Source organism: Theropithecus gelada, chromosome 10, assembly GCF_003255815.1.
Source record: "Theropithecus gelada isolate Dixy chromosome 10, Tgel_1.0, whole genome shotgun sequence".
Taxonomy (NCBI): domain Eukaryota; kingdom Metazoa; phylum Chordata; class Mammalia; order Primates; family Cercopithecidae; genus Theropithecus; species Theropithecus gelada.
The window spans coordinates 2484827-2629005 of NC_037678.1; positions in this window are offsets into that span (position 1 = coordinate 2484827).

The window sequence follows — 144179 nt, forward strand, 5'->3', positions numbered from 1 at the left end:
TTCTTTATATGTATTTTTTTGGTGTTTTTTGTTTGTTTGTTTTTGTTTTGGTTTGTTTTGTTTTGTTTTGAGACAGAGCCCTGCTCTATCACCCAAGCTGGAGTGCAAGGGTGTGATCTCGGCTCACTGCAACCTCTGCCTCCTGGTTTCGTGATTCTCCTGTCTCAGCCTCCCAAGTAGCTGGGATTACAGGCATACACCACCACGCCTGGCTAATGTTTTGTATTTTTAGTAGAGACAGGGTTTCACCATGTTGATCAGGCTGATCTCGAACTCCTGACCTCAGATGACCCTCCTGCCTCGGCCTCCCCATGTGCTGGGATTACAGGTGTGAGCCACCACGCCCAACCTGAATTGGTTCTTTTTCTGTATTTTCCCAATTTCTTCTCCCTATTTGTAATTTATTGTTTACTCCCACTAAGGTTTGTTTTGATGAATACAGGTTTTTAATTTAAATTCACTCAAATCTGTGTATTTTAAGTTTTTAGTTAATGCGTTGTGTATTTAATAAGTATTCTCCTTTTCCAACATCTAGAAGATATTTACCTATACGTTCTATGAGAAGTTTTAAAGTTTTGTTTTTCATATCATTAAATAATATATCCGGAGTTGATTTTTGTATATAGTGTGAGATAAGAGTTCATCTTTTCTCCACATCACTTCATCAAATAATCCTGTCTTTTCTCTCAGCTCTCCCATGCCTCTCCTTTTGTAAATCAAAGTTTCATTCACACCCTTGGTGTGATCCTGGGCTCACTGTTTTGTTTCATTGACCAACTTGTCTTTCCTCCTCCCCTTTCCTGGCATCAGCACTTCCTGTAAGGCTTCAGAAGGGGGGGAATAAACAGGTGCCTATTTCCCCTCCCTGCCCTTCTTCAGTCCTGGATTTCCTTGTACATTTGTTTTTCCGTATGAATTTTAGAATCATCTTATCAAGTTCTGGGAATATTCTTTTCAGGAATCCTGTGAGTAATTTGAATCTATACCTGGTATCATGTTGGAAATGACTGACATCTTTACACTGTCAAATCTTCCTATCCTTAAACATGGTAAAAAAGAATGAGTTCATGTCCTTTGCAGGGACATGGATGAAACTGGAAACCATCATCCTCAGCAAACTAACTAACACAGGAGCAGAAAACCAAACACCGCATGTTCTCACTCATAAGTGGGAGTTGAACAATGGGAACACATGGACACAGGAAGGGGAACATCACACACCAGGGCCTGTCGGGGGATTGGGGGAAGGGGAGGGAGAGCATTAGAACAAATGCCTAATGCATGTGGGGGCTTAAAACCTCGATGACGGGTTGACAGGTGCAGCAAACCTCCATGGCACATATGTACCTGTGTAACAAACCTGCACGCTCTGCACGTGTATCCCAGAACTTAAAATTAAACAAAACAAACACTTTATTTGAGAGCAGTTTTAGATTTAGAGAAACCTGGTGAAGCTAATGGAGTTACTCTGTGCGCATATCCAGTTTTCTTTATTGTTAATATCTTATATTAGTATGATACATTTGTTGCAAATAATGATCAAATATTGATACATTATTATTAACTAAAATCTGTAGATTCAGATTTGTTCAGTTTTTATCTAATGTCCCTTGCTAAACTCTCTATTACTTCCAATAATTCTTCCGTAGATTAAATTGATTCCTTTGTAAGCAACTATTCGCTCTGAAAATAATTTTTGTGTCTCTTTTCCAATCCTATGTCTCTCTTTTGTTATTATTGTTGTTCATTTATTTTTGTGCTGATTAAGACTTTCAATAGGTCCAGGCACAGTGGCTCACACCTGTAATCCTAGTACTTTGGGAGGTCACGGCAGGAGGATCACTTGAGGCCAAGAGTTCAAGACCAGACTGGACAACATAGTGGGATCTCATCTCCACAAAAAATTAAAAACTAGTTGGGTGTGGTAACACACATGCATAATTTCAGCTACCTGGGAGGCTGAGGTAGGAGGATCAAGTCCAGGACATCAAGTGAGCCATGTTCAAGTCACTGCATTCCAGCCTGAGTGACAGAGTGAGACTGTCTCAAAGACTTTCGATAGGATGTTGAGTAGAAGTATTTTGATAACTGGTCTCATTTTGATGTTAAAGGGACTATCTCTAAGATGCTACTTTTTAGAATAATTATTTTAGGTGTTTCTGGGATTTTTATTGGTTTAATAAACATTCTTTTTTTTTTTTTTTTTTTTTTGAGACGGAGTCTCGCTCTGTCACCAGGCTTCAGTACAGTGGTGTGATCTTGGTTTACTGCAACCTCTGCCTCGTGGGTTCAAGCAGTTCTCCTGCCTCAGCCTCCTGGGTAGCTGAGACTAAAGGCATGCGCCACCACACCCAGCTAATTTTTGTATTTTTAGTAGAGACGAGGTTTCACCATGTTGGCCAGGATGGTCTCTATCTCTTGACCTCATGATCGACCTGCCTTGGCCTCCCAAAGTGCTGGGATTACAGGCATGATCCCACTGCGTCCAGCAGTAAATATTCTTTTTTAGGTAAGAATGGTGAGTTAATTCTCAATTTAGAAAATGTTTTCATCTTAAATGATGTTAATATTTTTAAGTAAACTTGTCAAAGTATAACATGCATGCAGACAAAGAAGCAAAACATGAATGTACTACTCAGTGAATTGTCCCAAGATGAGCACACTTGTGTAACCAGCACCGGGATCAAGAAGCAGAAAGTGGCTGTGGCTTATGAATTGCCCCATTCCCTGGCCAGTTACAACCCTGTTCTCAAGGGAAGCCACAATCCCAATGTCTAACCCCATAGGTTAGTTTTGCCTGCTTTTATCCTTTGTATAAATGAAATTATGCTGCACATGCCCATTTGTGCCTTACTGTTTTCACTCTATAGGAAGGACGTCCAGACTTTGGGGCATTGTTGTAGATGATCAAGCCTCCTGCTGTAAGTGTTTCACTGCGTGATATACTAAAGTGGATGTGTCTGTTCCATTATTGATGGGCATTTGGGAAATTCCTAGTTATGCGGTAATGAATAGTGCCTTTATAAGCTTTTCATATCTTTTGAAGAACCCACATATGCGTTTCTGTGAGACATGAACCTAGAAATGAAATTGCTGTGCATAAGGTGTGGATGTGTTGAGCTGTTAAGAATTTTTCCACATGGTTTCCCAAAGTGGTTGTGCCAGTTATATTCCCACCAGCAGGGCATGAGCTGCCTTGAACTCCACACCCTCAAGACCTGCTATTGCCTGTCTTTTGCGTTTGGGGCATTCTGGGGGCTGCACACTGGTGTTGAATTATGGCTTTAATTTGCATCCCCCAATAGCTAATGAAGTGCAGCAGATTTTCTTGTTGTATTGACCATTTGAACATTTATTTTTATACACTTCTCCTCTGGTCTTTGGGACAATTTGTTTTGAGTTGCTTGCCTTTATATTATAATTTATATGTATTTTAAAATGTCTTAGATACAAGTCCATTTATTATATGTATTTTAAGTGTTTTGTGTATTTCAAGTGTTTTAATATGTTTTCTGTGTTATACGTTAATAATTTTCTCTTACTCTATTCCTTGACTTTTACCATTATTAACGTGTCTTCTGATGAAATTGATCATATATATCCATTTTCTTGTGCTTAGCAAATTTTAATATCAACTTTAAGATTTTACCTACTCCGGCTGGGCACAGTAGCGCATGCCTGTAAACCCAGCACTTTAGGAGACTGAGGCAGGTGGATCACCTGAGGTCAGGAGTTCGAGACCAGCCTGACTAACATGGTGAAACCCCATCTCTATTAAATACAGAAAATTAGCTGGGCGTGATGGCGCATGCCTGTAATCCCAGCTATCTGAGAGGCTGAGGCAGGAAAATCACTTGAACCTGGGAGGCGGAGGTTGCAGTGAGCTGAGATCATGCTATTGCACTCCAGCCTGGATAACAAGAGCAAAACTCTGTCCAAAAAAAAAATTACCTACTCCAAGATGATACAAATGCCCTCCTGTGTTTTTCTGCAAAACATTATTGTTTATATTTTATATTTAGTGCTGAAACTCATCTTTGATGTTTGCAAATGGTGTGAGATTTGCAAACATTCACTTCCTTATGAATATCCAGTTGACCAGGCACCATTGATTAAAAAGACCATCCTTTTCCTATTACCTTGCAGAATATTTTTGTTACAAATCAGGTGACTACAAACGTGTGGGTTTGATTCTCAACTCTCTGTTTGGTGCCACTGGTCTATTTGGCCATGTTTGCATCAATACCATATCAATGTCTCAGTTACTATAGTTTTACAATGGAACGTCGGATATAGTAGGTAGTATTGCAAATGATACAGCTTTGGTCTTTTCCCTCAATTTGCCTTTTACATTTCCATGGAAATGTCAGACTCAACTTGTGAATTTCTACAAACACACAAATATCCTTCTGGAGTTTAACTTGGAATTGCATTAAATCCGTCACTTGATTTAGGAAAAGCTGTCATCTTTATATTAGTGAGTCTTCCTCTTGACAAACAGGAGGCGTCTCTCTATTTATGTAAAACTTCATTTTTTTCTCAAAATATATAGGTGTTATATGTAACAGTTCTTCTCAAATCATCTGTGGTAGAGAACCAGTTTTTTTCTCTGTTTTAATTTCTAAGTGACTATGATTTTAAAATAAAATAAAAATATTCCGATAATTTCAAAATTGCCATAAAAGTTTCTACATACCTATACTAATACCGATACTACAAACCTATACTAAAATTTCTACATACCTATACTAGTTTATCTCATTTTAAACTGTTAAAAATATTTTATCACCTGTGCTTTGTGTAGCACTGAGGTAGAGATTTTGAACATCTTTGGTTAGATTTATTTCTGGGTATTTGATTTTGTTTGATGCTATCTTAAAAGATATTTTAAACTTTTCATTTTATATTTCTTTATGGAGTGCAAAAATATATTAAATTGTATTATTTGTCTTAAATGCAGCATTTTTAATGTTTCATTATTAATTGTAATAGTTTGAAGTCTTTTAAATTTCAAAATACACAATTATGCCCTCTGAAATCATAGGTTTTTTGGCAATACAAGTTTTATTATGTTTTTCTTGACATATTGCACTGGCTATGACCACTATTACAATGTGGATCAGATTTTGTGGCAGCAGATTCCTTGTCTCATTCCCAACCTCAATTTCAGTGGCAGTGTTTAAGTGTGCTGTTTCTGCTACTATTTTTGCAGATACTCTATTTGATCAGAGAAAGTTCCTTTTATCCCTCGATTTACTAATAGTTTTTTGTTGTTGTTGTTTTCCTTTTCTTTTTTTTACCCTCTAACATGAATTGATGGTGAACCTTTGTCTGCATCTATTAAGATAATCATGAGTTTTCTTAATGAATTTTTAACCTTCCCCAAATTATGTAAAAATACATTCCTAATATCACATTTTCATTATAGCTTGTTTTATTATATATTAACGTCACACCAAATTTATCTGGAAAAGTTTTTCTCTATTACCAGCACTAAAATGTACTCATATTTTAGGTGTGTTAATGTAAATAATACATATATGGATTTTTTTTGCTTTAGCCAGTTCATATTCTTTGGGATTTAATTGATAGAATTAATTGACTTACGTTTATTATAATTGTTGATATATTTGATTAATTCCAACAATCATAATTATTATATATTTATTTATTTATTTATTTATTTATTTATTTATTTATTTTTGAGACAGAGTCTTGCTCTGTCACCCAGGCTGGAGTGCAGTGGCACAATCTCAGCTCACTGCCTCCCGAGTTCAAGCGATTCTCCTGCCTCAGCCTCCTAGGTAGCTGGGACTACAGGCACACACTACCATGCCCCACTAATTTTTTGTAGAAACGGGATTTCACCATGTTGGCCAGGCTGGTTTTGAACTCCTGACCTCAAGTGACCTGCCTGCCTCAGCCTCTCAAGGTATTGGTATTACAGGCGTGAGCCACCATGCCCAGCCAAGAATCATAATCATTTAAATTTCCCACTATTTATATTTTTCTTTCTTCTTCTTTTAAAAATTCCTATCTTTGTCATTTCCTAATAAGACACAAACTTCAGCAAGATCTCAAATCCAATACTGAGACTGTGCCAAAACCCTGATAGCATCTACATCGTTAATTCTGGGTGTCCTCTGTGCCCTCTGAGGTGATCATGCGTGAAGCGGCCCCACGTGTTCTCTGTGTCATGCGTGAAGTGGCCCCTCGTGTTCTGTGTTCTGTAGTTGCCACCCATTGTGGGGATCATCAGGTAACTTTTGCCGTCAGGTTTTATATCTCTTTGGGGGCCAGTTAGGAAAACCTATCACTTCACAACTATAAAATTTTACAATCTACCAACTGTACAAACATTGATTCTCTATAGTAAAGGGCCTGGCCTTCCCAGAGGGTGTGTAAAACTGAGGAATCAGTCCATCTCCCCACACGTCCACCCCCTGGACCCTTCATGGTTGCAACGTGGCCTCCCGGAAGGTCTGCTTTCAGTCCTAAACCGATGAACCATTCCCCAAGGGTCTCCCACGGTGACAACCATGACAGTCAGCTCAGTAAATGACAGGCACAACCAGATGAGGTCACTAAGGCCAACGTATGTTAAACCTGCACATGCCCAGAAATATCTGGAATTCATGGCAGCTAAAAAATAAATGGCAGAAGAGAGATATTATAGGTTATAGATACTAAAGAAGTCATCCATCCACTCATTCATTTATACATCCATTCATTCAACAAAACAGAGTGTCTTCTCTTTGCCAGGCTTTGTTCTAGAGCCTGGGATAAAACAGAGAACCACGCAGGTGCTGCCTCTGCCCCCGTGGAGCTGAGTTCAGGCATTGTCATCATTTATTTATGTGTATATTTATGAATTGTATTTATGATGTTATTCACATATGTTCATTCATAAATATTTATTGAGTGCCCACTATGGGTCAGTATTCATTCAGAAATATTTGTTGAGTGCCTACTATGTGTCAGGCAGTGTTGGGGCATAGTGGTGGCTACACCAAGTCCCAGTTACCACAGAATTTACATTTTCTTTGGGAATTACAACATATAACAATAAACTACAGAGATATATGATCTGACAGGTGGTGACGGGTGCTGTGAAGAAAAACAATACAGGGTAATGGAGAAGAGGCCTCCAGAGCCGTGTGCATTATGTTGCTGTGTGCAGGGCTTCCCTGAGCTGGTGGCTTTTCCATACATATTTAAAAGGAAGGAGGGCTCAAGCCTCACTGGTGTCCAGGGGAAAATGTCCTAGGCAGAGGGCTCAGTAAGCTCCAGGTTCCTGAGGTCAACTTGAACAGCCCAGGGTCAACACGCCTTGGGAGAAGAAAGCGAGAGAAAGGGTATGGGAGATTCCAGCAGATGCTGTCAGCAAACTCACTGAGCACCCACTGTGTGCCAGGGCCTGTGCCAGGGCCTTTGCCAGTCGCCTCAGAGGCCCAGGGTCTAGTATGTAGGAAAGCAGGTTGATGTGTGTTGCTCCTAGCCTGTCCCTGCTGCTGCATCGTCTGTTTATGGATCCCGCTGGGTGTCCAGAAACCTTCTGGAGTACATCAAGGCCTGTTCTCTGTGTTTACCCCCATGTTGCAGTTAGTATAAAAACTCTCCCCACCTCATCCTCGAAGCAGACGCCAGGACCATCGCTGTTAATAAACCCAATGACAAATGAGGTCCCCACAAGAAGCCCTATGGCGGAGAGGAGCCCTCTCCCCTGGGCCTGACCCTGGAGCCCCTCTTTCTTGAATTTCCAGTAGAGCACATCCTGCGTCCTTCCTGCCAGCGCTGAGCATTCAGGGAGGGGATTTCACTCTGTGCAGGTAGAGGGTGAGAGATGATCGTGCTCAGGGACTCATGCCTCCCCACTGCACCCCCATCTCTCTGTCCACCCAGCGTGAGGACAGCTGTATGAGGACAGGCTCTTGTTGCTGTTGTTAGTTAACTGTTGCTGGCTTTCTGTTTGTTCTGTCAGGTTTTACTTCTTTCAATGTTATGTCATTAATGCCAGTGGGAGTGCTCAACAGCATCTGGGTGCATACAAGAAAATATAATTGGATAAAGAGCAGAATCTCCTCACACCTGTAAACGGTTCCTGTTGGGGTGTGTGGTGCCTGGTGGGTGGGCTGCAGGACCTTGCTGAACACCCTGCACCCCAGAGGCCCTTCCAACCCTGAGGGATGATGAGGCTGTGAGTGGTGGGCAGAGGTCTCTGTGGGTTCTCCCTTGCTCAGAGGGTGAGTAGGCCCCTGGAATTGGGAGCCGAGGTATGAAACAGCCCTGCATTCAAATCTCCAAATAAACTGCTTCTTGAATTCCCTACTGTGTGCTCAGTGGTAGAACCTGGGGTTACAGCAACACACAGGGAATGAGACAGTTTCTGCTCCAATTTATCCTGGAGACAAGAGTGACATGCATGAAACTATGAATGACAAAAGGCAGTACATGTTTAAATGGATCCAACCTTGAATTGCCCTGTGTTATAGACACCAGGTCATTGTACAGCCATTGGACTGTGGCCACGAGTGCACGGCTCTTCAGACCTGGCCCTACACTCCCAGAGTGGCACAGAGTGGCACAGACGTGCGGCAAATATATGTGCAGCTAACTTGAGACATGAGACCAAGAACCAGAACTTCCAGAACGATTTTGAAATGCAGGTGTTGGTAAAATGCACCAAAAGGTGTTTTGGGGGTTGAGGGGAGGGGCTCTCTCTGCCTCTCTTCTTCCTTCTCTTCCTCCTGGCCTTCCTCCTCCCTTCCTTCTTCCCTCCTTTCTTTTTTTTCTTTCTTCCCTCCTTCCCTTCCTTCTTCTCTCCTTCCTTTCTTCCTTCTTTTCCTTCTTCCCTTCCTTCTCTCCCCTCCCTCCCTCCCTCCCTCTCTCCCTTCCTTCCTTCCTTCCTTCCTTCTTTCCTTCCTTCCTTCCTTCCTTCCTTTTCTTTCTTTATTCATGAATTCACAAATTATACTGGCACCAAGCACAAGTGTCACTAATTGCCACAAACAATTAATGAGCCTAGAGAGTGTGAGGAGATCCTGCTCTGTAGACACTGACAGTCAACCTGAGCAGAGTGATCAGTTCTCAGTATATTGTTGCTGATTCATGAATTCACAAATTATCCTCCCTCCCTCCCTCCCTTCCTTCCTTCCTCCCTCCCTTCCTTCCTTTCTTCCTTCCTTCCTTTTTTTCTTTCCCTCCTTCCTTCCTTTCCTCTCACCTCTCTTCTTTCCTCCTTCATTTTCCTTCTCCTCTTCCCTCCATAAGCAAATTTCACCAGGTGATGAACTATGCCCACAATATGCAAAGTACTTTGGATGCTGAAATGGTTCCCAGGGACCCTGCTCTGTAGAGGCTGCCAGTCACGGGGAGAGAGTGATCAATTCTCAGTATATTGTTATTTATTCATGAATTTATGAATTATACTGACACCAAACACCAGTGTCACTAATTGTCTCAATTAAGGGGCCTGAAGAGTGTGAGGGGTGAGACAGGGACGTCCTGACCCCAGCCAGGCTGTGCCTTTAATAAGCACAGCATGAGGGGAGGCATCCCCAGGAGGGGAACTGGAGCAGGCACTTGTGCCCAGGGATTTTTAGGCAAATGGCTGAGAAAGACATAGTTATGACTTGGGAAAGAACATGGTTAACCTATGTTTCCACCAATTCTGTCGCCTATGTTTGGAAACTGGCCTGAGTAACACACTTGACCCTCCCTTGAGCAGTTTCCAAACAACATGTAAAAGGGGCGAAATGTGTGTATATTTATGTATTGAGAGACAGGGTCTCACTTTGTCTCCCAGGCTGGAGTGCAGTAGTGCGATCACAAATTATGCAGCCTTGACCTTCCATGCTCAGATGATCCCCATGTCTCAGCCCCCCAAGTAATTTTTTCATTTACCAGCTAGTTTTTATTTCCTGGCTCATGTTTTTTTTTTTTTTTTTGGTCTTGAACTCCTGAGCTCAAGTGATCCATCCACTTTGACCTCCCAAAAGTGCTGGGATTACATTTGTGAGCCACTGTGCCCAGCTTGGACTGTGCATTTAATAATCATGTAAAAAATGATGCCAGCCTCCGGGCAGCTCATCGGAAGGTTCCAGACCACCTTTAGAAAGGGTGGTCTGGATTCTCCATCCACAGAGGTCAAAGGCCACATTCGAATATGGAACCTGAATTTCTCTGTGGAGAGAAAGCTCAGCCATGTCATATGAACATAGAAACACCTGAGAAAAACTGAAGGAAAGAGACATAAATAGAAAAACTGAAGGAAAGAGACATAAATATCAAAGCGTCCATGGACTCCATCTCCCACTTTCTCAGTGCTTCTTGGTAGATAAAAGAGCCTGATATAAATGCATTTCTAATCTATATAATCAGCCTTCCCTGGCTGCCAATTGAAGTTTCACGGTTCACCACCATCTAGCTAAATAGGCCAACCTTTGATTTTATGTTCCCCTTGTTGAGAATCAGGTCAAGAGAGAAACTTCAAGATGAACTCAGAGCTATTTGCGTTATTAGTATGTAATTCTCCTTGGCAATTATTCTCTATCTTTGGTCATAAATTATCTAATCCCTTTTATCCAACGGCATTTACTAAGCACCTACGCAGTTCCCAGAAGTGTACTGAGAGGCGGAGGATGAGGAAGAAGGAGGACCGGGCTCTCTACATTACAGACATAAGCCCACCAGTGTGAGGGGAGAGCCCTGGGGGACTCAGAGGGTTCCTGCAAGGGGCCTTTGGAAGCTGCGTGAAGGCACAGGGGTGGCCGGCTGGCATTTATGGAAGTGGGAGGACAGCTACTGCGCCCTTTGGTGCAAGGGAAGAAAGAAGGGTGTGCGGGGCCGCTCAGCTAGCATGTCTGTGAGTCTGTCCCATGGGAAGCAGCCTTTGATCACCCTCCCTCCTTCCCTTTGATCACCCTCCCTGGAGCTACCCAAGTGGTGTGTGCCAGGCCCTGGGCCAGACATAGCGAGGGGCCCAGACAGGGACTGAGCTCTCAGGACAACCCACGCCACAGGCCCAGAAACAGCTACTCAGGAGTCAAAGCAAGGATCATTAAACCAGACATAAATTACAGAATGCAAATAGATTAATTCTGGATGGGAGGACTGGAAGATATTTGTGGAAGACTTGACATTTCAGCTTGGTCTTAAAAATGGCGAATGTTTCGGGAGATGGGAAACTGGTACAGGGGCATTCCAGGCAGAGAGACCCCCATCTCCAGGGTCTTCAGGGACAAGAGCACCATGACTTGGATGGACCTTCCGTGGACTTGGGCCAAGGGATCCAGTAGAGATGAAGCGGGTCAGGCAGCATGGCCAAATCCAGAGCCTCAGGGCTGTGTGGGGGGTTTGGGGTTTAGCTCACAGACAAAAGGATCAATCGTGGGTTTTGGAGAGGACAAGTCTTGGCAGAAATATTCAGGGGAGATGGAGGCGGGCAGAGATCAAAGCAGGAATGTTCCTGTCTAAGAGGCATCACCTAGAGCCTGCAGTGATGGAGACAGAGAGGCCTTTGGATGTTTAAGGTGGGGATTTGGTGATAAGTTTGATGTGTGGCGTGCTCTGTAGGGAGCATTAGAAGCCGCTGCAAGCACTGACGCGGGGCTGGCTGGGAGGATGCCCACTCCACGAAGGAGCCAGGAGCCAAGTGGGAAGGGCCGGCAGGAGGAGAAAGTCTGTGTGGTGGCCACAGGCTGTGGAGCCAGCTGCCCCCTTTGAATTTATTTTCCTACATTTCCTAAGTATCAGAAAGACTTTATTGTATTTTTTGTATATGGTGCCTGTGGTTTGCTAAATAAACATGGTATGCATCCATTGTGAATAAATTGAGAAATACATAAAGGGACCCCCATAAAAGTGTGATAGGAAAAATATTAATAATTATAACCCTAAATATCTCCTATGGAAGTGGATCCTGTTAAACAAAGGGCTTGTTCTCTGCCAAGACCTTGCTAGTGTGTTGTGCAAGGGTAGGGACAGTAGGTGGAAGTGCTGGGTGGTTCTGGGTAATGGGGAGAATTAGGATGTTCACAAAGGAATGAGGAGGTGAGGAACTGGCAGGAAGAAGAGAGGAGAATGGATCAGCAGGAAGGTAGAGCCCAGGGCCAGGATGCTGCCCTCCATGGACCAGCAGGAAGGTAGAGCTGAGAGCCAGGATGCTGCCCTCCGTAGATCAACAGGAAGGTAGAGCTGAGAGCCAGGATGCTGCCCTCCATGGACCAACAGGAAGGTAGAGCTGAGAGCCAGGATGCTGCCCTCCATGGACCAGCAGGAAGGTAGAGTCCAAGGCCAGGATGTGCTGCCCTTATGGCCCCTGGTCTTGGAAGTTCTTCTCTGCCAGGGGAGAGTTGAATCAGGGATCGGGAGAGTCAAGATAGATAACACTTTTGGATCCAAGAACCAAGAAGACAGTGAATGAGGACAGAACAAGCCCTGGATTAGATAGACATCGTGGGGAGGCCTTGGGTTCCTTGGAGTTTATGGACTTGGGCTTTAAGCTGACATTAGCATGCTCTGTGGAGCATAGGTGGTAGCAGGAAGGGCTAGTACACGGATTGCATCAGAAATCAAAAACTTAACCATAGCTAAGCAGTGTATTAATAAATTATCCACATATAATTTAGTTTATTGTATTTACTCGAAATGTATTAAGCAACAAATGGTATCATGCACTATCCCAGGCAAGAGAAACATAACAACATAATAGGTGGAGATGGGGCAGCATGGGATGGATGGCAGCATGGCCCATAGAACTTAAATGCGGGAAGAAAAGAGATACAAACAAATATGCAGGTAAATATGTAAAACTCCACAGCAGCAAATCCAATAATAGCACAAGACAAATGGGGTTGGGAATTGACTGTCATCTCCTGCCCAGATTCCATTCTCAAACGGATGTGGACTGGATTTCTTCACTTCCATAAAAATGGAGAAACGGACAAGAAGGGAGAAATGGACAAGCCAGGTGGGAAAATGATTGGCACACCACCCAGGAGGGGGAACAGAAGGTGGACTTACACATCCCCAGAATTATTTGGGTCTGATCTCCTCAGATTGAGATGCTGAAACGCATGCCAACGTACACATGGAATATGACCCATGTACTGGAAGTGCCAGCCGGGTAACCACACATAGTTAATTTTATGTGTCAACTTGACTGGGCCACGGGGTGCCCAGATATGTGGTCAAACATTATTCTAACTGTTTCTGTAAAGGTGTTTTTGGAAGAGATTAACATTTAAATCAGGAGACTGGATAAAGAGATTGCCCTGCCTAACTCCAGTGAGCCAATCAAATCAGCTGAAGACCTGAATAGAAAAGAGGGTGACCCTCCCCCGAGCAGGAAGAAGTTCCCCTACCCAACCGCCTTCAAACTGCAACATGGTCTTATTTTCTGCCTTCAGACTTGGATGGGGACATTGGCTCTCACTGGGTCTTGGAATCAGCTTTAGACTGTAACTGTACTATCAGGCCTCCTGGATCACTTGCTGACTCGCCCTGCAGATCTTGGGACTTTCCTGTCTCCATAACTGTGTCAGCCAATTTTTTTTTTTTTTTTTTTTTTTTTTTTGAGACGGAGTCTCACTCTGTCACCCAGGCTGGAGTGCAGTGGCACGATCTTGGCTCACTGCAAGCTCTGCCTCCCCGGTTCACGGCCATTCTCCTGCCTCAGCCTCCTGAGTAGCTCGGACTACAGGCACCAGCCACCACACCTGGCTAATTTTTTTGTATTTTTAGTAGAGACGGGGTTTCGCTGTGTTAGCCAGGATGGTCTCGATCTCCTGACCTCGTGATCCACCTGCCTCGGCCTCCCAAAGTGCTGGGATTACAGGCGTGAGCCACTGCGCCAGGCCTACGTGAGCCAATTTCTTACAATAAATCTTATTGTAATAAATTTCTCTCTCTCTCCCTCCCTGCTTTCCTCTCTCTCCTTCTCTCTTTCTCTCTCTCTTCCATTTCTCTGGAGAACCCTGACTACTACACCACAGGGTCCTCAATCATCCTCATTGATATTTAAGATTTTTAAGCCACAATAGACATGTGGTGTCACACTTTAACAAGGTCCAGAAAGAATGTGAATTGTGCAGTTGGGTTCCTAGACACCAAAACAGCTGCCTGTACAGGCTCCCCTGTTATCCCATTCACTTCATGTACTGTGATCCCGCAGTTCACACAACTGGAAGTACCGAATTTCAATGTGGTTGGGTTTTCCTATGCACAGTACGTCAGGCAGTGATAGGTTATGGAGGAAAACAAAACAGCGGGTCCTGATAAGGCTCATTGATAAAGTCACACTTTCATTCATACATGCAACTCTTTATTTACATAATTTATATCATGATGAAGATCCAATTTCATTTTTATAATGCAATTTATAATATAATTTGTTTATAATTCACACACCATAAATATCACTCCTTTGAAGGTTGTAATTCAAAAGGGTTTGAATGTATTCATAGAGGGATGCACAGTCACCACGGTAGAATTTGAGAACATTTTTATTACCCTGAAAATAAATTCCATATCCATTGGCAGCTACTGCGTCTCCTCTCAGCTTCTGGAAAGCACTCATCTACTTTGTCTCTATGGATTGGCCAATTCTTGACATTCTATGACAATAAAATCATATAACTTAGGATCTTTTATGATAGCTTCTTTCAGTTAGCATAATGTATTTACGATTTGTCTATGTTATAGCATGTGTTATATTTCATTCCTTTCTTGTGGCTGAAAAATATGGTGTTATATGAATAGACCACATTTATTTCTCTGTTATCCAGTTGACAGACTTTTGGTTGTTTCCACTTGGTGGCTGTTATGAATAATGTTGCTATGGATATTTACACACAAGTTTGTTTAGACATATATTTCACCTCTCTTAGGTATTTACCCAGGAGTGGAATTGCTAGGTCATATGGTAACACTACCTGTAACATTTTGAGAAACATTCAAACTCTTTCCTAATGCTCTTCACCATCTTGAAATTCTACTAGCAATGTACAGGAATTCTTGTTTCTTCACATCATTGCCAACACTTGCTATTTGTCTTTTTTTTTTTTTTTAAATTTAAGCCAACCTAGTATGTGTGTGAAGTGGTATCTCGCTATAGTTTGGATTTGCATATCTCTGATAAAATGACTAATGATGTTGAGCATCTATTCATGGGCTTATCCACCATTTATTTGCATATCTTCTGTGCAGAAATATTCAATATTTTGCTCATTTTTAAATTGTTTTATTTTTATTTTTATTATTCAGTTTAAGAGTAGTCTATATATTCCAAATATAAGTACCTTCTCAGATATATAATTTGCAAATTTTTTTCACATTCTGTATGTTGTCTTGTCACTTACTTAATGTTGCCTTTTGAACCACAAAAGTATTTAATTTTAATAAAGTCTAACTTGGTGAGATAACTAAGAAACAATTACCTATACCAAGATTACAAAGTTTTACTCCCATGTTTTCTTTAAGAATATTATAGTTTTAACTCTAGTTAGAGCTAATAAACTTACCTACAAGAGTAATAGCCTAGGATCTCTTTTGAATTAATATTTGTACATGAGGTATGGTAGGGAGCCCAACATCATTCTTCAGCATGTATACAGCACTTGCACTATCACCATTCATTGAAAGGATTATTTTTTTTTTCCTAGTGAATTGTCTTGGCACGGTTGCCCAAAATCAGTTGATCATAATTACAAAGGTCATTTTTAGACACCCAGTCCTATTGAATCTAGGTGTCTATAGATTCCATTGATCTATATATGTCTACCTTTGTGCTGGTGCCTACATCCATTATTGTAGCTTTATAGTAAGTTTTGAATTTGAGTAATGTGAATTTTGTTCTTCTCAGGATTGTTCTTACTATCCCAGTTTCCTTTAATATTCATAAGAATTTTAGGTTCATCTTTAAGTTTCTGCTGAAAGGCATTTGGGATTTTGGTAGGGATTATTTTAAACCTGTATATCAATTTGGGGAGCATTGCCATCTTATCAATATTAAATCTTCTGATCCGTAATAATGGGATATTTTTCCATTTATTTAAGTCTTCAATTTTTCAAAACTATTTGTGGTTTTCAGTATGCACATTTATAGATTTTTGGTAAATACTTGTCTAAGTACTTTGTTCTTTTCAGTGCTATTATAAATTGACTTTTTTTGAAAAAAAATTCATTTTCAGATTCTTTATTGCCAGTGTATAGAAATACAATATTGTGTATTTGTCGTGTACCTGAAACCTTAATGAATTTGTTTATTAGTTTTAATAGTTTTGCATGTGTGTGTATTTTGTGGGTGCTATAGGCTTTCCTATATGCAAGATCATGTTATCGGGAAATATAGTTTTACTTCTTTCATCCCAATCTGGAAGATTTTTATTGCTTTTTCTAGCCTCTATTCTCTCACTGGAATCTCCAGTAAAATGTCAAATAGAAATGATGAGAGCAGATATCATTGACTTGTTCCTAATCTTAAGAGGAAAACACTATTTCACCATTAAGTATAATGTTAGCTGTGAGATTTTCATAGATGCCTTTTATCAGAATGAGGAAGTCTCATTCTACTCATAGTGTCTTAATTGCTTTTATCATGAAAATGTGTTGGGATTTGTCAAATGCTTTCTCTTTATCCACTGAGATGTCATGTTATTTGTCCTTTTCTTTATTGATATCGGGTATTACATTGATTTTCAGATGTTTAACCAACATTGAAATCCCACTTGGTCACGGCATATAATGCTTTTTCTAAGTTGCTGGCTTAGGTATGCTAGTATTTCCTTGAGGATATCTGCACCTGTATTCATAAGGAGTTTTCTTTCTTTTTTTTTTTTTTGTGATGTCCACATCTGGTTTATTTATGATGGCTGGAAGAATGTTGAAGGTACATGATAAGTATACAAAAATAAATATTATTTCTATGCACTTGCAATAAACAATCTGAAAACAACATTTGAACAAATCAAGGTATAACAGCATTAAAAAGAACATAGAACTTAGGAAAATATTTAACAAAAAATGTCTCTGACTAGTGAACCCAACATCAGGGCCCCTGCGGGACAGTTGCTGTTGTCTCTGCATTGGGTATACTTCTTGTTTCTTTGAGTGTCTCATAATGTTTTGCAGAAAACGACATATTTTATTTTATTTATTAATTTTTTGAGACACAGTTTCACTCTTTCACCCAGACTGGAGTGCAGTGGCGCCATCTCAGCTCACTGCAACTTCCACCTCCTGGGTTTAAGCAATTCTCATGCCTCAGCCTCCTGAGTAGCTGGGATTACAGGCATACGCCACTACCCCCAGCTAATTTTTGTAATTTTAATAGAGACAAGGTTTCACCATGTTGGCAAGGCTGGTCTCAAACTCCTGACCCCAAGTGATCCACCCTCCTCAGCCTCTAGAAAACTATACATTTTAAATAATAAAATATAGCAACTCTGGAAATCAGATTTTCCCTCATCCCCCAGACGTTTGTTGTTATCCTTGCTGCTATTTGTTTTGTTTAGTGACTGTCCTGAACCATTTCCGTAATATCTGTATTCTTCATTGTGTGTGGTCCCTGAAGTCTCTCCTTGGTAGATTTAGTTGTCAGCTTATGATAGGAAGTGGATTTCCTCAAATGGCTTCACCCAGTGTCTCCTTGCCTTTGCTGAGGGTCCTGTGTGTGTTTGGGGTGCACTTCCAATGCTCCAGCAGCAGTCACAGCTCTGTCTTAGCCTTCACTTCCTGCTTGCACAGAGTCTCATGGTCAGAGAGGCTGAGTCTGGGTTGAGTCCTCCCTGGGCATGTGCATGGCCCGGGATATGTGTGTAGCCTTCTAGGTTACCAGGAATATTTTGAAGATTTTCAAAGCCTCTTTTGGATGTCTCATTCTCCCAATTTTCTTTTTAAGATATTTAACCAGTCTCTTGTTTTCTTACATGGGTAATAGTGGGTCAAGAATGTTAAGCAATTGCTGATGACTGTTTTTGACAAACAACCTGGGTATGCAGCTTGTTTGTCCAGACAGAGTTAGATCAAATAAAGGCAAGCCCTTTGGTCATTTGCAGGTAACTGCCTGACAGGTCAAATAGTGAAAGTTCTCTAGGTTGGGAGCTTTCTGGGGAACATCAAGCCCATTCCATTCTTTTCAGGGTCCTTCAGGATGAAGGTTTCACACCAATTGTGGTTCTGAGGCTGCTTCTTTTTATCACGTGTGTTTAAAATTAACTTTATGGATCAGCTTGTCTGAGCCACAGGGTGGCCAGGCATTTGATCAAGCGTGATTCTGGCTGTGCTTGCGAGGGTGTCTCTGGATAAGGTTAGCATTTGAACTGGTGGACTAAGTAAGGCGGATGGCCCTGTCCAGTGTGGGTGAGCCTCATCTGATCAGTTGAAGGCCTGAGTAAAACAGAAAGGCTGGGTAAGATGGAGCACTTCTCGTCTGACTAGACAGGGCTGTCTGCCTTATTTAGTCCACCAGTTCAAATGGCTGATGCCTTTCACACTATTATTATTATTATTACATAAAGATGTATATATTATATATCTATATGTAATAATAGATAATAACGGTAGTGTGAAAACCATCAGGCTCAAGAAAATCCAACTTTGTAAAAATCCTATATCAATTATCTATATACTGGATGTTATATACATGTACAATATATGTAAAATACATAGATATATAATAATATAATAATTATAAGTCATATAATTAAGATATTTAGCCATATATATTATATATAATAAATATAATAATAAACATCTATAATATATTATATATAATATATATGGCTAAATATCTTAATTATGTATAATATATAATATATAATAAATTATATATAATGTTATAAAATATTAATTATGTTTAAATATAAAAATAGGAGATATATATTTATATATTTCTAAAAATATATTTACATATTTTATATATAAATATATATAAATAACAGATATATATTAATACATATCTATAATATAAATAAATAACAGATATATAGGAGATTATAAATACATAGGGGATATTTATAGGTATAAAATATTTATAAATATAAGATATATATTTATATACATATATAAACAATAGAAGATATTATTTCTGTTTCTCTGGAAAACCCTGATTAATGCTCCTTGATTGTGAGGCTGTCGGTTTTTAAAGCTACGGTGGAAATGCAGAGGGGGAGGTGGGAATAGTGTGAGTCAAAACACCACAGAGCTCCCTGTTATTACTGAGATTCAGCCATTTTTTTCTGAAAAAAAATACAAAGATGTTTCTTGGGTTGCTTCAGAGCTTTGTTTAATGTATGGAGTTCCGAAAACACAGTTGATTTTGGCAGATGTTTCCAGTGTTCTCACTGCTTTTCCGGAGGTGTAGGTTTTTGGAGGTCCTAACCCCACTGACCCAGAAGTGTTCCTCTGCAGATCTAATTACTTCTCCTGGTCTCTCCCAGAATTTGCCTGGCTCTTCTTCACGGGAATGCACAGTGGAGGTCCTCACTTTGGTGGACTGAGACAAAAGCCAGATGCAAGATCTGTACGAGCAGAGAGAACTGGGAGTAGACTTATTTGAATGGGATCTGGACATCCGAGAATTGGGTGAGGGAGCCTCAGCCTGGGCTAGTGTATGGGGAAACACGGACAGCCTCAGGCGGGCTCATGCATAGGAGCACCCAGAAAGACCTGCCGATGGCTGGCCTGGACCTGGGGCAGAAGAAATGGCAAGGGACGCCTGCAGCTTTGAAGGCTGCATCCGAGAGGAGCCTCTTCAGGTGCAGAAGGAAACTGTGGACACGGATATAGGATGCATGTTTGTCCCCACCCAAGTCTCATGTTGAAGTCTATTTCCCAGTGTTGGGGTGGGGCCCAGTGGCAGGTACTGGACCATGGGGGGATCCCTCCAGAATGGCTTGGGCCATCCACCCCATTAGTGATGAGTGAGCTCTCGCTCTGAGTTTGCATGAAATCTGGTCATGTAAAAGTGCGTGGCATCCCCCTAACTCTCTCTCCTGCTTCCTCCATGTGGCGTGCCTGCTCCCTCTTTGTCTCCCACCACGACTGGAAACTTCCTGAGGCTTCTCTAGAAGTTAGGCAGATGCCAGCACCATGCCTCCTATACAACCTGCAGAACTGTGAGCCATGCAAACCTCGTTTATTATAAATTACCCAGGCTCAGGTATTTCTTTATAGCAGTACGAGGACGGCCTAACACACACACTGTGCACTGAGGACAAACCGGATGCCTAGAGCTGGAAGTGGCATGAGCTGCTCCAGGAGAGCTGGTCTCTGTAACTGGCATATCAGAGCTGAGGCAGTGTGGGCAGGGCCCCTGAAGGACCAGACCTGGGGGCTGTGCTGAGAGTTTGGTGGGGCAGGGGGAGGGGGCATGTGCACCCTCTATTGAGGACCTGACGGGACAAAGACTCTCGGCTGCACAGGATTCCCTGTTAACCATAGTGAGAAACACCAACCAAGCCAGCTTGAAAAGCAAAGACATGATGAGAAGGAGAAGAGGACATCAGAAACCTGGAGAACACGGGCTTTGAACGTCGGGGCAGGTAGTGTGCTTTGAAAGCGGAATGCGTCCTGCCCATTGTGAATCTCCTGAAGTAGGCCAGACTCCACATGGGTGAAAGGTGTTAGCCATTGAAGAGACGTTGCAGGCACGATTCATTCAGTTTTCTCTCAGTTATTCTTGTAATCAAGGGTTACATCAACTTATTTGATAATCTTTCCGGAGCGCCTGCTCTGGATTCTAGGCACTAGAGATCCAGCTATGAAGAAAAGAGAAATATTCATTATCCCAGTGAAACTGTGGGGAGAGAGAGACCAAACAAACAGTGTAACTAGGTAAACAGTATGGTGATGAGCTTTCCTTAAAAAAAAGAGGAAAGGGATGAGAGAGTGCAGTGCTACTTTGTGAGGTGACAGGGAGGCCCCCCGAGGCTCAGCGGCTGAAAGCAGGGAGAGCAGAAGGATGTGGGGGGGGGTGTGCCCTGGAGTCCCAGCACTGGGTACGGTCTGAGGAAAGGAGGGAGGGAGAAAGGAAGGGTGAACAGGGGGATGGAGGCACATGTGAGAGAGGCAGCAAATTATTTTTTGTCTCTACGGAAAAAAAAAACAACAGAAAACCTTGCTTATGGCCCCCAGGACCTAACATTTCTGAGAGCTCACTTTGCAAACACAAGAGCTCTTTGGAGACAGAAGCTGTGTCACCCTCTCCTTTGTCACCACCCAGGGCTTGGTGCTTGCCTATGGGTCTGCCCAGCTCTTCCCAGTTTGCAAATCCCACGGTAGCACGTTCCTGTTTAAACCCCTCTGGTCCCACTGGAGCGACGCCCAGCCCTTTGCCTGCCAGGGCCTCATCCCTCTGCTCCGGCCTCTCTCTCTGCTGCACCGGCTCCAAGACCCCCACACCCAGCCCACCTGCCCCAACGTTCCTCTCCCCCTGCCCCTAGGCTGCCCTCCTCCTGAGGTCTTCTCCGCTGTCCCCCTGTCCTCGGGCTCTGTTGCCTCTCCCTGGGATTTCACATCACTTTTTCATCATACAGAATTATTTTTGTTTCTTTCCTTGCTTTTTGTTTCTCTCAACTCACTCTGATGTCAGTGAGAGCAGGGCCTTTTCTCTTTAGATTCCCACCAAACTGCCCCCACTTAGCATCTCGCCTCCCGCAGGCTGGCTGCAAATCAATAGTTCTTGAATAAATGAATGCATTTAGCTTGCGGATGTTTCTTCTGTCCTAAGCAGACCCATTTCCCTCCAAGGGGGAAATCAGCAAACGTCCGTACAGGGCCAGTGAGCACCTATTTTCGGGTTTGTGAACCATGCAACGTCGGTCTCAACTCCCCGACTCAGCTGCGGCAGTGTGGGGGTAGCCGTGGGTGACACGTCAGTGCAGAGCGTGGCTGTGTTCCAGTGGGACTTTATTTATAGACACTGAAATTTGAATTTCATATCATTGTCATGTATCATGAAGTGGTATGTTTAAATTTTTTCCTATTTAAAATGTTTTTTAAAAATTCTTAGCTCACAGACCCTGCAAAAGCAGGCAGCAGGGCCACATGTGGCCACACAAGCCATCTTTATTGACCCCTGCCCTGTGAGATGCATTTGAGAATGGAAGGATTTGGCCAGTCAGTCCACTCATATTTACTGGGTGTCTACGATGGGCTCCACGCTGGACATGGGGAGGGTGAGACAGAGAATGAGTGTGACATGGAGCCTCCACCCAGGCGTCCTGTGCATCTGCACATAGGGTGTGCAGCCTGCAGCAAGAGGCATCTGGAGGCCAGATAAGCCAAGTGCAGCCAAGGAGAAGGAGCCCTGGCTCTGCTGGCTGCATCAGGGATGCTGCTTAGAAGGGCTTGAAGAGCTCCAAGCCAACACAGCAATAGAGGATGTCAGCAGGCAGAGGGTAACCAGGACCCACAACAGCATGGTGCCCATGAAGATGACAGGCCACTGTGGTTTTCAGAAGCGTGCATCCCAGAAAGACATCATCCTCAGGACCTTGAGACTTCGGGTAGACGCCCCCACCCAGGCCATATGGGAGCTGTGCCGAGTCCTCACTCTGTTACCGTGGGCCCCATGGAGAACCCTGGAAAAGAGGCTGCAGCTGTCAGGGAGCGGCAGAGCTGTGGAGCATATTGATCAATGTCAAGTTGGAAGAAGGTCTCCAGTGGCACCCGTTCACTCCCTGTCCCGGCCCAACATTTCTATCAGTGACTTGGATGAAGGTATAACAGACCTGCTTGTCAAATGTGCAGATCAAAGCTCACAGGGGAGGCTAATGTGGTGGAGGAAATTGTCCAGACACAAAAAACCTCTTGACAGGCTGAAACAATGGACTGAAGTGAACAAGATGGAATTGAGTAGGGTTAAAAGTGAAGTCCTGCTCATTCCCTGAATTAAAAAAAAAATCAACTGCAGGTGAACAAAACGGTTTGCGATTCATGCCGTGTACACCTGCGGGTGTTGCTAGCCCCAACCCTGAGCCCAGATCATCAGACAGGCTGCCCCGCACACGAGGGACCCCAGCCTCCTACAGAGGGTCCAGCCTGGGAAAGGGCGAGGTGCACCCACTGCAGGATTGCAACCGCGTCCAGGGTTACAGTCCCTTTCAGTGGACGCTGACCATGAGGAACGTATCCAGAGCAGAGCGACCAGTGCCGAGTGTGTGTTGGAAACGTGCTGGTCAGACAGAGGGCGACAGGCTGTTGGAAGCTCAGAGCCGTCCTCCACCCTCTCAGCGCCTCTGCTGGGAAAGCGACTTCTAATGACCCTGGAAGAGGAGCACTCCCATGTGGAGAAGATCTTTCTCCCGTCCTGCAGAAAAACCTCCTCACGAGCTCGAACAGGCTGGATGTGTCCAAGGCAGATTTTTGGCTGAATGGAAGCACAGCTTTTCTGACAAGAGCTCTTAGCTGTGGCGTGAGCTGCCTCCCGGGGAGCGAGCCCTGTTGCTGGCAGTGATGGGCAGAGGCTAAGCCATCTGTTGGGTCTCCAGGGGACCCCTTCGCCCCTGGCAGACAGAGCCGCCCGTCCAAACCTTCACCTTACAGATGGAAAGGCTGAGGCTGAAGCAGCCGGGATGTGTCCAGAACAGCCCATATTAGCTCTCCAGGGTCTGTGGAATTCAGCTTTTGGAGCTCTTCCCTTGAAACCAAGACAAGGACTATGTGAGACATATGGAAATGGAGCAAGTGTGTGTGTTGGGACTGGGGAGGCCAGGGGGAATGAAGTACCCCATCCTCTCTGAGTCAGGATCCAAACCAGAAGTAGAAAGTGAAAGACTGAAGTCACAACCTCTGCCCTGTGCCCTGAGACAGGCAGTACTGAGGTTGGATGGAGGACCTAGCCTTGCTAGAGCTTCATCCCAAATAAATGCAGCATCTGCAAAATGGCAGGGTGGGGTTCCTTCCGGGGGAGGAATGAACTCCACTAGGCCTGGCACAGAGGGCTGGGGCCAAGGTCCACCGTGGCCCTGGGAGGCCAGACAGGGAGAGCCCAACAGCTCAGAGCCACCTGGGCGCCATGGAATGTGTTCACTGAATCCACGCCTCTTTCCCTGGAGAAGTGGGTGGGCAGTGGGGAGGGTGGGAGATTCCTTCCAATACCCCCAGAAGGTGAAGGTCCGTGTGTGACACTGGGAGGTTGATATGGTTTGGCTGTGTCCCCACCCAAATCTCACAGGAGGCTGATATGGTTGACTGTGTCCCCATCCAAATCTCACCTTGAATTGTAGCTCCCACAATTCCCATGTGCCATGGGAGGAAACTGGTGGGAGGTAACTGAATTGTGGGAGTGGGTCTTTCCTGCACTGTTCTCATAATAGTGAATGAGTCTCACGAGATTGGATTTCAAAAATGGGAGTTTCCCTGCACAGTCTCTCTTTGGCTATCGCCTTCCACGTAAGATGTGACTTGCTCTTCCTTGCCTTCCACCATGATCGTGAGGCCTCCTCAGCCATGTGGAACTGTAAGTCCATTAAACCTATTTCTTTTGTAAATTGCTTAGTCTCGAGTATGTCTTTATCAGCAGTGTGAAAACAGACTAATACAGAGGTGGATGAAAGTTTTCCTCCTGCCCTGCAGATTCCTGGCCACACAAGCTCGTACAGGCTGTGTACACAGGCTGGATGTGTACCAGGGACACAGGCCCCTCAGCATCTATCCCTAAGCCTTCAGGCCTGATCTCCCACGCTGGAACGGGGTCCAGTCCAGAGGTGTCTGAGGTTATAGCCCTGGGCAGGATGGCCCAGCAGACCTGTGGGGCTGTTCCAGGTTCCTGTGTGGCCCCAGAGCCCATCAGTGGGCACCAGTGTCCTTCAACCCAGCATGGAGTGAGTTTCGGCTATGAGTCTCATGCTGGCCAGGTCAGCTCCTCGCTGTGGCATGAAGGATAGCTGGCCTTTGTCTGGGCATCCCAGGAACTGACTTCAGGCACCCCACCTTGGTGCAGCCCTGACTTACTGGATCGAGCCCCAGCATAGACTTTGAGATTTACTTAAGGTAAGATGCTGTCATTCCATCAAGGACAAAAGCCCACTAAGGGTGTTGGTGGGGAGGGGTCCAGAGGACAGTTCTAGCCTGACCTTGGAGAACTGAGTATTCTTTCAGTTGGCCTGGGTTCTATTTGACACCCTCAAATGTCCAAGTCTCATTCATTCATCTTTTCATTAAACATATTCAAAAAATGGCAGACCATTTCCTAAACACGGGTGTATTTAAAAGCCTAAGACACAGACTGGGCTGAAGGAGTTCCCAGCGTGTTTTGGAGAGAGATGGTTGGAGGATGTTTGCAGAGAGTGGCGCAGGCACAGCCTTGGTCCTCAGATTCATGACTCCAGAGAGAAGGGGCCTCCTTCCATTCTCCTGAGGAGCAAAGGGCACTGGAGAGACTTCTAGGACCTGTGCACTCTTCCCCCTAAAGGCAGAGTGGCTCGCCTGATTGTCAAGAATGTCCCTTCCCTTCCCTTCCCTCAGCTCTCCCCACCCCTGCCCTGTCTTCCCCTCTGCTCCCTCCCCTTCCTCCCCTTCCCCATCCACATCCCTTTCCCACAGGTGTGTTTTCTGCCTCAAGGATCCCCTGAGTGATGGCTTCCTGTTTTCTGTCTGAGGACCAATAGTGAGAAAGTGAAAGAAAAATTAAAACCCCGGAATTGAGCTGGAGGAAGAGGCGATATTTATTCCTAAGGAGAACACTTACCATTTTATGGACCAGATTAGACCCAATGAAGAGGAAAATGAGACAGAATCACCTGCACTGTGTTCAGGAGTCCAGGCTGTCGGAGGCACGTGTGGGGTCGCTGGAGAGGGCAGCGAGGCCGAGCCAGAGGAGACCGACAGCTCTACCAGGACGTGGCGGCTGAGGTGACCCCCCGCAGGGCAAGCCCGCTGGTGAGGACCTTAGGTGGTGTGAGGAGCTGCAGCACCGGTTACCGAGAAGGAGGGTGGTTTTGAGATCTGAATGAAACACTTTCACCACCACTGATGACCTTCCCGCCTCTTTCTCAGCGTGAAGGAGCAGCGAGTACCTAACAAGACAGAGCACAGCTGGGAGAAGGGCGGGGTAGGAGTCCCAGGGAGATCCAGGGAGGGGAGACGCTCTGGGCAGAAAGGCACTGGGACAGTGATAGCAGGAGCCCAGGGAGCAGAGGGACCTCCAGGGGGACCCATCCCTCATGCAGGGGAAAATGAACAGAGCTTAGGAATGGAGCGTTGCAGCCCCAGAGCCTTGGACTCCCAAACTCTCACCTGCAGGACAGAACCAGGATGAGCATGTTAGGAAATGCAATGGCTGGACAGGGAGGGGGACAGGGGAGGAGGAAGAAAAGAAGAGCAGGAGGAGAAGGGAGGGGAAAAGGGGGAGAAGCATGAGGAGGAGAAATAAGAGGAGGAGAAGAAGAAAGAAAAGAAGGAGGAGGAAGTAGAGGAAAAGGGGGATGAGGAAAATAAGAGGAGGAGGTGGTGGCAGACAGAGGAAGGTCTGGGGTCCAGCACTCAGAGTTATCTGACTTACAGTTAAGACAGATTGGAGTCACCCAAAGAAGTAGATTAATATTTTCAAGCCCAAAACTGGGTCAGCTCCAGGGAGGAAGGTGACAGGGAAGCAACAGTGATGTGAGGGACATAGTACCCTGGTGGAGGGAAGGTTTGGCCATCAGTGAAGGGCTTTCATTACCCCTGGCCTGAAGGATCCCAGATCTGAACAGAGGCCCCACTCTGCACAGAGCAACTCCTCCCCAAAGAGGCCGCCCAGGGCCTCTGAGCAGCTGGATGGATCTGCCTCCTCCTGGGTTCAGGCGGCTGAGCCCTGGGGAAGACCCACAGCTGAAGCAGTGGCCCTGGGCTCACTGGGCCCTGTGTTAGTGCTGGACGCAGGACAGATGACCAACAAGGCTCTGCGTAGCCGTGCCCTTCCGGGAGGAAGCAGCCCCGGGCAAGCCTGGCTGCTGTGGAAGGAAGCCTGAGCCCCAGCGAGCCCCTCGGGCTTCCAGTGCGGAGTCGGCAGCTGAGCTGTAACTTACAAGAGAGAGGATTTCAATTTAGATTTTCATTTTTCTCTGGAAACATAATTGGAAGGGCTCTCACTGCTCCGAGGGAGGCATGATTCACCTCGTTGTCATCAGAGTTCATCCAATGGTACCTGAGACCCACAGGGCAACAAGGCAGGGCAGGCCGCTTGGGGAGCAGGTGGGCCGTGGGTGCCCCGTCTGGCTGTGGCAAGGACTGGAAGCTCAGCTCCGAGGTGCTCCTGTGAGGCTTCTGGATGCAGAGCCAGGCTGGCAGGTGCGGAGTCCAGCAGACACACAGCCTCCTGTGAGCACAGCCTGCCCGCAGGTCATTTGGGAGCCCAGCCAGGGGCCGCCCTGGTGGTCTCTGCTCTCTGCACTGCTGTAGTCCTGGCTTGTGGCTGCATGGGGAGTGGGGTCACCCTGGCCCTTCATGGGTGCCAGCCCTTCAGTTTTGGGAGAGGGCAACTGGCCTCAGGACTATGGCTTTCACCGACACAAGTGACCGGAGCATGGTACTTCAAAGGCATTGGGGTTTGTTCAGCTTTTTTTTTTTTTTTTTTTTGCTGAGATGGAGTCTCACTCTATTGCCCAGGCTGGAGTGCAGTGGCGCTGTCTCGGCTCACTGCAGCCTCTGCCTCCCTGGTTCATGCCATTCTCCTGCCTCAGTCTCCCGAGTAGCTGGGACTACAGGCGCCCACGACCACGCCAGGCTTTTTTTTTTTTTTTTTTTTTTTTTTAATTTTTAGTAGAGACAGGGTTTCACCATGTTAGTCAGGGTGGTCTCGATCTCCTGACCTCGTGATCCGCCCGCCTCAGCCTCCCAAAGTGCTGGGATTACAGGCATGAGCCACCGCGCCCGACGGGTTTGTTCGGTTTTTAAGCCCGTTCCAATGGTTTCTGCCCGCTGTTCTCTGATCACACCTGGGGGTTGCTGTTATCGGGCTCCCCAGCCCTCTGAGGATATTGGCAGTAAGGGCTGGGGAGGTTGGGAAGGTTAAGCAGTGGGGAGCTGGAAGGCACCTTGGACAAGGTGCCCAGCAGCAGCAGGGAGACACCGGGCTCTGGGAAGGGCCCTGGTGGGGCGGGAGTTGGAGCTTGGCCTCTCAAGCCAACACCCTAATATCAAATCCGTGCCGCACCTCTCGTGAGCTTTGGGGGAAGCTTCTTGCCCTTTCTGCACCTCAGGTTTCCCATTTGTTAAAGTGGGGATCATGACAGCACATACCTCATAAAGCTGCTCCCAGGATTAAGTGAGTTAATATGTGCAAAGCGCTTTCAGCATTTCCTGGCGGAGAACGTGCAATGGAAGTGTGAGCTATTCCTCAAGTTGTTCACATTTTAAGCAAATTAGATAAAGACAAACTACTCACTTACTTGATTACCCAAACCAGCAGACGGTGTTTACCTTAGCACGGATTTTTTTTCAGGTTTGTTTTTTAATTATAAAAGACGTAACAGTTGATTTTAAAACATGCAAACAATGCAGAAATTCACACTTTGTATACATTCCTGGAAGTAATTATTGTTAACACGTAGGTATGTGGCTCTTCTTCTGTTCACATATTAACACACACACTTTAAAAAAATAAAGTGGCATCAAAACAAAACCATCATATTAGTTGGCTTTCGTTTCCTGCAGAAACCAGATGTCCCCGTGGGTCGCTGCAAATAGAAGCACCTGCTGCCCTTTCAGGCTCACACGATACCCCTTCCTCATTCAGCCGTTTTCATCATCCATGTTTCCTTTTTCACTTTTTATTTTCTGTTAAAAACAGCATCACTGGGAACGTGCTTATGCAGTAACTTCTGAGCACTTTGTGTCTATAAAACAGACTTTTCAAAATGAAGCATCTTACAATATTTACAGGTGATGTGTGCTGTCAAATTCCTCTTTAAAGCCATTTTCCAGTTAATGATCTCACCCCCAAAATGAAAGAGTACCCAATTTCCCCAAGTCCCTTTTAATATGATCAGTGTTTCAGTTCTTTACTCTTGTGATAGATTAAAATCACATCTTCTTTAGTTCACATGGATGTGTTAATTTTGAGGTTGTATTAGGGAGTTCTGTTTTGCTTTTTCCCAATTGACTTAAAAGACAATTAAAGACGTAGCAGACACGTGCATTTGAGATGTAAGCATGAACATGATCAAGGCGGGGCAGAGGGGCTGTGCCTGGTGGCCCCTGCTGGAAGCACTTCTCTGGGAACCTGGACACAGGAAGGTCCTGCCCTCCCCACCTAGCGGGCCACATACACACGCAATTGTGTGTGGGGTGATTTGTGGTCCTGTCAATTGTAAAGGGTGAGGCTAAAATCTTTTTTGTTAAGGTGTTTACTAAACAAACAGGGAAGCAGACCACACCAGAGCCCAGGAGTGAGCTCCTCCACACAGAGGCTGTCAGGATTTGAACTCAGGGTGCTTGGAAGCCACAAGTCCTCAGGTGCCTTCTGTGTGCTCCAAATAGCGCTTCATCTTCCGGCTCACGTGTGACCTCTCCCAGGGGCCCCTCCTGACCTTCCCAGAGCGCAAGTGCCACCGCCAGCCTTTGCAGCTGTTGGCGAACATCACCTGCACCTTTCTACACTCAGCCCCACCTGTACCTCCGCAGACCGGCCACCCACCTTCACTCCCCCAGCACCAAGGCCAGCACTGCAACAGGGAAGGGGCCATAGGATGGAAATGGCAGGCCTGTTTGGTCTGATTTAGAAAGAATCCCAGGGCTAGAGAGGGCTGTTGGGGGTAAGGGTTGGTTCCTTTTCCCAAGACAATGGGGACGCATCCGGAAGACGCCCACGTCTCTGTTACCCCAGCGTGAGGCACGCCTGCCCTGGGGCCCTCATTGCAAGGGGACCCATGGACAGTGACACTAGAAAGAAGCAAGCAGCTTCCTCCTGGTACATCCAGGAGGTAGGAGTGGCAGGGTGGTCACCTGGCGTGAAACTGGAAGCAAGGAGGGGCTGCCAGGTGGCTGCAGGCATGGAGGGGCAGGGGTGGGATTCATTCTGGCTGGGTTGCAGCCTGATGGGCAGGTGGGGGACTCAGCAGATACCTCAGGCAGGACCCAGAGCCTGTTTTTCAGCTCCAGATGGCAGGGGGCAGGGAGGAGGGGCTCGTGCAGGTCAGGCTGCAGCCAGGCCAGCAGGGCTCAGTGACTTTTGGCCAGATGACCCTCACAGGATCCTCTGCTTCCACATACTCCTGCGATGTGGGGCTACAGGTTTCTCTAATCCTCTCAGGCATGGGAGAAGAGAACTGGAGCTCTCACCCACTTTCCTGAACAAATAAAAGCAAATGAAATATCACAGTCAAGCAGCAAGCTGGTCCTAGACAGCCACCCTGGAGTCGCGGGTGGACCTGGGAGACACTGGCTAAGGAGGAGGACCTGCCGCTGCATTATTCTCCAGCCCAGGGGATAGTCTTGGGCCTGAGTTTGCCCTTGGTGAAGTCTCCTGTCCTGCACCAAATTCCAAGCATGCTGGCTGCTCACTGCAGGATGGAGTCCAGATCCTCCTCACTAGGCCTGATCCTCAGAGTGGGCTCCTTGCCCTGGTCAGGACTGGCTTTGGGCTGGGAAAAAGATTCTGCCCAATCCAGACCCCAGAAGCCGCTGCTAAGTCCGGCAAATGAGGCAGGACCTGATATGCCAGAGGAGATGCTTAGCTATACCTCCCAATCCCACCTGTACCTACACATCTCACCTGAATCTCCCCATCCCACGTGGATCTGTCCATCCCATCTGTACCTCCCCATTCCACCTGCACTTCCCCATGCCACCTAAATCTCCCCATCCCACCTGTATCTCCCCATTCCTACCTGAATCTCCCCGTCCCACCTCAATCTCCCCATTCCACCTAAATATCTCCATCCCACCTGAATCTCCCCATCCCACCTAAATATCCCCATCCCATCTGAATCTCCCCATTCCTACCTGAATCCCCTCATCCACCTGAATCCCCTCATGCCACCTGCATCTCCCCATCTCTCCTGTCATCCTACCTGTACCTTCCCATCCCACCTGTATCTCCCTGTCCCACCTGTACCTCGCCATCCCACCTGTGCCTCACCATCCTACCTGTATTTCCCCATTCCTACCTCCAACTGCAGCTATCCCTCTGCATTACATCAACGCAGCTGCTAATTGCTCTAGGTGGGAGACCTGCAATAGCCCTGAGCCTGTCTTCATTGCAGGAGGCTGAGGAAAAGAACCCTCACCCAATCTTAAATTTCCATCTGGCAGAATCTGGGTGTGCTTGTCTTTCTGTTGAATAGAAAAATGTTGGCTTGCATGGGAAATAAAATGTTCCTTCTGACTGTAGCCTGTGGGTTCTATCCTGCTTCTGCAAGAGCTGAATTCGATGTCTTAGCCATTTTCTCATAAAAGAGCCTTTTCCTAAATCACTACAGTAACACTGTGTAGACTTACATAAAACATCCATGCCTTCCCAGCCCTCAGCGCGTTCCAGTAGCAGATACGTGCGTTGTGCTTTGCAGGTGAAACAGTTCTGTTTCCACCCTCATCCTTCCATCTTCTCTGGATCTCTTCTCTCCCAGAGTCCATGCCCCAGCTTAGACATCGCACAGAGATGCAGAGCAGAACCCGCTCTTCAGCAGGAACCAGAAAATGCCCGCTGGGGGTGGAGATACCTTTCTAACTAACCATGGAAATGAGGTCTGTGTCTTCATTCTCATTATGATCATTATTCTGCTTCCAGAGGAAAAGTCAGCTCTGCACGGCTACAGGATCTTAGAGCGATGTCTCGGGCTCTGGAGTTCTTTGAGTCTCTCTAAGCTTCAGATGAACCTGGTAGGGTGGATCCCACCAAAAGACTGGAGACCAATTGCTTGTGATACTGGCTGTCCTACCAGACATGCCCCCGCTCATTTGTTTAACCGTTGGCCCATCCACTCTCCAAACACAGCTGAAGACCACTGTATGTTTGTCCTTATCAGACGCCAGCTGTTGCAGCATACTTTTTCATATTCAATTTACATGACACCCTAGGAGAAGGTCATGATTTTGTATGATCACCAAGGGCTGCGGTGTCTCAGGTTGGATTCCTGACTGTGTCATTTGCTACAAAAATGACATCATGCAACTGATTTTTTTTTTTTTTTTGAGACGGAGTCTCCCTCTGCCGCCCAGCCTGGAGTGCAGTGGCGCGATCTCGGCTCACTGCAACCTCCACCTCCCGGATTCACGCCATTCTCCTGCTTCAGCCTCCTGAGTAGCTGGGACTACAGGTGCCCACCATCACGCCCGGCTAATCTTTGTTGTATTTTTTAGTAGAGACGGGGTTTCACCATGTTAGCCAGGATGGTCTCGATCTCCTGACCTCATGATCTGCCCACCTCGGCCTCCCAAAGTGCTGGGATTCCAGGCGTGAACCCCTGCGCCCGGCCCCCACAGTGCTGGGATGACACGTGTGAGCCCCCGCGCCTGGCCCCCCCAGTGCTGGGATGACACGCATGAGCCACCGCGCTGGCGGTCATGCTACTGATTACGTTTACTTGACCATGTCCGCATGTTCTCAATTGCCTCAAGACTGTCTTTTTAAATCTGATTTGTTTGAATCAACAGCAGTTGGCACAAGTATTTGGCAGTTGTGTCTCCAGTTTCATTAAATCTGTGATAGTCTCTCCTCTCTTTTTTGGGGGAAAAGTTGGGGAGGGAGCTTGTTAGACTTGTTGTTGATGTACCATTTGACCTTAGAATATCTCAGTTTGGCTGATCACTTTATTTTTGTGCTACTCAAAATGTTTCTACAAACCACCATCTTCTAATGAATGGGTGTTTGCTGTCAAGACTCAACAAGCTTCAGGTTCAACGTTTTGGGAATGAGCACTTCCCTTTTATTCTCTGAAGAGGGAAATGAGTCCACTTGTGCCGTGGTAGCTACGTCGACTGGGATGAGAGGGTGGGTGCTGTCAGCCTGACCTGTGGTCCATTATAATCTCCTCCAATAACTCCTCTTCCATTGCAGGGGATGGGTGGCATTGGTGACTGCATTCTGGACCCAGCAGCTCACTGGTGGTCACTAAATGATAATCTTGAAATTTCCTAACTCTTTCTGAATGTATAAGCTGGCATATTTCTATAACAATCTTTTCCATCAGTGTCATTTAGTAATATATTTAGTCATCGATTTATTTAGTAATTCTAAAACATGCATCGTATAGGAAAAGCAAGGTAAATTTTGATTTTTTTTCCTCCCCTTGTTCTTGAAATTTTCAGAGGAATGTCAGTGGTTACCTTGGCCACCCCCAGTGACGAGTTGGATTCTTGAGTGTCCTCATGGAGTTATGAATGCCTTTCAATCAACACCTGTTAGATTCCTTGTGATGCTCAAATGGTCTCCTTTCACCCCATGTCCCGTTGACACAACCGCAGTGACTTCAGGTAGCTTCTTCAGTTTCTGGGGTAGCAAGTTCCTCAGGCTTGCTGTGCATAGTTCCTGCCTGAGAACTGGACTTAGCCACTTTCCTGAAAAGCCTTGATTCTTTTTTGTTTGTTTGTTTTTGTTTTTGAGACGGAGTCTCCCTCTGTCACCCAGGCTGGAGTGCAGTAGTGCAATCTTGGCTCACTGCAACCTCTGCCTCCTGGGTTCAAGTGATTCTCCTGCCTCAGCCTCCTGAGTAACTGGGATTACAGGTGCCCACTACCACGCCTGGCTGATTTTTGTATTTTTAGTAGAGACGGGGTTTCACCTTGTTGGTCAGGCTGGTCTCAAACTCCTGATCTCAGGCCGCCCACCTCGGCCTCCCAAAGTACTTGGATTACAGGTGCGAGCCACTGCCTCAGGCCAAAGCCTTGATGCTTTTTTGTGGAAAATCATGCTTAGAGAACATAATCCAGGTTCCTAAGTGCTCATTGCTGTGGACTATTAAAGTTTCTGGGCGTTTGTGTTGGACTGAGCTAGGAACTAGACAATAAATTTTTTAAGAGAGAAACAAATCATTAATTTATGCTGATGTTTCCAATTCTGATTGAGGGCTGCTGGGTTTTTCCTGGATTCCTCGGTGTTACATTTGCATCTGTTTCCTATCATGCTAGAAATCTTGGCTTCAATAACATCAATGTAATTAATATTTGTTTTATTATACAAATACACATAAGCTAATTTCAAAATAACAATATTGATTCTAACAATAAAACATCTGAATGCAGTCTTTTTGTATCTCTTGGGAGGCGCAGTTGAGATACAGAATTTAAAGTCAATTATAACAATTATTTTTTTTCTTTGTCTGCGTGCCACCAACTTGAAATACAATTTATTTCAGCTTGTTTTCAAGTTTCCATGGTCTTATTTTCTTTTTGATTCAAGCTTTAAGGATTATTTGAAAATGTAAATGGTTTCAAAAGCAAGTCTACAAAACAAGGTGTATTCAGAGAGTTTTCTCTCTTCTTCCTTCTGTACCTTCCCTCCCCAGTGGTGATCATTTTAATTCATTTTTGATTTATTGTTTCATGTGTTTCTCTATGTTTCCATTTAAACAAAAAGAGAAATATTTTTAGAGCTCTGTTCATTGTTTCTTTTCTTTCTTTCCTTCCTTTCTACCTTCCTTCTTTCCTTCCTTTCTTTCCTTCTTTTCCTTCCTTCTTTCCCTCCCTCCCTCTCTTTCTTTCTTTCTTTCTTTCTTTCTTTCTTTCTTTCTTTCTTTCTTTCTTTCTTTCTTTCTTTCTTTCTTTCTTTCTTTCTTTCTCTCTCTCTCTCTCTCTCTCTCTTTCTTTTTCTTTCTTTCTCCTCACTCTGTCACCCAGGCTATAGTGTGGTGGTGTGATCTCGGCTCACTACAACCTCTGCCTCGTGACTTCACACAATTTTTCTGCCTCAGCCTCCCGAGTAGCTGGAATTACAGGTGCGCACCACCATGTCTGGCTAATTTCTGTATTATTAGTAGAGATGGGGTTTCACCATACTGGCCAGGCTGGTCTGGAACTCCTGACCTCGTGATCCACCTGCCTCGGCCTCCCAAAGTGTTGGGATTACAGGTGTGAGCCACCACGCCCGGCTGAGTTTCTTTTCATTTAAGGGTATGTCTTGGCTAGGAGAGAATGAAGATGCCCTCTGTGCAGGAACCCTCAGGATTCACAAGTCCCTGCTGATGGGCATTTGGCCTGTTTCCAGCCATTTGCTGTTGTTAATAACAGCTCATCCAATGACCATCAGAAGATATGGGCATGGCCTAATTTACATTCTAAATAGTATGCTTACCATGTGGTTTCTACACTGGGGGCAAATTAGAAACAGGAAGACTAGCTGGGATGTCACTGTCTGGGTCCAGGCAGGTAGGGTGTGGTGAGCAGGGAGGTGGCCTGGGGATGCAGCGTGATGTCCAGATTTCTGTGACATTTAAGAGGAAGTGCCAATCAGCTCAGCAGCAGGACAACGGGATTCCCGTGGAGAGAGGAAGACCCTTGGTGAGTTATTGGTGTTCTGCCAGGTCACAGGCTCGTGCCTGCCTCCTCATCCCCCATCCTGGCTTCCAGCCACAAGGTAGGGGACGTGCCCGGTGCTGGGCAGAAGTGCTCTGTGTCATTGCTTATGTTTCTGAGCCCAAGCCCTGCATCTGCCTATTGACTGGCCTCAACCAGAAAAGGCCCAGAGGGGTTAGGCACAGGGATGTCCTTTGCCCAGGCAGAACACAGCCTCCATAATAATTTTTTTTTTTTTTTTTTTTGTGGGAGGACGGAGTCTTGCTCTGTTGCCCAAGCTGGAGTGCAGGGGTGCGATCTCAGCTCGCTGCAAGTTCCACCTCCTGACTTCACACCATTCTCCTACCTCAGCCTGCCGAGTAGCTGGGACTACAGGTGCCTGCCACCACACCCAGCTAATTTTTTGTATTTTTAGTGGAGATGGGGTTTCACTGTGTTAGCCAGGATGGTCTCGATCTCCTGACCTCGTGATCCGCCCGCCTCGGCCTCCCAAAGTGCTGGGATTACAGGTGTGAGCCACCGCACCCGGCCGCCTCCATAGTATTAAACAACACCTTCAACCCCTCAGTCTGAAGGGGCCGCATTTGGGTTCATTTTCTGGTACAGTAGTTCCTCAAGAACGGCAGGCGGGCACTTGCCTCGAATCTCGCGACAAAGTTCAGCACAGAAGAAAGGGAGGCTCGGCCCAAGGACCACACCAACGTCTGCCCATGGTGGAGTTGTCTGGCTGTCCACTAAGGTCTGTGCTCCATAATGGCACTGAGGTTTTGGGGTTTATTTCCTCATCGAGCAGGCATAACTCTTTCTAATGCTAGAGTGTCTAACAGCACTGCAATTCCAGTATGAAACACCCAGCATTTGAAAAGTTACTTTTTTCTGTATGGACCAATCCCATCAGATGAGCTGGCCCACGGTGCTTCAGCTGTTTGTCACTGGCTCTGTCCTACTGGATGCGGAAGTCCCTCCCGGGTGGGGCTGGGGTCTCCAGACTCCAACAAGGCTCATGCCCACAGCTGATGCAGGAAAAAAATGCCAGTGAAGATGAAGGATGAAACATGAGAATTAAAGAAATGTTATAACTTACTTTTTAAATAAGCAGGTATAAATTAAAATCGATATAAGAAAAACAGGCTCCCCAAAATAGAAGAGGGGTGGGAAAACCGATCTTACCCAGGCAGGCCCAGTCAACCCCCCAGGAAGGAAACCTCCAACTCAGAACAGCGGGGGCAGCTGAACAAACAGGCCTAGTGAGGTCTCAGGACGGAGCTGGGACTGAGGCAGAAAACCAGGAGGGTGCAGGCAGGTGCATGGGGAGGGAGGGGGCCTTCTGGTTTTGTAGGATGTGCTGTGTCACACTGGAGAAGGTGGCAAGGTAACTTCACTGCTGTGATCAGAGACCTGTGAATCTTGAATATCTGAGACGGGTCTCAGTTAATTTAGAAAGTTTATTGTGCTGAGGTTGAGGACGCGTGCCTATGACTCATCCTCAGGAAGTCCTGAGGACATGTGCCCAAGGTGGTCCGAACACAGTTTGGTTTTATACATTTTAGGGAGACATGAGACATCAATCACCACATGCAAGATGAACATTGGTTCAGCCTGGAAAGAGGGAACAACTCGAGGCGAAGGCAGGACAACTGGAAGCAGGGAGGGGCTTCCAGGTCAGAAGTAGGTAAGAGACAAATGGTTGCAATCTTTTGAGTTTCTGACGAGCCTCTCCAAAGGAGGCAATCAGGTATGCATTCATGTCCGTGAGCAGAGGGAGGACTTTGAATAGAATGGGAGACGGGTTTGCCCTAAGCAGTTCCCAGCTTGACTTTTCCCTTCAGCTTCGTGATTTGGGGGCCCTAATATTTATTTTCCTTTCCTAGAGGGCAAACCTGTGTTCTCTCTCCTCCCCACCGGCTGGGACCAAGTCTGTGTAGTCTGTAAATCCCAAAGGCCCTTGTCCAGTGTATGCCGCCTCTTCCTGTCCTTCGGGAGCAGCGGGAGGCACACCCCGGCCCCTTCTCCCTGCGTCCTGTGAGAGTCTCCTGGCTTGGTTGACTTTCACCTGCTTACAGCCTGCCCAAGGAGGTTGGAACAGAGACCCTGGGGAAGATCAGATCCACAGTTTGCCAGTGAAAGGACTGAGCCCAGAGAGATAAAAAGTCTGGGCCTGGGTCTTAGCAGGGAAGCCGCAGCCCCATTCTAGGTCTCCATAAGCATACAAGTGCACAAACAGAAGCCTGCTGCTGCGTGGGCTCAGAGAAAAATCTCAGTGTGCACAGGCACAGAGGATTTACTGTCTGTGCTTAGCAGCCCCGAGGGCTAGGGCCGTTTTCATTCTTCTTTTACAAAAGAGGAAACTGAGGCAGGAGAGGTGCCGCGCCTTGCCCTGGGCCTGGGGTGTGACCCAGAGCGGGCTCTGGCTGGCGTCCTGCTGCTGGCACCACAGACCGAGGAAGGACTGAGTCATCCTGGCCCCGCAGGAGTGGGAGGACGAACGGCTTGCTGTTCCAGCTACTGACATGTGATAAAACAAAACAAAACAAACCCGAGCCCTTAGATTATCTGATTTGTGGTTTAATTATGTGTCTTTGGAGATGATTTAGGGGCTTAGGAACGAGGCGGTAGCGCAGGCTCTCCTGGCTGTCCTCAGCCTGGCCCCAACGTCCCGCTGAGAGCCGCGAGCCCCACGCGCTCAGCTTCCCTTCACGAGGGGGCTGTGCTCGGGACCCTGCAGAAAGCAGGTTCCAACTCTGACCCTGCAAAGGTCCCGGACACAGCTGTGTAGCGGCCATGGCGTTCCTGGACACAGACGGGTAGCGGCCACAGTAAGCCTGGGGCAAGAGGCCATGACAGTCAGCCCTGCAGTCAGGTGATCTCAGCCTTGCTGGCCATGCTGGAGGCTTGTGATGGGACAGATTAGTAACATAGGATAGTTCCTGGGACAGGAAGGAGTGTGGAGACCTGCTGGCTGTCTGAGGGGGAGTCTAGGCCCAGAAAGCTGGCCTCTTGGCAAAAGATCCCACTCTCTCAGGCAGAGACGCTGGGAGGGCAGGATTTGTGGGGCTCAGATGCTCTCGGGATGTGGGGGAGCACCACTTGCTCAGTGAGCGTCTGGGTGTGCATGCTCTCCCCACCCCGCCTGTCTGCCACCCCTGCTGCCCTCCCATCCCTCCTCCACCCCTCTGCATCAGGTTCCCCCATCCAGGCACGCTCTTCTCTCTGACTGCTGCGCCAGCCCTCATCCTTAGTTGCTGGCTCCATGCAGGCCTCAAAGCCCCCGTCAGCCTGGCCGCTCTGGGAAGCCTTCCCCCAGCCCCTCTGGCGGGCCTGCTGTGCCTGTCTCTGGGCTCCCATACCCCCTGCAGGTAGGAGTTAAGCAATTTCCAGTGACCCTAGGAGTGGGAGGGAAAAGGGCCATCTCCCAGGCCCGGATGCCAGGGACAGCGGTCTGGTGGTAAGAGCCGAAGTCCCACAGCCAGATTATAGCTCCTCACACATCTGGTGGAGACCCAGGGTGGCTCCTGCAGGGAGGAAGAAGACAGAGCAGGGCAAGTTGGGCTCCAGCCACGCCGCACTTGAGAAAAGGCCTGGAAGGAGACCATGCCCGGTTTGTCTCTCTGGGCCTGGCTCATTTCACTTGGCGTAAGGTCCTCCAGGTCCCTCCATGTTGTAAATAGCAGAACTTCCTTCTTTATGGCTGAATAATATTCCATTGTGTATACATCACATTACAGTATCCAGTCTTCCATAGACACACACGGAGATTGTTTCTGGATCTTGGCCCTTGTGAGCAGTGCTGCAATGAGCCCATTTGGGGTGCTGATCGCTCCTTGAAATACTTACTTCAATCGTTCCTTGAGATACTTACTTCGACTCCCTGAATATACATAATTTTTATGTGTCAATCACACCTCAATAAAGATGCAGCGAGGGGAGAGGAGACAAGGCATAAAAGTGGGACAAAAATCCCCCAGAACCATCCCACAGACACTGCGAGGAAAACAACGGGGTGGCTAGGGCGTCTCTGACCAGAGTCAGTGGTTCTCAAATGATTTAGTCTTAGGAACCCTTTCCCCTCTTGAAAATCACTGAAGGCCCAAACACCTTGGGTTCACCTGGGTGATAGCTATTGATATTTGCCATGTGAGAAATGAACACTGAAACATGTTCTAAGAGCTTGCATATTTATTAATATAAACATTGCAGTCAGCTCAGGATGTGCAAACACAACCTGTTTTTAATTAAAATTAAGTGTTTTCCAAGACGAAGCAAAAGTTAAGGAGAAGAGTGACATTGTTTTATGTTTCTGTAAATCTCCCTAGTGTCTGGTTTAACAGAAGACAGATGGGTTCTCATCTTCTCTTCAGCACAAACTGTTGCAATATGTTATTTTGGGTGAAGTAGGCAAAGACAATTCGGCCTTACATAGATATCCAGGTGGAAAATGGAAGCGTATTTTCATAGGCCTTTCAGATAATTATGAAGATTATTTTTGATGTTACATCAAAACTTAACAAACGGTAGTTTTTAAAAAGTTAGTTGCCATGTGGAATCTGAAACGATATCAATTATCTTTCACAATGTGCTGCATTCAAGAAAAAAAAGCCAAACATTGGTCAGCCATTGAATAGCACTTTTACACATGCATGGTCTTGTGAGATCATGCGTTGGTTATTTGAAAATATTAGTTCACTGAATTATGAAGATCTTTCAAATATTAACACATTATATTATCGATATAAAAATTGCATTCCTTAGTATCACTAATTACTTCTTCACGAGAGTTTTTAAATGTTGAGAAACTCTTTGTCTGTCAATGGCACGTATGTGTTCTGCAAAATTCAAATTTTTGCTTAATATTTCTGATTTGTCATTCGTAAATACTGTCATTTGTTGGTATTGAAGTGACAGAGGCTCATTGTTTCATTTTTAGGAAAGTGTTTGCCAAAGACCCACATCTAAGTAACCATAGTTTGTGTTAGCACAGGCGTCCTTTCGAGGAAGACTGTTCTTTCATGAAGAGAACAGCTAGCTCAGTGTGGAACTTCAACAGCCATACCAGTGCTTTTCCTTGGGACAGCAGGGTTCCTTCCACGGTCAGCAGAAACATTTCAAGTACACTTTCCATTTCATCACATGGAATACTAAAAAGACGCACGCTCCAAGGTGAAGATCTGTGCTGCTTTGTCAGGGACATTCACGAGTAAAACAGTATTTTCTCATCTTATCTCTGTCTATCTGTCTGTGCGTTATCATCTGTCCACCTGCCTTACTGCAAACGTGTGTGGTGAAGGAGACGATGACAGTGGCACATGTTGGAGACATGCTGTAATTCATAGCAAGGCCTCCTAAGTCTTACCTGCTGCCATCACTTTTGCACACCCTTGAAAGTGTCAACACAGTGCCAAAGGCAAGTCAATTCTTAGCAAGAGTATAAAAACAGTTCTGACCTGATGAACACCCTGAAATTTTCTCTGGCACCCCCAGGGGTCTGCAGAAGGCAACTTGAAAACCCCTGCCTTAAATAATACAAGAAATGGCCAGTCTCGTTCCCGAGCCCTCATCTGCTGCTGCGGGGACCTGGTGCCTCACCCTTTCTGGGAAAGCGAGACTGGATTCTCCGCATCCAGGAGGGTCTTGCTTTCCCTGCGCCTTAGTGTTTGTTTTCTTCGTTTCTACTCTTAGAAAGCCCAGGTTCCCACCATTCCAGACTACTCCAGACTCAGGAAGCTCATGGGTCTGAGCTGGGACACTCACCACACCACTGTGTCCATGCATCTGAGCAGCACCCCTACGGACCCGGACCCAGGTCCTAACCCCCATAGTCCACACACTCCACTCGGTGCTCTCTGCTCACCCCTCCTCCTCTGCCCTGAGACCCCCTCTCCATGCACTTTTTAAACTCCACGTTTATCTCTTGAGCCCCTGTTCCCATGCAGGCATGGGGCTTAACCTAAGCGACGGAAGTCTCCCTGGGAGAACAAAGGTGAAGTGTTCGAGACGCTCACAGTCTGGTGGGAAGAAAGTTCCACGAATCAACACTTCCAAAATAAAGTGCACAATAAAACCCACGGGGAGGGGCCTCTGATACTGCACAGAGGTGCAAACGACCCACACGGCCTGGATACTGGGGCTGGGGTGGAGGAAGGACAGTGCCTCTGGAGGAAATGATGTATACAGTGGTCCATTTCCAAGACAAAGTGCCTTACATCAGCTTAGGTCAGCAAACCAGAAAAAACAGAAGATACTAGGTATCTGGTTGGATAGCTGACACCTGCTTGTTGGCACCCCCCACTTTTGTCGCCCTCACCGGAACCAAGGAAGTTTAGTCTAAGAGGAAGGTTTACTAGCCTGCAAAATGGCTCACTTGGTCTGTTCTTATCAGCCTGCCCAGCTACTTAGGTCATAAGTCAAATACTTAAAAAGCCCCTGAGCTAACTAGGATTGCAATGCAATACACTGTGGGCTGCAACAAAATGCAGCAAGACAACCCTAAGGAAAACACCTAAAGCCCCCACCCAACAACAGACAGGTGACATCCGGGAAGACTGTGGCCCCAGAGTACTCAGGAAGTAACCGGGGGAGGGGCCTGAACACCAGGGGATAAGATGCTTGTTGTGGCTGTGCTGGGTGTGTCTGCCCGTCGGACACCTGATCTCACAAGATCATCATTAAAAGTCTCACTTCCACTGTTCTCCGGGTCTCCGAGTCCATTTGTTGGGTTTGGACAGGTGAGTTTATCTCACAGCTTGGTGAAGACGCGGCCTGAAATGCTGGCTGGAGAAGGCAGCTGCTCAGGTGAGTGTTGGGGGACTGCATTTTGCAGGGAGCAGGAGGCCCCTCTCTACCCATTCCAGACCCTATTCTCTGTTCATTTCCCTCTCACAGGGAACAACAGACACCCCCAACCCTGCAATCTCCCACCAGATAAAACCTTTCAGGGTCATCTCAGGCCTCTCCCTTTATCTCTCCCCTCACCTCCAATCAGGTACAGAGTCCTTCTTCATGTTTCTGGAACCCGAGAGCATTCCGTGGCAGCTGTCCTGGCCTCCTTCTAAGCCAGAATTCGCAGCCCAGGATGTTCCTGAAAATCACCCTGATACCTTTCAACCAACACTCACTCTTGGCCTCCACCTCCAGGGACTCTGATCCCATCTTCCTGGTGGTGTCTGAGCAGTGGTGTTTACTAAGCTCCCCTAGTGATTCTCATGGTGCATGGGGCTGAGAACCCAGATCTAAGCCTTCGTGGCTTCCCAGCTGGGGTGGCAGCCATCGCTTGCTGGTCCTGCAGGTACAGTCAGTCCTCTCCAGCCCTACGCCTTGGCCTTCTCCCACATGAGCCCCTGCAGGGCACCCTTATTTTATTTAATTGAGGAATAACTTACAATAAAGTCCATAGATATTTAGGATATAGTCAATAAATTTCTATGTATGTCTACTCCCACATGATAAAGGCCCTCCTCTAAATAAGCTTCTGGAATATTCCCAGTACCCTGGAGGCTCCACGTGCCCCTCCCAGCCAGCAGCCCCGCACTTGTGTGAACATAAAGGAGTGGCTGGATTTGGAGCCTTGCGGATGAGGCTTCTCTGTGCCTGGCTCCTGGCTCCCTCCCTCTGCACCTGACTGTGTGGTCCGCCCTGTGGTGGCTGCACTGGAGCCCATTCCTTGCTACGCTGTGCAATCTTCCTGCACAGGGAACCACACACACACACACACACACACACACACACACACACACACACACGGAGGCCTCCTCAGTCGAGCCTGTGCAGCCACAGGGGCCAGGGCAAGGCGGCACACAGCGGCACTCAGAAGCAACAGTGTGGGGATGCAGACGCCAACAGGAAATGTTCTCCAGGACACCAAGTGCTAGATGACCCCCCGCTGGCGTGCCTGAGGGTTCATGATTTTAAGACAACAGCACACATTTTGTCAAAAATTTGTACATGTAAAGAAGGCACGAAGCACAGTGGGATGGCTGCCTTGTGAAGAGAGGAGGAGAGTGTGGAACGGAGAGCAGAGAGGAGAGGAGGCTTGGGTTCTGCGTCGTGCACCTGAAGCCCAGCCACCCAGTCTCTCCCGAAACCATCCGGCGCTCCACTGGCTCTCAGGGCAGAGTCATTCATCCTCCTAGAAGGCAAGGGTCTTATCAGGAATCCTGCTGCTTCCTAATGAGCTTCCATCTAGTCATCACAAGAGAAACAAAGCTGGCTTTCCAGAACAAGCCCTGGTTATTGACGGTCACTTGACATTTGTGTGTGTTTTCCATCTGCCTCAGATCTCTTCCCGCCACAGGCCTACCTTCTCACTTCCCACTTTAACAACAGCCCAAGATCCCTTTTTTTGAGGTGACTTTTCCTGCCCAGCCTGAGGCTGAGTCTGATAGGGCTGCAGTACCCAGTGCCCCAAGCCTCCTTGGTCACCACCTGCCCCTGAGTTCCAATCTCGCCCTTGTAATTCCTCCCACCAAGGCGCAAGGCTGAGGCCTGGACCTGGACCCTGGGAGCCCTAGGAGAGCCTCCATGTGATGGCTGAAGGGAGCAAGCAATGGTCTGGAGTGGGAGAGGGACAGCAGATGCAGGGGTGGCCCTTTGAGCTGGAGCTCTTGGGCTGAGGCTGGAGGGTCCGTGGAGGCAGGCAGGGCCACCTGTGGCCGCCTTGAGGCTGCTTCCTAGAGTTTAGACTGAGCTGTCCCGCGGGTGGAGGCTTGTCAGCAGAGCCTGCACAGAGTCAGGACTCACTGTGGCTGCGGCGAGGCCTCCCGGAGCTGCATTGGAGGAGGCACTGCTTGGCAACTCTGTCCAGTCTTTGACCATTTCCCGTTGAGTCAAATGCAGTAACGATTCTTGCCTTGAGGTCGAGTCTCAGACTCAGCCTGCAGGCTCTGAGCTTTCCTCCAGTCCTAACTTGGCTACAGAATCCTTGACTTGAGGCAGTGGCAGAGTTCTCGGCATTTCAATGCTAGTAAAATTGAAATGTGAAACTTTGGTATCCGTAGAAAATCACTGACGGACAGCTTGATTTGTCAGCACCCAAGGGAGTGGTGACTAGGAAGGAGGGTGCAAGGGCCTGACTCTGTGGTCAGACCCTGGTTCTTGGCACAGCCACCTACTGGCTGCACTGACCTAGATGGACATGTCCTTCTCCCAATCTGAATCTCCACCCCTGCATGCACCGTGAATGTGTAGACGCTGGTGCTTGCCTGAGAGCTGCTGTGAGTTCAGGGGTATTCGTGTCACGCACTACAGAGCAGAATGTCTGACCTAGAGACACTTGTTAGATCACTCCTGTTGTTAAGTGTTCTAATTTTAAGATGTATTTTAGAATTTATTCTGCGTTACATTAGAAAGTTGCTATGTCTAATTCCCATGCTTGTTTCCACCGTGTACTTAAGCGTGGAGAGTCAACACGACGGAGATGGTTTATTTTAAGATTTTCCCTGCATATATTTATTTGGTGCATTCTCTTTAAAAAAAATTGAGATCCATTTGGTTTAGGGCCAAATAATAACTTAGCTGAAATAGAACGTGATTTTAACATCACTTGGTGTCCAGTAACATGACTTGAACTCAATTAAGCTGGTTCTAGGACACCTTTCCATTCACGTTTCATAATGGAAAGTGGAGTAAATGAAAAAGCAATCAGTATAAATATGGAAAGTGGACACTCTCATAATCACCAGATCATTGCTGGAAATTAAAAAGCGAACGCGCAGACCCATGGTTCCCTTGCGATGCTCTGCTGGGCGGCGCAGACTCGCATTGGGTGCTAATTAAAGCTATGCAATAGCGGACGCACGGCGTTCGATGACTTTGCTGAATCCAGGCGTGAGAAGGTACTGTCCTTATGACAATGGTTAATTTTCTTATTGGAGTTCAAAGGTGCAGAGACCAGGGCTTTTATTGATCAATGGTCAGACGCCTGTGTGCACATTAATTTCCACTGGCCATCTCGGGCAAGGTGGAAATGAATGCACAGCCGTGGGCGGAATTAAATGCATTTTTCATCATCCGTGAACCTTGGGAGAGAAAAAGGCTTTAGTGACCTTAATAAGGCAGACGGGAACTTCAGCCCCGTTTTTCACGTCCACATAGGCTGACACAGAGCCTTGGGTCTTTCAGGTCCAGCTGTCTGTCTGCCCCTGGGAAAAGGAAGGACGAGGAGCTTCCTTGAACAGTGAACACAGTTACTGGGGTGCCACCCAAGCCCTCAGCAGCGGACACCTACCGCTTTCTCACCAGCCGGCACTTGGCAGACCCGACTTGAGTGGTCTTTGCCCCAGTCTCCCACTATCTAAAAGGTGGGAGGAAAAGCTGCTTCATGCAGGCTCTCTGACGATGAGAGGGGTCCCAGCCTGCAGGGCCCTGCCAGCCCAGGCGGCTGGCACCGGGGAGGACCTGAAAGCGCTGGTCCTTGCTGCGATCATCACCAACATCACTGATGTTACAGAATTACCCACGTGTCGAGGGGCCTGAATCCTCCCTCTCCTGAACATCATCCGCTGCGGGAGGAAGGGGCGGCTTTCCATCTTTGGAAATGAACAAGCAGTCACTAAACCTTTGGCCAATGTGCTCACTTAATGTCACAGCCAAAATCCCCCAGTCATGTGGATTCCAGCAGCATTCTTAAACAAATGTCCAGTGAGAGGTTTGTGATTGAGAAGTGACATTCATCACTGGCCTGGATGGGAATCATGATAATGAAGACAGTGCCTGTGGCCTCTGCTCATACAGGTAAGAATGGGTGAAGGGAAGCCAGTGATGGGGTGAGCATATGGGGCCCACAGCACAGGGACTTCCCTCTCCGCACTTGGAGAGGCAAAGGGAGCAGCCCTTCCCAGACCCTGGAGAGAGCGGTGTTGGTGTGGGCGTAGAAGGCTTCAAGGGTGTGTCTCCAAGGGTGTGTAGGGGGACACAGATGGCCGTGGTGACAGCCCAGGGGGCAGACTCTGGCAGTGGATCTTGCCAGAGTCTGCCCCCTTGGATCAGTCTTCTTCCACCTTGGATCTTCTTTGTGCCTCCGTGTGGCTGCTGCCATCTGAAAAGCAAAGGGGTGGAGAGCTTGTGGACATTCTCATGCAGACAGCCCGCCCGGGACATAGAGCAGGGAGAGGAGTGGAGAAACCGTGGACACACTCATGCAGGCAGCCACCCAGGACATGGAGCAGGGAGAGGGAGTGGAGTACCCATGGATGCACTCATGCAGGCAGCCTCCCAGGACAGGGTGCAGGGGAGAGGGGTAGGGAGGTGGCGGGAAGTGTCAGTGGTGACATCAGTCTAGACGCCCTTGCATGGTGCCCCTGACCAGGGCCCTCTGGGCTGCCTCGGTTTCCTCTGGGTGTCTGTGCCATTGGCAGATGCATTTGCCTTCCCATGGGCACTCCCTTGAGACACACAGGGCTGGTTTCTCTCGGGGGCCTGGGGCTCAGGATGGCCACACCGAGGCCTGCATCTTTCCCTGGACCCTGACCTCAGGAGACTGTTGCCTTACGTGGGACAAGGCTTCCCTTCACCAATTCCATCTTTCCATTCCACGTTGGGGCTCCAGGGAAAACACACCTCTTTACTCACCGAGGATAAACCCACACATCTACGGCCACTTCTGGCAAACTTGGGTGGAAGGCAAAGGCCAGAGAGCAGCACAGGCAGCGTCAACCAGGAGACACAGCTGTGCGTGAGAACGGTCACACTCAGGGTGCTTGCAAAGCCGGGGCCTCAGGCTTTATGCTGCAAAGGGACAGGAGCCTGAAGGGAGGAGAGAACAGGCCTCTAGGAGGAGGGCCCGGTGTGGGGCCTGCGTTCCCTGGGGCTCCAGCATGCAGCAGGTGAACCTTAATTGCCAGAGCCCTGAGCCGCTGTGACTATAGGCAGCACTTAGCTGTGTGTTGGGGGAGGGTAGAGGGATTGACTGGGTTTGAGGTTGTGTGTTGTGTGTTTGGTGTGTGTGTGGTGTATGTGGGTTTGTGGTTGTGTGTGTGTGTGTTGTATGTGGGTTTGCGGTTGTGTGTTTGGTGTGTGTGATGTGTGTAGGTTTGTGGTTGTGTGTTTGATGTGTGTGGTGTATGTGGGTTTGCAGTTGTGTGTTTGGTGTATATGTGGTGTATGTGGCTTTGTGGGTGTTTGGTGTGTGTGGTGTATGTGGGTTTGTGGTTGTGTGTTTGATATGTGTGTGGTGTGTGTGAGTTTGTGGTGTGTGTTTGATGTGTGTGTTGTATGTGGGTTTGCAGTTTTGTGTTTTGTGTGTGTGTGGTGTATGTAGGTGTGTGGTTGTGTTTGGTGTGTGTGTGTGTTGCATGTGGATTTGTGGTTGTGTGTTTGGTGTGTGTGCGGTGTATGTGGGTTTGTGGTTGTGTGTTTGGTGTGTGTGTTGTATGTGGGTTTGCAGTTGTGTGTTTTGTGTGTGTGTTGTATGTTGGTTTGTGGTTGTGTGTTTGATGTGTGTGATGTATGTGGGTTTGCGGTTGTGTGTTTGGTGTATATGTGGTGTATGTGGCTTTGTGGGTATTTGGTGTGTGTGGTGTATGTAGGTTTGTGGTTGTGTGTTTGGTGTGTGTGCGGTGTATGTGGGTTTGTGGTTGTGTGTTTGGTGTGTGTGTGGCGTATTTGGGTTTGAGGTTGTGTGTTGTGTGTTTGGTGTGATGCAGCCACAAGCCAGGAACATCCGGGGTCACCAGAAGCTGGAAGAGCAGAAGCAGGAAGGATCCTCCCTTAGATCCTCCAGGGAGAGCCCCGCCCTGCTGGCACCTTGATTTTGGACTTTTGGCCTCCAGAACTGTGAGGATGCATTTGTGTTGTTTTATGCCACCTGGTTTGTGGTACTTTGTGCTGATATACACATGAAGCTCGTACAGCCTGGATTGCTGGGTTTGGGTGGGGAGTGGGAGGTGCACACACAAGCACACTTGCATGCACACAGCACATGCACACGCACAAATGCACATACACACACATACACACATGCACACAAACATACAAACACACATGCACACAAACATACAAACACACATGCACACACACGGTCACACATCAGCATTTGTGCATCTGACCTCAAGCCCCCTCTCTTCCCCAGTCCCTCTGTGTATATAAATCAGGGATACAGTTTTTACAAAGGGGAATGACCCTTAATGCCCCTGCGGCGGTTCATACAACTGCACGAGGCTGTCACCCAAAACAAAGCCCCCTTTAGAAGACGAAAGACCAGGAGAAGGTCATCTTCCACCCACAGGACAGCCTGTGGCGGGACAGGAGGGATGAACGATCCCTAAGAGCTCTTCAACCCAGCTGCCTCCAAGACACCACAGAAGGAAGCTGTGTTAATATTCACTGCAGAGACACCAGCCTTACAGGAGGCCACGTTCAGGTGTGATGCAGGGTCCTGGTGTTGTTAGTGGGCTGTGTGATCTTGAGGCAGTCGCTGGACCTCTCAGTTCTACGGCTTCCCTGATTGCTCCTGGTGAGAGACCTTTCCTGTCCCACGGGAATGCTGTGAGGACAAATGAGGTCATCACTGTAAAAGCAGTTTGAACACGGGGGAGATAAAAGGCAACACCACATAAATGCAAGCTAATATGCTTATTCCTGGGCTGGAAATATCTTCTTACCTTTTGCCAGTAACACTAATTTGGTTCTATAGTATATTACAATGACAAGCTTTTAGCTCCCACTCTTAAAGCCGGAAATCCTTGGCTGTTCTTGTTCTCTGCCGGGGAGGAAACCCAAGCAGTGGGGTCCACCCACGTACATGCAGGTAGGAGAGGAGTTCAGGTGGAAAGCCAGCCTCGGGGTGATGTGCGACCTGCCCATTCTCCAGGCCAGGTCAGATACCCCAGATACAGGACACCTCCCAGGGGCTCTGCACACGTTAGCGAGGTGATTTTGGCTCCGCACTCCCCACCGCCTGCGTGGCGGTGAGGGACACATCCTTCCTCCACTGGGAGCTCACACCTTCTCCCATGGTGTTTGTGAGGGCAGCTCAGTCTTTGTCAGAGGAATAAAGGAACAGATGAAGCAAGCTGGGAGCAAGGCGCTTCACTTGGGAACCAGGAGTATTTATACTGTGTCGGGTTAATTAGCCACAGAAGCACTCAGCCCACGGCCCGTCCACATGGCCAGGAATCCTTTGTGGGACCCGGAAATCCAGAGGCAGATAAAACCCAGCCTTTGCCATTGAAGACCTCAGAATCTGGTCAGGAAAAGAGATGGTAACAGCCAGTTACCAGGAAGTGTGAACGAAATGCAGAGATGGGGAGAAGTAACTTAAAAATAAGAGGAAAAGTGGTTGCCTGAGAAGGGTAGCTAGAACCAGCTTCCTGAGGGAGAAAGGAGATGTTCTCAGTCCACAGAAGCACAGCTTGAGGGCATTTAGATCCTTGGACACACAGGCCTAAGAAGAAATGTGTTGTGGGATATCAGGGGCCCAGAGAGGAAGGCTGAGTCCGGAGGCCAGTGGTTACAGGTTTCTAGCTTGATTGCTTGATGCAACCGGAGGCACGAGAGCTCCTGCTCGAGGCCCCCCCGTGCCGGGCCTTGCTCTCTGCGTGCCAGTGGTAGCCTCCATGAAATGTGATCCAATACAAGTGGATTAGTCAGGGTTCTCCAGGGAAACAGAACCAGTAGGATATGTAGAGACTTAAGAGGAGATTTATTATGGGAATTGGCTCATGCGGAGGCCAAGTCCCACGCCGTGCTGTCTGCAAGCTGGAGAACTAGGGAAGCTGGTGGCTTAATTCAGTCTGAGCCTGAAAGCCTCAGAACTGTGAGACAGAGAGTGCTGTGTGAGTCCCAGAGTCCAGAGGCCTGAGAAGCAGGAGCACAGATGTCCTAGGGCAGGAGAAGGTGGAGTCCCAGCTCAAGAAAAGAGAGAGGATTCTCTCTGTCCCTGCCTATTTATTCTATGGGGGTCCTAAGTGGATTTGATGGTGCCCACCTACAGTGGGGAGGAAGGGTCTTCTTTACCTTGTCCCCTGATTCAAATACTCATCTCTTGAGGATACTCCCTCACAAACACACCCAGAAATAATGACTTGCCAGCCGTCTGGGCACGCCATGGCCCAGGCAAGTTGACACATGAAATCAGCCATCACCACAGTTCCCCTCCCTGCCGTGTCCTGATCCGGTAGCCTCTCAGCAGCATTCTCAGTGTTACTGTGGTGATGATACTTCAGTGTGTGTAGCTGGGGCTTTGGTTAGGAGAGGGCAGTGGTTTAGCCCTCCAGGCTGTCATTTTATTTTTCTTCAGCTCATGTGAGATTTGTCACTCTGAGTGTGATCATGAGGGGCTAATTCTCTGGGATCACAAGGCATCAAATATATACATTTGCCAGGCCTTGAGTTTTGATGGATGGAAAAGAGCACACACATCATGGCTTTGTCCGCCTCTGCATGTGGCTTCATCTGCCCCTGTGCATGGTTTTGTCCATCTCTTCTCATGCTTTTGTCCGTCTCTGCACCTGGCTTTATCTACCCCTGCTCGTGGCTTTGTCCATCCCCAGTCATGGCTGTGTTCATATCTGTGCATGACTTTGTCCACCTCTGCTCTTGGCTTTGTCCACCCCTGCACATGACTTCATTCACCTCGTTTTGTGACTTTGTCCACCCCTGCTCATAACTTTAACTACCCCTCCTCACAGGTTCATTCACCTCTTCTCATGGCTTTGTCCACCCCTGCTTATAACATTGTCCACCCCCGCCCATCGCTTTGTTCGCCTCTTCTTGAGGCCTTGTTCACCTCTACACATGGCTTTGTCCACCCTTGCACATGGCTTTGTTCAGCCCTGCTCATTGGCTTTGTCCATCTCTTCTTGTGGCTTTGTCCACTTCTGCCTATAGCTTTGTCCCCCTCTGTGCATGCCTTTGTTCACCTCTTCTCTTGACTTTGCCTACCCCTGCTCATGACTTTGCCCACCTCTGTGCACTGCTTTGTCCACCTCTGCTGGTGGCAGACATGGCTGATCACTCTCAGTGCCTTTTCCCACTGAGTGCTGATTGCATTTGTGATCCTCTGTTTTGGACCCCAAGAGATCACTGGAGTGATCACTGGAGCCTCTGAGAGACTCCAGGCAGCCTCTGAGAGATCACTGGAGTTGGCTTAGGACATCATCAGTCTTGGCCATCCATGCTATGGGAGGCCATGTGATGTCAAGCTGAGGGGCCTTCTGGCTCCTTGTCCAGTACTCGCTTTTTGGATGCAGAATGAACATGCATGTTTCTTCAGACACATGGAAACATGGGTTTTTGTCCCAAGATCTTGCCTAAGAGCCTTCCAACCCTCCTGTTATTGCTCCAAAACTACTCACATCTTGGTTTAAACCCCTAGTTCCACACTCTTAGCTCCAGACTCGATTGCAACCCTCAGCTCCACCTCCAGACTAGACCCTGTTCCTTCCACTTGCTGCCCAGAGCCGACTGATCCCAAGATTGTTCCTTGATCTCTTCCCATCATTCAGATCCTACAGTGACCTTTATTGTTATGATAATTGGCCGCTACCACCAATAACTATTGAGTGATAAAGATGCCACTTCACACATGTCATTCTAATGCTTAAAATTACACTGAAAAGTATGCATTTTTCATTCCCATTTTATAGATAAGAACACTGAGGATCAAGAAGGAAGGTGGGGATCTACACAGGGCTACATAGAGCTGGATGTTGAACCTAGACTGATCTGGACCAAAGCCTTTACTCCTTAGACTGTGCCACGACACTCCCATTATGCTCATTCATTCATTCAACATATAATTATTGATGAATACAATGAGAAGAAATCCAGGCTTGGCTCTGTCATTTATAAAGCTTACAAAACAGAGAGTCTTGCCGTAGCTATCTGTTTATTAATCTATTTCCTCACCTCCCACTAGATGGCTTCTCCAAGGCTGGGACTGACAAACGTGTATTCCTAAATTCACTGGCCAAATACAAAGAGTTCTAAGTAAATCTTGGATGAATGGAGGGATGGATGAATTAATGGATGGATGAATGAGTGAGTGGATACATATATGGATGAGTGAATGGGTATATAGATGGGTGGATGGTTGGACTGTTGTTTGATGGATGGATAGATGGGTGGATGGGTGGGTGGGTGGATGGTTGAATGGATGAATGGGTAGATGGGTAGAAGAACGGATGCATAGATGGGTGGATGGGTGGGTGGGTTGGTGGATGAGTGGATGGATGGGTGGGTGTATGGATGAGTGGATGTGGATGGATGAATGGATGGATGGATGGATTGATGGATACATGGGTAGATGGATGGATGGATGGGTGGATGGATGGATGGATGGATGGGTAGGTGGGTAGGTGGGTAGATGGATGGAGAGATAGATAGGTGGATGGATGGCTCAATAGATGAGTGAATAAACCTAGAAGATGTAAGATACTTTAAGGGCTTTTACTCCAATTATTTGCGTGATTTATTTTTTTTCTGAAAATTCACCTAAGTCTTGTTTTGAACACTTCTGGGGACAGGGAGCTAAATAGTCTATGAGGAAGCTGCTCCATGTTGGAAAGCACCAGCTGTTGGAAGGTTATCTTTCCCAAACCTGGATTTGATGAAGCATTTGTTGACAGAAGATAGAGTTGCACAGGATGTGTGTTTGGGTTATGTGAGACTCACACTTATTCCTGGCCTCCTGGTCTAGTTTGTAAGTGTGGCTTAGCAAGAAGAAGTCGTTCTTGGTTTCACAGGGGCTCTTCTCTCTGTCCAGGCCCCTCCCACTTCCTCTGCCAGAAGAGGAGTCCTAGGGAGTCAGCAAACACAAAGACAGAATGCCTTGAATGCCTCTAGGTCAAACGTACACTTAGAAAAATGTGTTTATGTGAAATTCCAATGTAACTGGAGTCCTTCGTTCACTGGACAGCCCTAGACTCGGATGAGGTGGGGAACTCTCCTGAAAGAGTACCCAGAGCACCAGCGGTACAGGAGCTGTAACATGTGCCTGTGGTCAAGAGACACAAATTCTCCTCTGCTTCCCAAATAATGAGAAAGTGGAAAGAATAAGGTAGACAATGACTTGTCCCACCCATGGAATATTAAACAAACTGGCTGAGCCTTCTCTTTAGTGAGGGCCTGGGGTTGTGGGTCACTGCTCAACTTGACCCTCTTTCAAAGCCAAGTGCTTCTAAGTCCTGTTTCTTTCCAGATGAAAGGAAATCAGTTCCTTACCCCTCAAGGCCTCCTCCACCCCATTCCCCACTCATTCATTTAGTGGAAGGAAGAGCAGCAACTGAGTCCTGAATGTGGGGGCCTCATGCTCTGCAGAGCGACCATGTTCAAGGAGAACCCACGTCCTGCTCACGGCTCATCCCCGAGGGGAATGGGGCCTGTCCCAGGACATGCAGTGCTGGTTGGGTGAATGTCTGATCACAGGCTTCAGTTGTGGGGTCTGCTCTTGCCTGCATGTGAGGTAGGCCTGTGGTCCCTAGAAGTCCTGATGGCTGCCCTGACGTCAGATTCCACGTCCACCCTGCTCCAGACACTGGAGATGAGGCCTCAAGTGCCTCCCAGCTCTGGAATTGCTGGGATAAGCATCTCCTCTACTATCTGGTAGTGATAGACAGGGTCCCAGCACCACGTGATGCAGGACAGGCTCCTTTGTTTGGCCACGGGGACTTTCGGAATCTGGCCTCAGCCTCCTTTCCAACGAGTCTCAGCTCTGGGTTTGGGGTCTTGCCCCAGCCATCACTCTCTGGCCAAGTTACTTTAGGGAACAAGGTGGCATATTGTCACCAATCTGACTGGGGACTCAGCCAGGCACTTCTAACAGATCTGGACTTCCAGTGTGATATGATCAGGCAAGATGGGTGGTCCAGGGATGTCCCCCCCACAGGCCCAGCCATGCCTGCAGCTCAGTCTGCCCCTGCCTTCCACTGACCCTTCACCCTGCTTCATGGCACTGCGGCCCCAGCCCCAGCACCAGCAGAGTTGTGAAGTGCAACAGTGGTTGGCAAGGCTGGTCACTTCTCAGTCCCAGAGAGTCAGCACCCACCTCCGTCCTCCCTAGACCCCAAAGAAGCCTTTAACTTTGCAGAGAGAACAGTAACACCTGGGACAATCTCACAGATGTTGGCTCTAAGAGGAGATGCCACGCTCGGCCGTAGGGGAGGGGCGTCCCACTGATGTAGATGAGAACCGGAGACCTCAGAGGCAGCAGGTCTGGGCACTGAGTGTGGCTCCAATGCTTGGCAGCTGTTTGACTTTCCAAGTCACCTCCTCTCCTCTGAGCCTCGGTTTCTTCATCTGTAAAATAGGGATAGTCACACTTCCCCCAAACGGTGGAACATGAATCCGTTCATAATCTAAGGACAACAACTGGCACATGGCCAGGGAACACCCGGCATGCTGAGACCGTGACTGAGACGGGGCTGGAGCCTAGTCTGATCGGAAGAGTTAGCTTTCTGGGTCATCCTGAACATCTGTGACTCTCCCAACTCAAGACCCAAAAGATCTGGAGACTTGCCCAGGGACAGGTAGGAAAAGGGGTCTCACCCCAAGGCCAGGGTTGTGGGAACAGCAGCTTTCAGCATAGACGTTAAATGAGAATATTGTCTGCAGAGAATTTAACATCCAGTATAAAACCCAGGAAAAGCCAGCAGGCCTTTTATTGTCACTTTTCATTGCCAGTTTTGAATACTACTAGTAATAAAATATCCCTCACCTGTGAAAAAACCTTCCTTGCTCTACATTCTAAGCAATTTCTCTATTTACCACTGAGTTTTAATCACATACATAGACTCACATACACAGACACGTGCATGGACACTCATGCGTGTGCAAATATACAAATATATGTCAATAGACATGTACCGCAGTATTAGTTAATTTCATGTGTCAACTTGACTGGATGCCCAGATTAAATGTTCCTGCTAGATGTCTCTGTGGTGATGTTTTGGGGGGAGATTTGCACGTGAATGGGGGGGTTCAGTGAGGTAGACGCCCTCCCCAAGGTGGGCAGACATCTTCCAATCTCTTGAGGTCCTGAGAAGAACAAAGGCTGAGGAAGTAGGAATTCACCCCTCTTTTGTTTCCTTCTGCCAGCAAGAGCAGGAACTTGGTCTTCTCCTGCCTGAGGAACTGGGGTTTGCACTGCCAGCTCTTCCGGCTCTCAGGCCTTCAGACTCAGGCTGGAAGTTACGCCCCCAGCTCTCGGGGGTCTCCAGCTTGTGATGGCGGATCATGGGACTTCTCAGTTTTCATAATCCCATGAGCCACTTCCTTATTTTTTTAAATTTATTTTATAATTTTTTTTTTTTTTCCCCCGAGATGGAGTCTCACTCTGTTGCCCAGGCTGGAGTGCAGTGGTGCGATCTCGGCTTCTGCAACCTTCGCCTCCCGGGTTCAAGTGATTCTCCTGCCTCAGCCTCCTGAGTAGCTGGGAGTACAGGTGTGCACCACCACGTCAGGCTAATTTTTGTATTTTTAGTAGAGACGGGGTTTTGCCATGCTGGCCAGGCTGGTGTCAAACTCCTGACCTCAGGTGATCTGCCTGCCTTGGTCTCCCAAAGTTCTGGGATTACAGGTGTGAGTCACTGCACCTGGCTACCACTTCCTTATAATAAACCTCTCCCCATCCTTTCTCTCTCTCTCCCCCAGCTCTCTCTCTATATATAAATCTACAGAGAGATGTGTGTGTGTACACATACACACGTTTATCCTATTGGCTCTGTTTCTTTGGAGAACCTTGACTAATACAATTTCAAATTAACTTATTTGTATTATTCAACCTTTAACAAGCATTATTTTCTACACGGAATTTGATTTTTTAAAAACTCCGGTTATGCAGTGGGCCCCAGTGCAGATGGGCTTAGCCACATGGGTTGATTTTAAGCAAAAGGTCATATGCGTATGGGACTGCCGCATCACCTTAAAGAGCATTGGTGGCCTTGCTCTGTGTCACTGCACTCGCTTATGTCCAAGGAGCTGATTTGCAGTGAGCAGCCGTGGCACGGGGACTGCACAGAGGAGGCCCTGGAACATGGCAGGTCCGGGGTTCTGTGTGGCCACTTGAAGTTTTTACCCACATTTAAAATCCGAAACAGAGAAGTAGCCTGCAAACTTCGTGGTGTAATATTTTTATTTGGCACATGCAAATTCCATCTCACACATGAAGTATTTCACTGAGGTCTGATATCTTGGAAATTTATTCTTTGAAAATTGCTAATTATTTTGGAACTTAAACAGTGGATCAAGATTGTAACACGGTTATGACTAAAACTAATGTTGGAATTTAGAGGAAAGGCGGCTAAGACGATCCATCCCTGTGTCAGCCTGCTGGGTACGCCGGTGCTTTCAGGCTTTTCTGCAGGAGGGGTCTGCGCAGGGTGAGGGGGCTTTCCATCTGCAGGTGTTTGTGGTAGACCAGATGTTTGTGTCGGTAGATCCACCCTCTACAGACCCTCAAAAGTTCATTCTCTCAAAACATGCAGCTGGGACTCATACCAGGAACTCACACTGCAGGCACCTGCTTCCAGGCCTGGACATTCTTGCCAGACTAACACAAGCTGAGCCAACAGTGTTCACAGGAGGTTTTCTTCAGAGAGCCACCCAGTGCCTGGGGACAGGGAGGTGTGCGTGCTGAGTAGGCACCACATTCGGGACTTGGGGAACCCCTAAGAGGCCTGAGTCTCTGACCACTGGGTCCTGCCTGACCTTTTGAATGACGGTTGCATTTAAGTTAGGGCTGCCAGAAAAAAGACAGGAGGATGTGTTAATTTCAGAGTCAGAATTTCAGGTACACAATGAATGTTTTCAGTATAATTTTGTCCCGTACAATATCTGGGATTCTTTATACACTGAATGTTATGTTCCTTCAAAATGGATCTGTTGAAAGCCTAACCCCCAGTGAGAACACACTTGGAGATATGGCCTCTGCAGAAGTAATGAAGGTTACATGAGGTCATGAAGAGGGTCCCTGGTGCACTAGGATTGGTGTCCCCTATAAGAAAAGGCACGAGAGGACGCTCTCATTCTCTCCCAAAGAAAAGGTCAGGTGAGCATGCAGCAAGCTGCCAGCCACCAGCAACAGCCAGCAACAGAAGAGGCCTCAGAGTAAAACCTACCTTACCGGCACTTTGATCTTGGACTGCCTGGTCTCCAGAGCTATGAGAAATCAACCCCTGTTGTTAAAGCCATCGGCCTATGGTGTTTGTTATTGCAACCAAGCTGACTAACGCAGACTCATTCTATTAAAGCAGCAACTTTCTTAAAATCTGAACTTGAACTTCAATCAGCATCCTGTGCTGTTTTTGTTTGTTTGTTTGTTTTTGTTTTGTTTTGAAATGGAGTCTCGCTTTGTCACCCAGGCTGGAGTGCAATGGTGCAATCTCAGCTCACAGCAACCTCTGCCTCCCAGGTTCAAGCGATTCTCCTGCCTCAGCCTCCCGAGTAGCTGGGATTACAGGTGCCAGCCACCGCACTCAGCTAAATTTTTGTATTTTTAGTAGAGACAGGGTTTCACCATGTTAGCCAGGATGGTCTCGATCTTCTGACCTTGTGATCTGCCCGCCTTGGCCTCCCAAAGTGCTGGGATTACAGGCGTAAGCCACCACGCCCAGCCTTGTTTTTTAAATCTAACCGTCCTTGTTTAGGCTGTCAGCTGGACTGTGAGCTAAGGTCTGGGTCTGGGGTGACATCCAGGAACTTCTTTCTTCCTACAGTGCAGCACTTCTCAGAGCCTGCAAGACAACCAGCTGGCACCACTGCGTGTGTCCCTGCCTCCTCCTGAGGTCAGATGGCTACACCTGGCATCTCAAGGATGGTCCTCCCTTCCTTGAACCCCCATGGGAGGGTCATGGGACAGCTGGTGCACTCAGCCTCTATCATTCAACTGCAGCTCCACTAAGCCCACCATTGAGGCTGAATGCCTCGCTCCACGCCTTCCATCCCCAACACAAGGCAGGCCCCCAGCAGGGGCTCCATACATGTTAGGTGAATTTGGAGCAAGGATGCACAATTGTAGCATTGCTTCAGAGGATGTTTGGGGCTGAATTATGGCCCCTCAAATATATATGTTGAAGTCTCAACCCCCAGTACTTCAGATTGTGACCATATATGGAGGTAGAGCCTTTAAGGAAGCAATAAAATAGGTAAAATGAGGTTTTACAGTGGGACCTAACCCAAGAGGACTAAGAAGAAGAGATGAGGACACAGACACCCACAGAGGGATGCCCAAGTGAGACCTAAGGAGAAGATAACATCTGCCAGGCCAGGAGAGAGGCCTTCAAAGTGTGCACAAATGTGTACAAATGTGAACCTGAAGGAGCCAGTCCTTCAAGATGGATCCCAAGTGACTAATTGGGCCTAAATCTAAAACAGAGCCAAGCAGACTTTGCTGACTAGAGGTCACACTTGTACTCTGAGTGCCTTGAAAACCCACACCTCTATTCAGCTGTGGGACACCAGGGCACACCTGAACTGACCAATCAAGAGCTCATCTGCCTCAGCCAATCAGGGCTCAGCTGTATCAACCAATCAGAACTCAGTGGATTTCAATCCTTCATTTGCATAAACAGACCTAATGGGGAACCTGATCTGTTATAAAACCTGAGCCTTTCCTTTGTTCTCCGTAAGGGAATGTTGTGTCTCCCAGGTTTGCAAATTGTTTGCTGGAATAAATTCCTTTTCAGATAACTCATGTTCACAGAAGAAACCACCCCTGCCAACACCGTGATCTTGGACTTCCAGCCTCTGGGACTTTGAGAGAATAAAGTTCGGTTGTTCAAGGCACCCCGGTCCTGCATGAGGACCCTGACGCCGGGTGGTAGTGGCCAACGCCCAGGAACTAGAGTGAAACACACAGCCGCTGCAGGAGTCAGCCAGGTGCCTCCTCTCTCAGAATCCAACCCGGGGGTCCTTGTGCTCACCCACAGACATGCATATTCACTTTTTTAAACATGATGGTAATTTTCTTCTCCAAGAAGTAAGTGTATCTGGGCCAGCAATAGCAGGCTGACTAGATTGGATGCTGTAGGGGCTGAATAGTGGCCCCTCAAAGAGTCTGTGATGGTGATTTTATCTGGCAGTCACGTCTCTGTGGATGTAATGAAGTTGAGGATCTCAAGATGAGATCGTCCTAGATTAGAGTGAGCCCTAAATTCAATGACATGTGTCCTTACCAGGCAAATTGAGAGAGAGAGAGAGACAGAGAGAGAGAGCGATGAAGAGGTAGGACACAGAGAAGAAGAACCTGCCTGAAGATGGAGGAGAGACTGACATGGCACTGGCACAGTCACAAGCCCAGGAACGCCAAGCCACCAGATGCCGGGCAAGGCAGGAAGGATTCTCCCTGGAGCCTTCGGAGGGAGTACTGCCTTCTGGCCTCCAAATCTGTGAGAGAATAAATTTCTCATGATAATTTATTACTGCAGCCTCGGGAGACTGGCAAGCCCTAAACTATGTGCTGTGTGCTCTCCACGAGGCACACGCTGAGCTTGGCCAGGGCATTTGTAGGTGGTTAACAAAAAAGAGAGAAGTGAGAGAGAAATGAGGCTTCAGGGGCAGCCCTCACGAGGGGCCAGCGGAGGGGAATCGCTCTCCGTTCTCGCCCAGCCAGAAGCTGTCATCCCCTGGATATGCATGTTCTTGCTCTTCCAGAAAATATTCAAACATGGACAGAAACAATCACATTTTCAATGAGCTGGAGGTTGAAGCTTCTGTTCCAGATGATTAATCAGACTTTATGTGCCTCTCAGAGTTGGGGAGTTTACATAGTTTTGGAAGTGGCTTCCTATTTTATGTACCATCTGCTGGGCTGTTAATAGTGGACAGATCGTGTTGGCAGCTAGGAGGAGAGGTAAGGGACCCGGTGGAAAGAGCCCAGATACTTCAGTGTGATTCTAGGGGACAGTTGCTTTGTGAAATTCGCCATGACCCTCATCACTCGCCACTACCACGCTGCCGCCCTGCGGGGGCCAAGCCAGTGTTCCTGGCAGGGTCAGTCTGCTCAGATATGTGGACAGATAATCCAGCTTCTCACTCAGTCAGATTACTTCCAATAGAAATGAAGATGACTCTGGCTTTTCAAGACCTTTCCTTCTGCGGGTGGCAAATATAGATACAACGGTAACCTGGAGAAATATAAGCCTTGCTCTGTGCGGTCCTTTTGCTCATGCAGCAAATTCAAAAGAAATAAGTGCCCGGACACATCTGTGCACATGTCTAACTACGTCGATTTGGGCTCGTCATGACATCGATTGAGAATAATCTGGTGAATAGAAAGTTTAACGGCAAGAAGGAGAAGACAGTCCTAAGGTTAATGACGAAGACACACAAGCAAGTTCGCTGTGACATTGTTGTTAAAGGAACACATAGCTTTTGCTGTTGATAGTGATGGTAGAGACAGGGTGGCATCCACCGAAGCCATGTGGTCTGGGGCCAGGGGCCACCTCCCCTTACCCTGGGCTTTGTGTGAGTCACAGCCACCGGGTCAGGGAAGAAACCAATGCTGTCCTTACAGTCTAATTTACAATGCCGAGGACTTGGCCCATGGACTTAAGAAGGACGAGCAGGGCTTGGGAAGCTGGGAGGACCCTCCCAGCAGGAGAGCAGCTCCAAGTGCCTGTCCATGGCCCAGAGGAGGCACCCGTGTCCTGGCCACTTTTTCCCACGCGAGCAGAGGGGGCCAGGCAGGAGTGTGTGACACCCGCCTATGCTGCCATGACAAATACCCCAAGCTGACTGCCTTAAAGCCGCGCACACTCACTCCTCTAGGTTTGGAGGTCAGAAATCTGAAATCTGTGTCAATGAGCTGAAATCGAGGCATTGGTGGGCCTGACTCCCAATGGAGGCTTTGGGAGATGATTTGTCTCTTGCTTCTCCAGCTTCTGGATTGATGTTCCTTGGCGCACGGCTGCTTCCTCCTTCTTCAAGCCCCAGCATGGCACCTCGCTTCAGCCGCCATGCTGCCCTCTCTTCTTCTGTAGGGACCTGTGCTTCTGCCCCCTCTTGTAAGGACGCTTGTGTTGTCATTCTTAGGATGCATCTAGATAATCCAGGAAGATCTCCCCAGCTCAGGCTCCTCGATGGCATCCCATCTGCAAAGCCCATTTTGCTGCAAAAGGTGGCATTTACAGGGGCCAGGAATTCAGACCTGATGTAGGTCCCCTTTCGGGACCCTTGCTCAGCCCACCAAGGAGGCTAGACAGGCCTAGGTCACAGGGTCGTAGCCGCTGCTGAGGCGGACACAGAAGGGCTCCCTTTGCTAAAGAAGCGTAGCCAAGGATGGAGTCACAGCTGCGTCCCTCAAACGCTTATGAAAGAGGCGCTTATCATACACCCAGTGTCCTGAGCTGCAGGCTGGCAATGCAGTCATTCACTCACTCATTCAAACATCCCTACACTCAGGGGACACTCACTGAGGGATGCACCTCCCCAGAAACGTGGACGGCATCATCAGAGTACTTTGCGAGCAGGATAGAGGCTGCGCTACACCAAAGAGAGCAGAGCCAGGTGGGTACATTACAGCACAGACAGGCACCGTGCAGAAGTGAGTACACCACGGTCTTAGGGCAGAGAACGGCTTCCACCAGCCTTCTGGGGCCTCACCAGACAGGAAGCCTTCAGGACGCAGTGACGAGAAACAGGAGACCTCCTGACCTCCTGGCTGAATTGGAGTTGGCCAGGCCGAGAGGAGGAGGCAGGTGCAGTTTCTGGCAGCACTGGGGGGTGAAACCTGTGCTTGCCTCTGAGAGCCCCAATAGATCCTTGTGACAAGGAGCAAGGAGCGTCCTGGGTCTAATCTATCTTCCATATATCTCGGAACTCCACTGCCCCCCACCTCCACCTCCAGCCGTTTCTCGTCTGGTCCAGGAAGCATCTTCTCATGGCTCCGTGGCTGCCTCCCAGGCATCTGAAGCTGGGCAGCAGGCCCTGCAGGCACTCCGCCATGTTCCCGAGTGACTTGCTGGGGTGAGCACAGCAGCACCCACAGGCACCTGAGCACCTGAGAGCCCACAGCCAGAAGCCACCGGGCAGTGGAGACCAGACTCCTATGCAGTACAGAGAACCAGTGCCTGCTCCTACCCCATTTCTCCTCCGCCTCCCCCAGCTTCACCTCTATATTCTCCCAACTGTGTGCTCCTCCCGCTCCACGAGCTCCTCCCCTCCGTGTGCTCCTCCCCTCCATGTGCTCCTGCCCTCCATCTGCTCCAGCCCTCCGTCTGCTCCTGCCCTCCGTCTGCTCCAGCCCTCCGTCTGCTCCAGCCCTCTGTGTGCTCCTGCCCTCTGTGGATCAAATGAAATCACATGTTTGAGGGAATTTTGTCAATCTTCAGATAGCACTGACAGCTTCAAGTGGAATAGTTGGTGTCAGGAGTGGACACAGGCCTGGGCCGAGCTGCAGCGGGAGTGCCGTGGTGACTTGGAAAATGTGAAGGTGGACACAGAGTACGTCCTTCATAAAATCATTAGAGTGAAATTTTCTTATCCAGTTGTGCAGTTGACTCTTGGTGAGACCTCAGGAAAAATTAATTAACCTATTTGTTCCTTGCTCTTCTCTTTGGCAAGGGGGGGTAATGCCCTCATTTTGCAAACGCCCTCTTTTTCTTCAGAAATTCTGTAAGGCTTGATGACCTCGTAGCTCTCTAAATTATTGGATGGCACCAAAAATTCCAGAAGACAGCACAATAGGCCCAGAAATTTCCAAATGTCAAGGAGACTGCAGCAGAGCCTAGCCATGTCCCTGGAAGCTGGGGAGCAGGTTCTCCCTCCCGGTCACTGTGGACAGCTCTTGTCTCCTCCAGCAATGTTTGCCCCGCCTGAGCTGCATCTCCAAGACTTTAAGTCTTTAATCTATCTTGAGCTGGTATTTGTACGTAGTTTAGGGAAGGGATCCAGTTTCAGTCTTCCGCTTATGGCCAACCAGTTATCCCACCCCATTTACTGAATAGGGAGTTCTTCCTCCATTCCTTGTTTTTGTCAGCTTGTCAAAGATCAGATGGCCATAGGTGTGTGGCTTTATCTGTGGGCCCTGTACTCTGTTCCATTGGTCTATGTGTCTGTTTTTGTACCAGTACCATGCTGTTTTGGTTACTGTAGATTTGTGGTAGACTTTGAAGTTGGGTAATGTGATGCCTCCAGCTTTGTTCTTTTTGCTTAGTATTGCCTTGGCCACTTGGGCTCTTTTTTTGGTTCCGTATGAATTTTTAAATAGTTTTTTGAATTCTGTGAATAATGTTATTGGTCGTTTGATAGAAAAAGCACTGAATCTGTGGCCATACTTCCCAAAGCAATTTATTTTATTTCTTTCTCTTCATTTATTTGTTGAGTTTTGGCCTTTTCCAGTTTGGGTATAAAGCTTACACAGGCCTCATGTCGTGATCCTGGAGCTTTCCCTGCTTTCCTGTTTCTAAGGAGTCTGTAGAGTGTTACAGTCAGTGTGATTGACTCCCAGGGGTGGCTGCTTCAAAAGACCCTCATGTCTTGATGTTCTAACTAAGCACAGGGTCACCCCAGCCCCTGCACAGGCCATCATGAGCTGTGCAGGTGCTCCTCCAAGTTCAGAGGCAGAGTTTTAGAAAAGGCATGCAAACACACATGCTAAGAATCCAGACTGATTGAAAATGTGCACGTGTATGTGCATGTGCGTGCATGTGTGTGTGTGCATGGTGTGTGTGCGTTGTGTGTATGTGTGCACATGTGTGCATGTGTGTGCATTGTGTGTGTGCATGTGTGTGCGTTGTGTGTATGTGTATGTTTGTGCATGTGTGTGCATTGTGTGTGCATGTACATGTGTGTGCATGTGTGTGCACGAGTGTGTCTGCATGTGTGTGCATGTGTGTGCATTTCTGTGTGTGCATGTGTGTGTGTGCATGTACTTGTAAACAATCTCATCCTTCCTCATCATCAAGAATGTGCAGATTTAAGACCTCAAATGTGTACACATTTTCACCCATCAAAATGAGAAATTCAAACTGTCTCCATTATTGGAAAAGGTGTGTGAAAATGGACTCTCGAATACTACCAGTGGGATCGAATTAGTGTAGTCATTTTCGGGGAGCCACATACATCAGCCAGCAAAATGGAAAGTGTGTCTACTTGGAATGCAGCAGTTCCTCTTATTTCCACATACCCTGTGGGTCCTGGGAGATGGCCTTAAACACAGCTGGGGCTCAGGAAGAAAGACCTGAAGTGACATTGACTAGGGGCAAGATTGCAAGAAGGAAAATGGAATTCTGCTTCCTGAACCGCATCTTTGGGCATTTGCACAGGGGATCCCCCTCTCTCCAGCTGTTTCCTACTCTGTGGTGAGGGCTTTGAGCCAGGTCAACAATGCTCAGTCTGGCTTCTGAGGGACACTCTTGCTATGCCAGTCTGGGGGAGCTTCTGCCTTTCACAACCTGGCAATGGCATTTCCTTCCAATGGGAGGAAAAGAAAAGTAATGGACAGAATTCTCACCACCCACTCGCTTCCTCCCACACTTGCCCGGACACACCGGTGCCTAATGCTGCCTCTGTCTACAGAATGTAGGATGACAAAGTGTCTACTTTCTTACAAGCTAATATTTTTCATTGTCTCAAGCTTAATTTATCACCATTTTATAGCAGTCTCCTGAGCACATTAAACGTTTTTGGACTCTATAATCATTAATGTCCCTCCCAGCTCTGGCTTTCTGAGATGTTGGAGACACCTAGATGTTTTATTCTTTCCTCCTTTGTAGTTGATAAAACTTCATGCAGAATGAGTGAATTGGCTATTCCCCTGTCTTGGAAAAATAGAAAGTTCCCAACCAAGATTTGCTGTATTTCAACCCAGGATACAGTAACACGGCGGGTGTCCATGTTATATCATTTTAAAATGAAAGGGTTTCTTCTCACCGTATCTTCACGTGTGTGTTAAACAGTGGGGGAAAATCTGAACTGTGACAATCACTGAAGCATAAGTGTTAGGCAACCTTGCCTAATGCTGCCTCTGTCTACAGAATGTAGGAAGACGAAGTGTGTCCTTGTCCACAGCCCTCCCAGACTTGCCGACGTGGGCTGGGTAGGTCACTTCAGGTTGGTCCACTTGATTGTTATTACGGCTGTTGTGCGGAGAAATCTATCTATGCTTTCAGCCAAAGGATGATAATTCCACATTCTAAGAATCTGAATGAATAACTTCTGCAGAGCCGCGGGAAGGGGCTCCTCCACCCGGGAAATCGCTGTGTGTGTGCGTGTATGTGGCTTTATATATAGTGGATAGCTTTTTCTTCTCTTTCATACTTTCATTTAGCAAGCATTTACTGAGCATTTCCCACCTATAAACCATTCCTTAGGCATCAGGACACTATGAGGAACCAGACTAAGCCATTGCTTTCAAGACGCTTCTGAGAAACCAGTTTGGGTATCAAGCTTACACTAGCCTGATGTCATGATCCTGGAGCTTTCCCTGCTTTCCTGTTTCTGAGGAGTCTGTAGAGTGTTACAGTCAGTGTGATTGACTCCCAGGGTGGCTACCTCAAAAGACCCTCATGTCTTGATGTTCTAACTAAGCACAGGGTCACCTCAGCCCCTGTACAGGCCACTGTGAGCTGCGCAGGTGCTCCTCCAAGTTCAGAGGCAGAGTTTTGTAAAACATGCAACCCCACATGCTAAGAATCCAAGCTGATTGAAAATGTGCGTGTGCATGTTCTTATAAACAATCTCATCTCCTTCCTAAGAAACCATGGGGGTGTTGAGGGGGTCTGCAGGGAGTGTGAGAATGAACACAGAGAGATCTGGCAGTGCCGTTCACCGTTCACGTGTGAGGGCTTATTCCAAAGCCAGTGCCTGGAGCCAGTGGATCTGTTTCCCGGAAGGCTTGGGCGTGCAGCGATGGGGCAGGTGGGTGCTGTCTATGGCTGGTGACCATTGATAAGGCACACGTAGCCCTAGCTAGCCTGGCCACCAGGCTGCTGACTCACTCAGTTCTCCAATCAACCCCTGAGGAAAGTAGCATCATCACCTCAACTTCTCCAGCCTTTTGAAGGGTCACCAGGCTTTCCTGTATTCACATGACCTGTGAGAGGAGAACTGGGGTTTTAGCTCTGGCCATGTGATCCCCAGACCTTCTTCTCCTTTAAAAAAAAAAAAAAAAGTCAAATTTATTGTGTGACTCAAATATTCTATATTTTGTATTTGTGTCTTTTTGTGTATCTCAATATAAAATTACATACCGTTTAAGCAAAGAATACAAACTTTTTATTATTATTGTACTTTAAGTTCTGGGGTACATATGCAGAACATGCAGGTTTGTTACATAGGTATACACGTGCCATGGTGGTTTGCTGCACTCACCAGCCTGTGATCTACATTAGGTATTTCTCCTAATGCTATCCCTCCCCTAGCCCCCCACTCCCTGACAGGCCCCAGTGTGTGATGTTCCCTCCCTGTGTCCATTTGTTCTCATTGTTCAGCTCCCACTTATGAGAGAGAACAAGCAGTGTTTGGTTTTCTGTTCCTGTGTTAGTTTGCTGAGAATGATGGTTTCCAGTTTCACCCATGTCCCTACAAAGGACACGAACTCATCCTTTTTCATGGCTGCATAGTATTCCACGGTATATATGTGCCACATTTTCTTTATCCAGTCTATCATTGATGGACATTTGGGTTGGTTCCAAGTCCTTGCTATTGTGAATAGTGCTGCAATAAACATACGTGTGCATGTGTCTTTATAGTAGAATGATTTATAATCCTTTGGGCATATACTCAGTAATGGGATTTCTGAGTCAAATGGTATTTCTAGTTCTAGATCCTTGAGGAATCACAACATTGTCTTCCACAATGGTTGAACTAACTTACACTTCCACCAACAGTGTAAAAGCATTTCTATTTCTTCACATCCTCTCCAGCATCTGTTGTCCCCTGATTTTTTAATGATTGCCATTCTAACTGGTGTGAGATGGTACCTCATTGTGGTTTTGATTTGCATTTCTCTAATGACTGGTGATGATGAGCTTTCTTTCATATGTTTGTTGGCTGCATAAACGTCTTCTTTTGAGAAACGTTTGTTCATATCCTTTTCCACCAGACCTTCTATAAAGCTGCTTCCCCTAAGGGAGTGTGAGTTTCTCCAACTGACTCCACCCGGGGCCGTGGTCCACATCAGCTATGCCTCCCAATCCTCACTGTGCACAGGGCTCGGAGAGGATAGGGGATATTGCTGAAACGTGGGTGCTGGGCTTAGGTCATGCAGAACCAACACACTCCCGGGGGAGGTCAGGCTGCTGGTCCACAGCCCACACTCTGAGTAGCCAGGTGTAGAAGCCAGGGTGGGGATGCTGGTTCATGAGGACCCTGCCCTGCTCCTCTGGCCACAGAGCCCACCTTAGGACCTTCCTGTACCTGAGACTCGGAGAAGCGCCCATCCTGGTGAATTTAGCCTGTGCCTCATCCGGTCAGTGGCTGCCTGTCTTTTGGGAGTGCTCCCTGCTGGTGCTCTTGCTGGGCAGGAGCTGGCCTGGACTTGGCCTGCTTCCCGCCCTCCCCCACAACCTTCTCTTTACCCTGAAGGTTCTCTCCAGGTGGGAAGTTTACTTTGTTTGGAAAGAACTCCCTGGGGCTTCTACCTGGCTGCAACTATCTCTGCAGCTTTGCAGAAGCAATGGGACCAGGCTGGGAGGAGGGAATCCTAAGTCCAAATATTCTTTTACACCTTGACATTTGCACAGGGCTCTCCCCCTCCACCAAGCCCTTTCCCTCTCCTTCCCCCTCGATCCTTTCTTGGTTGTCTCTCCCCTTGTAGTTTCTCTGTAACTTTCTTTAGGGGAAATAAAACAGCCTTTTTTAAAAACATATTTTGGGTGTTCTACTTTTCTCTGATTAAGTTTCTCTGGGAATCCTACTCCATCAGTTTTATTTTTCCAAGAAATCCTTAAGCGTCTGTCTGCTCATACAATTTTCATTTGTTGCTTATCTGATAATGACACGGATCTTTTCTATCTCTTTAAATACATCTTTCTTCTTGTTTTGGGGTGGACTGGAGCAGATGGGACATGCTGTTTTGGGGTGAGTTTCTCAGCCAGGCTGTGACTGCTCCCAAATCTTTGTTTCCAAGCCTTGGATCCCCTCACCTCACAGGCCATCTACCAACTGCCTCGTGATGTTAGAACCTGGTTCCACGCAGACATCTCAACTCAACCAGCTCAAACTTAACTAACCAACTCACCATCCTCCCTTCATCCTGACACTCCTGCCAGCCCCATACTTGGGAGTGGAGCTGCCTTGGCGGGGGCCTCGGAGAGCTCATGCGCCACTCCCACCCCTCTCTTCCTCACCCAGCCAGCCACAGGCGTTGATCCTGCCATCTGTGGATCTGACCCCAGACACTAATTCAGTGTCGTCTCCTGGACAACTCCAGGTTTGCCCCAGCTCCAGGCTCTTTCCCCTCCAGCCTAAGCCAACATCACAGCCTGAAGTGGATCTCCCCACCTCCCTCCAACCCTTGTATGGCTGTCCTTTGTGGGACAAACATCTGACCACGCAGCTGCCCTCTTGGCAGCTCCCATGGTGTCGGGCACCTCCCACTGCCCAGCCCGGGCCACACTGCAGGAACTGTGGCTTCGCCACCCTCTCCTCCGTCTCCTGCCGGAGCTCTGCGTGCCGCCTGCCCTTGGCTGCTCGTGGTCCTTTCTCTCTCAGGTGCCTCTGCAGGTGTGACTCCTTTGTCCCAGAAAAACAGCCTTCTCCCTCACTGCCTATTTCCTCTCCTGCCTTGAGCTCCCAGCTCAGGTGCCTTCCTGGGCCCTCTGGGTGTCCTCCTGTGTCCAGCGTTCCCTGTGCTATCCTCGCTTGAGGTGACTCTCTAGAAAAGGAGCCTCGCGTCAGGCCCAGCACTGGCTCTTCACAGGTGCTCAGGACTCACTGTCAGGGGAAGGAGTGGCCTGCCTGCAGATCTCTGGATCTGTCACTGAGCGTCCTGGCACGCGTGACCTGGGAGCACTTTTACTCCCCGGAGGTCACCTGGGATGGGGTGGGCTTGAGCCCCTCATGAGTGTGGCTCTTACACAGGCCCAAATCTGCCCTCGTCTCTCGCCGCCCGCCCACACTGCTCACACCACCCGCTTCTCTCTCTCTCTCCCCCTCTACAGGGCTTTCCAAACCTCCATCTGTCAAATTTCAATTCTCCTTCATAACCCAGCCAGCAAGAGCAACTTATCCTTTGGAAAAACTTCCCTGCAACTGTCAGATATGAATGTTCCTGTCCTTGCTGTTTGCAGGACACATAATTCTATTAATTTTTCATGATCCCTTTAGTGTCGTGGGGATGCATTGGTCTCCGTTGAGTTCCCCATTAGACGGTGCTTACGTGAGGGCAGAGCTGAGTCTTGTTCTTCTGTGTGTTCCCTGCACCATTCAGATATTCTCACAGACTGGGCCTCCATGAGTGTCTTTGTCTGATACACGATTTAACATCATCGCCTTCTCTCCACTTTTTCTCTAGCAAAGGTTTTGCATCTGCGAGCAGGAGCTGCATTATTTTAGGAAGAATCTTTTGGAGTCTGGTGACTGAGTTCAGATTTTGGCTCTGACACGAGCTACGTGAGCCTAGATGAGTCCTTTTGCACTTCAATTTCTGTAGCAGTAAAGCTAGGACGTTACTATCCATTCCAAATATGATGTGAGAAATGAATGAAATGGAATATGGAGGCATCTGATCTAAGGCTTGGTGTCGGTTAGGCTCCCAGCACAGGTGTAGTTTACAGAACGGCTCCCTGTGGCATCGGAGCAGGCACCCGGACCCCAGGCCTCAACTGACAGGTGAGGGTGGGTGCCTGCCCTTCCCCACCCTGGTGTCAATGAGAGATCTTTGGTTTTCTTTTGTCCTTCTGCACTCACAAAGCCATCCTTTGCTTAGGACAAAATCCCACGTCCCAGCTGAGATCAGTGGAATACTACTTTCCAGGGAAAAATTGGAAAATAATCCCACAATTTAGCCAGAGCATATTTTATTCATTCATTAATCTATAGCCATAATTAAATGGCTACAACCTGCCTTTCCCTGAATGAAGTCATTTTCGGCATTTATTTTAAGAAACACTGTTGGATTTGAAAGGACCAGTGAGTCAGGTTGGACTGGTAATTAGATGGTCTCATTCCAGGCCTCTAAACAATCATTCTTATGACATCATGGTTAGATCTCCGGTTTCTTATTAGCGAGGAAAGAAATACATACATCTTGGGTTCTGGCCACTTTCCCAAAGTGTGGGCCTGTCTGCATCTCATGCCAAGAAGCGTCGTTGTACATTCACCAAAGGACGGGGCAGCCACAGCTGTAGCTGGTGCCTCTGATAGCGGAACGGGTCCATTCCTAGAAAAATGGAGGCCATTCTCTGAGCAGAATGCCTTCTGCAAGTGGTGCCCTAGAATCTCTCATCCAGGGATTAATTTCCTGGACTGTTCTCGAGTGCGTGTATGCACATACTCACATTCACACACACATGCACTCACATACTCTTACATTCACACACATTGACACGAATACATACTTTGACATTCACACACACATTCACACACATTCACACATACACTCACATACTGTCACACACTCACACACTCAGACACCCCCACACACTCACACACATATACATACGCTCACACATTCTTCAGTCACATTCACACACATACACACACACATATACACTCACATACTCTCACATTCACACACACATTCACACACATCTACAGTCACTCTCACACATTCATAGACACCCCCCACACACGTATATACACAATCACATTTTCACTCACATTCACATACTCACACATACACACATACATTTACATACTCTCAGATGCACACATGCTCTCTCACACATACACTCACAGACACACACACCCACACTTGCACGCATTCACACACTCAAATTCACACACACATACATACTCACACACTCACAGACACCCCCCCCACACACACGTACACACACATAATCACACATTTTCACTCACATTCACAGGCACTCACACATACATTCTCACATACACTTACATTTACATACTCTCTCACACACACACACACACGCACACCCATTCTCACACATACGCTCACAAACACACACACATGCACACAAGCACACTTGCCCACACTCACATACACACAACCACACACTTATACACAATCTCACACACACACTTCTAGTATCAAGGAGAAAACAACCACAGAAGAGAGGTCCAGGTAAAATGCCATTAATCAAGATAGACTTCTGGACGCGGAGCTTGTCCTAGGAAAGGGCAGACAGGCAGGGAGATAAAATAAGCAGAAATACGGAGTGAGACCAGAGGTGCTGTCTCCAGCCGGCCAGGGACCGGCAGCTCCACTCTGCTCTGCTCAGAAGCACCCGTGTATATTTCTGAGCAACTGGACGCTAAGCTGTCTTTAATGACAAGAGAGAGCTTCAGGAACCCCTGAGCACGGCGGAGACTGACAGGTACAGGCGTGTTTGCGGCAATTATCTCCGTCTTATTGTGGAATTAGTATAAGGGTTTGCGGCTACAGCAGTTGCTGGCTCTGGGCACCCTCATGAAATCGAGGGTCACAGAGGCCAAAGGGTGGAGCCAGGTATCTTCTCTCTCCACACGGTCCCTCAGCCTTGTTCCCGATGCTCTGCCTGGGAGAGACGTCCCTGCCTCTTCCGTAAATATCCAGAATGGAAGTGCCTTGCTCATTTCTGAAATTGTCCATGAGCTCTTTCAGGATAACGCACTTGGGTTTCCTATAATTTCACCCCTTCCTTCATTTCTGTGCCATGCCTGCTGCTAGTTCCTCCTCCCTTCCTATTTCACGCTAAATGGTTTTTCCTGCGTCGGCATTGCCCAGAATTTTTTTTTTTTTTGTACTTCTGTGATGAGTCAGTGCTTCCCATTGAGGGCTGTTCATATTAAAACATCTGCAGTTCAGACTCACGGGGTTTTCATTTCATTCTTCATGCTAACTCGCTCTTCTTGCTTGTCCCTGCTTGAGCTCTCTCTGCTGCCTATTTATTTGCACGTTTAAAAATTTTGATTAACGACCTACTCTGCGCCAAGCCTGGGCCAGACCGTGGGGGAACAGCTATGGACCGAGTCAACATGGGTCCTGTGTATCTCACGGGCAAAGCCCCACTCAGCACCCAGCAGAGCTCCTGGGCAGTGGCTGGGGCCTGGGTTCCTTGTGAGTGCCAATGAGGAGTAGTGGAGAGAACACAGGACGTGAGGCCAAGTGTATGCGGATTTGCCTCAGTGAATCAACCCGCATTCATGGGTTCTTTGATCAGGGGAAAGCAGCAGAAATGGGTGCTGCTCACCCTCCACAGCCATAAAATGGAAACCAGCCTACCCCACTGGCTGGCTGAATAGCCAGGGCTAGCATATGTGAAGCCTTTGGGTACCTGATAATGGTAACTATGTATTATTAGCTTTTATTCGTCACCTGTCTTCATCCCAGAAACACACTGGGGGAAGTAGGAGAAGCAGCAGACACACTTCCTACAGTCAGGGCTCCTATCATCTAACAAGAGGGAAAGGGAATGACCTGATTCTATCCAACAAATGTCTACTGAATCTTTGCAGGCAAGAGGCATATTTCAGGATCAAGAAGAGATGCAGAGAAGACAGATGGGTATCCCAGGGGATGGCTTTGCACACGCAGGCTGACACCAGGCAAGTGAAACAAATGCTCTGAGGTTTGCAAATAGGAATCAATGAAGGCCGGGCGCGGGGGCTCATGCCTGTAATCCCAGCACTTCAGGAGACTGAGGCGGGTGGATCACCTGAGGTCAGGAGTTTGAGACCAGCCTGGCCAACAAAGAGAAACGCTGCCTCTACTAAAAATAAAAACAACAACAACGACAACAAAAAATCAGCCGGGTGTGGTGGTGTGCGCCTGTAATCCCAGCAACTCAGGAGGCTGAGGCAGGAGAATTGCTTGAACCCAGGAAGCAAAGGTTTCAGTGCGCCGAGATCGTGCCATTACACTCCAGCCTGGGCAACAAGAGCAAAACTGCATCTCAAAATAAATAAATAAATAAATAAAATAAAAAAGTATGGATCAGTGAGGTTCAGAGGTAAATTGTGGGAGGGAGTTTTAGATTCCAAGATGTTTTTGAAGAAGTTGATGCTTATGCTGGGCCTTCAAGAGTGGAAGCAACTCTGTAAGTGGAAGTCGGGGGTCCAGAAAGCTCTGGGTGTGTCTGGACTTTCAGAATTGGGAGAGAGTGAGCATGTTGTCTGGAGCACGAGGAAGGCACTCCCAGGCTAAGCTGAAAAGGTGGGAGACTCCCACCTTTTGACTCCCAGATGGGAGAGGCCCAGCAAGGGCTGCTGAGCAGGGAGTGACTTGATCAGAGTTGAGATGTGGAAAGATCTTTCTGGAAGCCTTTGAAGAAACAAGTGATGAGAGCCCAGGTAGGAGCCGGGTGCCGTCCTGTAAGTAGGCAACAGCCCCACCTGACTCAGATGCGGTGGAAGGAGAGCAAGATGGGGAGTCCTTCCAGAAACCACCGTGCATCCAGAGGCTGCGAGGCACAGGGCCTTTTGGGCTAAATCTATAGTGCATCATCACCAGGCAAGACTGCAGAGTCCACGTCCATTTCCCCTGGAAACCCTGCAGACTGATTCTGGTTTTTTTGACATTTTTAGGAGAGGATATGTGGGAACATGCTTTGAAGCTGCCATCGGGGCCTGTAGCTTCTTGGAACATCAGAGCTGGAAGGGCTTGGAGCCTGACTCTCCCACACTGTCACAGGAACCACCTGCCAAGGTTTCCTGGCAGGTGACCGGCAGTCTCCACCTGAATGCAAAATCACCAGCTTAAAACGGACTGGGCACTATGACAACTGTCTTGCATGGGTGACCTCATGAAATCTTCCCAACAATCTTATTTTGAGATGAGAAACCGAGAGTCAGAGGCTTTGGCTAAACTACCCAAGGTCTGCTTGGTGCTGTATGGTGGAGTGGGATTACATCTCAGGGGTCTGGTTCCAGACGCCACACTCTTGGTCACTGCGCCAGGCCCAACAGCATGAACATGAAGCTTTGGGGCAACTCTCTCCACGGCAGGGCAGTGTGGACCCAAGCTCTCCTCTAGCTTGAATGACTGCCTCCGACGTTTGATCTGAGGTCCTGGCTTTGGACCAGAGCATCCTTGTTCTTTGAACCCAGTGGTTCTGCCCGAGACTTTTCTCTCCAGCTCCCCCAACCCTCACACACCTGACTTGGTTTCCTCACCTCTCACTAGCCTAGTGGCTCCCCTCTGAATGCTGAGTCAGCTAGTGTCTGTCACTTAACCTGGGCTGGCCTGGCCGGGGTGCAGCCAATGACCCCTCCTCCCAGGGGACGTCCATCCACCCCAACAACCGCAGAGTCTACTGAACCCACAGACAGCCACATCTCGCCCCAGCCCGGAAACATGGCAGGTGATAGGGCTTGGATATTTGTCCCTTCCAAATCTCATGTTGAAATGTGACCTCCAATGTTGGAGGTCGGGGCCTTTTGGGAACTATTTGGGTCATGGGGGATCCCTCATGAATGGCTTGGTGCCATCCTTGAGGTACTGAGTGAGTTCGTGCTCTGAGTTTCTGTGAGATCTGGTTGTTTAAAAGGGTGTGGCACCTCCCCTGGCCACTGTCTTTCTTCCTGTGTCACCCTGTGATACACCTGCTCTCTGTCCTCTCCCATCATGATTGGAAGCTTCCTGAGGCTTCACCAGGAGCAGGTGCAGGCGCCATGTTTCCTGTACAACCTGCAGAACCATGAGACAAATAAACCTCTTTTCTTTATAAATTACCCAGCCTCCGGTATTCCTTTTTTTTGCTTTTGAGAAAAAGTCTCGCTCTGTTGCCCAGGCTGGAGTGCAGTGATGCAGTCTCGGCTCACTGCAACTTCCGGCTCCCAGGTTCAAACGATTGTCCTACCTCGGCCTCCTGAGTAGCTGGGATTCCAAGTGCATGTCACCACACCAGCTAATTTTGTGTGTGTTTTTAGTAGAGAAGGGGTTTCGCCATATTAGCCAGGCTGACATCAGGTGATCTGCCCGCCTCGGCCTCCTAAAGTGCTGGGATTACAGGCGTGAGCCACTCACCCTGCCAGCTATTCCTTTATAGCAACACAAAACCCAGCTTAACACAGCAGGCTTCCCTCCATGCAGTCTTCCTTCCTATTTCTCTCCAGTCATGCTGAGGCCAATTTGGGGTCCAAGTACAGGGATCTGCTTTCAACATGGATGCTCTGGAGCCCCTGCCATGGAACAGGACCCATTCTAAGGATGTTACATGGGCCCCCTGGCTTCATCCTCTCCACCTCCCTGGGAGGAAGGTGGAAACAGCATCCCATTCACAGGTGAGAGCAACCACCACGGGGCCAGGAGGGTAAGGAAAGGGCCCAGGCTGCCTGGATCAGTGCTCTCCCCACTGAACCACAGCATCCGCTGCTGCACTAACCATCCTTCTGGAACACACCCTTGTCCAGTGTTGGGCTAGAGAATTGGTAACCCAGGTCCAACCATGCAGCTTCTGATACGGCCTGTGCAGCCTTTCTTTAAAAAACGTTTTATTTTAAATTTGACAAACAATTGTATATGTGCATGAGGTACAATGTAATGTTTCTATATATGTATACATTGTGGAATGATCAAGTCAGGCTAAATTCAGATAGCCACCACCTCACATAGCTTCCATTTCTTTGTGGCGAGAACATTTAAAATCCACTCTTTTAGTGATTTTGGAATATACAATATGTAACGATAAAGTGTAGTCACAGTGCTGGGCGATGGATCTCCAGAACCTATTCCTCTCATCTGGCTGATTCTTTCGACCAGCATCTGCCCTTCCCTGTCCCACCCCAGCTTCTGGGAACCACCAGTCTACTCTCTGCTTTTGAGTTTGACTCTCCTGGATTCCACATACGAGTGTGATTGTATAGTTGTTATTAATACCTTTCTGTGCCTGGCTCATTTCACTTAGCAATGTCCTCCAGATTCACCCACATTAAGACAAATGGTAGAATCTCCTTCTTTTTTGAGGCTGAATAATATTTGCACATTTTACAGATGTCCCCTCTTTGCTTTGTGTGTTTTTAGTAGAGACAGGATTTGATGACGACATTGAACAGAAACGAACAATTTCTTTAACCTACTCTCCCATGTTTCTGGGGGTCAGTGTGCACCCCTTTTTTTCTTGTGGTCTATGCTTCCAGCCTAGCCACCCTGGAATGTTCTCTGGGGATTTTCACTCTGAATGCTCCAGGGGCCTCTGCTATGCACACAGACATGACACCCAACAGATATTTGTCAGTGGGAGTCCCAAGAGCACTGCCCAGTGGAGGACCAGAGTGATTTCTCCTTTCAAAAGCGACAGCGTTTATCTACCTTCAGGTGTGAGCATCAGCCAGGTCTCAATCCCACCCACATGTGATCAAAGCACAAGACTACTTTTTCCTTCCTTCCTTCCTTCCTTCCTTCCTTCCTTCCTTCCTTCCTTCCTTCCTTCCTTCCTTCCTTCCCTCCCTCCTTCTTCCTCTCTCTCTCCTTCCTTCCCTCCTTCTTCCTCTCTCCTTCCTTGCCTCCTCCCTCCCTTCTTCCTCTCTCTCCTTCCTTCCTTCCTTCCTTCCTCCTTCCTTCCTTCCTTCCTTCCTTCCTTCCTTCCTTCCTCCTTCCTTCCTTCCCTCCCTCCTTCTTCCTCTCTCTCTCCTTCCTTCCCTCCTTCTTCCTCTCTCCTTCCTTGCCTCCTCCCTCCCTTCTTCCTCTCTCTCCTTCCTTCCTTCCTTCCTTCCTCCTTCCTTCCTTCCTTCCTTCCTTCCTTCCTTCCTTCCTTCCTCCTTCCTTCCTTCCTCTTTCTTTCTTTCTTTCTTTCTTTCTTTCTTTCTTTCTTTCTCTCTTTTTCTTTCTTTCTTTCCTTCCTTCCTTCCTTCCTTCCTTCCTTCCTTCCTTCCTTCCTTCCTTCCTCCTTCCTTCCTTCCTTCCTCTTTCTTTCTTTCTTTCTTTCTCTCTTTTTCTTTCTTTCTTTCTTTCCTTCCTTCCTTCCTTCCTCCTTCCTTCCTTCCTCTCTTTCTTTCTTTCTTTCTTTCTTTCTTTGACAGTATTTTGCTCTGTCTCCCAGGCTGGAGTGCAATGGTATAATCTCTGCTCAGTGCAACATCCACTTCCCAGGTTCAAGCTATTCTCCTGCCTCAGTCTCTCAAGTAGCTGGGATTACAGGAGCCCGCCACCACACCTGGCTAATTTTTGTATTTTTAGTAGAGATGAGTTTTGCCATGTTGGCCAGGCTGGTCTCGAACTCCTAACCTCCAGTGATCCTCTTACCCAGCCTCCCAAGGTGCTGGGATTACAGGTGTGAGCCACCGTGCCCGGCCAACATGGTGACTTCTTGTTGCTGAGGATGCCATGGCAGGGGATGTGCACACGCCTTCCAACCCTGACAGAAACTGCAGCAAGTTGGTGTCATTTTCCATGTTGTTCAGAGGAGAGTGTGTGCATGAGCAGGACTGAGGAAGGCTCAAGGTCATGCAGCTTAACTCCTAAATCCAAAGCCCACACCCCTACCCTTGTGCCTCCCTGCCCCCTGGACACCTCGGGATGATGACCTCCAAGGGTATTCTCTCATCCACAGAAAATCATAAGAAACGCTGCCATGTGCTCTTCTAAAATCTGCATGCCCGGGGTCTGTGGACACAGCTGTCTCCAGCTACAAGACAAAGCGCCTTGTCACCATGCATGCTCCTGGAACCACAGGCTGTTCCTCTGCAGGACCTTCATAGATGGCTAAAAGCAGGAGAAAAAAAAAAAAAAAAAGCAAACAGAAAGCAATAACAAAACAAGCCACAAGATCTGCGCCATAACGCCAGAGCCTCTCATAGTCAGAGCATTTTGTGAAAATTTCCAACTGTGGGGCTCTAATCCACTAAGACTGTTCAATATCTCATTTCAGGGAAATAGCACTTCCAGGGCCAGCCACTCAGCAGCTCCGCTCTGAGCTTTCCGTGAAGGTGAGCCTTTGGGCAGGCCTCAGTGCTGGTTCCTCCTCACCCCCTTCCCACCTGCAGCCTTGGCAGAACCTTACCTTTCCTCTTGCAATTCAACTTCTCAAAGAGAGAAAATGAAAATGTGATTTTCTCTAGGCAAATATCTCACAGTTTTATACATTTTCCTCTCTAGGCAAGAATAGACTTTTTTTTTTTATTTTAGAAAAATCGAAAGTGGCTTTAAAATGTCAAATTTTCTGTTGGAGGACAAATTGCCTCTTAAATATCACAGTTTCTAAAATGCACCCTTTTTAATTTCACTCTCATCACCTTTCTCCAGAACCTGTCCCAAGTCTCCATACTGAGAAGCATAAGGATGTATATCTTCTGCCGAAGTGGCAATGATGAGTTTTCAAAGGTAAGTATTTGGAATTAATTAAAGGAGAATGTTCTCATAATTGGCAGGGACACTGTATTAGGCTCTCACTCCCGGGCCAGGGGTCTGGACCTTCCCACTTGCTCCCTGCAGGAGCTGGGTAGCCTGTGCTGGCCTACAGGTGCATCCCTGCATCACATGGGCAGGCCAGGCTCCAGAGGTGCCCTGCTGTGAGCTCCCTACCTGCATCCAGCCCTGGCAGAGGCCTCAGGCTTCAGTAAGGGCATCTATGGGTCAGCTGAGCCTTGCATGGCTCCTCCCAACATGTGACCTTGTAGAAGAGATTTAAATTTCTTCCCACATGAGGGTCTCAGCACAAGCAAGGCGGCCATGAGGACGATGTCGTCTACTGCTGAGGGGATCAGGAGTTGGAGCATCTCACTAACAGCTTAGGACGCAGATAGGATTGGTTCGTGCTGACGCAGTTCTCAGCCCCACAGTCAGGAAGGCTGTAGGGCCTACAAAAGGAAGAGGCCACCAGCAGCGCGGGAGAGCGATCCAGGACCATCACTGGGGCGGGGCCGGGCGCAGGAGCCAGTCTCTGGCTTTGTCCTTAGCATGGACTGAGCACAGAGGCAACAGCCCCCGAGTACCCACCTTGAGCAGAGACGACCGTTCCCCGCAGCCTGTTCCAGCCCAGTGGAGCCGTGGAGAAGCCGGCAGGCACTTCCAAGAGTGAGAAGCTCCCAGGCTGTGGCTTCGGGATGTGTTAGTTACCGACAGCTGCCCTAATAAATTAACCCAAACGGGGTGGCGTTAAAACGACAGACGTGGACCCTCTCACAGCTCTGGAGGCTGGAAGCCCCAAATGGAGGTGAAGGCAGGGTTGGCCCTGTCTGCAGGCTCTGAGGGAACGTCTGTTCCAGGCCCCGTTCCAGCTTCTGGGTGTTCCAGAACTGTCGAAGCACCAGCCCGATCTCTGTCTCCATAGTCACGTGACCTCCCTGATGCTTCTCCCCGTCTCTTCTAGGGACACTTGTCACTGGATTTAGGGTCCACCCTAATCCAGAGGAGCTCATCACAAGACTTTTTTTTTTCTTTATTTCTTTTTTTTGAGACAGAATCTTGCTCTCTTGCCCAGGCTGGAGTCCAATGGCACAATCTCAGCTCACTGCAACCTCTGCCTCCCAGGTTCAAGAGATTCTCCTGCCTCAGCCTCCCGAGTAGCTAGAATTACAGGCATGCGCCACCACGTCCAGCTAGTTTTTATATTTTTAGTAGAGATGGGGTTTCACCATGTTGGCCAGGCTGGCCTCGAACTCCTGGCCTCAGGTGATCCACCTGCCTCAGCCTCCCAAAGTGCTGGGATTACAGGTGTGAGCCACTGCGCCTGGCCCACGAGATTCTTAATTGCATCTGCAGACACCTTTTCACCAAATTAAACTCAAATTCACAGGTCCCAGGGGCTACAACGTGGACATGGTTTTCGGGGGATCACCATTCAACCCACTACAAGAAATGAGACAGATCTACCTCCAGCTCAGGAAGAGGAGGGCGTTCCCCCAGAACAGACAACGCCGAGCCTCAGTGTGCGAAGGGAAAGACAGGAGTAGCAACGACAGCGAAAGAATAATAATACATCTTGCCTGGGCTTCTTTTCGGGAAGGAGCATGAAGAGAGGAGCCGTGTGTATGCGCGGACTGACGTTTTTAATGAGGATATCTCCTGAGCTGCATCCCACACTTAGCGGTAACTCTCATCATATGTCCAAAGCTCGATGTCAGGGAAATCAAATTTAAAACTGACACCAAGCATCGAGAAGAGAGCATTTGGGCGTCAGAGAGCATCACTCGTACACATTCAAACAGAAAAAGCTAGGAGCTGGTGATGAGGCTGCTACCAGGCACAGGCCTTGAGGAAGTCCGAAGGTCCTCTCTGCCCAGACCTGGAAGCCCACACCAGGGGTGGACGCGGCTTTGGCAGAAAGATTTCTGGGAGGCTGCTCACTGTCAAATGCAGAGTGGAGGCCAGGAGAGGATCCTGGTTCTTGGAGTCGCCCAGGAGCTCACCTTCCTGGGCTCCTGAGTTCTGAATCCACTCCCTAGCACAAATTCATGGGTTTCTTAGACTATCTTCTATGTATTTTTATAATGGGAAGAAATGGCTTATAACATTCAAAGCAGGGAGACCTTCGAAGCAGTCAGCTCAGTGCCAGGCACATGTAGGCAGGAAATCAAAGTCAGGGGCTGTTCAAGCTGAATTCATGTCCAGGCCCTGCCACCAAATTGCTGAGCAACTTTGCTCCCCTGTGAGAGAGGGTGAATTCTGCCCCGTCTCCCGGTTCCTTGTACAGCAAGTGTCCCGAGCATAGTGACGTCTGGGACACTGGTTCAGGAGACCTGAGTTCTGGTCACTGAATGGTCGCCATTCTGCAAAAGCAGAAGTACAGAAGTTGGGGACTGAAAGTATTTCAGGTGGCCGGGCGCAGTGGCTCACGCCTGTAATCCCAGCATTTTGGGAGGCCGAGGTGGGTGGATTACCTGCGGTCGGGAGTTTGAGACCAGCCTGGCTAACATGGCTAAACTCCATCTCTACTAAAAACACAAACACAAACACAAACAAAAACAAAAACAAAATATGTGTGTGGTGGCACGTGCCTATAATCCCAGCTGCTTGGGAGGCTGAGGCAGGAAAATCGCTTGATCCCGGGAGGCGGAGGTTGCAGCGAGCTGAGATTGCACCACTGCACTCCAGCCTGGGCAACAGAGTGAGACTCTGTCTCAAAGAAAAGGAAAATGTTTCAGGTGTTCCATGGAGCAGTGTCACTGCCACACCCTGCTGTGGGGAAAGGCAGAGAGGGAACATCACTGTGATTGTGAATAAACCACTGAAACCATCATCCCCCAGCAGGCTGGTGGGCGGGGAGGCCCTGGGGTGAGACCTAACGCCCTCTTTCCTTGGGACCGTCACTGGACAAACAGGTGGTTTGACGCAGCTGGGGTCTCACAGCCAGCTCAGCCCAGAATGAAGCTTAGAGACCAGAGCTCAGCTCCTGAACAGACGTCCCCAGACTCGCTGTGTTCAGAACCCTCGCCGGACTGGGGACCGGGGAGACTGGGCACAATTTACGCTCTCTCACGGGGGAACTACCTGGTGATTTGGTGGCAGGGCCTGGACATGAATCCAGTTTGAACAACAGCTGACTTTCATTTCCTGTCTACCATGTGCCTGGCACTGAGCTGAGTGCTTTGAAAATGTCATTGCTTTGAATCTTTGAATGCCCCAAGAGGTCATTATAAAACCCATTTTACAGATCCAGAAACTGCCATAGCAACAGTCCTTATGCATTTATTAAATTCATCCATCTGTTCAGCTTCACAGTCTGAGATTTTTAAGATAATTTAGACAATGGGAACTTGTCTGACTTCAGTTATTCAGTTAGTGGCTCAAACACAGAATATCATAACCAGAAAGACTGGCCTAAGGGTGGCGTCCAACTCCTTCATTTTACAGAGGATGACACTGAGGTTCTGGGAGGACCCATGTCTCACCCAAGGCTGCCTGGGTAAAGGGGAGCAGAAACAGGAAGAGGGAGCTGGTCTCCTGAATTCGATCCAGCCCCGTTTTCCTGCCAAGCCCTGGGATGAGGACCTGAGACGCCTTCTCCCACCCACTGCTCTGCGCACTGCACAGAACGGCTGCTGGTAAAGGTCTGGGAGTTCTGACACGCTGCACGTCACGGAAACACAGGACTGGGGATTGTCGCCGCTATCAACGTTAATGACAATAAAGGGAAAACAACATTTCAGTGTCACTTCACTGAGCCGTGATTACTCATGCTTCCAGCAGATACTCAAGCCATTAGCATCCCCCACCATCCCTGCTTTATTATGGTTTTTTTTTTTTTTTTTTTTTTTTTTGAGCCAGCTCCACTAAACACAGGCTGGGTGTGAGGCTGGTTTGGGGGTTAAGTTTCCTGGTAACACATCTGCTCCTTGGTCCTGAAACTTCAGGTTCCTTCTGGCAGGGGGCTGGGGGCTGAGATGGTTTTTGTAGTTCTCATTTCAGACTCTGTTAATGCCAATGAAAAGAAACAATATCTATCTATCTATCTATATGTCTGTCTATCTATCTATCTATCTATATCTATCGTCTATCTATCTATCTATATCTCTCATCTATCTATATCTATCCATCCATCTATCTATCCATCCATGTATCTATCTATTTATCTATCATCTATTTGCCTATCTATTCAACTATCTATCTATCTATCTATCTGTCTATCTACCTACCTACCTATCTATCTACCTAACTACTTACAATCAGGTGCCATGAAATGAGATTTCTCTCAATAATAGACCTCACATACAAAGGTCATCTCCTGAGATTATGACGCTCTACCTTCAATGTGTCTTTTCTTTGTTTAGATAGCACAGTACTTGCCATTGTGCTACCGTCTCCTGCAGGATTCACACAGTCACACGCTGAACAGGTGCATAGCCCAGGAACAACTGGCCATACCACATAGCCTCGGTGTGTAGGAGGCTGTGCCACTCAGGTGTGTGTGAGTGCATGCTGTGATGTTCGCACAGCCATAAAATCTCCCACAGGTGCATTTCTCAGAGCATATTCTGTCTTTAAGCGACACACGACTGTATTTATTTTCACTGGGGGGAAGGAGTTTGTTCTAAAATAGAAGCCAAAATATTCTCTGGGTCCTTTTTGGGGAATTGGCTAGGAACTCCCTAGGTAAAGGCCCCAGCCCCTTCCATTCCCACCCACAGTTCCAGCTGGAGGGCCAGGGAGGCTGCCCGGGCCACAGTCCCATGATCACAGCTGATGCACGGCAGATGCCCAGGTGAGGGTCAGGTGGGCGTGGGCTGATGGCGAGGGTAGGGCCTAGGCATCTTCTGCACTCAAGTGGGGCTGCGGAGCCCCAAGACCACAGGCAGAGAAGCCCCTACCTGCCCAGCCCTAGGCGGCACCTGCACCACACATCACCTACTCACCTACTCACTGACCAGGGTGGCCTGGTCCTCCCTGTAGGTAGGAAGCATGGGGTGACGATGCCTCGGAGAACAGAGCAGGTTGTGGTAAGATGTGCATACACTCAGCTGGGGCTTCTGGAGGTCACCCCCACCTGCTAGGACCAGGCGCCACTCTTCCTGCCAGGGTCCTGCCAGCAGCTGGGCAAGGCATCAGAGGCAGTGACACCAACCACAGGCCACTTCTGCTGCTCACACAGAGTCCCAGTGCAGGAAGCCATCCCCACGAGTCCTCCCAGGTCCAGGCTACAGAGGACAATCCTTGGGTCATGGACATGGTGGAGGAATGCAGCCTCAGGAGATGTGAGTGGTGGCCCACACAGTGTCCCTGCCTCCTTGGCCTGGCAGCTGCTTTACCTGGCATGGATGCTGGCCCCATCCCAACCCGAGCCTGGTTCAGACACAAGACTCCAGTTCCTTCCCAGCACTCATGGACCCCGGGGGAGTTCCAGTGCTGCATGCTTGCCATTGCCTCTCAGATGCTGTGTGTGTGTGTCTGTGTGTGTGTGGTGTGAGTGTTTTGTGATATGTGTTATGTGGTGTGTATGTGCTGTGTGGTGTGTGTTACATGTGTACTGTGTGGTGTGTATGTGTGGTATGCAGTGTGTTGTATATGTGGTGGGTGGCATGTGTGTTGTGTGGTATGTGGTGTGTTTGGTGGTTGTGGTTGTGTTGGTCAGTTACTGTCACTGTTTCTCTCTCTCTCTCTCTCTCACACACACACACACCACCACCACCATTTCTTCAATCCTGACAAGAAACCTTTAGCTTATTGTAAAAGCTACTATAGTGAATGACATCTGCTTTGGAAAGATGAATTTTTTCTTACTCCCCCCACACATTATGAAAACCCTGGGTATTATACACAAAGCAGGCATGGGAAAATTCTGGTAAAGGCAGGCCAACTAGGGGCCTCAGGACCCAGGGAGTGTCAGGGTGGTGAGTCCCTAGGGTTTGCTTTGGCATCCTATTCCCCAGACTCCACCCCTACTGAGGAGGAATGGAGCACCCCTCCCAGCCCATCAGGGTAACAGAGAAGGCCCAGGGAAGAGTCGGATTTTCACCATTGTCCAGCAGGAATGAGGCCACCCCCACAACGCAGGCAAGAACCACACAAGGAGCTGGGCCTCTCACCCCCGGCAGTGAACCCAGGTGTTGCAGGGGCTGTGTGGAGACCTGGGAGGCTCCCTCCCCACCTGGCAGGAGTGAGGCAGTGCCCCTCTTCTGCTGCTGGGGCAGTATCAGAGAAAAACAGATAAGAGCAAAGTTTTAAATGAGACTTAAAGTCTCAGAAGATAATACAAAAAATGTCCAGGTTTCAGTGGAAAATCATCCACTCTACTCTGAACAGATGAACTCAAACTAAATTAAAAAAAAAAATCAATAGATGCTAACACCTAGAAGACAGAGATGCTAGAACTATCTGACAATGATTTCAAAGCAGCCACAATAAAAACGTTTCAATGAGCAATTACAATTACACTTAAACAAAGACACAAAATGCCTCAACAAAGAAATACAAAGTCTCAACAAAGAAATAGGGGATATATAAAGAACTAAATGAAAAATTGAGAACTGAAAAATACCATAACCAACACGAAAAGCTCAGTGGATGGCTTGACAGCAGAATGGAGGGGATTAAGGAGAAAATCAGTGAAGTGGAAAATAGACCAATAGAAATTACCCAATCTGAACTAGAGAAATAAAATAGAATGAAAAAAATGAATAGACTCTCAGGGACCAGTGGGACTGTAACAGAAAATCTAACATTCTTGTGATCAGAATTCTGAAAGGAGAGTAGAAAGAAGATACCTTAAAGCATATAAATATACAGTTTTGGGAAAAGAAATAGGACAAAATCTTCAGGACCTACAGTTAGGCAAAGAGTTCATAGACTTGACACCATAAACATAACACATAAATGGAAAAGCTAATAACTGACTTTATCAACATTAAAAACAGCCTGTGAAAGACTCTGCTAAGAGGCTGAAGAAGATGTTCTAGTATCTAGAATAATGCACAGAACTCTCAAAAGTCAACCATATAAAAAAAAATTCCATGGCCAGGCATGGTGGCTCACACCTGTAATCCCAGCACATTGGGAGGCCGAGCGGGAAGGATTACTTGAGCCTAGGAGTTGGAAACAAGCTTGAGCAACATAGTGAGACCTCATGTCTATAAAAGAAATCAAAAGTTAGCAAAGCATGGTGGTGCACAAGTGCAAAAGGACACCTGTAGTCCTAACTACTCAAGAGGCTGACGTGGGACGATCACTTGAGGCCAGGAGTTTGAGGCTGCAGCGAGCTATAATTGTACCTCTGCGCTCTGGCCTGAGTGACAGACAGAGACACTGACTCTAAAATATCAAATCAAATAAAATTTTAAAACTAGCTAGAATTCAGAAGACATGAAGAAATATTAAGCCACATTTGGATTTCATTACACATCTACCAAAATGGCTAAAAAAAAAAAAAAAAATTGACAACACCAAATGGTGTCAAAGATACGTAGAAACCGAATCATTCAGGCATTGCTGGTGGGAATGTAAAATGGTAGAGCCACTCTGGAAAACAGTTTGGCAATTTCTTGAAAATTAACCATGGAACCCAGCAACTGTATTCCTGGGTAGGTATCCCAGAGAAATGAAGATTTATGTTCACACAAAATCCTGTACACAAATGTTTACAGGAGTTTTTTTGTTCAAAATCGCCACAAACTGAAAACAACCCGGATAGCTTTTAACAAGTAAATCGTTAAAAAAAAAAAAAAAAAAAAAAAAAACAATCAGCATACATAGCCTACTATCAGTAGCAAAAAGAAACAACGTCCCTAAATTTCTAGAGCATTATGCTGAGTGAAAAAAAAAAAAAAAGAAAGCCAATCCTCGAAGGTTACATACTCCATCATTTCATTATTACAATAGCCTTGAAATGACCACATTATAGAAATAGAGAACAGATTAGTGGTGCCAGGCATTGAGGAGGATGGGGTGCAGGAAGGAATGGGTGCGGTTACAAAAAGGCATTTGAGGATGCTGTTGCTGGTGGGAATCACTGGCTTGTTGGTTTGTTTCCAGCTCCTAGACTCAAAGGATGGCTGGATGATAGAAATCTTCCGTGACTTGACTCTGTCAATGTCAATATCCTAGTTATGATAATGTGCTATGATTTTGCAAGGTGTTGCCTGTAGGGGAAACTGAGTAAAGGGTACATGAATTTTCTCTGTATTATATATCCTATAATGGCATGTGAATGTGATTCTATAATTATCTCAAGATAAAAAGTGTAATTACAAGGGCACAGGCCATAAACATTACATCTGCCTATTTCCATGTCTTGATGTCTTGAGATTCTTCATACTTGTCCATTTGATTGCTTAGGGTAGACCTTGGGTTTTATGACTTCTGCTTTCTCTCTCAGAACACATCTGCCATCATATTGCAAAGCTTGTTCTCAGTCTCCTGGAGCACAAGAGACTGTATGGAGCAAGAAAGAGCCACCCCAGTAGCTTGGGATGCCCCTTCCTCCACCAACCTGGCTACTCAGGGTTGTCACCTGGGTGGTGATGGTGACACCAGCTTGCTGTGAGACCAGCAGGGACCAGGACACCAAGCTCAGAATCATGCAAGTGCATGTGTTGTTCTAAGCCACGAGGAATGGGGACATTTGTTATGCGGCAGTTGATAACTGCTACCGGCTGAATGGTTATGTGTTAGGGATGCTGTGCATGTGGGATGGACATGGCCTTGGATAAGAAGATGGCCCAAATTCCTTCTCTTCTGAGGTCTGGGGCTCTATCTCATGGCTATAAATTAAGGTCAGGCCCCTGTAAGGCACTTGCATGCTTAGCTTGGAGAGAGACATTTGTCTACCAAAGACAGGATCTGTGTTTCCTTTTCAGTCTCATCTATTTACAAATGCGCCTCCAGGTTCTGTTGAAATTTGTCTGAGAATTTATGGTCTCAGCCGATCAACCATCCCTTGAATCATTCAGCTTCCTAAAGCCTCACCTCACAACAGGAAGTGAGCCCAGTCAACTTTCTACGAAATAATCCATCAACACCACAGGCTGCATGGTGGACTGATTGACATTCAAAGGTCTTGTATTTGCAGTTTTGCGAGTTATGCCTATAATACTCACAAAGGTGAAAAAACCCCTGTGAATATTATTCAGCTGTGAACTACAGACAGGAAAATATCTCAAGCAAAATAACCATGGCTTGCATTGTTTAGCACTGCATACATTTCAAAGAGCTTCCAAATCTGAGATGATTTTTGGTCTTTACGGCATTTCTTTGGCATGGGAAGAGGCCATACTTACACGAGGAAATCTAGCTGCCACTCAGTCCTAACACATTAGGACTAGTAAACAGCTAAGTTGAGCAAACTACCTGTCCCCGAAAATATAACATTTTGACCGGTCCTAGCTGCATTCACTTCTGTATCTATAGGAGGCACATCATAGATGCCCAATCTGAATTTCTGTGTGTTTTCTGTCATAAAGGTACCTTGCCTAACCTGACAACCTTAACCCCTCATAGACCACCTTGCTCATAATAAGTGTCCAAGTGATGTTTCCTAAGCAGAGCTGAGTGAGTTACTACTGGTGAACAACATTTATGACTGTTTCCTTTATTTAAATGCTAATTTTTTTAAAAGCCCACATGCTGACTTCGTCCACCTCTTCTGTTGGATATATGCAAGCCCCGATAAACACCAGCCAGTGGTGATCAGTGAGGGTTACATGGAAAAGTATCAACAGACTGTGAAGCCCCCATCAACACTCACATTCATATATACCCTTGGCAGTTCAAACACATTCCCATTTGCGGCTGGGTGACCTGGGAAGCATCACGTATGGTCTCCGGACTTTTGATTTCCCATCCAAAAACAGGAGCAATGATACCAACCTCGTTGGCAGTTATGATAATTAAGAGTAATATGTGCTAGCCGTCTGTCAGAGATCTCGTTCTGCATGAGGGCTGCTACAAGGGCAGATGCTCTTACTGTTGACAGAGACTGCATATTGCAGGTCAGTAGAGTTCAAGTACCCAATAGTCTCATCCGAAACAAAAGGATCTCTATCATCGGAGCGAGGCAGAACTGAAGCTGCCTTCTCGTTTGTCAAGACTCAGCTTAAAGGACACTCCCTACAGATGCTACCTCTTTCCTTCTCCAAAGGTGGCACCCAGGCCCCTCCATGACTTGCAGTACAGACCATCCTGCTGTGCTGGTGACTTCCCGCCTCTGTACCTGTGTCCTGGGCTACACTGCCCCCGCCCCCATCCTCCAGGCTGGCTCCTGGGAGGTATCTAGGATGGCAATCATGCTGAGAGTTCCTACCTCCCACATCCATAGTGTCCACCCCTGCACCTTCCTGCTTCCCTGGAGCATCCAAGTAAGTTCTCTCTGGCTGAAGCCAAGTCCCTTTCTCATTTGTCTGTTGCTGAGTTGGGTTGAGCAGAGTCTGGGATGAAATGCTGGTGGTGGAGAGAGGAATGCAGAAGTCTGGCATTCGAGGCTCAGAGCTTGAGGTCTAAGACCCATTTTCTTTGCACCTCCCAGAATGGAGACGGATCCTCCTATCCCAAGATAAGCTCTCACCTTGTAGTCTTGTAAAATACCGTGGAACCCTCACTGTTTTGTAAAAAGTGTGATAAAGCAGATTTGCCCCAAGTCCACAGAAGCCTGCAGTTCTGTGTGGCCATGGAGAGACTGGCTCTGCCGTGGAGACGACAAAGCTCCATTCAGGTTCTTGTTAAAATGCAGATCGGCAGGCAGTCGGTGTGGGTGAGGGCCTGAGACTCTGCATTTATAACAGGGTTCCTGGTGCTGCTGCTGCCGTAGCCCAGGGAGGCCAAGGGCTGGAATCCTGGATTTAGGGGTCACAGCCATGTGACTTACGGCACATGGCTTATCCTGTCATCTCTGTAAAATGAAGACAGGGATGCTCGTCTCCTTGGGTTGCAGGCAGAACTGAGAATTCTGTGGGTAACTACAGCTGTCAGAAGGGCGATGTGGTGTCAGGCACAATCTACAGCTTCCTTACACAGGCAACAGCTGCAGGAGCTTCGGGAAAAAGGAGAAATGAGGTATCAAGTCAGGGAAAGACATGGAGAAATGTGAAGTGCTTATGGCTTAGTGAAACAAGCCAACTTGAAAAAGTTACAGACTGTATGATTTCAACTACATGACATCCTGAAAAAGGCAAAATTACGAGGACAGTAAGAAGACCAGTGGTTGCCAGAGGTTCGGGTGGAGGGAGAGAGGAACAGGTGGAGCACAGAGGATTTGTAGGGCAGGGGAGCTCCTCTGGGTACTGTACTGGGGGATTCCTGTCCTATTTGCCCAGACCTACACAATACAGAACACCAAGTGTAAACCCTGGTGGAAATTATAGATTTTGGCCAACGTATCAATATTGGTTCATCAGTTACAACAATGTACCTCTCCAATGCAAAATGTCAACAACAGAGAAATGGTGTGTGGGACACGTATAGGAACTCTCTGTATTTTCTGCTCCATTTGTCTATAAACCTAAAATGGCTCACAAAAATAAAATCTATTGTTATTTTTAAAAATGAAAATAAAAATAAACAAACATTAACAGAGATTTCAAATTCTAAAAGAGATACAAGAGCTTAGCAGTGGGAGAACTGTGGCTAGCAGAGGACACAGAGCAGGGGCAAACCTCCTCCACCTCTGTCCTCATCTCTCCACCTTCCATCTCCTCCTCTGCCAAAAAAGAAGCACCAATAATAAAAATACCGGCAGTCCACAACAACCAAGACTCCATCGGTTCTGTGGTAAAGCTGCTCTTTGCCAACCCTAGGGAGATCTTCCATCAGTCCTTTTGAACTCATGGCTGCTTTCCTCCCAGCTCACTAGAGGCAGATCACAATGGCAAAGACAGCATTTGCCCGAGTGTCCTCTCCAAGGTTGGGCAGGAGGAAGGTCGAATTGGAGGGAAAACATTCTCTAGCAGGTTTGCCCTGCAGCTTAAGGCCTGACTCCGAGTCTATCCATGTGTAACAATCTCGTGGAGTGCCCCGCCCAATCTTAGTGCTTGGCAGGTGGGAGACATCACCGACCTTCCTCCAGAAATCAGGCAGCGTCCACACCCCGCCCTGCTGTCTGGTCCAGAGCTACAGCATACACACATGTAGAACTGCCACTTTTTAGTGGAACAGACAGCTCTTATCTACATTTGATCTTAGCCACAAGTCCGGGAAGGATGAGAGCGCTTGTCTATGGAAGCACTTGTTGAAAATATTTTAGTTTCCATGGTTGCTGAAAACCCTAAAGGTAAGATGACCCTATAATTTATCAGTGAAACTAAGATACATTTGAGAATAAATGGCAGAGAAGCACTACAGATAATTTCTAAAAAATTATATATACACATACATATCAACATGTACATACACAAATCAATTTGTTTTATTCTATTGATAAGCCTATTAAATAATTCTATCCAAAAATAATTTGCAAGAATGAAATGCATTTCAAAAAATAGCATCTATTCATGTTCATTAAAGCGTGACTTTAAAAATGTCTTATATTTAGTTATTAATATTATATTAATTTTATTTATTTATTTATTTTAAGACAGAGTATCACTCTGTCACCCAGGCTAGAGTGCAACGGTGTGATCTCGGCTCATTGCAATCTCCACCTTCTGGGTTCAACCAATTATCCCGTCTCAGGCTCCTGAGTAGCTGGGACTACAGGTGCACACCCCTATGCCCAGCTAATTTTTGTATTTTTAGTAGAGATAGGGTCTTGCTATGTTGCCCAGACTGGTCTCGAACTCCTGAGCTCAAGAGATCCACCCGCCCTGGCCTCCCAAAGTGCTGAGATTAGAGGTGTGAGTCACTGTGCCTGGTCTATTACACTAATTTTAAAATAAAACAATAGTTTAATACATTTGGGCACAATCTATGTACTTTTTTATCTATCTCTTAGCCAGATCCATATAAAATATATATCACTAGTATTTTGCTGAAAATGTATTGTTAATATGGTATAAATTTTAACATTTTCAAAATAGTGACTATAATTTTTTTCAAGGTCAAATTTTATGAAGAAGGCACTTGAAAACCACAATAAATCAAATGATGACAAATCCAAATGACCCTTCTCTTCAAACCTTGGTATTTTTAGTTGAGAAAATATTTTATCTGTAGGTCCTGAAATATCCAGTAAGCTCAGATAAATTTCTGCTAAAAGTGAATATTCTCATATGTAAGTTTTTACTGAAATATTAAATACATCAACTTGTAAATTTTCACAAGTATACACCACTTAAATTCTTTAGGTAAAACAGAGTACTATGAAATGGAAACTCTAATCTTTAAGAAAGACTCAAGAGAACATATGTAGATAAATAGAAAAGACCCTATTTTCTTCTTATTTCTTTGAAATACATTTTTAAGCATTTGAAATACAATTTGTTTATATATTTATTTGAAATACAATTGTTTATAACCAAGCATAGAGTATTATATTGTGGCATATATGATAATGTAGACATGATATATATGATATTAACGCTAGCACAAAATACCAGGTGAAGGTAAATAGAGTTGCAAGCTTGCAAGACTTTTACATGATAATACATATAAGGTGGCATGATTTTGATGCTAAATATACTTAAACATGAATAGAATATATAATAATCTCTACAGCAACTGCAAAAAATCAATACTGGCAGGGAAGAGCTGAACAATGCTATTATCACCCAAATTGATACTTTCAGAGAACTCCTCACATGACTTCAAAATCCATATTCCTTTCAAGTACAAGCACGTTGTCATCGCCAAGATAAATCATATGCTGCGCCATAAAATGAATATCAGTCAAGTTAAAACGATTATAAGATATTGAATATGCTCTTTGACTAGATAAAACTGAGTCAAAAATCAACCAAAATACAGTATCTGGAAAACCCCCAAAATATAGAAATTAAATCATATGCTCCTTAATAATTATAAATCAAAAAAGAAATTACAGGAGAAAATATTTTGACCAGAATGTTAATGAAAACACATTAAAAATCTTCAGGTGGTTAATTCAAACTCTGCAAGATGTAGTTGAAACAGGCTTTCAGAGAAACACATGACAATAAATGCTCATATGTGAAAATAATAATGGTATAAATTCAAGAACATAAAATTGCATTTTTAGAAGTTAGAAGCAGAAAACACAGTGACCCAAAATAAATAAGAATAAGAAAATACTAACGATAAGAACTAGAATCTAGAATATAGAGAAAAGAAAGACGATAGAAAAATCAATGAGCCCAAAATGTAGGTTTTTGAAGATAAAAAAAATCAATAAACTTTTAATATGATTCATTAATAAAAAAGGAGAATAAAAATTACAGATAACACCAATGAAATAGGGGGTGTCACTACAGATCCTGTGGACATTAAAAGGAAATAAGGGAATGTGGTCGAATGTGGTGGTGGCCTTTATGTCAATATACTTGACAAGTTAGGTAAATTTATTGAAATAAAATTTATCATAATTGACTCACGATGAAAGAAGAAATCTTAATAGACCAAAATCTGTAATAAAAGGGAGAGCCCCCTTATCCATGCAGTGAAGATTCACTCTATTTGTTGAGCTATCGCTCCTTCCCAAATTGAATTTTGGATTCCATACAATCTTCAAAATGTTTCCAGAAGGCATTTTTGTAGAATTTGATAATTGGATTTGGAACTTTATAAGAAATGGAAGCCAACAGACACATGAAAAACTGCTCATCATCACTGACCATCAGAGAAACGCAAATCAAAACCACAATGAGATACTATCTCACACCAGTTAGAATGGCAATCGTTAAAAAGTCAGGAAACAACAGGTGCTAGAGAGGATGTGGAGAGATAGGATGTGGAGAAACACTTTTACACTGTTGATGGGATTGTAAACTAGTTCAACCATTGTGGAAGATAGTGTGGCGATTCCTCAAGGATCTAAAATGAGAAATACCATTTGACTCAGAAATCCCATTACTGGGCATATGCCCAAAGGATTATAAATCATGCTGCTATAAAGACAAATGCACACGTATGTTTATTGCGGCACTATTCACAATAGCAAAGACTTGGAACCAACTCAAATGTCCATCAGTGATAGACTGGATTAAGAAAATGTGGCACATATACACCATGGAATACCATGCAGCCATAAAAAAGGATGAGTTTGTGCCCTTTGTAGCGACATGGATGAAACCGGAAAACATCATTCTCAGCAAACTATCACAAGGACAGAAAACCAAACACTGCATGTTCTCACTCATAGGTGGGAATTGAACAATGAGATCACTTGGACACAGGAAGGGGAACATCACACACCGGGGCCTATTGTGGGGAGGGGGGAGGGGGGAGGGATAGCATTAGGAGATGTACCTAATGTAAATGACGAGTTAATGGGTGCAGCACACCAACATGGCACATGTATACATATGTAACAAACCTGCACATTGTGCACATGTACCCTAGAACTTAAAGTATAATAAAAAAATAAAAAATGGAAATACCTCTAATATTAAAATAAATTTTTTAAAAAGAAGAGCAAAATTAATAAAACATCTGACTTCAGAACTTGCTATAAAGCTATAGCAATTAAGATACTGATATAAAAATAGAAAGATTGAGGGCCAGGCCAGGTGGCTTACACCTGTAATCCCAGCACTTTGGGAGGCCGAGATGGATGGATCACGAGGTCAAGAGATTGAGACCATCCTGGCCAACATGGTGAAACCCGATCTCTATTAAAAATATATAAATCAGCTGGGCATGATGGCGTGCGCCCGCAGTCCCGCTACTCGGGAGGCTGAGGCAGGAGAATGGCTCGGGAGGTGGAGGTTGCAGTGAGCTGAAATTGTGCCACTGCACTCTAGCCTAACAACAGAGCAGGACTTCGTCTTGAAAAAAGAGAAAAAAAAGAAAGAAAGGAAGGAAGGAAGGAAGGAAAGAAGGAAGGAAGGAAGGAAGAAAGGGAGGGAAAGAAAGAAGAAAGAAAGAAAGAAAGAAAGAAAGAAAGATTACTGAAATAAAATAGAGTACCTTATGTTTTAATAGTCTATTAATTTTTTATTTATAATATTTGTCTGTATTTTTCCTTTTTGCTTTCCATATTTAATGTATCCAGCTGATCGTAGTCCATTAATGTTTGAAGAATAGCACCAAAGCAATACAGTGTGAAAGAAAAAGTCACTTCAACAAATGGTGCTGGAACAACAAGATGCATTTAGGAAAAATTAAATCTCAGCCCAACCTCACAATATACACAAAGATTTAATCTGTAAAGTTTCTAGAAGAAAACAGACAAAAGAACATCTTCATGACTGGAGGGCATGAAAAGTTTTCTTAATACACAGAAAGCAATACCATAAAATAATGACATAATTAATTTGTCTTAATTAAATGTATGCCTTCTCATTAAAAGATAGCATTAATAGAATGAATGAGTAAACCACAGATTGCAAGGGAATATCTACAAAATATGTGTCTGACAAAGACTTCTATCAAGTGTATCTAGAGAACTCTTAATGCTCAGTGATGAAAAGACAAACAATCTAATTAAAAACCAGCCAAATATTTTTAAAAAGATATACAAGTGGTCAGTAAATTCATATGAAAGTGTTTAACATTAGTAGCCATCAGGGAGTGAAAACTCAAACCACAACAAGGTATTATTCACCTACAAATAACAAAATCGCTGTAACTAAAACCCCTGACAATACCAAATGTTGGCAAGGATGTAAATCAGTCAGAGCTCTCTTACATTTTTGGTGACATTTTAGAATGCTACAACCACTTCGGAAAATATTGGGCATTTTCTTCTAAAACAAACATATGCCCATGAAATGAAATCATATGTCTGTAGAAAGACTCTCCCAAGAATTTTCCTAGCAGCTTTATTCATAGTAGCCCCAATCTGGAAACACCCTATGTGAACATCAAGAGGGCAATTGAGAAACAAACCATGGTATATTCATAACATGAACACACAGTAGTATATTCAGCAATGAAAAGTGAATAGTTTCAATAAAAACGTGCTAGTGATAAAATTGTTAAGCCTAGTGAAAGAAACTTTTCACCGAGAAAGTCTGTATCATATGATTCAGTTTATACGAGGTTCTAGAACAGACTGAATTAATCTATGGTGAAATAAATCAAAGCAGCGGTTGCCTCTTGGGGTGAAGGTGAAATGGCAAGAGGAAAGGGGGAGTGTGAAAAATGTTCTATATACTTTTTCTTAGTGTATTTACAAAAACCCATCAAACACTACCCTAAAAATTGTGCATTTTGCAGTATGCAAATTCTAACCGAAAAGAAGTCGAAACACGCTTTGGGAGGCTGAGGCAGACGGATTGTGAGGTCAGGAGATTGAGACAATCCTAGTCAACATGGTGAAACCCTGTCTTTACTAAAATACAAAAAATTAGCCAGGCCTGGTGGTACGCACCTGTAGTCCCAGCTACTCAGGAGGCTGAGACAGGAGAATCGCTTGAACCCAGGAGGCGGAGGTTGCCGTGAGCTCAGATCATGCCATTGCACTCCAGCCTGGGCAATAGAGTGAAACTCCACCTCAAAAAACATAAAATAAAATAAGTAGAAACATACAAAATTGAGTTCATAACATGCATGCTGAAATATTTAGGGACAAAATGTACTGATGTCTATCACATTCAAATGTATAAAAAATAAGATGGGTTAAAGAATAAATGGAAGAATAGATACACAAAGTATGTATAATAAATTAATGGTACAATAGATGTTATGGGTGTATAGGTAGTCTCTGTAAAATTCTTTCAACTTTTCTGTATCATTTGAGAATTTACATAATAAAATGCTGAGGAAAGAAGAGTTTCATCAAATGTTGCTTCCCACATGTTGATGTATTCCAAAATGAAATTATAGAGTTTCAATATTAAATCTTATCACTAGACGAAATCTCATTATTAAATGTCAGTTTCTTATGTCAGAACAGATAAACATTTCAATAATTGCAATTTGCCAAAAGTCCTTAAATCACAAATTATTTTTGAAACTACATGAAGAATTCTTTGATTAAAGATTTTTGAAATTGAAGACTTCTTAATAAAATGCACCCGGGCGGATCACGAGGTCAGGAGATCGAGACCATCCTGGTTAATACGGTGAAACCCCGTCTCTACTAAAAAGTACAAAAAACTAGCCGGGCGAGGTGGCGGGCGCCTGTAGTCCCAGCTACTTGGGAGGCTGAGGCAGGAGAATGGCGTGAACCCGGGAGGCGGAGCTTGCAGTGAGCTGAGATCCGGCCACTGCACTCCAGCCTGGGCGACAGAGCGAGACTCCGTCTCAAAAAAAAAAAAAAAAAAAAAAAAAAAGATTTTTGAAATTGAAGACTTCTTAATAAAATGCACCTGGAATGAGAGAACTCCTTTAGAAAAAGTTCAGTACAATTGTGGGTCACACTGTTTAATTTACAGAGTAGTACACGGGGGCTCAAATGTTTTTAAGACCCAATTGAGTATGGGCTACAACAAAAGTAATAATATATTTTCTCATATCTAAAGTCGCTTTGGTGACACATACAAAGAATATGTTGCAGTGGACTTGTGTATGTGACTTGTGACTGTGTGTATAAAAAAAATCCTTTTAATTAATTAATTATTTATTTATTTTTTGAGATGGAGCCTCACTCTGTCACCTAGGCTGGAGTACAGTGGCATGATCTCGGCTCACTGCAACCTCCAACTCCTGGGTTCAAGCAATTCTCCCGCCTCAGTCTCCTGAGTAGTTGGGATTATAGGTGTGCACCACCACACCCGGCTAATTTTTGTATTTTTAGTAGAGACGGGGTTTTGCCATGTTGGCCAGGCTGGTCTTGAACTCTTGACCTCATGTGATCCTCCTGCCTTGGCCTCCCAAAGTGCTGGGATTACAGGGGTGAACCACCTCACCCAGCCTAAAAATATCTTTAAATCTTTGGTTGGTGTGATGTCACAATTTGAATGCCATTAGGAGTTGTAAATGCACCACAATCAATTACAAGCTCTATAGTTTCTTAATCAGTAAAATAATTGTTTTGGTCATAACTCTATGCAACATTAAATTTTTATTAATTTTCCCTACAAACACTAATGATTTTCTCTTCAATATCTAAATTTTTAACAAAATTTACAATGCTTTCACAATAAAGTCAGAATACTTTTAACAAAATAAATTCCCCCAAACTCTTATTTCATTAATTATATTAAATAAAACCTCATTTTTAAAATAAACGGACAGATTTACTATTTTAAAACATTAATGTATAACTTGCACTGTTTAACTATTGGCAAATTTATTTGATGACAATTCACCCAACACGTTAATAACTATTGCTTTACTTTTTACAGATGAATGAGAAAAATTGAAATAGATAAACACCAAAATTAAATTAGAGAAAAAGTCAGTTGACTGAATTGAACAGCCAGGATTTTCACAGTCAAATAATGGTGTTTTTGCAGCTACACAGGATCAGTTTTCATGATCTTTCAGATTGCACTTCTTAAAATAAGTACCAACTTTTCTTTTTGGGAGAGGGTCTCACTCTGTCACCCAGGCTGGAGTGCAATGGTGTGATCATAGTTCACTGCAGCCTTGACCTCCTGGGCTCAACTGATCCTCCAGCCTCAGCCTCCTGAGTGGCTGAGACTACAGGTGCACACCAGCATGCTTGGCTAAGTTTTTCCTTTTTTGCCCAGGCTGGTCCCAAACTCCTGGGTTCAAGTGATCCTCCTACTTCAGCCCTCCAAAGTGCTGGGATTACAGGCGTGAGCCACCTTGCCTAGCCTAATCACAGTCTTAACTACAATATTAGACAAGTACACAGCAGAAGCTGGAAGTTCAAGGTGGAAGCCTACCAAATCCATCTGGTTTATCTTAGAACAACTATTAATAAGAACATTTTCCTTATCAATAAAACATCTTTCACAAAATGCTCTTCTGGACAAAAGCCTGGGACTATAGACTTGAATTGGGACAGTCTTCTGCAGGCTGAGACCTGAATCCATCCTATTCATGATATTTCTGATGGTCCTCCTGAAAACGAACAGACTTGGGGGTCAGATCAATACATCTGCAGACCTGTCCCAGGTGTGTCCTGGCACAGCCTTTGCAAGCAAAGTTTGTCCAGAATACTGTTGCTGTCTCCCTTTGACAATAAAAGTGAGTTTAGATGTAGTCACATCAATGAGTTATATATTTTCCAGGTATATGTAAAGGAATATCTTGTATGTACAATGAAGACATAAAACTTTATTTCTTTCAAGGCAACTTCCATGGATGTCGTAAAAAAGGAATTATCCTGTATTCAGCTTTTTAAATGCTGGAATATTAGAGATTTAGACTCTGCTCCTCTGCAAATAATTCCCTCAATCCCTCAGGTGTGGGGCGGCTGGTGTATGGAGGCTGGAAGAGAGGACATATGTATACACCAGCCAGGCCTGCCTTCAAGGATGCCTTCCAAAAGGACCGTGGAGGAAATGTTTGGGGGTGTTGAGGCCAGGAGTATGTAAGTACGAATATTAGCAGATCATCTCATTTTTCTCTTCTCCAGCATCATTTTCATACCATGATGCTGAGCCTGAAATGGAATTTTAGACCTCACAGGTTGTAAGACACATCAATTTAATAATGGATTTTCTGGGTAAAAAAGGAGGATGGCATTTCACGTAAACTTTGTTTGTAAAACACATCATAGTTTTAGAAATATTAAAATGTGAAAAAAGACTCTGTATCTTAGAATACAGGGTATTTAAATGGAATGTTTTTATTCGCAGGTCATTTAGTACTTAGTCACTTTGCAGACAGTTGCTCAGCACACACCACCTGCAAGAGAAGCCTGCAGACACCTGGACAGGTACTATCAAGTTGAACCATACGAAACTTCTGTTGTTTGTATGTCAAAAACACCAGAGTGTCAGCAATTTCATATGGCTCAATCCTGCAGTAATAACAACAATATAGGTCAACTATCAGGTGCAACACTTCACCTAAATATTGCTAAATTCCCACAGATCAACACATGAATCAGAGACCACCATCCCACTTTCATACAAGGGGAAACTTACCTGCAGAAATGCGTGGTCCCACCTGGCTGCCACTCCTGCGAGGGCTCCTTTCTCTGGTTGCGGGAACCTGTTCCTCCGTTCGTCATCCTTCCACTCCCTCTGTGCCCTGCCTCTCTGGTCCTGCACACACCGTCTGCTCTCTAGCGAAGCTACATTGACATCAAGCTTCTTCTAATGGGAAAATTAAGGCTCTTCTCAGACTGCAAGGAAAGGATCTCCCCAACTGTAAAAACATGGCCAACCTGGCACTTGAGCTATCAGTAAGTTCTTCTCTGAGTAGCTGGTCAGGGCTTTCATCATAACAATCTCTTAGTCTAAATCCTGTTACACTTGGCATCCAGAATGGCACTGCCATACAGCTAAAATCCCGACTCTGAGAGCACATGGGGGTTCCATAGGTGGGGAAGGATTTATTCTTGCAAAGGTAAATAATCCACTGCCAACTCTGTGCATGACCCTGCCAGGGATGCTGAGCGGATTGAGAGATTAAACAAGGAGAGACGAGAGTTTCTCATCTTCAAGGACCACAATCAAACTGTGATAAATGCTTCCGGGAAGGTGAAAACCCTCCATCATGGATGCAAGCATTTCTCAGTGCAAAATTATTATTCAGAAGTCACTAAAAAGAGCCTATATCACCAGCGAGAGGGCCACATTTAGTCTTTTTCTTTTTTAGAAAAAGTAAAACTGGCCGGGAGCCGTGGCTCACACTTGTAATCCCAGCACTTTGGGAGGCTGAGGCGGGTGGATCATCTGAGGTCAGGAGTTCAAGACCAGCCTGGTGGGAAGGGGAGGAGTCTCTCTTCGGCCTCTTTTGCAAGGACACTAATCCCATGAATGACGATTCTGCTTTTATGACGTAATCACCTCCCAAATGCCCCACCTCCTCATACCCTCACCTTGGTGATTATTTCAATACCTGAATTTGGGGAGGACACGAATATTCAGACATTCAGAGCATGGCAAGAATGTATGCTCAGTTTAAAGATGGTCTTAAGGCCAGGTGCCGTGGCTCATGCCTGTAATCCCAGCAATTTGGGAGGCCGAGGAGGGCGGATCACAAGGTCAGGAGATCGAGACCATCCTGGCTAACACGGTGAAACCCCATCTCTACTAAAAATACAAAAAATTAGCCGGGCATGGTGGCAGGCATCTGTGGTCCCAGCTACTCGGGAGGCTGAGGCAGGAGAATGGCGTGAACCCGGGGGGCAGAGCTTGCGGTGAGCTGAGATCGTGCCACTGCACTCCAGCCTGGGGGACAGAGTTAGACTCCATCTCAAAAAAAAAATGGCTTTAAGTTAGTAAAAGGAACATTTGGGGGGTTAGAATGCTACCTGTCAGGTGCTATACTCACTACCTTGGTGACAAGATCATTCATACACCAAGCCTCAGTGACATACAATGTACCCACATAACAAACCTCACATCTTCTCCCTGTACCTAAAATAAAAGTAGAAAAAACAAGTTTAAAAATACAAATGGAATAAGGAAAAGAAAAAAAAAGAAAGGAAAACTCCTGGATTGAGCGTGTAACTGACCCAGGGCTGTATAAATCCAGGGCTGTATAAACCCAGGGCTGTATAAACCCAAGTCTACACGTCCCAGTGCCCGCCAGAGAGTAATGGTAATGCTAACTCTAGTTTTGTGCAAGTACTTCCTTTACTTCTCTTAATAGATTCATTAAATATAAAGGTTTATTTATTTATTTATTTATTTTTGAGATGGAGTCTCGCTCTGTTGCCCAGGCTGGAGTGCAGTGGTGTAATCTCAGCTCACTGCAACCTCCGCCTCCCAGGTTCAAGCGATTCTCCTGCCTCAGCCTCCCGAGTAGCTGGAATTACAGGCACCCACCACCTTGCCTGCTAATTTTTGTATTTTTAGTAGAGATGGGGTTTCACCATGTTGGTCAAGCTGGTCTCGAACTCCTGACCTCATGATCCGCCCTCCTCGGCCTCCCGAAGTGCTGGGACTACAGGCATGAGTAAAGGTGTTCTTAAACAGCAGAGTCTAATTGTACCTGTTTTTATAACCTGTCAAAATAAGAACTCATGGCTATGAGCCTGGACAGTGTACGGCAAGCTCATCCAATCAGTGGCCCACAGGCCACATGTGGCCCAGATGGCTTTGAATATAGCCCAACACAAACTCATAAGCTTTCTGAAAACATTATGATAAAACAAAAAGATATCTTTTGCAATATCTTTTTAGCTCATCAGCTATTATTAGTGTTAGTATATTTTATGTGTGGCCCAAAACAAGTTTTCTTCCTCCAATGTGGCCGAGAAAAGCCAAAAGATTGGACACCCCTGGTAGTGGGTAAAGAGCCTGTCCTCTGGTCCTCAGGGACCTGGGCTTGGATCCAACACTTCCACTTGCAATTCCATGACTGGTGGGCAAGACATTTACTAAGGTCATGCACCTCAGCTTTCTCCTTGTAAAACAGTGACGACAGTAGTGTAGACCTCACGGAGTGCTCTGAAGATCAAGTGAGTTGATACAGCAAGTGGGTAGAAAGAGCCTGATGCACAGTGAGCTCCATGCAAGGACTTTCTGTCATCACCATCCTCCACTGCACGTGTTTGTCAGCCAGCACTGCATTCCCTGAGACCCAGCCTCACTGATGTACACATACGCAGCTCTATTGTTTTTACCATTGCATTCATCTCTTCGACCATACATGAATACCATATGAAATGAGAGGGAGAATTACCGGGTCATAAGATATGCAGGTTTTCAAATTTGCTAGAGAAAGACAAATGTTTTCCAAAGTTCTTGCACCCATTTAGACTCCAGCCAACCGTGTGTCAAGTACCCACTGCTCGGCAGCCTTGCTGCTATTTGGCGTTGTCAGATTCTTCCGTTTCTGTCAACCTGAATGCTTTGAAATGACGCCTGTTTGTGGTCATAATTTTCAGTTTCCCGATAACTAATTAAAATATACATCTTGTTATACTTTAATTGCGCATTCCTGTTTTGTTGGTTGGTTGGTTCGTTCATTTTTAAATTCATTTCTTTGGTTCTTTTTTTTTTTTTTTAGCATTTTCTGCTGGGTTGTTTTCTTGCAGATTTGGAGAATCATTTACATAGTTTGATCACTAATCAACCAGTGTAGATTATGTAACTAATTTGATCAATTATATCCATTCTAAATACCATCTTTTAATTGTGGATTATATTTTCACTTTTTAATATTGTCTTTTGATGTGGCAACATTCTAAATTTAGTGTTTTTGAAATCACCAACTTGTTTTGTGTTCATGTCACTTCTTATTTAAGCTATCCTTCTCTACCCTGACATCCTAACTCCACTGGACTCTATTTGGTTCAGAAGTTGTGAGGTGAATTTTGCGTTTATATTACACTGCTCACGGTGGGGACAGATTTTTGTGTATGGTATGATATAAGGAGATGCCATTTTTTTTTTTCTGTATGGACAACCAATTACCCCCAACAACTGTTGGCCTGTTCATTCTTTTTTTCCCATAGATATATAATATCATCAGTGTCATATTTCAAGCTTCCACGTTTGCATTATTATATTTCTGAGGCCTATATTTCATTCAATTTGTAATTCCAGCTACCTATTACTGAGTTATAAATGCATCAAATCTTAGTATCTTAAAATAACAACATAACTTATTTTGCATAAGAAAGTACAATTTTGAAAGCTCTCAGCAAACAGTGTGTCTTCATCCATGTAGCATCAGTAGGCATGCCTCGGGGCTGGAGGACCTGGTTCCAGGATGGTGCACTTCATGGCTACAGAGTTGGTGCTATCTGCAGGTTGGGGTTAGCCGGGGCTGCTGACCAACGGCTTTATTTCCAACTAACCTTACCAAGCTTCTTGCACATAGAAGCTGTGCACCTTGTGGTATAAATTGGTATGATTTTAATTGCATTTTCCTCAGTGGCTTTTTTTGTGATACATACAAGTGATTTTCGTATGGTGTTTATATATCCTGCCAACTTGCTAAAGTCTCATTAATACACTTTTCTGGTGATGTCTGTGTAAATAATCCTATTCCCTGTGAACAATTACTTGGGAATCGTTCTTTCATGTATACATAGTATTCCTTTCCCCTGACTTACTGCACTGGTTAGGACCTCCAGCCTTATAAAGAACACTAGTGATGACAGAAACACACTTAATTTTCTTTCCAACTTCAAAGATAATGCTTTCACTGTTCCATCATTTCCTAGGATGGCTAATGGTATGCTAGGGTTTTTTTCATCCAATAGATTTTACTTAGCTGGGTAAGGCAGCTCTCTCCTATCCTTAGTTTGCCAACAGCTTCTTTGTTATCATGAAAATATACTGATTTTATTAAGTTATTTCATTGTTATTTATTTTGGTGATCTTATAGTTTTTCAACTTTAATCTGTTAATGTGGTTAGTTTCACTTTCATATACCAAAATTGTGCCCTGTAAATAACTCATTTGTCGTAATAGTTTACATGTTTCACATGTTACAGGATTGGGTTTCCTAATATTTTATTTAAGATGTCTACATTTACTGTATCACTGAGATTAGCCTGTCATTTTATTTCTTGTACTGTCTCTTTTTGGGACTTGATTACACCGTTATAATAATCTCATCAGAAGAAATACCAAATATTTATTTCCCCATAATCTGGAGGAGGTTGAAAAAATTAATTTTTCTCCATCTAAAATGGTTGAAATGCTTCTCTAAAACTGATTGGGCCTTAAGGAATCTTTATAGAGATTTAATATTACTGTTTCAAATTCTATAATGGTTTCTTCTGGAGTTAATTGGTAATTCATATTTTTCTAAAAAGTATCCATACTACCTAATTTATCACTTTTATTATAAAATAATTAATAATATCCTCTTTCTTACCTTTTAATATCTGGCAGCAATGCTCTTCTGTATTTTTTATTCCTCTTGCTCTCTGTGCTTTAGTCTGGATATTTTCTACTGAGCTATGATCCAGCTCACTAACCCTTTCTTCCACTGAGAAGAATTGGCTGTTAAGCTAATTTACTGAGTTCTTAATTTCAGTTGTTAATTCTACAATTTAACAGTTTCCATTTTTAATAGTTTCTGATTGCTGCCGTAATAAATTACGACAAACTCAGTGGTTTAAAACAACACAAATTTATTATCATACGATTTTTTAAATGTAACATCACATATTCACGGATTGAATGCGAGCATCTTTTGTGGGAGGGAGGCACTGTCCTGCCTAACACAATCTGCCCTCTGGCCTCTAAAGATTCACATCTGTTCCACAGTGAAAATACATCTATTCTATCTTAGGATCACCAAAGCCTCATCTCATTACAGTATTAACTCAAAGTTCAAAATTTTATCTAAATCTCTTCGGTGCACAAGTCCTAAATCCTCGCATCTAAAAAATTTAAAATTTAAAATGAAGGTCTGCGCACACCTATCTTGTGTCAAAATTATTCTTGATCTGTGAAAGTCAAGAAACATGCTCTTGTGCCCCAAATACAATAGTGAGACAAAGATAGAGTAACAGTTATAGGTATTTCCATTCAAAAAGGAAAAAAAAAAAAAAATAAGGAAAGGAAAACAGAAGTCCCTGGTCCCAAGCAATTTTGCAATCCAGGAATTCTATTTGGGTTTCAAACGGCGTGGGAATGATTTCTGTGACTCCCAGCTTTGCCCTCTGGGCATGCAGCTCCACCCTCAGAAACCATCGTTCTTTTTAAACAAAAGGAAGCATATGTTTGCAGCCGAGCAGCAGTTAGAGCTAGTTTTATGCCTGTGGAATCTTTGGGATGCAATACCCTTCTTTCTTTTGTCCCTTTGGTACTAGGTGGCAGGCAGCTTTCCCGCTAGAATATTTTTAAGACCCTTGTAGCTCTTCATGGAGATTAACTCCATTAGACGATGGTCTCCTCTACAGATCTTCCCCAGATAATCATCTCGACTTCTGGCTTTGGCTGAGATGGCTGAGGGCAACCCAGGAGTCACATGCCTAATCTCTTCAAAGAGCCTCCGGTGTAACCAAATACTCTGACCCTTGATTCCCGGAAGCCACTAGCACAAACGTTGTTCAGCCACACCTGTGGTTCTCTGCAGAAAGTGCTGTTCTGACATTTCCTGAATCTTAATTTAAGCACGATTTGCAATCTTAGTAGCCTGAGAAGTCCCCAAAACAGCAAGTCCTGGTTCCTTTTTGAGTAACAGCCCTTGCTTCTATCAACCCTTTTTCCTTTCACATTTTAGTGTAAGTAGCAAGAACAAACAAACAAACGCACAAAAACCACTGCACCATCAACATTTTACTTGGAAATCTCTTCAGTTAAATATCTAAGTTCGTTGTCTAACGTTTTGCTCTCCACACAATTGCAGAACACAATTCAGCTAAGCTCCCTGCTGTTATTTGAGGAAGGCGACCTTTCCTCATGTTCCTGAACGTCCTTCTTATGTCCTTGTGATTTCTCCCCAGCCACACCTTCAATGCCCGTAGTATTTCTACCAACTTCCTAGGCATGGCGATTTCATCTCCTCTAGAATGATAAGGGCTTTCTCTACCATGCTCATTTCTTTTTGAGACTCGACTAATGTCACCCTTAGCATCCATGTTTCTACAACAAGCTGTCCAAGGAAATCTCGGCTTATTCTATAATGTCCTCAACATTCCTCCAGCCTCTCCCTACTGTCCAATTCCAAAGCCAGTTCACTTTTTTTTTTTCTTTTCTTTCTTTTCCTTTTTTTTTTTTTTTTTTTTTTGAGACGGAATCTCACTCTCTTGGCCAGGCTGGAGTGAAGTGGTGCGATCTCTGCTCACTGCAAGGTCCGCCTCCCAGGTTCAAGTGATTCTCCTGCCTCAGCCTTTCGAGTAGCTGGGATTACAGGCGCCCGCCACCACACCTGGCTAATTTTTTATATTTTTAGTAGAGACAGGGTTTCACCATGTTCACCAGGCTGCTCTCAATCTCCTGAACTCATGATCTGCCCTCCTCGGCCTCCCAAAGTGCTGGGATTACCCATTTCACACTTTTAGTCCTTTGTTATCACAGAACCATACCTTCAAGTACCAAAATGTGTATTTTTTTGAATTGCTCTTACTCCAAATTACCCCAAACTTAGCAGCTTAAAACAACACAAATTTATTATCTTAGATACTTGTGGAGAAAAGTTCAAAGTGGATCTGATGGGGCTAAAATCAAGGTATTGGCAGGGATATATTTGTTTCTACAGTCTCTAGGGAGACTTGGCTTTGCTACACTTTTCGGCTTTAATACCCTGCCTGCATTATTTGGCTCGTGAACCAGTTCTATATTCAAAGTTAATAATAGCCATTCAAGTGTTTCTTCCATCACATCACTCTGACACCAATTCTTCTTTCTCCCTCTTCCACATTTAAGGAACTATATAATTACCTAAATAATCCAGGATAATGTCCTTAAGTTGTGGTCAGCTTGTTAGCAGTTTTTCTTCCATCTGCAATCTTAATTACCTCTTACCATGTGACAGAGCCCATTCACACGTTCTGAGTGCTGGGACATGGGCACTATTGGGAAGTTGTTAATCTGCCTTTGCCCACCATCCCATTGGATTCTTTTTTGTGGATTTCACTTCTCCATTGAATTTCTTCAAAAAATACTTTAACATGCTAATCACAATTATTTTAACAACAGTGTTAACCATCTCTGATATCTGGGTCATCTGTGGGTCTGAGTCTGATTTCTGTTTGTTCCCTTTGTCCTGTCTCATATGCATATGCTTCCTTTCTGTTGAAAGCTGAACAATGCACATTAAAGTTCCTGAGACTCTGGTTGCTGCTGCCTTCCTCTGTGGAGAGTTCTGTATCCCTGTATCCTCTTCTAGATAAATGGAGCCTACAGATCACGTTAATCCAAACATCCACTGAGATGTTCAAAGAATGAGCTGCCATTTCTGTAAAGCTCAGGCTACATCGATTTCCCCTCTACTCTTAGAATATAGCAAGCTGAGATCCCAACTGAGACAGCAGGGTGCTTCCCGCACTCCTGCCGCATGGAAATCCCTCCTGCTGTGCCCTCCCTGATCACTGCCTCCTGTCCAAACCTCCCGCATAACAACTTCCTCTCTGGGTAGTCTCACTTTCTTCTGCTTTGAGATCCAACTGAGAACGCCACCACCCCTGTGTCCCTGTCCATTTGGAACAATTCGAGTCACATGCCTGCAACACAGGCCTGGGATTCAGACCAGTATTCCTTGATACTTGTGTTACTTTCTTCATAACTCAAAACCCCCAGTAGATGATGTGATATCATCTGCTGTCATCCTCTGAGAGCCTGGTCGCCTCCCATGTTTGTTAAAGACATGAACCCACCTTCCCACCTTGGCCTCATGTCTGCCTTCATCGTCCTCCCTGACATCAGTGTCCCTGAGGACTGGCCTCTGCTCTCCCCACCACCTGCCATGTCTTCCTTACCCCTATCCCCTCCTACATCGTATCCTGGGCAATCTTGTCTTCAGAACTGCAAGAGCCTCGCAGCCTCAGCTCACCACCAGTTTCCCCATGTCCTTCTTGTAATGCCCCCATTTCATCATCTTTGTGGCCAAAATCAAGCTGTGTTCATTTTGGTGTGGAATCAATTGACCACCAACCACCTTTTCCAGATCTGTCTCTCCCTTATGTCCTGGCTTCGCCCTTTGCTTCAGTTAGACTCCAGGACCACCATTAGAAACCCTGTAATGAGTCCCTGCCCCACCTCCCACTTCCTCAGACCCATTAAAGCCCCTTTCTCCTTCTGCCCTGCCCCTCCCCAGCTGCTGAATGTGCTCACAGTGGCACACTCCACTGCGCTGGCTGGACTCACAACGAGCCCTCAAACAGGCAGGCGAAACCCCCAGCAATCCTAATGTATTTGTTAAATGCTTCCCTCTCCTTTGTGCAGAAAAGCTATTCATACCCTCCCCTACCTCCTCAGCCCAACAACACCTCACCCTTCCTGAGAAAACAGCAGCTGCCTCCCTTTTCACCCCCACACCCACCTGATTGCGTCTCCTGTGCTCACCCTGGCAGCCTCACCTTTTATATCCCAGGGAGCTACCCCCTTTTCATGAAAGATCCTCTCCTCCCTTGCAGTTCCAGTGATAAAGCTGTGCATGGCTATCCAGCTGGCCCAGCCCAACAGAGATCCATGGTTCCTCACTTGCCTCCACCTTCTCTGTCTTTCTCCCCTCACCATCATGTCCAGCATCAGCAGGTCCTGGTGCTCTTTCCCTGAAAATATCCCAAGTCAGTTTCCTTTTGTCTATCTCAGCTGCCAGAGCCTGGCCCCACCATCATCCTCTCCCTACTGGACAGGTGTTACTGCCTTCCAAGTAGGGTCTCAGCCTCTATTCTTGGAGGTAGACCTACAGGTAAAGCAGACACAAGGGAAGGAGCCTGGTCTGGTATCCAGCAGCTCACATCAAAACGGCGCTGTGAGGTTGCCTATTCCATGTTCTGGCTGTGGCTTGTGAAGGCAGCAAGAATCCCAGCTGCCCCACTAAGCTGCCTTGAGCTGAGACAGACTTGCAGAAAATTGGGCCAATCCAGGTTGGCCTGAAGTCAAGTTGGAACATGAACAGGAAGTGACAAAAGCTTCCCTGGAATTAAATGCTATTTAGATTGTGTTTCCAGTGCCAGGAAAGAGCTGGCTTCAAGATGGAGCAGAGAGTCATTTTTACCAAATAAATGATGGGAATGTCATCCCCTGGGACAGTTAGAAAATCTCCTTGGCATCTGGTTTTAATTATAATATCTGCTCACTATCATTCCCATGACAGTATCTCTCAAAATTCCAAGATATAATTTCTATTCTTTCATTGAACAAATATTTGCTAAATGCTTACACCCTAACAGACACTATACAAGGTACTTAGGAAACAAGGAGGCATTAGACGTGTGCGAAAAAGAAGCTGTGTGCAGGAGAAGACCTTGTGCCACGTACTGCCAAGGGAGTCGTGGAATCCTTTGCCGAGGACCCCTCTCCTGGCACCTCCAACTCCACGCTGAGTCCTCCAGGAGGATAGCCACCATTTCTTCCTCCCCAACCAGTCATTGGTCTGTGCCATTCCCATATCAGGCTGCAGGTTGATGGGAGGCTTCTTAGGGAACCAAGGAGAAGGTGAACAGGCACTGGCCCCAGCCTGAGCCTCACAACCCCACAGAGTCACAACCTCCCTGGCTGGGGAGCCTGTAGGTATACACTGAACTTTCCCAGGAATTGAAGCCAGTGTTTTTCAAAGAGGATTCCACACAGGCGTTATTCCCGCAAAATGACCTAATGGGGGGAAAATACAGGCATCTGAGAGTGAGGGAAGAGAGAAAGAGGAAGCTTCATGTCTCAGCAACTGATATACAACGTCTTCATTCAATGACCCATTGGACTTCCTAGGAGTTATTTATTAGAATTAAGTGGCTGAACTGGGTGTGGTGACTCACGCCTGTAATCCCAGCACTTTGCAAGGCTGAGGTGGGTGGATCACCTGAGGTCAGGAGTTTGAGACCAGCCTGGCCAACATGGGGAAACCCTGTCTCTACTAAAAATACAAAATCAGTCAGGCGTGACGGTGCGCACCTGTAATCCCAGCTACTCGGGAGGCTGAGGCAGGAGAACTGCTTGAACTCAGGAGGGGGAGGTTGAAGTGAGCTGAGATGGCACCATTGCACTCCAGTGTGGGCAACAAGAGCGAAACTGCGTCTCAAAACAAACAAAACAACAAACAAACAAAGAAGCAAACAACAAAAAGAATAAAGTGGCTGAGACTGTTAGCAACTCTTTGCTTTAAGCCTCCATTTTCCACACTCACGTGGCTGTGGGGGCTTCCAGGCCTCCTCTGCTGGCCTCTCCCGGGGCTCTCACCTGATGCACCTGTGAGGCAGCCTGGAAAGGTACCTGCATATTGGAAACCAAATGGAGAAGACGACTGTGGAAATAAAGTTGAAAGGGCAATTTGAGGAGGACATCCTCAATCGAGCCGGAAGAGATTTGTAGCAATGTCATCAGTTGCAAACACACTACCCTTGGTTGGACTCAGACCAGGGACCAGGTCGCCTGAGTCTCCCTATGCCCAGTGAGCCCCATGTGTGTGTGAGGAGCGGGTGTGCCGTGCTACTTAGAATCCACACAGGTAGACAGAGCGCTGAACTTGCCTATCACTTGCTGGGACAGTTCCAGCTCACATGAGAGGAGAGAGTAAAGGCTGGACACTCTGAGGTAAAATATGCGCTGAGCCAGGCGTGGGGGAGGGAGCTGGCGTCAGCCACCTTTATCGATGCGTGCACTGACCATGCAGCAAGGCTTCCGTCCGTTGGATCTAGTCCTCATGACAGCCCTGTGAAGTCCTCATGAAGCCCTCAACGGTAGAGATCTCGGATTTAGGGATTAGGAATATAGGATTCAGAGAGGTCTAGCCACTTTACTAAGGTCACATCAGAAGCAGCTGGGAGCCAGGGTTTGCCTGACTCCTAACCGGGTTTCTCTTCTGCAAGCTGCAACCAAGGTGGGAGAGGAGGGGGCAATAAGATACAGGTAAGATTGTGGGACCAGAAAGGAACTGAAGCCATTGTGAGTCTGCAAGAAAGATATGGCTGTTCCTGTGGTTGAGCTGAGTCAGCTGCCACCAGGGTCAGGGGAGGTGGGTAGAGAAAAAAGAACCCTCAGAGGCAAGAAGGCTGGGAAAGATCAGAAGTCTGGGTGACGGCTCTGCCCAGACATCTGCTGGGACCAAGCTGGGGTGGGCAGGCAGTTTCACCTCAAATCAGCAGACGAGAGGTCTTGGGAGGTTCTGGGGAAGAAGGAGGCAAAGGCCAGGCAGGTGAGGTTCCCGTCTCAGAAGCAACGAAGCAGGATCAGTGTAATGAAAACAGAGAGGAAGGATTTAATTCCCAACTCCATGTACTGCAGAACTATAGGAATTAAATTACAACCCTCCACTGAGAATACACCAGCTGGTAACAGTGAGAGCAGGGCAGGTGCCCCAGACCCTGCAGTTTTGGGTACAGCACCCAGGCACACCCAGGAATCCCGGCTCAGGAGCTCCCAGGCCCTCCAATGGGGCATTGGTCTGAATAAAACACTCGTGCCATGGACCTGGCCTCTGTTTCAAGGAGAGGCTGCACCTGCTCAAATTCACAAACGGGCCCACAGAAGCTGAACAGCAAGCTCTTTTGCCTCCTTGCCTAGAATGGGTGTGTGGATGCCAGCCTCCCTGTGATGTCACAGGACCAGCACCTGGCCAAACGGTGCTTCAGTTTTGCAGGCTTTCATGGCTGAAGCTGCTGACCCAGAGTGGGCATCGTATAAATCAGACGTGTCCTGGAGAGACCAGCTAAGAAGAAATGGGACAGAGGAGAGCTGCAGGGATGGGAGGCACATCTCGCATTTTGTTAAGATATGGCTACGGATACATCTTTACATTTTCATTAAAAAATCAATAAGTCAATTCATAATTATTGACTTTCATTCCAGTACACCCTTTCCAAAATCTTTTCAGAGAACTGACCTCATTTGGCCCTCGTTGAAGGGACTGCTGGTTTCAGCACTGACAGGTCAACAGCTTGGAAGTTGTCACTCCTTCCCCTACGAGAAGAAAACAACAGAACATACTGAAAATGAATACCTTTTCTTAGGACCCTTGGAAAGTGCAGGTCACAGGGCAAACTGCCTCCCTGAGATCTGGAGTGATGGCTCTATCCTGCGAGCCAAAAGCACCACGAGTTGACTTGGAACAGACGCCATGGCAGCTACACACTGGTAGGGGTATCTCAATGGTCATTTCGACAAACTGCTGAAGGCAGAGTGAGGACGAGTGTGAGAATGAGAAACTCCTCAGGGCCTGTCCAGCCTGGGTGACAGAGCCAGACTCCGTCTCACAAAACAAAAACAAAAACAAAAAAAAGGAAGAATCAAAAGGAAATACAGGAAATCAAAAACTTGATGATAACAAAATATCATCAACTGGGCAGCCAGTTTGGTGAGAAATAGGAAATCTATTTCTCACTGTTCCGGAGGCTGGGAAGTCCAAGATGGAGGCATCAGCAGATTCCACATCTAGTGAGGGCTTGCTTCCTCGTTCACAGATGGCACCTTCTTGCTGTGTCCTCACGTGGCAAAAAGGACAAGGTAGCTGTCTTGAGCTTCCTCTATAGGGTCACAAATTCCATTCATGAGGGCTTCATTCTCATCTTTCAAAGGACCTACCCTCAAATGAAATAGTATTGGGGGATTAGGTTTCAACATGTGAATTTGGGGGGGAAACACCAAAATTAAGGCCATAGCAAAGTAACGTATATGTATGATTGAACTATCAGAAGGGGGAAAAAAGATAACAGAGTGGAAATAAATATATGTCCAAAGTCATGATGGCTGAGAACTTTCCAAAATTAATGACAGACTCCCAAACAGATCCAGGGAGCTCTCTGAACTGCAAGTAGGATTTTTTAAAATTACATCTAGGTGTATCACATCCATGTTATATTCAATCAGCAAACCAAAGACAAAGAGAAGAACTTGAAAGAAGCCAGAGAAAAGCATAATACCTTACCTATATGAGGGCAAGAATAAGAATTCAGCAGACTTTGGAGGAGAGCGGAGTGAAATCTTCCCAATATTAAACTGTTGATGTTTAGAAACCCCAACTCTAGTCTCTTTCCCTTTCATGCACCACCAAAGATTCTGGTGTCACCATGGGCCGCCACCCCACCCAGTGTTACTGGTATTGTAAGAAGAAGTCTTACCCATTCTTACTTCTGCCAAGGTTTCCCTAATGGCAAGGTTCACCTCTTTGACCTGGGTCGGAAGAAGGCAAAACTGGATGAGTTTCCGCTCTGCGGCCACATGGTGTCAGATGAATATGAGCAGCTGTCCTCTGGAGCCCTGGAGGCTGCCCTATTTGTGCCAGGAAGCACATGGAGAGAGAAAATAATATAGGCCAGAAATTCAGACTCTATAAAGAAAAAAAGAACATTGGAGAAGGGATAAATTAAGGTAAAATAGAATTTTTTTTATACTTAATTGATTCAAGAAATAACTGTTCAAAGTAATAGTAACCATTTATTAGATTATTATAGTATACGGAATAATAAAATGGCAAAAGAAATGGGAGGAATTGAGAATATTCTAAGAACCTGCACTACACAAGAAACAGTATAGAGTTATTTGAAGGCAGACTTGGGTTAGTTAAAAATGTGTATTGAATACTCTAGAGCAGTCAAATTGGAAAAAAAAAAAAAACCTGTATTTTTAAAGGAGTATAATAGATAAACTGAGAGAGGAGATAAAATTTATTATTATTATTATTATTATTATTTTAAGGCAGAGTCTCACTCTGCCACCCAGGCTGGAGTGCAGTGGTGCAATCTCAGCTCACTGCAACCTCTGCCTCCTGGGTTCAAGCAATTCTCATGCCTCAGCCTCCTGAGTTGCTGGGATTACAGGCATGTGCCACCACATCCAGATAATTTTTTATATTTTTAGTAGAGACAGGGTTTCACCATGTTGGCAAGGCTGGTCTCAAACTCCTGACCTGAGGTGATACAGCCACTTTGGCCTCTCCCATAGTGTTAGGATGACAAGCATGAGCCACCACATCAGGACTAAAATAGAATCTTATAAAATGCTCAGTTCAAAGCACAGAAGGCAAAAAAGAGAAATTTTTAAAAAAAGAAACAAAGAATAGGTGTATGTAAAATGCAAACATCACAAACTAGTAAATATTAATAAAATTATGTAAAAATCACTTTAAATGTGAATGGTCTAAATATACCAATTGAAATACAGAGATTGTCAGAGTGGATTAAAAAAAACACAAGACCCAAGTACATGTTATGACAAGAGACCAACTTTACATACAAAGACTCAGCTAGCTTAAAATAAAAGGGATAGAGAATGCTATACCATATTAATACTAACTAAAAGAAAACTGTAGTCACTTTATGAATTTCTAAAGCAAACTTCTAAACAAACAACCAAAATTTATCAGTGATAAAGAGATATTATATAATGATAAAAGCATCAATTCTTCAAGAAGACATAACGATCTTAAAAGTGTGTGCACCTAACGACAGAGTGTCAAAATACTTCAGGGAAAGAAAAGGAAAGAAGAAATGGACAAATCCTCTATTACACTGGAAGACTTCAACAGCCCTCTGCCAGCAACTGATAGATCAAGCAAGCAGAAAATCATTAAAGGTAAAGTTGACCTGAGCAGCACTATTAATCAACTAGATCTCATTGACATTTATAGAACATTTCATCCAACAATAGCAGAATACACATTCCTTTCAAGTTCACATTCGGTACTCACAAAGATAGGCCACATTCCAGGCCATGAACACACCTCAAAGGTTAGGAATCATACAAAATATGTTATCAGAAGACAAAGGGCTTACACTGGAAACCACCAGCAGAAAGATAGCGGAAAGATGCTGAAATATTTAAAGATTAAATAATACTCTTCTAAATAACATGTAAGCCAAGGAAGAAATTATAAACAAACTTTAAAACAATTTTGAACTAAATAAAAATAAGATAACATCAAAACTTGTGGGATACAGTAAAATCGGGGATTAAAAGGAAATGCATAGGATTAAATGCATATTGTAGAAATTAAGAAAGATCTAAAATCAATAATCTAAGCTCCAACATGAAGAAGCTAGAGAAAGGACTACAACTGAAGCTATAAAGCAAGAACAAGAAAAGAAATAATTTTAAACATAGAGCAGAAGTCAATGGAATTGAACCAGAAAAGCAATAGAGAAAATCAATAAAATTAAAAGTTGGTTCTTGGAAAAGTTTTGTAAAATTGATAAACTTCTAATCAGGCTCACCAAGAAAAAGAGAAGACATAAATTGCCGGTGTCATAGAAGAAATAGTGGTCGTTACTACTAAACCCAGGGACATTAAAATGGAAACAAAGGAGATATAAACAACTCCATCTCCACACATCTGATCTTTTAGATAAAATGAACTGATTTCTTGAAAGACACAAATCACCAAAATCCATACAATGAGAATTAGACCATTTGAATAGGTATATAGCTATTAAATAAATTAAATCAATAATGAACAACCTTTCAACAACAATAACAACAGCAATGACAAAAAACAAAGCCCAGATAATGTCATTGGTGAATTCTACCAAACCTCTAAGGAAGCCGTGATACTAATTATCTACTGACATAGTTGATATATGTCCCTACCCAAATCTCATACTGAAATATAATCTCCAGAGTTGGAGGTGGAGACTGGTGGGAGGTGATTGGATCATGGGGGCAGATTCTTCAACGAGTAGTTTAGCACCATCCCTCTAGGTACTGTCCTCATGATAGTGACTGAATGAGTTCTCATGAGATCTGGTCTCGCTTTCTCTTGCTCCTGCTTTTGCCATGTGATAAGTCTGCTCCCTGTTTGCTCTCTGCCATGACTGGAAGCTTCCTGAGGGCTCCTGAGAAGCAGATGCTGCCATGCTTTCTGTACAGCCTGTAGAACCATGAGCCAATTAAACTTCTTTTCTTATTGATATAAATTATAAACTATCCCATGTTGGTATTTCTTTAAACAACGTGAGAATGAACTAATATGGCTACATATATTCCTCTTCTGGAACAGAGGGAAGAAATCTTAACTAATTCTCTGAGGCCAGTCTTACAGTAATATCAAAACCAGAAAAAGATGTAACAAGGAGAAAAACTGCAGAGCAAAATATCTTATAACCAAACTACTTAACAAAATAATAGCAAGTCAAATTCAACAATGCATAAAGTAATTGTGCAATGTGACTGAGTGGGATTTATCCCAGGTACGCAAGACTGGTTCAACATTTAAAAATCAGTAAGTGCAACTGATTATATCAACTGTCTATACAAGAAAATTCATGTGATATTTATTAGTGCTAAATTCGCCAAATTCCAACACCCTTTCATGACAAAAACTCTCAGCAAACTAGGAATAGAGAGAACTTCCTCAATTTAATAAAGAATATCTTTTTAAAAAATTATGGCTAATATAACACAGTGGTGAGAAATTGAATGCTTTCTCCATATGATTGGAAATAAGGCAAAAATAAGAGAATGTCTTCTCTTTACATTCTTATTCAATATCATCCTGAAAATGCTAGCTAGTGCAGAAAGATGAGTAAAGGGAAAAAAAGTGAGTATATACATCTGAAAGGAAAACATAAAACTGTTTTTATTCACAGGTGACATGACATTATTAATGTAGAAAATCCTAAAGAATTGACAAAAATACTCTTGAAACTAATAAGCAATTATAGCAAGGCCAGGGATAACAGATTAATACACAAAAGTCAGCTGCTTTCCTATATACCAACAATAAACAGCTGTAATTTGAAATTTAAAAAATAATATCATTTACAATAGCACAATATATAGGTAAATAGAAATACAGAGGTATATAACTCACAAAATATATATAGGATCTGTATGAGAAAAACTATATAACACAGATGAATAAATCAAGTATCTAAATAAAGGAATAAATACTTTGTGTTCATGGATTGCAAGATTCAATGTTGTTAAGATAACAATTTTTCTCAAATTGACCTAAAGATTCAACACAATCCTTATCAAAATCCCAGGAAACTATTTTGTAGATGTTGACAAACTGATAAAGTTTATATGGAAAGGAAAAAGGGATATAATCATCAATACAACACTGAAGAAGAGCAAAGTTGGAGGGCTTCTACTTGATTTCAAAACTTACTTTAAAGCTACAATAATTTTTTTTTTAAAAGTGTTTTATTGGCAAAAGAATAGACTCCTCGATCAATGGAACAGAATAAGGAGTTCACAGAAATATAGTCAATTGATCTTTGACAAAAGAGCAAAGGTAATTTAATATAGAAAAGATCATCTCTTCAACAAATTGTGCTGTAACAATTGGAAGTCCATATTAAAATAAAATAAACCTAGACACAGACTTTGAAGCTTTCACAAAAATTAACTAAAAAGGGATGATAGATCTAAATGTAAAATTCAAAACTCTTGACATAGGAAGAAGAAAAATACATAGAAAGACATGGAAGAGGAGGAGGAGGAGAAACGGGCCTAGGAAAAATTATATGAGACTTTGCATTTGGAGATGTGTTTTTAGATACAACACCAAAAACACAATCTAGAAAAAAATTTTAAGTTGGAGCTTATTAAAACTAAAAACTTCTACCATATTAAACACAATGTTAAGAGAAGCCGCAGACTAGGAGAAAATATTTGTAAAACACAATTTGATAAAGGATGTGTGCCAAAATTTTTATAAAATATGCTTAGAACTCAACAATGAGAAAACAAGAAGCCCAATTCAAAAACGGGTAGAATATCTAAGCAGACACATCATGAAATAAATTGGGCCATGGCAAATAAGCAAAGAAAAAGATGCCCTAGACCATCTGTCATTAGAAAGCTGCAAATTAAAACAACAAGGTGAACCATGACACATTTATATCAGAATGGCTAAAATTTAAAAAAATGACAATACCCACTGCGGGCAAAGGTGGGAGTAACACAAACTCACATATTACTCTGAGTGATTGTACTCGTTACAATGTAAAATGGTGGAACCACTTTGGAAGACAGTTTGGAAGTTTCTTCCAAAACTAAACACAATCTTACCATCTGATCCAGCAAATATGCTCCTGTTTACCCAACTGATTTGAAAATTTATGTCTACAAACAAACAAACAAGAAATACTCATGCAAATGTTTACCGCAGCCATATTTACAACCACCCAAAACTGGAAGTAAATAAGATGATCTTCAATAGGGGAAGTGATGGGCAAAATACAGTTCATCTATTCAATACCGTATTATTAGCAATAGCATAGAAGATGGACTCTCAAGCTGCAAAAAGACATACACAGCTCAAATGCATATTGCTGAATAAAAGTCAGTTTAAAAAGCATCCATATTGTATGACTCCAGTTATGTGGCATTTAGGCAAAGACAAACCTACGAAGGTGGTAAATATATCAGTGATTGCCACAGATTCAGGAAGTGGGAGTGAGAATTAAATAGGTAAAGCACAGGGTAACTTTTAGGATAATAAACTTTGATGTATAATGCAGTAGTGGTAGATGCTTGACCGTGCATTTTTCAAAACCCGTAGAACTTTACAGCACAGAGACTAACACATATATGATACTAAAAAATTTACATATATACATATATATGTTCTGTATATATACAGTTATGTGTATATATATAATTTTTTAAAATATCACTAAGGAGATCAAGGAAATCATAGGATGGAATGGAATGAAGACTGTGGCAAAATAACTGCACTATAAATGTATAATACAGCCTCATATATGTATACATATATGTATACATATATGCATACAATATGCATTATACACTATAAATGTATAATGCAGCCACTATAATAAATGTATAATGCAGCCTCATGGAAGAGGATGTCAGAGAAAGAAGCTGATGCATGTAACTTTGGAAGTCAATGGTCAGTGACACTAGAGACAAAAGACGCTGTGCACAGCACTGTGCTTTAGTTGACACAGTTGTTTCCCACACAACGTGACATAACAACTCTGAAACCACTGTCTACATATACTGTAATTGAACATTTAAGTAAGGGGTTTTTTCACTGTTAGAGGTAAGCAAAGGGAGGAGGCTAGAATGGCACACATGGAAACAGACTGGAGTTGGCATGGTCAATTATCAACCTCTTTTCACTTAATATTGATAGAGATGTTAAATATAAGAATATTTATAGGTATGTTTATAAACACACATTTCCTTGCTCTCTCAGAAACAATGGCACCCTAGTAGCAATGGGATATGCTACTAGGCTCTTTGAAAGGTCGAGGCAGGTGGATCACTTGAGATCAGGAGTTCAAGACCAGCCTGGCCAAGATGGTGAAACCCCATCTCTACTAAAAATACAAAAATTAAATGGGCATGGTGGTGCATGCCTGTAATCCCAGCTACTTGGGAGGCTGAGGCAGGAGAATCACTTGAACCCAGGAGGCAGAGGTTGCAGTGAGCTGAGATTGCACCATTGCACTCCAGCTTGAATGACACAGGGAGACACTGTCTCAAAAAAAAAAAAAGTTATAAAAGTAAAAAAGTAAAACAAGAAAAACATAAGAAACAAACTATTCTATGAAAAGAAAATCATTCAAATCTAACAAAATTAGTAATAAGTACGTAGTTTTAGGAAATACATTATATTTCTCAATCATCAGAAAATGGGAATTCAGAGACTTTTTGACATTATTTTAAAGGTTAATTCTTGATTTCACTGACTTAGACTTTGATAACACTTGGGGTAAAATTATTTTTACTTTAAATTTATTTTCAAATGATACTGTTATCCCTATGCTGAAAAGATCATACTGATCTCGGGTGGAAAAGGTTATTAAATAGCCAGCGTTTGCTAAGCATTTGTAACAAACTAAAATAAATCTATTTTCTGATACGGATTAAAACATTGCTTCACTGCTCAGATAATTACACAGCTATTTTGAAACTCTATATTGAATCATTTATCCTCAAAATAAACAAATTATAGTTGCCTATTTTATTTTTATACTAAAAAATCTATTACATTATAGTATCTTATGATACTAAAATGACTATAGATGCTTATGAAATTATGATCTTCAGCTCTAGCAGTGTAATTGGTTAAAAAAAATATGAGGTCCTGTTGTATAACTTTCACAGTCCGCAAATCGTAAGACTAAGTAGTTGGAAATTGGAAATTTGTTCTGAGGGCCATAGGTTGAGAGCAAGAAGCTATGTCGTTAAAGCAAAAACTGAATTTATGGGAGATGAGACAAAAGCTCTGGCAGAAAGGATCCGTATGTCCGGTTCACAGATGTACAAACTGCACCTGACTCCAGCCGACTGCTAAGGACAGACAGCTTGGAACAGAGTCTCCTGCATTTTATCATGCACGGAGCGTGGGGAGTCAGAATAAGACAACCGGAAAGGCCAGGGAGCAAGGCTGGGAATCTACCCATGAAAGCAAGTGGGCAGAAGAGATGCACAGGCTGCCCAGGGTAAGCATTATTTGAGTACTGGATGCAGAGTCCTGAGTTGATGCAGAAGAGAATTTAAATATGAATGCACAGCTACGGGGTTGAATGCAGTGGGTTCAGGGCACCCCATCTCTGTCTCCAACAGGGCTCCTTCACTCCCACCAGGCCCTTGGTGTGCCCCCTATACACAAGAAGAGGACAGCACTCGCCTGCCAGCTCCTACTAAGAATGAGAGGTGATGGGGTTTGTGCCACCCACCAGGCTAGAGCAGGAAGTGAGTCCCAAGGAGCGGAAGAAACCCAGGGGCCAGTTGTTAACTCCACACAAGGTGAGTGTGGTCAAGAGTAGACACATTGGCTCAAGGAGTTTTCCTGTTTTTTTCCCCTAAAGACCTTGCCCTTGCTACTGAAGCATATCAGTGTGGAAATCACCTGAGGGCACCATTGCTAATAAGCCTTCACTTTGCTAGAATTGGAGAAATGATTTTCTCCTTAGCAGGCCTTTTCTTAAAGCCAGTCAGCTGTTGAAGCAATTGGGTGGCCAGTTAAAGTTATGAAAACATGTCTGCAGCCTTGCTGAGAGAGGTCAGAGCGCCCAACCTCTTCAGGACCTGCTCAGATGACTGTTGATGATACCTTGAGCCTTTGTTTTGTTGTCTCACACTTGCAGAAAAGAGAAAAACACAGTCTTTCCCAGGCCACAGCCCGAGCATGAAAGAAGATCCCATGTCTCAGCTCATGTCAATCTGGTCTCCAGCAAAATACACATGGAGAGCCTGAGTGGACACACCACGTGACTCCTGCAGGGTCATCACACTGGGAGCACACCTGCTGTGATGGTGGGGGCGGAGTTGGGGAGAGAGGAGAGTCTTTCAGCAGCTGGTGGGAGCTGCACTCTGCTCCTCTGCCATTTTCAAGCTATCATACCAAGAATGACTTGAGCAAAAGCTTATGTGCCCAGAACAAATACGCTGGATAAAAAATAGCTGGTGTGAGGGCTGCTGGAGGGAGGAGGAATGGGGGAGAGTGGATGAAATGCCAGGAGGAGCAGTTCCGTCTCTGATAAGGTTGAGAGGGATCAGAGGAGGAAAGGGAAGGAAAACAGCAGCAGCCAGGCTGCTGTTGGTGGAGCTCCTCCGCTGAGCAGGTTTTGTGCCTGGAGCAGTGCATTCAGCCTCTCCTGTCTTCTTGACAAGTCTCCTTTTGAACACTCTTCCTACAGTGCAGAAAGAGATGAGATTTTGGAAAGCTATGGGAATTTTCTGAAGTCACAAAACCAATAAGCAGTTGAGGATAGATTCAAGTGTGGCTGATCCCAAGTGTCATTCTGAGGCCCAGGACTCTCAGTAAGATCACCCACCTAAGTCCACAGGAGGAGGTCAAGAGCCTGGGCTCTTGGAGGTAGCTGCCTGGTTTCAATTTTTGGCCCCACCATGACCAAATTCTTGGCAACCCAGGCAAGTCACTCAGTATTTCTGAGACTCTGTTCTGTAATCTATAACCCTGAGAAGCTAAAAGCTATTTAAATGAAAGAATGCCCATCAACAGTAGAGCCAAGCACAGCATCTGCCGCTTGGAGGCCCCAGACATGATGACTGCTGTTGCCTCCCCCTTGTTGCTGGGGAGATCAAGGTTAGCAAAAATGCTCAGAGTGGAGGGAGAAGACAGTCCTGTGTTGCTCAGGGGTCAGCACATGCAAGACCTCGCTCAGGGCCTGTCATGGCAGAGGCTGGCCTGCAATTCCCTTAAAGACTTCTGGAATCTTCCTGCACATGGATCTTTCTCCAGTAAGGGAAGGGGCTCCAGTGGCTGGGGCGGCTCTTCTTCAGTCCTGCTGAGAGTGCTACTCTGCCGTCCACCTTTCTTCCAGCTTCCCTGCCTCCTGTTCCTCCAAGACTTTGCAATCATTAAGCCCAGGCCAGCGCCAAGCACAGCAGCCTTTGCAGGTGCATTGGGACCACTCACCATGGTCTTGAAATTCCTGCACCAGGACCCATACATTTTATAGCTGGTCCTGCATGGAACCCTGGGGTTTTAGGGTTAGGGGGCTTCAGAGCTCACTGAGGCCAGTCTCCCCAGACTATAGATGAAAAATCAGAACCAGGGATGGGGAGGGAGCTGTCCTACCTTGGCCGCTCTCTGGGTCAGCGCCATTGTCTCCCACCGAGCTCAGGGTGACCTCCCTCCTAGCCACCCTCTAAGTCACCTGGATTCTGTCTGGCCGCTGACAGGCATCCATACCCCTCTGTGGCATGGCAGGCACTGGGCATGGAGAAGATGAGTCCTTGACAGATAGCGGTGGGATGCCATGGCTACCTTCCATAGGATGAGGACTGGGAGAATCACCACCCATGAAACTCTCAAAAACCTGACTAAGGCCAGGTGCAGTGGCTCACGCCTGTAATCCTGGCACTTTGGGAGGCAGAGGCGGGTGGATCACAAGGTCAAGAGTTCAATACCAGCCTGGTCAACATGGTGAAACCCTGTCTCTACTAAAAATACAAACATTAGCCGGACATGGTGGCACACGCCTGTAGTCCCAGCTACTTGGGAGGCTGAGGCAAGAGAATCACATGAACCCGAGAGGCAGAGGTTGCAGTGAGCTGAGATTGTACCACTGCACTCTAGTCTGGGCAACAGAGCAAGACTCGGAAAAAAATAAAATAAAAAGAAAGGAAGGAAGGAGGAAGGAGGAAGGAAGGAAGGAAGGAAGGAAGGAAGGAAGGAGGGAGGGAGGGAGGGAGGGAGGGAGGGAGGGAAGGAAGGAAGGAAGGAAGGAAGGAAAGAAAGAAAGAAAGAAAGAAAGAAAGAAAGAAAGAAAGAAAGAAAGAACGAACGAACTTGCCTAAAACTGGGATGGGGGAGCAAGCGCATGGGCAAGGTGCTGGCATTCAGGAATGCTCCCGTTCTCAGAGCTCTTGCATGGATGAAGATGCTGCCTGGCACTGTTACCACATTGCAGATGAAGAAACAAGGCCCCGAGGGGTTAAGGAACCTGCCAAAAGTCATGCAGCTGGAGAGAGGCAGGAGTTGGAACAAAGAGGGATGGGAACAGTCCCGAAGCCTGTCCTTGGCTGTCCCCAGCAGACCCTGCGGGGTACACAGTGTGGGTTATCTGCATGGGATTCTGTCCCATGGGTAGTGGCTACAGCACTCGAAAGCACTCAAAGTCCCCGCCCTCCTGGAGCTCCCAAATTAGGGAGAGCACCCCATCCTGTCTCCAGTAGGATTCCTGGTGAGGGGAGGCCCAGAGCTGTGGTCCAAGGGATCTGAGGGTGGCAGGGAGTCAACAGTGTGAGTCTGAGGATGGGGTCAGGGCAGGATGGACCAATGGCGGCAGGTTCTAGAATTGTACTCAGACTTTGGGTCTCTGTCAGGAAATCCATCCTCGGTCCCAGGGCAGCCAAGCCTCAAGTTGCCACCCACCCAGCGTGAGAGACGGGGCAACCCTCCTGCTGCCAGACAACATTGTTTTGAAAATTGTACATGATGTGAAGTTATTTAAAAGTGTGTTTAAAGCCATAAAGTATTAAAGAAATGGGAGGTGATATTAGGCCTGGCATTTAATATAACATCATTAAAGCTGTTACAGTTTATTTTTAATTTTACAAGCTACACTAAGGCTTGTCTAATTTTAAAATATTTCCAAAACCTCTGTAACGAGTATATAAAAGGCTAAAATGATGGCATTTGTAAGACTTGGGGCTCCTTGGGGAAAGGGGCTGTATAAATTCTGGGACGAGCTTCCCTTCCACCAGCTGCACTCAGGGATCCCCGCCCGGTGCGTGAGCACATCCCAGTGCAGAAAGGTTTCCTCTGAGACAAAAGTTTAGCTAAGACACCGGGACGTCTTGGGAGATGAAGAGGTTAAATGCATAGGCTCTGAGCAGCAGAGTACAAGTCCCACATTCCATTCTCATTGCCCAAGAAAAGGCGTCTTGGTCCTTCCCTCTCTGGGCTTGATGATGCAATTTTACACACAATTTGGATATAAGACTCTCAATCCTCAACAGGCTAGACAAAGGCAGGCTTGTGCTGCAGACACACACCACAGCAGCAGGGAGATGCTGATCGCAACCAAGACAGAGCACCAGGAACAGATCCGATTGCGTACGTACCAGATTCCCTGGATCCACTCTTCAGGGATGGATGCTTCGGTAGATTCCCTGTCTTGGCTATTGTGAATAGTGCTGAAATTGACTTGGGAGGGCAGGTATTTCAATTAGATAGATAGAGACAGATTGACTTCAATCTATGCTCTACCCGCAAATGGGATTGCTGGATCACATGATAGTTCTGTTTTTAATTTTTTGAGGAATCTCCATACTGTTTTCTATAATGGTTGTGCTAGTTTACATTCCCACAAACAGTGTATAAATTCCCCTTTTCTTCACAACCTCAGACACAATAGAATAATATTCTGCCATAAAAAGTAACCAAGTCTTGTCATTTTGTAGCAATGTGGATGAACCCGGAGGGCATTATGTTCAGTGAAATAAGCCAGGCACAGAAAGACAAGTACCGTATAATCACAATCATATGTGGTATCTTAAAAAGTTGATCTTATAAAATGATACAGTGGACTTTGGGGACTCAGGGGAAGGTTGGGAGGTGGATGAGGGATAAAAGACTACACATAGGCTGAGCGCAGGGGCTCACTCCTGTAATCCCAGCACTTTGGGAGGCTGAGGCGGGCGGATCACGAGGTTGGGAGTTCTAAACCAGCCTGACCAGCATGGTGAAACCCTGTCTCTACTAAAAAAATACAAAAATTAGCCAAGCGTGGTGATCCCACCTACTCAGGGGGCTGAGTGGGGAGAATCGCTTGAACCCGGGAGGTGGAGGTTGCAGTGAGCCGAAATCACACCACTGCACTCCAGCCTGGGTGACAGAGCGAGACTCTGTCTCAAAAAAAAAAAAACAAAAAACAAAAAACAAAAACTACCCATAGGGTATAGTATACACTGCTCAGGTGATGGATGCACCAAAATCTCAGAAATCACCACTAAAGAGCTGCTCCTCAAACACCTCCTTTTCCCCAAAAGCCTATTGACTTTTCTTTTAAACCACCTTCAAAAACAGGAAGTTAATTTTATAGAAGTAGAGAGGACAATGGTGGTTACAGGGGCTGGGGAACGAGGAGTGGGGAGAGCGGAGATGGGGAGAGGTTGGTCAAAGGGTGCTAAGGTACAGTTAGGAGGAGGGATGCAGCCCAGTGTTCCATTGCACAGTGAGGTGACCGTTGAACAAAAGGTGCTGTAGATTTCAAAAGAGCCAGAAGAGAGGACTTTGAATGTTCTCCCCACAAAGAAATGACCAATGTTGGAGGTGGTGGATTTGCTAATTACCCGGGATCATTACACAATGTTTACATACACAGACACTTTATAGATAGGTGTAATTGTCATATCAATTAAAATAAAAAAAAAACGTGCTTAGGGTGGGCAAAGCAGCAGCAGGTTTCAGCTGACCTGAGAGCATCCGACTGAATCCTGCTCCTTGCTCAGTCAAATCCTGGAATGTCCGAAGAGTAAATGCATCTGGATAGCGAGGCTTCTGCAGCTTTTAATCAGTGGGCATCTCTACTTCAACAAGCATTTGGACAACATCATCTCTTGGTTGTGCTGCCTGAATCTTGGCCTTCCTGAGGACACTGGCCTGGTTCTGGAAGAGCCAGGCTCCTGTGTTGTTCCCGGGAGGTACAGACGAAGTTGAGGACTCAGAGTTCCCTGCATGTCCATGCACAGACACGTGACTTGTCCTGAGCACCAGTGCATATGGCAGAGCCCAACCCCAGGCCCAGCCCCTGTCCCCCCTCAGCCCACCTGTCCTGCACCCCAGGACTTTCGGTCCAGCATCGTGGTGCCTGGCCATGTGCCTTCAGGAGCCCTGTGAACCTGCTGGACTTTGTTTTGTCTTATTTTAACCTCGTAGAATGAGGTGCAATAGCATATGCCCCACAGGGCCTCAGGGATGAAGCTTCCTGATGCACGGTATGCACCTAACAAGCACAATGTCCACCCCTCCTGTTGAACACGCACTGAGGAAAATGGGTCCCTGTGTCTCAGAGGCAGCAGGCATCATCACCAAGCTTGGCTGAATCACCCTGGCTCACCCTCTGGCAACATACAAAGACCAAAGCCTCTTGTGCTCCTACCATGGTGGCTGCAGTGTCCCATGCAACGGGCCCTTCCTCAGGTCCATCATGGAAGCAGCTCCCCAAGTCCTGCAGGGATCCGAGAGGCATGGTCAGGGTCTGTGGGTTGCAAGCATGGCCTCTGAATTTGGGAAGCACTCAGGGTCTTCCCAAAGACACGTCACCAGATGGAGTCTTACTCTGTCATCCAGGCTGAGTGCAGTCAAAGGATCTCGGCTCACTGCAACCTCTGTCTCCTGGGTTTAAGTGATTCTCCTGCCTCAGCCTCCCGAGTAGCTGGGATTATAGGTGCTTGCCACCATGCCCAGCTAATTTTTAATATTTTTTGGTAAAGTCAAGGTTTTGCCATGTTGGCCAGGCTGGTCTTGAACACCTGACCTTAGGTGATCCACTCACCTCGCCTCCCAAAGTGCTGGGATTACAGGCGTGAGCCACCGCACCCGTCCCCTGAAACTTTATTGAGCTATAATTGACATACAAGAATCACACACTTTTGGAGGATACATTTCGATGAGTGTAGACGCAGGCGTGTGCCTGAGATGCCATCTTCACCATCAAGTACTAAAGACAAGCATCGCCTGCCAAATTTCCCGCTGCTTTCTGTGTGTGAATGGGGAGGTGGGTGTGAGGGTGTGTGTATGTGTGTTGGAGTGTGTGGGTGTGGGTGTGGTAGGAACACTTAACATGAGGTCTCTCCTCTAATGTATTTTAAAGTGTGAGACTGGACTGTTAACCGCAGGCACCGTGCTGTACAGCACGTCTCTGAATATGGCTGCATGCCACCACCACACAGGCAGGGCCAGGGAGCCCTGGGGCGGCGTGTGAAGTACCCAGAGCACTTAGCACACGCTAGGAGCTCAGCGAGCATTCATGGAGGCCTCAGTTACCCACCTCTGTTCACAGGAGGTAGGGACGGTCCTTGCACAAGGTATGGGGAGAAGTGCCTCCTGGATGCCGGCAGCCCCCCGTGAGGGTTTAATCAGTTCGCAGAGGTGCCAAGATAGCAGAAAGGGGTTTAGATATGACATAAGTGACATCACTGGGTTTCCAGGCCTACCTGTCCCCGGGACTGCACTTCCCACCTTCATCATTCGCCTGCCGCTGGGTAGGTCATCGCTGTTCCCAGCCCAGCCTCATCACAGCCCACTGTCTGTGTCTCAGCATTGAATTCTGCTCCTTAAAAGATCAGAAGAACCTGCTTTAGTGATTTGGGTCCATTAAGTGGACACTCCCTCCTCCCTCACAAGCTGGCCCTGGCCAGGGCTCCTGCTTTTGAAATGCTGGTTAAAAGCTGCCTCACACTCCCCTTCCTTTGTTCCCCTCAATTGTTTCCTCCCAAGCCCTTCTTCCTCCTTGATAGAATCTTCTCTTCTCTCAGTGAGTGTCTTCCAAGAGATTCCACGTGTTCAAGTGTGTGGAACTCAGTGTGGTTTAATGAGCCCTACACCTACTGTGTGCTGGGGCCCAAGCACGAAGACGTGACTAATTACTGGACAGACATTCCCAAAGAGACGGGAGTCTCCTGGGGAAGTCAGCACACAGGACGGATGAGAAGCTCACAGCGGGCGGGGGATGGTGATAACACGTGACCACAAACCCAGCAGCTTAAAACAATGGACAGTGCTGCTCTCCCAGCATGGGAGGCCAGAGTCTGAAAATCAAGGTCCCTGGAGTGCGGATACAGCACTCCAGCCTCTGCCTCCATCTTCACATGACCTCTTCCTCCTGTGCCTTCTCTTTTGTCTCCTGTAAGGACAATATTCTTTGAATTTAGGACCCACTCTGATCCAGGATGACCTCATCTTAATGACTTCTACAAAGATTTTATTCCAAATAATCCCACATTCCCAGGTTCTGCATGAATGGATCATTTATGGGCCACAATTCAAATCACCAAAACTATAGCTAAATAGGGGCGTGTACCAGGCACAGAAGCTATGCAGAGGAGGGCAGATCACCAGCGACATGAGGGCAGGTAGGGCCCTGGAGAGCCGCACCCGCACCCAGCTGAGGTCGACACCTGCCTCCTTCACCTCTGGGGTGGGCACCCAACTTGGCAGGGGGGAATCCAGAGAGCTGCACCTGCACCAAGCTGAAGTCAACACTCATCTCCTTCACCTCTGGGGTCAGCACCCAGCTTGGCTTTCATTTACAGCTGGACTAGGACAGGCTCGTTCTGAGCCTTGTTTCTTCAAGGGCGAGGAGATGTCCACTAGACTCAGCCCTACATCCATAACCCTGTCACTACCCTCACCTCGAAGACAAATTCCGTTACTCAAGGAGCTTCCGGCTTGGAAGTAAAGCAAAGATATATGGGCCTCGTGTCTCCGACCCTGGGCATGATCCTGAGGGGGCACATAAATTGTAGTGAGGGGAGAAGTGTCTCCAGTGCCTGGTGCCCATCCCCAGGGAAAAGGTAATGAGGGAACATTCCGCTGAGCGAGCCTCCTTCTCAGCCTCCTGTGCAGATTGGCCCCAAATCAAACAGATATGCTGGGAGAGCTGAAAGAGATAAATTTTCTTCAGCCCCTCTTAATGGCCCTAGTGCACACTGGGATGTGATATGGAGCAGCCCTGCCTCTTCAGGACACACACCCGGTCCTGGAGTTCCATAGCTGAGGGTGTGGGCCCCACTGCCTTCCCCGTGCCCAGCCCTGAGGCCCAGCCTGGGGTCACTGCCCCCAGGACAAAGGCTGGCCCCTTTGGGGAAGGAGGAAGACCAGGTCTCCCATGGGGCGGAGCACAGGGCCATTTTATGCACCCCGCTCCCCAGGTGAGCTGCATCCTCTTGGCTCTCATGGGCTGGAGCCCACCACCCTGGAATGGTCCTCGGGGGTCTTGAGCAGAGGCCCTGCCAAGCAGCAACACTGAGACAACCCCAGCATCCACCTACCTTGTCAGATGAAGGCCACGAATGCTCTCCTCTCAGGAGGCAAAGCAGGCAAGGTGTCTGTCGCCCAAACCCTTAACTCAGAGGATCCTTCAGCTTTAGCTAAAAGTAGGATACATTTAAAAATAAAAGCAGTTGTTCCATTTATGGCACACAGACCCCCTGTGTGCCAGCCCCGTGAGGAATTTCTTTTGCAATTTGTCTGGTTTATTCCTGGGAGGCGGCTGTTATCGTCCCGTTTGGAAGAGAAGATCAGAGGAGTGAAGTCACTTGGCCAAGGTGTCTGCTGGCTGGGGTTCTAGCAGCCTCGGCCCAGCTCTGCGGCTCTGCTCCTGCCAGGCCCCTACCTTGCACTTGCCTCCCTCCCTCTCTCCAACCCTGTGAGATCATCCGGCACATGAGACTTGATAGGCACCAGCAGGTACGAGAGTGCACATGAGCTCCCAGCACGCTCACCGCGGGGGCCGCCCCACGGGGCCACAGGCCTGCTGCACACACACAGGGTTCACAGGCCCCACTGGAGCCCCGGCAGCTGGAAGGTCTTGGCTGTGGGTTTTGGTTTGTCTACACTCCTTTTTTTATTAGAGAAAACTTGTCACATCTCTCACACGTTGTCACTGAAGGCTCATTACTCTGAAATGTCACTTCAGTTAGGAACATCATTATGCGCGAACATATGCTGCCAATGACAGGGATTGCAGAAAATTTGAAAAGATGTGATTTTTTTTTTTCCAGAGCCACATTTTAGCAGGGACGAAGTCAACATTTTGACATCTAGAAGAGACTTAGAGGTAGAGAGGAGTCCTGGTAATTTCTTCGCAGACTGCGAGTGAGTATTTCAGGCCCAGCGAGTTGTTGCTTTTAGAAAGATGGGTTGTGCGTCACTCTGACCGGGAGAAGAGACGAAGGCGTCCAGAGACATCTCAGCCTGTGGAGCTGAGATCCCAGCAGGATTGTGTCCTGCTGAAGCCCAGGTCCTGCCCAGCTCCAGCTCCACACCAAGCGTGTGGCCACCTCGTTCTCTGCAAGGGGAAGAGGCAGCTTCGTGCTGCAGCATTTGGATGTTGTCGTTGTTTCCATGCCATACATGCGTCTGGAATTCTGTTTTATTTTAGGGGCTGTGTGGAGGAAGAGCGGAGAGGACAAGAACTTCAATCAGTTTGGTGTTGCAAATAGCTGATGTAGTTATTTGATCCTCTCATTCTTGGACAATTATTGAGCCCCTACTAGTATTTGATTCTCTCATTCCTTGGACAATTATTGAGCACCTACTACATGCAGCATGGTGAGAGGCCTGATTGAGAAATACATTTAAAGTGTACACAGTCTAAGGAGTAGTAAGGAAGGCCACTCGGCCAAAGCCTGTGCCTGGGACTCTGGGGACACTAGAGCAAGGTCAACCTTGCAGCAGCCTGCAGAGCCGAAATCACCACCTCTTCTCCCACCCCAGTCAGAGACAGAGATTCAGAGTGGCTGGACACAAGGCACGAATCAGAGAGAATCTCCTGAATCCACATCTGCAGGGCTGTGTGAGCCACATCTCTAAACCAGTGGAGTTCATTTTCAACAGGAAACAGTGATTACCTTGCAGGGTTGCTGTTGGGATCCAGGGTGACAGATAACTCTGAATGGCAGTTTTGTGGGTCTGGGTTGGAGGAGGCCGAGTGGGAAACTGAGCCCAGGGGTGCTTCCCTGGGTGCACCCACAGCACATTGTGAGAGCCTGCCTGTTCTGATGGCTCTTATCAAAGTGCTCAACCGTTTGTTCTTTCTCAGATTCTTTCCTTCTTCCTTGCTTTTCTTTGTTTAATGTCTCCCTCTTCTACTTCCAAGTAATCTTCAGGAGGTCCAGACAGTGAGTGTCTTCCTCACTGCTGTAACTTGAGTCCCTAGCAAAGTACACAGGACATACGGTTTAATTAACCTCTGTTAAATAAATGAAGGAGGGAATAAATGTTACTACCATGATGTGTTCAACACATATGAATACGTGACAGAAGAATAAACCTTACAGAACATGTGTGTGTCTATGTGAAGGGGAAAAGCTGACAAACGCAGGAATGAAGCAGAAAGAGTCCTGGGGACCTGAACACCTGGGATGTGAGTCCCCGCTCCGTCCCTGGCCTGCTGAATTTGGAGGGAGCTTATAATTTCTTCCAGCAAGGTTGGCCTGGGGTGTCTGCGCAAGGTGCACTCCCTGAGTGGAGGACAAGGTCAAGGTCAAGGCCAAGGCAATTGTGTCACGTGATCTAGCTTTGACACGATCCTGTGTTTGTCAGGCTTTTTAATTGTCTAAGCCATTATTAAAACGCAGCTAAATTACAAACTCACACTCATTTAAGAAAATGTTTCTTTTCATATGTAAAATTTATAGAATCAATTAACAGTCATTTCATTTGTGGTCTTAATCTTCCAAAATAGCAGTGAAATGTAGGTCAATGCCTGTATATCTCTGAAACCATGAGGTTCACCCTTCTTTCTAGATACTCCTTAAGCCAAATAGCACAGAGCCCACTGTAACTTCCCTCTGGTTTGTGCAGAAGAAAATCAATCAGGACGCCCATTTTTATGGTTAATAGTTACTAGTAACTACTTTCTGGAGGGGTTTATGTGTTTCCAGTTTTGCTGCTTTAAAACTTTTTAATTTTTTAAAATTCAGGTTTGTTTGTAGAATGTTCTAGAGAAGAAAAACGTTTTCTCATTTCTCGTAGCTGACGTTACTTGATAGATAGCAAGGAAGGAAGATGAAACCTTTTTTTTTTTTTTTGGAGACTTCATTCATTAATTCAAACTGCATTCTCCAAGGATGATTTCTGTCCCAACTCAGGAGTCCATGGAAGGGAGGAAGGGATTGGGCCATGTGCCTACTGCAAGGTGATGGGTATGTGGAGAGTCGGAGTCACAGGCTGGAGAGAGGATTGCAGGGATGGGAATGATCTGGTGGCACCTTTGTGCAACATGCAAGATATGTTCTAAGCCCTTTCATCTACTTCCTTGCACCTGCTGCAAAGGGGAACGCTTTTCACTGAGACTTATCCAGTTGCTGAAATCCTTTTCCTTTTTGTGTTCTGACCCTTTCCTACTATAATCCCAAAACTATCCATATCTCAGGATTTGGTGGAAGGGCCGGGCACCATTGGACACTGCACTCCAATCCTCGACGTGGAGAAACCTGCCTGCCTCCTCCTCAGGGCAAGACACCTTGAGGCAGTCCATCCTGGGCTTGGCAAGTCACCTGCATTCCCAGCCACGCTGAACCAACTCCTGATCATAGGTCACCTACCGTTCTAGACACCCAGTGCTTAGCTGAGGAGCCACAGAAAATAAAACAATTCCATCTAAGGCCACCTTACCAGGTCTGTGCTCGTATTGCCAGAAGAGATTCTTGTTCCCTGCAAATGAGTCTGTGAGGAAGATATTTATTGGAACAGATGTTTCTATGTCATCTGACGAAAGCTGCCAGCGGCCTCCTGGCATAATTCTGCACAAACACAAGCATTCCTCTTACATGAAAGCATAGAAAAACAGCTTGTAACTTTGCTTTACTTTGTGAATGTTCACAGTTAAAGTGAATACAAGTATTAGTTTCTGTAAACTCAGTTATTCAGTGGACAAATTCTGAATTTCAAAGGTGTTTGTGGTTCTGTGCACTGACTGTGAAAGTGATGGGCAATGCCAACACTGGCTGATGGTCAGATTTGGTGCCAACGGCCTTGTTTAAATTCCCATCAGTGTATGCGTGAAAGCCAGATTGTATCGAGATACCATATGGCACAATGAAAAGAACACGGATTCTAATCCTAGCTCCACTACTTAAAAGCCTTATAATCTCAGAACAGTTACTTAACATCACTGAGATCTCATTTCTTTGTTTATAAAGTGGTTAAAAATCTTGTGGAAAAAAATAGTTTCTTTCTATGTGACATGGTAAGAAGCTTCAGTAGCTTGACATAAAACTCAAGATAAAATAATGTTCCTAAAAGCATTTCATTTACCATCAAATACCACACAGCTGTCAGATTAGCATTGTTACCCTTCGTTCTACAACCACACCTTAAGCAAATAACAAATGCCAGATATACTGCTGGGGATCCCAAGATAACAGGTTATCAGCTTGCATATTCAACAGAGAGGCATTCCAGTTGATGGTTGATTACAGTGTGAAATTGTCCTAAAAGATTTGTGTACTAAAGCTATAAGGCATCAGGAGACAGATAAAGGAATTCAGATGAGCTTTTCTGAAGCTGAAACTTGAAAAAACTTAGAAATTCACCAGGCAGAAAATTGGGTTGGATATATAAACCCTTGCTTCTAACTGAACAGCCAGATAGCCTCATGGCGAAAGACTTGTCTGTGAGGTGCTTGAAAATTCAGAAGTGCAGATGGTAGGAGCTGTTTAAGGGGAAAAAAAGTGCTATATCAGGACTCAATCCCACCATCATTCTGCAAAACAAACTACTTCAAAAGTTACTTGTTTCTTACTCAGAGGGTAGATGGTTGGGTTAGAGTTAAGGGAAGTTCAGCTGATCTAGCCTAGCCTTGACTGACTTTGTTTTGCCTGTGTGTTGGAGGGCAGGTGAGGGTCTAAGAAACTGAAGAGAAATTTTGGAACTCTTATGTGGCTAGAAGGCGTCATTGTTTGTTCAGACCCTTCAGGAGGAAAAGCCCAAGAAAATGATCCAAACTTTCATTTGAAAACCTGGAGAGCTGCAGAAGAATAAGAGCAAGCCAAAGTTAGACAAGAATTTACACACGTTGAAACCCAGTTTCAGATAAATAAATTTGTAGCTTGGAACTAGCCCCAGCATAAAAGCCTACCAGATGAAGTAGTAAATCCTCTTTCAAGTAAGATAGTACCATCAAATTATCGATAAAATTTTCATATACAATGTTTAGCATTCAACAAAAAATATATCAGGCATCTCTGCCTGGTGTACAAAGCCAAGGCTTACAAAACCAAAGAAACAAAGGCCAAGAGAAAAAGCAAACGGTAGAAACAGATCCACAGAATTTTCCAATACAGAATATATTTTATCTAAACTTTAAAATTACTGAAATTTGTGTTTAAGACTACAGATGATAAGTTGGAGAATTTTATAATCTATAAAATTATAGAATTATAGAATTTCATAATCTTTAAAAAAATTGAAAATACAGTAGTAATAGAAGTTAAGAACTCAACTGATAGCATTTCAGGTAAAATCAAGCTTAAGGGAGGATTCCTGGAATGATGTCAGTAAAAATGGCAGAGTAGTAACATCCCAAAACTCACCCTTCCATAAAAACAATGTTTTTAAAAACCTGGCAAAAATTGGGAAAATCAACTTTTTCAAAACTCTGGAAATTCTTCAAAGGCTTGCACCCATCTTGTGAGTATTTATCTAAGAAAAATGGTTGAATCTTTGTAAAAGCAAGCTTTGCTCACAGTTTAACTTGCTCTAGTCTCATCCTCTGCTCTCCAGCTCAGACGCAGCTTTGAAAAGCAAGAGCACTTATGCCCAGTATCTAGGGGAGAGGAACAAAGTTGCAGCTGTATTCAAAGCCTCATTCTCAAAGAATTGCCATTATTTGGCAAGTCAAGTGGCTAACTGGGAGCTCACCTTCTCCCCAAGAGGTCACTAGTTGAAAACAATTACAGACAAGTGTTTTAACTTTGCAGCTGCCTAAGGCAATGAATAAAAGTTTGGGTAAACGTTTTGAATAAAACTCTTTTGGGTTTTATTATCAACTTTGTGGTAGCTCTGTTCCCAGCTTTGAAACTTCTAGTAGTTATCAGAGCCTGGACAGAAGAGCAGCAGCAGGGAATCTGTTTAGGAAGAACAGAAATTTTTAAAGAATGAAGAAAGCAGGACAGAGTCTCAAATAACTGTGAGACTATCAATCAGGTCAATGTATGTGTAATATGAATGTCAACAAGAATGGGGAAAGGAAAAGGGACAGAAAGAGAACCCTAAAGGTCAAGGGTCAAGGAAGCCTAAAGGTCAAGGGTCACAGTGTGGCCAGGGCTTCAGTGACACAATCATAGTGGGAAAGTTTAGTACTTACTAAAAACCCCAGGGGACTTTCAGGGGATGTTACTCAGTATCCTTGGAGGCCACATGCAGAGGTCACGGAGGGGAAGCATAGAGAAGAAAGCATGGCAGCCAGCAGTATATTTTGGGGAACAGAGTGCAGGTCACTGTAAGTTCATGGGCAAGTGCCTGAACAGTCCCTTTAAAAAAAAAGATGGCAGGAAATCAGGGAACCAAATATGCTAGGTGTTCCAGATGTCTTTAAGATTCTTTTGCTGGCATCTGGCTTGAGTCATTTGGGTGTGGCATAGAACTGAAAATTGTGTCAAGGGTGACTGAGCCCTGCCTCTGTCATGAGAAAGCTAAATCTGATTCAAAATGGATGCTGAGGCAACAAGCACTCACTACAGTAAACAGGTTAGTGTCAAAGGCTAAAAGGAAAGGCTGAGGAACAAGATACCCATGGGACTTTGAAAAAGGTTGAGATATTCTGACTGGGAGGCTCTGCAAAAACAAAAAGTGAAGAAAAGAGCAATATTGGGAAGTGCTTGGAAAATGGGAGGTTTTTTGACCCTAGACAGTTAAAGAAAGCTCTATACAATCATTAGCTGACCATTAAGTTTGCAAGTAGAGACTTAAATAGCCACACATGACAAAAAATGCGCATATTAAATAATTAGTTCGGAAAAGTCACTAAACAATAACAACTACTGCAACATGAAGAAACAATAACCCCAAGGCAGGAAAAAGTCCCGAATTTCAGAGTTGTCACATTATATTATTTAAAATGCCATGCAAACAAATAAGAAAGTATGTCCCATATACAGGAAAAAAAAAATCAATCTATAGAAACAGTCTTTGTGGAAGCCTAGAAGTTGGATTTCATAAATGAAGACTGCAATACTATAATTGGGTATTTGTATTGTGTTCAAAGAATGTTAAAATATTTAAGGAAATAAAGGAAAAAGTGATGATGCTATCTCACCAAATAGACAGATGTATTTTTTTTAAAGTAAATTAAAATTCTGTAGTTGAAAAGTACAATATCTAGAATAAGACATTCACTAAAGGGGCTCAAGAACCCATTTCAGCAGGAAGAGGAATTGTTAAACTTGAAGATGGGACTATTTAAATTATCCAGTTTGGAGAACAGAAATTTTAAAAAGAATGAAGAAAGGAGGAGAGAGTCTCAAACACCTGTAGGACTATCAAGCAAGCCAACATATGTGGAATAGGAGTTTCAAAAAGAAGGGAGAAAGAAAAAGGAGAAGAAAGAAAATTTGAGAAAATAATGGCTGAAAAAATTTTATAAAATAAACCAATCTTTACATCCAAAAATCTCAGTAAATTCCAAGTAAAATAAACTCAAGGAGACCCACACTGAGACATATTTAATCAAAATGTCAAATATCTTAAAAGCAACAAAGAGAAGCAACTTGTCATGTACAAGGGAACATCAACAAGATTCAAAGCTAATTTCCCATCAGAAACCATGAGACCAGAAGGCAATGGGATGGCATAAGTACATTATTGAAAAAAAAAATTGTCAATCACAATCCTATATTCCACCAAACTACCCTTCAAAAATGATGGATATTAAGACATACTGAATTAAATATATATATACACACACACACACACACACATATATATATATATAATAAAATTTTAAAAAGGCTGCCAGAGTCTATTACTAGTAAACCTGCCACATAAAAATTGCTAAATGGTGTCCTTTGGGCTAAAATGAAAGGACACTGGAGAGAAACTGTAAGCTCTCTGGAGAAATAGAGAGCACAGACAAAAATAACTACAGAAGTAAATAGAAAGGACAATACACATGTATTGTTTGTTTGTAATTCCTTTTGTTTTCCTTTCTGATTTAAAATACAACTGCATAAGAAAATAAAACATAAAAAAGGGGAGAAAGGAAGTTATAGAAAAGAAAGGTTTTCATTTACTATTTAAATTTAGTTAGTATTATTCTGAACTAGATTATTATCCATTAAGATTCTAATTACAATATCCGGGGCAACCACTAAGAAAATGCCTGGAATATGGATAGTAAAGGAAACAAGGGAATTAAAATAACACACTAGAAAATATCTTTTTAGCACAAAAGAAGGAAGTAATGTAGGAATAGAGAAACAATAACGAGATAAGACATGAAGAAAACAAATAGCAAAATAACAGAGGTAAATTCTACCTTATTAGTAACTACATTAAATGCAAATAAATTAAACTCTTCAGTTAAAAGGCATAAATTGGCAAAATGGATAACACATCATCCAACCGTATGCTGTCTACAAGAAACACAGCTCAGATTAAAAATCACAGATACGTTGGAAGAAAAAGATGAAAAAAGACACACCATACTAATAATAATCAAAACAGAAATAGGCAGGCTATACTTGTATCAAACAAAATTGACTTTGAAACAAAAATCGTTACTAGAGACAAATAAGGACACGGTATAATTATCAAGGGGTCAATTCCTTAAAATACAATAATTATAACTGCACATGAACCTAAGAAAAAAGTCCCAAAATACATCAAGCAAAAATGTACAAAGTTAAAATGGAAAGTAGACAATTTAATAAGAATAGCTGGAAATGTGGGTACTTTGCTTTTAATAATAAATATAACAACTATAGAGAAGATTAGCAAATAAATGGAATTGAACAACACGGTAAGTCAATTAGACCTAACAGACATCTATAGACCACTCCATTTGACAATACAACACGCAGTTCCATTGAAAATAGCATCAGAAGTGCACGTGGAATCTGTTTCATGATAGAACCTATGTTAGGCAATAAAACAAATCTCAATAAATTAAAAAGTATTGAAGTCATACAAATTATGCTCCTGGCTATAGTGAAAGTTGAGTGAATTTAAAAATCAAGAGAAAGAAATTGGAAAACTTTACAAATATGTGGAAATTAAATAACAAACTGCTCAATAACCAATGGGTCAAAGAAGAACACAATGAAAATTAAAAAGTACTTTGAGATAGAAACACAGCATAGCAAAACTTAGAGTATGCTGTTAAAGCAATGCTCACAAGGAGAGTTACAGCTACGATGCTTACATTAAGAAAATAGAAAAATCTCAAATTATTTACCTAACTTTCCACCTTCAGAAACTAGAGATAGAAAAGCAAATTAAACCTAAATCAAAAGAAGAAAATTATAAAATTAGAGCAGATATAAACAGAATAGAGAATAGAAAAACAACAGAGAGGCTGGCGCGGTGGCTCAGGCCTGTAATCACAGCACTTTGGGAGGCCGAGGCGGGCGGATCACAAGGTCAGGAGATCGAGACCACAGTGAAACCCCGTCTCTACTAAAAATACAAAAAATTAGCTGGGCGAGGTGGCGGTGCCTGTAGTCCCAGCTACACAGGAGGCTGAGGCAGGAGAATGGCATAAACCGGAGAGGCGGAGCTTGCAGTGAGCTGAGATCGCTCCACTGCACTCCAGCCTGGGCGACAGAGCAAGACTTCGTCTCAAAACAACAACAACAACAACAACAACAACAGAGAAAATCAACGAAAATGAAAGTTTAAAAAAAAAATCAACAAATTTGACAAACATTTACCTAAACTGACCAATAAAACAAAACAAGAGAAGACTTAATTTACTAAAATCAGGAATAAAAGTCATCTAAGTTGGGAAAGAAGGAAAATAACATCTAGGTCAAACAGTATGATCTTATCTATAAAATAAAAAACAAAAACAAACAAACAAAAAAATCTTAGGTACCTGCCAAAAAAACTATTGGAGCTAATATATAAGTTCAGTAATATTGCAGGATACATGATTAACAGACAAGTATCAGTCATGTCCCAATAGTCAAAGGACTATCTAAAAATATAATTAAAGGAATAATTCAATTTATAATGGCACCAAAAAGAAAAATACACTTAGCAATATACATAATATACTTAGCAATATACATAAGAAAAGTGTAAGACTTGTATACATGAAATGATAAAACCTTGTTAAAAAAATTAAAGACCCAAATAAACAGAAAAATGCCACGTGTTAATAAATTAGAAGACCTGTATCATTAAGATCATAATACTGCCTAAATTGATCAACAGATTTAATACAATTCCTATAAAAATGCACCTTTTTACAAAAATTGACAAACATTTTAAAATTCATATATAATTGCAAGAGAACCAGAATAGTCAAAACAATCTCGAAGGGGAAGAATAAATTTGAAGAATTCACATTTCCTAATTTTCAATCTTTCTACAAAGCTATGGTAATAAAGACAGTGTGTTGCTGGCGTAAGAATAGACATATTTATCTATGGGGTAAAAATGAGATTCCAAAAATAAACCTGTATATCTGTATCTATGGTCAATTGATTTCCTACTAGGGTGGGTGTTAAAACCATTCAGTGGAGAAAGAATAGTCTTTCAACAAATAACACAAGGACAATTAGATATCTACAAGCAAAATAATAAATTTGAACCCTTCCTCTAACCATGTACAGAAATTAACTTGAAATGGATCAAATACTTAAATGTTAAAGTTGAAACTGTAGAATTATTAAAAGAAAATAAGTGTAAATATTCATGACCTTGGTTTAGGCAATGATTTCTTAGATATGACAGCAAAAGCATAAGCAACCAAAGAAAAGTCAGATAAATTAAACTTCATCAAAATCAAAAACTTTTTAAAATCAAACAACGTTATCCAGAGGGTGAAGAGACAAGCCACACAACGGAAGAAATTATTTGCAAAACGTATATCCCACAAGGTGTTCATATCCAAAATGTATACAGAACTCTTGTAACTTAAATAAATAAATAACACAATTTATCAATGGACAAAGGACTTCAATGGACATTTCTTCAAAGATATAAGATCCATAAGCACATGATAATATACTCAACATCATTAAGATATTAGGGAAATGAATTGAGATATCCTTTCAAACCTTCTAGGATACCTCGAATCAAAAAAAACGAGAAATAAATGTTGGCAAATACATGGAGAAATTGGAATCCTTGTATATCACCAGCGGAATGTAAAATGGGGCAGCCTCTGCAGTAAGCAGTTTTGCAGTTCCTCAAAAGATTAAAGTTGCCATATACCTCAGTAATTCTACCCCTAGGTATATGCCCAGGAAAATTGACAACAGGTGTTTAAACAAAAACTTGTACATAAACATCCATAGCAGCATTATTCACTTTAGCCAAAAAATTAAAACAACACAAAAACCCATCAGCCGAATGGATAAACAAAATGTAGTCTGTCTGTACAATAGAATATTATTGAGCCATAAAAAAGAAATGAAGAGCTGATGTATACTGCAGCATATATGAACCTTGAAAACCCTGTGCTAGAAGGAAGAAGCCAGTTACAAAAGACCATATATTGTATGATTCTTTTTATATGAAATGTGCAGAGTAGGCAAGTCACAGAGACAGGAAGTGGATGACAGGGGATGGGGGTCGTGGTCAGGGGATTTACAGATAGTGACTGCTAATGCGTATGGCGCTTTTGGGGGGTGACAAAAAGTGTTTTGGAATGAGATAATGGTGATGGTTACATGACTGTGTATGTACTGAAAACCACTGAATTGTACACATTTAAATAGTTAATTTTATGGCGTGTAAATTCTATCTCAATTATCAAAAAATAAAAAGCAGAAGTCATGAAGTTATTTTGTAGAGATCACAAAGATACCTCTAGATGATATAAAAAATCAACTCTACTTAATATTATGCAAGTGGGTATATGAGGCTCAGAGTAAGTTTTCATTAATACCATATTTTAAGAATTTTTAAAAATCTCAAAACAACTTAGCTCGAAGTAATGTCAATGTACTCGAGGAAATGCTCTCCCATTACTCAAAATGCTACTTGAATTGTGACAAAGACTGATGTCAAAGAGCAACATAAAGACTAAATAAAATTGTTTTGTGAAATGGAGATTTAAGATGCTTAAGAACAGTGTTTCTAAGTTACCAGATATTTATATGTGATCATAAATATGTCTGGATAACCAAATCAATAAATACTACAGGTAAAGAAAAGAACATGAGTAACTGAGATGCTAATTCAGTAGAAAATATCTAAACTGAGACAACAAAGACAAAAGGTTACAAAATATTTTAAAAGGATATAGAAGGCTCCTAGAAAATGATGTCCGATGCATGAGTAACTGGAGAATCAGACAAAGAGGAAAAAATAGAACGTAAGAAATATTTGTTTAATATTTTTCCAAAATTGACTACAAAAATTCAAACACACACACACACACACACGCACATATTCTAGTCAAACTTATAAATATCAAAGACAAAGAGAAAAATCTTAAAAGTAGGAAAAATGAAACGCATTACCTTCAAAAGAGCAATAATAAAAAAGATGGTGCAACAGAAATATCAGAGTCCAGCAGACATTGATATATCATCCTCATACTGCTTCAGAAAATCACAGAACTTAGAATTCAATACAATAAAAGAATATTTTTCAGAGGTGAAGTTAAAATGAAGACATATGTGATGATTCCTCAAAGACATAAAAACAGAACTACCATTCTACCCAGAATTTCCATTGCTGAACATATACCCAAAGGAATATAAATCATTCTGTTATAAAGACACATGCATGCGTATGTTCACTGCAGCACTGTTCACAACAGCAAAGTCATGGAATCAACCTAAATGTTCATCAATGGCAAACTGGATAAAGAAAATCTGGTACATGTACACTTTGTTAGTTTGTTCTTACACTGTTATGAAGAAATACCTGAGACTATAATTTATAAAGAAAATTTATAATTTATAAACATATATAAATATATAAATTTATAATTATACATTTATACATTTATAATTTATAAAGTAATTTATAAAGAAAAGAAGTTTAATTGACTCACAGGTTCACAGAGCTGGGGAGCCATCAGGAAACTTACAATCATGGAGGAAGGCACCTCTTCACAGGACGTCAGAAGAGAGAAGGAGTGCAAGCAGGGGACATGCCAGACACTAATACAACCATCAGATCTCATGAGACTCACTCACTGGCACAAGAACAGCATGGTAGGAACCACCCCCTTGATTTAATTACCTCACCTGGTCCCGCCCTTGACATGTAGGGATTACGTACTAGGCTTAGTACCTAGGTGGTAAAATAATCTGTACATGAAACCCCTGTGACATGAGTTTACCTATATACCAAACCTACACATGTACCCCTGAATCTAAAAGTTAGAACAAATGAAGACATAATTAGAAACTTACAGAAGTAATTAGATACTACTAAAACTTTCATTAAAATATACTTAGAAATTATTCAGATAGACAGTGAATCTCAGTGAAAGCAGAAAAATTCAGAAAGGAAAAATATAAGTTGTACCTATAATTGTAATTATAGGTACAATTATATTGTGGGAATATATATATTATATGTAATTTAAAAATAAGGCAATATGGCATAAAAGTAAGGAGGGAGGTTAAGTATCATAGTTTTTGTGTTTAAGAAGAGTTAAAATATTATAAAAACTGACAAATCAGGAATATATTTAGTAATCCACAGGGCAACAAATAAATTTATAGTAAAAATAAAATGCCTATGTAGGCCAGGGACAGTGGTTGATGCTTGCAATCCCAGCACTTTGGGAGGCTGAGGTGGGTGGATCACCTGAGGTTGGGAGTTTGAGACTAGCCTGACCAACATGGAGAAAACCCATCTCTACTAAAAATACAAAATTAGCCAGGCATGGTGGTGGGTGCCTGTAATCCCAGCTACTCAGGAGGCTGAGGCATGATAATCACTTGAACCCAGAAGGCTGAGGTTGTGGTGAGCCGAGATTGTGCCATTGCACTCCAGCCTGGGCAAAAAGAGTGAGATTCCATCTCAAAACAAAAAACAACAACAAAAAAATGTGTATGTAATAAGTTAGGAGAAGAAGAAAAAAAGAATGATAAAAATACTGGAAAAAAAATAAGTCAAGAAAGTGAATAAAATCAGGTCAAGGTGATAGCAAAAATATTAAGGCAGGAAATTCACATTCCCAAATACCAATGTTTACATTGCATGTAAATGGACTAAATACACTGATTAAAATACAAAAGATGTTTATATTAAGAAAAAAGTACAGATACATACAGCTTACAGGAGTTCGTCTTTAAAATAAAGTTGGATATTAAAAGAATGAAAATTATGTATCATATAAACATTAATAATGAGAGTAATGCTAATTATAATAATGACAAAGTGGCATAACTATCACGTGTCAAAGTAGACTTTAAAATAGAAATGATTTAGAGTT